This window comes from Pezoporus occidentalis, unplaced genomic scaffold, assembly GCF_034315485.1.
Source record: "Pezoporus occidentalis ecotype Australia unplaced genomic scaffold, CSIRO_AGI_Poc_V1 ctg106, whole genome shotgun sequence".
NCBI lineage: Eukaryota > Metazoa > Chordata > Aves > Psittaciformes > Psittacidae > Pezoporus > Pezoporus occidentalis.
In genome coordinates this window covers 1605838-1720567 of record NW_026912843.1, presented here as the reverse complement: position 1 = coordinate 1720567, position 114730 = coordinate 1605838, and the positions used below count along the sequence as shown (strand labels likewise).

The following is a 114730-nucleotide window of genomic DNA, read 5'->3' as shown; positions in this document are numbered from 1 at the left end:
TTTTACTTTAAGAAGCCTTACACAGAACAAGATTCCCCACCAGTGTAAACTGTTTTAAAAACCAATGTCAAGATTTAGCTTTCAGATAAAGCCAACAGCCACCTTCAAGGAGCAAAATCCAGCCCTGGCTGTCCTTAAATGGACAGCCTTTAAGCAGTTTGAACACCACTGCATTTCTCAGTTACTTGCAGGAAAAACACAATTAGGACAGTAAAACCCACCCAAGTTCAAGTTCTTCTCTATTAGTCCATACTCCTCCATTCTGCCATCACAGGCAAGTTTCCAGCAGTTCCTTTTATCATTCAAGGATACCTGAAGTATTTGTTTAAGTCTTCTTGGAAAGTTCTCAATCACATCTATCAATGTTTTCTGCAGCTCAAATGTGTTACTCAAAGCAGCTCCCTCTCCCTCCTTACATACCAGAACTGGAATTTCACCTCTCCAGAACAGCAAAAATAACAATGGAAAACAAATTCCAACTACAGCCCCATCTGGCATTTCTGAGCCAGGTAAAATCCTGCAATGCACATCTAGCCCCTGTCCTGTAGAAGAGGTTCTAAAACTTGTGAAGTAATGCAAGTTCAGTTGCCTCTAGTCACCTTTCTACTATAGAAAGTAGTAATTTACCTGAACTCCTTCTACAGGGCTCCGTAATGTGAAGCTGAAATAAACAGTATTTGCTGAATGGCTGCAAGGTTAAGACTGAATTTTAGACTTTGTTCTGTACAACTCCTACTGGTAAAGATCAGGGGCCGAGACCAGCTCAAAGATCCATGTGAGAGGTGCCACCACAGTGGTTCCTAGGTCTGATCTGAAGCTCTGGAGTGCAACTTTAGCACCAAACTTCAAAGTGACAAAGTTTCTTTGTGATTCTTACAGCAATATCAGAAACTTCAAGTTTCTTGTATCAAACTTCAAGTGGAAGATGACGCTTTTCTGTGGCTTTACAGTTTATACACATTCAACACCTTTAAAAATAGGAGTGCTATTAATCTCCAGTCTTCACATACAAAATTTAATATCCATATACCTTAGTAGCCCATCTAGATGGCATGGACTGTCACTGAGCTCCATTGAAATGCTTATTTTATGTCTTTTAGCCTAGATACCCTCTGAGAAAGAGGCTGTTTCAACAAACAAGGGTAAAACTAACTTGAAGCTGAACTTGGCCTCCAAGATGACTCCCAATTCTTCTGGATACTAGCAATTCCTTAGAATTCAATAACCCACTGTAGCAGAAGCAGTTCTCTTCACTGTACTCACCAGCTGCTTCTTTTGATCTACAAGTATCACTCCCATTCAACATTAACATGACTTCACACCTTCAGTCAAAGGACAGACTAGATAAAATCCCACTGGTACAGCCAGTGTACTTAAGAGCTCTTTAGCAAGTCAGCTGACTCAAAGAGGCAAATGTTGAGAAATCAGGAGTTTCTTTCCCGGCTGTTGGTGGCCAACTTACACCACACCTTAAAATGAGAATCCAGCCTGAACATGGCAAAACCCTCAGGAATAGGAAGTACAGCTTTGCTTTCCTACCAGATAAAGAAATGGAGAGGCAGAAAAGGACTTGCAGCCGAAGTTTTGACTTCTCTTTTGAAATACCAAAGTATTCATTTAAAGAGAAATGCTACTCCTGTGTGCATATTTCCCCAAGAAGCATGTTTTGAGGATTCTTCAGTACAGGACACACGAGCATCACCAAAGCTACTCAGCATTCAGCTGGTTGGACTGCCTCATCTGTAACCTGAAAATATGTTACAGCAAGTTAGTGATGCTCCTGCCTCTGGCTTTTGTCCTTACTGGAAAAGATACAAGATTGGGTATTCTGACCACCAAGTAACAATACCCCAATTCTGAGGGGAAGTAGTCTGAAACATCAAGGAAAACCTGCAGAAGTGGAAAGCCAAGCTCTGTGCTCCGTTTGGGTCCCCTCAATACATTCCACAGCCAAGCTCTGAGTATCATCATGTGAATATTAACTGTAACTCCAAGAACTTGGATCCCTGTTTAGGTGCCAGAAACCATGTCAAAAAGACATCATGACTTTGATTAGCCTAGTAAAGCTTGGACAGCTTTGCAGACATAAATCAGGACAGTAGAAGTTCAAAGCCACTCTGTAGCACTTTCTGCCTATAGATACCAGTTAATATAGAGTGGAGCTTAAAAATTATCTACCAAATACCTACACTCTGCCACTTTCCCGTTTTATTTGCTATCTGCATACAGAGTTTTAAACTTTTAAAGACAAGTAAACAACAGCAACGTGAGAACTTCCTAACACAAAATTCAGTCCTGATAGTAACAAAGCCAGTTTTAAAGCATGGCAGGTTAAGCCTGCAACTCACAAGGTTGTTCTGCAGCCCTGGTGAACTTATTCAACCTCTTCCCTCTGAAGACACACACAGGACTGCTTGTCTAGGCAACTCTGTGGAAAAAAAAAACCCATGGACTAGGCAACCCTACCTCTGCCTGGCAAGGGGGACTTATAAAGTGCTGAAATGAAAAATAAACCCCACTATTACGTTTAATAATTCCTTTCTGACAATTCTGGATACTAAATGAGTAACAGCAGTTACTTGAGAACTACGCCTGACGGGAACTTAAATAAAAGGCTGCTGCACTAGCCCGCACTCTGTAGATGTCACAGGCTATTTTTCCTATCCATTTATAGGTCACACTTGGATTTGGAGCAGGCCACCGTCCGCGCCTGTGGCCGGAGACAAACACTTGCAACACCTCGACCCCCTTGTCTCCGGCGGAGCCTCACACGTGGGGAGCGAGCCACGTGGTGCGGCGCCGCCGGCCCCGCTCGGCCGAGTCCAGCGGCGCGTCAAAAGTAACAGAAATCATCACAAAACACAGAAAAGGGGAGAGAGAAGCACAAACAATTTAATTACAGGGCCCTGCCCCGCACCCCGGGCTCGCACCGCCGCCTCCTCCCGGGGTCGCTGCAGCGCTCACCCACAGCGAAGTTGCTCACACGCCCCAGGCCGCGGCCGGGCCGGGCGGTTTCCCCTCCCCACGCCGCCGGCCTGGCCCGGCCGCGCTGCGCTCCCCCCTCCCGCCCACCCCCGCGCTGCCGGCCTACCCAGCGCCGCCGCCGGACCCCGGCCAGCGGCCGAGCGCCGCCACAGGCCCGCGGGAGGCTGCTCCCGGGGAGCGTCCGGCCTGGCCGTGCGGACCAGGGGACCCCCCCCCGCCTCGGCCTCCCCTCTCTAAGCAGCGCAGGCTCCTCACCACCGCCTCCCAGAAGGCGCCGGAGCCCGACTCGCCCGCCGCGCTCCCTCTCCAGTGCTCCCCGTCCAACGCCGCTGCCTCCCCACACGCTCCGGACCAGGGTATCGCGCCCGGGCCCAGTCGGCGCCACTTTCCCGCGCACTAGGCCGGAGTGCGCCAGCGCCATCATCCCCCGGCGCTGAGCCCCCGCTGCCCGCCCGCGGCCCCAGCAGCCCCCAGGCAGTTACCTGCGGCCCCTCGCCCCGCTGCGGCAGTCTCCCGCCCGCCCGGACGACGCTCGGCTCGGCTCCGCTCACCCGGCGCTGCCCGCCCGCCCCGCGTCCCTTCTGGCTGCGCCACACGCGGTTTGCACACGGCCCCACGCACTCTCCCTCCAGGATCACCCCGCCCCGCCCTACTACTCTGCGCACGGCTCACTGAGCCCACCCCTCAGCCAATGGGAGCAAGCCGCTTTTGCGGGTGGCCAATCGGAGCTCGGGACGGGGGAGCCCAACCATCGCAGTCCGAAGGTGGGAGGGGCCCGCCTACCGCCGGCCTCTGCGCGTCCGGCCGCGCTCGCTGCGGCGGGCAGGGCCCGTGGCTGCGCCGGTCCGCACCGTGACTCACTGCGCAGGCAGCTCCGGCTTCCTCCCCGCGCCCGCCCGCCCGCCCGCCGGCTCACCCGGGAGGGGAGCTCGGGCTGCCCCGCGGCGCGGCGGGGGAAGGGCAGGACGGAACCCGCGCTCCTCCTGCCTGGGCCCCCACGCCGGCGTCTCGCCGGGGATGGGACGCGCGGGGCCCCACGCAGAACCGAGGCTGCCCGGCGTCCCGTCCTGCGCTGCACTGCACTGCCCGCTGCCGCCACCGCGGGCTCCCGCTTTGCTGCTCAGTAACCCGCTCGTCTCCGCACGCCCGGGCGGCAGTGGCGAGCCCCCGAGCAGGCGCCGGCCCTCACCCGCCGCCGACACGGCGTGCGGCTCCTCTGCCGCCGGGACGGCCCCGGCCCGGGTGCCGCCGGCTGCGCCCCGCCCGCGGCGGCCATCTTGACGGGCGGGCCGGGCTCCCGCCGCCGCAGCGCAGGAAATGGTGGACAGCGGGGGCTGTCGCGACACAGCCCCCGGTTGTGACCAGAGCCCTGTGAGTGCGGACGCCTCTGAACACGGCTCCTGACACGTTGCGTGCTGCAGCCAAAAGGCACCTGAAAGAAAACGTTTTTCGTGGTGGCTTGGGTTTGTTTTCAGTGGAATTGTTGCACAAAATTCACTCTTCGAATGGCTTAGATAAAAGTTACAAACAATGCTGCCGCTTTGTGGAGTGAGGTAAATGCCTCACGCAGCCGTGAGGATTCCTACACAAACCCTGTCCGTTTTGCCTAGGAACTCGGTAAATGAATGAGGGACCAAGTGTTGCACAAGCCACCTCCTGTGTGACAGGCCCTGGCAGTACAGTGCACGGGCAATGCCCACCATGGTCACTCTGTTCGTCATGGGTTGGTTTAACACCCCCTGTTTAAACACTTGTGTCAGAATGTCCTTCCCAAGAGAAAAAGAGCCCCCAGCAGGCCCTGGGACTGGGAGTAAAATGTCAGCGTGGAGACGCTGGGTTGACCTTTCCTCAAGCTGTAAATCCAACGTTATAGCACTGTCATTAGCTTGCTTTTATTAGCGTATGAGTAACAGCGGATGTCTTTTCCTGCATGGTCAGTGCAGTTTGTTTAAGATGGACTGGAGTCGGCCGTATTTGTGTTTGTGGGCTGTTGTGTTTCACAACGTGCTCTGTTTCCTACAGAACTAAACCAGGTGGGTTGTATCAGCACCAGGGGCTGAAACAGGGACGAGCCCTTCAGGCCTGTCCGGGAGTGTCAGACGACAGCGTCTCAGGACATCTGTTGCTAGCTCTCGTTCTGGTCTTTGTTTAACAGTGGTGTGAAAGCGTCAACATTGCCAACAAGCTTTGAACTCATCATAACATTTCTTTGCGTTAATTACTCTTTTCATCTCTGCTGTCATAGTCCAGAACAGTTTTCATGGCTTTTGGTTGCCTTGGATACGTTACAGTGCTGTTCACAAGTAGTCATGGGTTTAGTTTTAATTACTGCTCTCTTATTCAGGTGATAAAGGAAGAGAAATAATGTGTGTGGCTAAGGGAGTGCACAGAGCTTCTAAATCATGAGTATGCCTACTCTGCATTAAAAAACCCCAACCAAACAACAGATCCGTGTCAGTAAGGCAGACTGCAGAGAGCAAATCAGCTCTCCATTTTTTCATCAAATCTTTACTTTTTTTGCAAGTACTCGAACCTGCTTCTGCATGAGTCCTTGTAACAGGACTCGGGGATTTCAGACTGACAGAACAACTGCAATACAACTTTTCTGACCCCTCCTTGTGTTCTGCTTGCACTGTCCTTGCAGCTGGGAAACTGCAGGCCTAATCTTGGTGGCAATCTGTAGACTTACGGGGCTTTGTGACGGATACAGCCAATGAATCACCCTGAGCAAATCAAACCTGTTGCATCTGCTTGAAGGAATCCGTTCAGTTCTCCTCCCCACCCCTCTGGGAGAAGGGGGGAGCGAGCGAGCGGCTGTGTGATGCTGAGTTACGAGGTGGGCTTAAACCACGACAGTCGGAACTTCAGACCTTATCCTGGCCTCTGCCTTGGCTGCAGTGGAAGCGAAGTGCAACCGTGAGTGAAAACGCATTGCTCAAGGAGTGTTACTGCTGGTGACAAATCAGTTCCTCATCCTCTCTGAGTGTACTGCCTCAAATGCAGCCCCACTGTTCCTACAGGATATTTTTAGCCTGGTTTCATTACAATGGGTGAATTTTTTCCCCCAGCAGATAATAACAGCATCTTCTAACAGCATTTGGTTTGTGTACTTACCTCAAGAACTATTTTGGCTCATTGTGTCTTAATGAAGCTTGCAATTCTTGTTTTGCAGGTTTCTCTTTAATATTTAGGCAGAGGATAGTCTTGCCCTTAAAGAACAAAAGCAAGAGGCATGACATCTTCCTGGCTCAGTCAGTACTTCCTATAGAAAACAAAGTAAACAGAGAACAAGGTAGAAGTTCAAAGTCTTTACATTCCTTATGTGCAAGGAAAAGACAAATTTATGTCAGCCCCAGACTACTCTGTTGTGTTAGCTCTGCCCCCAAAATCCCAAGCCTCAAGTGCTCATAGGAGCTTATAGCTCAAGGGAGCTCACGTACAGCACTAGTTGAAGGTAATCCATCTCAGCAATTTATCTTTCCTAATGCAGACAGTTCTTGGAAGTGCTGGATGAAGAGCCAAACCATTTTAAGACCAAATAAAACTACAAATCACATTTTGCAACCAGTGTTCTTGCCTTGTTTTCCTCTGAGTGGTTGGACACGTGGGTAGAGAACTGTTTCAGCTGCTGGGCAATTGTTGTTGCTTCTCAGCCACATGCGTGTATTGTTGAAGTAACTCTTACTTCATTTTGCCTGTGGGATTTTTCTAACCAAGGAGACCTACAGTAGTCACTGTGGGGGTTAAGCAGTCAAAAGAGAATCTGCTTTTGGAGTATGGTTTAGCTGGTAACAACTTGCCAGCAGCAGTTTCAGAGCCAGTGCCCATTCCTTCCTCCAGCCCCACCATTCGACAGGAGGCCGGGGCAAAGCAGGAGCACACAACCAGCTTTGCACTGTTCTGCCCCTGCATGCTTTGCCCCAGCCTCTGCAGTAAGTTTAATTCCAGTGGTAAAACAAAGGAGGGAAGTTATTTGTTGGTAAAGATTGGCAAGTGACTTTATGCATCTAAGATCAATGGATTGCTTAGAATCATAGAATCACAGAATAGTTCGGGTTGGAAAGGACCTTAAGATCATCCGGTTCCACCCCCCTTGCCATGGGCAGGGACACCTCACACTAAACCATGGCACCCAAGGCTCTGTCCAACCTGGTCTTGAACACCGCCAGGGATGGAGCATTCGCAACCTCCCCGGGCAACCCGTTCCAGTGCCTCACCACTCTTACAATAAAGAACTTCTTCCTTATATCCAATGTAAACTTCCCCTGTTTCAGTTTTAACCCATTACCCCTTGTCCTATCACTACAGTCCCTAATGAAGAGTCCCTCCCCAGCATCCCTATAGGCCCCCTTCAGATACTGGAAGGCTGCTATGAGGTCTCCACGCAGCCTTCTCTTCTCCAGGCTGAACAGCCCCAACTTTCTCAGCTTGTGACATTCTGTATTACAGTGCCACCTAAGAGACTCTATTTCACCTGGTGCAAGCCCAGTGGGTCACCAGTGTCCAGCAAGATTACTTCTGCAGAAAGGTAATCATCTGTTGCTGAAAGGAAAAGAGGGAGTCTCTAGTCAGCTCTGTATTTTTATCTCTAAGAAAGTCCTAGTCAGCTGGCTGTGGAAGAGACCTGGTAGAACACCCGGTGAATCAGTTGGTGTATTGCGGGAGGAAAGACTGCCTGCTGGTTACTACTTGTCCATAGACATGACGAGTTCAGGAAGCTTCAGTAGTGATCTGAAGAGACTTCTGAAATGTAGAAGGCATAATCCCCTGGATGGTGCAACAGGTAACAGGAAAGATCTGCCTCTTCTTTGTTAAAGTATTCCTATTTATAATCAAGCTTATGACTGAATGATTTCATAAGCTTATATATCCATTGTATTTGAAAGGATGTCTGTGCTAAGTTAGCTACATACAGTCTTACAGAGTTCTGGTTGAAGAGAAGTAAAAGTACCAATTCCAGATGCTTAGTTCATTTTGATTTAGTATAATTAGCTGATTAGATTGGAAATCATTACTTATTTAATGTGTATAAGAAGAATGATTAGTTTGCTCCTGGCTGTTGCACAGATAGCCACATTTAGGGTCTGGCAAAAAGCACTTCCTGCGTGCTGTAGAGCTGGGCCCTGCCTCCTTGGTGTCTTTGCTGGTCCCTGCCATGCTGTACAGCACGCAGGCAGGGCAAGCCCAGGGTGGCAGCTGGGGTCAGCCTGGAGCCTGGGTCATCAGGCAGGTCTGAGGTGAGGCCAGGCAGCCAACCTGCACGTCAGGGTGAAGCCAACCTGTGCCAGGGTCCACCGGGGTCAGCTCTGATGGCAGTAAACAGATGCAGGCTGTGATTGATGGTGGCAGGGCTGGGCTCAGATCGAAGAGCATAGCCAGAGCATAGCCACACAGACATGGCTGTAGCACAGCTGGAGACCAGCACCCCCATGGCATAGCTCAGGCAGGGGCTGGGGTTCTAGCTGTGATGGGCCCGTTGGCAGGTGTGTGCATGGAAAAGCTGGTCAAAGTAATTAAAGTCTGTTAGTACTCGCAGAGCTGACAGCATTAAATGTGCTCAGAGACTGCTGTCTTTAAGATGTAATGCGTTTTTAAGCAAGTTACTCCATTGATTGTCAGTGATCAGACAGGTGGCTTCATTAGCCAGACAGGTTTTCTAAGTGTGCAATGAAGGTTCTGAATTACAGGAAATTAGTCACTCAGAATGTCCTGTGGAATAAAAAGCTGGAGCTTTTATGGTATGAAGGAGGGTGGAAGTCTTAGGGACTCAATTAGGGCAAATGCCTGAAGCAGCAGATTGGTGTCACATGAAATGGGAGGGTACAACCTGTGTACAGAAGCACCATGAGGCCCAACCAGTGGCCAGTGTACTAGACTGAGATGCAGTGAGAACATGTCTCAATAAAGTATTCCCTTAAGCATGTTCTTTGACATGAAAAAAAAAACCCACCACCACAAAACCTCTTTTTGTTGTTCTTATTTTTAGACCAACCTATGGAACACCCTGTTGGCCCCAGCTGCTCAGGATACTTCAATATTTTGTGCTACGTCCATCTTCAAGCTGTCGTTTCCTTTTATCACACCAGCAGCGGCACCGTTGGGCTAATTGTTATGTCTGTTAAGCTGACAGTGTTGAAATGACACTAATATTTGATGGTCTGTATGCCACTTCAAAGAAGGATGTAGTGCGTGATGCAGCAGTCCTTGCTGAAGGATATCTGCAAGACCACACACAGAAAAAATAGTGAAGAGTAACCTATATAACCTGAAGTGTAAAGTAGCTTAGGCACTATGCCATGATAGCAGTAATAGATGTTTACGTGTACACAGTAACTCTTGATGGAGTTCTGGTATCCCTCTAAAATGGGATATTCAACTAAAGGGTGAGATTTTGTAGTGCTGCTGCTTCTATTTTTGTGGCTGTAGCAGTGAAGGCACTGAAGCACACCAGGGTGTATTATCAGCTGTCTGATCCTCCCTCATCTGCTGCAGTCAATCTGCAGCCCTGGGTGGTGCTTACTTTCTTTTACGTGCTTTGCTCACTTCGCCCAGGGGTTTACACGAGTGATTCCAGAATTCAGGTTTTGCTGACCAGGAACCTGTGCCAGAAGATCTCTCTGGAGCGTTTGATTCCAAACACAACAATATTCATTGTTAATTCCACATGATTGGACTACGGGAGCCCGAGTCTGAGTGATGTCTGTGTCGGTTGAATGCTTGTGCAATTCTGTTTACTTCAACAAGGTGCCTCCTGCTCTGTGACTTGAGAGGGGGATCGGATCCAACAGCTACAACTGTTCTTTGCTGGGCAGTTGTACTGGACTGTGTCGAATGGATTAGGATGTCTACATCTGAGATCCATAATCAACCCATCTTGTATCAGCATATGTTTGCTGTCAAGCATCTGTACCACCAGAGATTTTACCTTGTTTAGAGGGTATCCCCACATGGCTATTCCAGGCAGCTCTGGGAAAGAAAGAGATTCCTAGGGGAAAACCAGCATGTCAAGAGTACAGCAGCAGCCCAGGGGTACCCAGATGCTCGAACAGCTTCTCTGAGTTTTCAAAAGGCAAGTGTAAATAGAGATAACAGACTGTTGTAGCTTGACTTGACTGCAAGACAGATAGAGCCTGGAGGAGAAGTACAAAAGCAAGGCTTAGTGGTGCTTTCACACTCCCACCTTACCCCAACATCGGGTTCCTAACCTGGTTTAGATGCAGCAATACTCAGGTTGGATCCAAAAATGAAACAAGCTCTTTATCTGCACTTGACTGGACTCCAAGTGATTTCAGTAAGAGGAGGCTGAGTAAGGACTTGGCTGTAGGTAGATTGGAGACTACAGTGTTTATTTATTAAACATATCCATCTGGTGTCCTGTTTGCAACCTGCCAAAGCAAAAGGGATTAAAACTTCTCCCCCCCCCCATATCCCAGTACTAAAATCATGAGTAAGATTTTTTCCCCCTTTCTGTTATTACTGTAATAATCTGTCAAACAAGCAACTGAGTTGTTTCACCTTATCACAGTCTCTGCCAAGAAAGATGCAGCATGATAATTTAATGGAAAATATTATAGTCACATTCCTCTCAGACATAAATTCTATGTGGATAGATAGACATGGGGGAAAGAATTGCATTAATATTACCGAGATTTATCTGCTTTATTGTTTTTTTTTTCCAGTGTGGTGTTTTACCTGAAATAGTGCAGAGCATGTATGAGAGAGCACTAAGTGAAGTTATCCCACCTCTTATTGAAATGGCAGCATCCTTTCAGCTTCATTAAATATTTAGTAGAAGCACAAACACATTTATCACAAGCACTCTTTTGAGAAGCAAAAGATTATTAAAAAGGATGTTCCCTTCAAGCTTGCAAAGCAAAGCTAAGGAGTGTGCTTGTCAGGAAGGAGCAGTGGGAATAACTCACAGTCAAGGCAGAGATTAGCTAAGAAATATAAACATTATCAGCAGCCGTAGGATAATGGAATTCCATGGTAATTTCAACCAAGGAACAGATGCAAACAATCAGACCAACAGAGGCAACAAACACTTCTGTAGTTCCTAGAATGTTTTTATGTGCTAAAAAAAGGCATGTGTCACTTTAACCGCATGAGGAACTACAAGCTGAGGATGAGTAAAAGGTCATAAAAAGGTGCTTGGCTTGAAGGTAGTAAAAAGCATCAGAGCAGAAGTATCAGAATGAAGAGTTGTGATGAAGATGTGTATTTCAGATGTTCTGCAGGGCTGAGTGAATAGACTTGCTTTAATTATGTCATAAGTTAGAGCAATAGCACAGGTGAGGCAATGTTAAAGGTCAGAAAAAGCCCAGATCCTGTGGGGATCAAACATGGTGTGTTTGCAGTTGTAAAGGAGAAGATTTATAGATAAAAATTCCTGTAAGCTGTCCTGACTTCCACTCTTTTTCATGGGAATTCCATATGAAGTAGATAGAAATGAAACCATATTCCCCTGAGGATGGTATAATAATAGCATCTTCCAGCTGTTTGTAACAACGAAGCTAAATTTACAGATCTAATTGTGTGCTTCAACCAAACACAAACAATCACCAGCTTCAATGCAAGCTTTTAGTAAGTGACAGCATCCTAAAGCCATGACGCGTCTTCCACTTCTCAACGCATATGGTCAGGTTCTGCTCTTCTCCTGTTGGGATATTCCCAAGTTGTTGTAAGGATTTCAGTCCTGGAAATACAAACAGACATTGCAAAACCATACAGAGGTCCTGGGGTTTGCTGGCTGTTAAAGCACAGGCAAATGCCCCTGCACCGTCCATTCTGATGTAATGCTGACTTAAACCCACCCTTGTAATCCAGCCCCTCACAAAGGCTCAGCTCAGCCTGTGCTCTGTGCTACTTCTGCACTGTGGTCAGTGCTGTTTTCATTTCCTGTGAGGGCAGTTCACTGGTTTAAGCCAGGTGTTTACTTAGGAAGGAACTATCCTCGCCTTCTTCTCACTAATGTGTCAAATCTGTCTTGTAGATAGCTCCCTAAGTTTCAGAAAGGGATTTACTTGTGAGCACATATGGTTATATAGAAATTCATAGTTCAGTATTCACAATAGGTGTGATCTGCTCTGTATAATTAAGTAAGTTTCTTCTGTTTTCCAGCCTTTATAATGGATTATTCATAAAATCTTGTAGGGAATCTGGGAATAGCTCTTTCTAGAACATATGGTTTACCTTAATACATATGTATTTAGACAGGGGCTGTGTTAGCATACCCCATTGAGAAGGACAGTCCTGGATTCTCACAGGCGTATCTCACCAGCTTCCATTGTATGCACACCCAACACTGGAATTGTAATATTGTATGCAGTGAGATTTTGTTTCCCTGATGCTTTTTGTTCCCATATGGTCTCTCTGGTGTGGCTGGAAAACCACTTACACGTTTTGTATGACTCCAGAGTGACACAAAGTGTGAAAAGTCTTGTTCCAGGTAGCACAGAGAAGTTGTGATCCGTAACAAAACTCCTGTCTTGCTTTTGTCAGTGCCATCACAGCGCAGTGGCACTTGTCCTTTCCTTCAGAAAAGTGGCTTACATGGCTTGTAGGGGAAAAATACTGTTATTAAAATAACAGGATTAAGCGCTGTTATATTCCAAACTGGCAGAAACGAACAAGTAAAAGGAAAGATGTTCCTTCTTGCATGTCCTGTAGCTTGATGAAGCTGCATTATAAGGAACAGAAATAAGGAGTCACCATCTGGTCTACTGCTCAAGGAGAGCTCACTGATGGCAAGGGAAAGAAAATAGTGCCCAGTAACAAGGGACACCCATTTGGAAGACAGCCAGGAACAAGTCTGCCTGAAGGAGGGCTTAAGTACTAGATGTCTTCTTAATACAAAATAGCAGTTCTTTGAAGATCTTAGTCTTAAATGAAGACTGATGGAGGAGACAGAATACATCCAAGTCTTTCAGAACAGCTGGTTGAATTTCATACCCTACTACATGAGCAATAGCGTTTTTTTTTCCCCGTGGTTCGCAATTATTAGCCCAACTTTACATCACCTTGGGAATGGAGTTATGTTGGAATTCCAATCAAAATATTCCATTTTGATTGGAAAAGACCTAAGGGTGGAAAAGATCGACTCCAACCACTAACCCAGAGCTGCCAAGTCTAGCACTAAACCGTCTCCCAAACACATCTACAGAAGATCACAGCAGGATCACTGCTGAAGTATAGTCTCTTGGGTAGAAAACAGGATCTGTGTGAAAGCCCTGGGAATTTGATTTGTCTGGTATTTTGCTCCTAGCTCTTTTAAGAGGACTTCACTAGACCAGCAAAAAGCAGGAACACATCACCTATAATGTCATTTTTAAGAGAGCTGTCAGCAAAGCTTCAGTGTCAGATACAGAGGGGTGGGATAAAGTGTTTATTTATACTCCAAAAGGAGATTCACAGTCAGCTATGTGAGTGATTTAAGCATCACTGAGGTATTTGGTAAATTAGATCAAACTGTGCATATGGGCTCCAGAACTGCAGACATCTTCAGTTGCTGGTTGGTGGCATATGCAATGGATGACTCTTTCATAATTTATAGAAACCCTATAAAAGTAGATAGAGTCATCGAAGAGAATGATGCGGAAATGGTACTTGTTTACAGCATTCATGATTCAAGAAAATGGAGTAAAAAGCCTGAGTTTGCTCAAAGGTATGGTTTGGTTTTCCTCACTGGCGTCCTATTTGATAATATCATTTTATGGTAATTAAATGTGCAAAAACTCAGCCTCAGATTATTAGTAGCATCACCAGTTTTAATAGGCACACTTCATATTAAAGTCTTCTTTAAAGAATTCTTCCTTTAAGATTCAAGCAACTGAACGCCTAGTCATAAGTGTGTCATAAACATCCATCTCCAAGGTTGCTCATACTAATGAAACAAGTCATCTAAAAGGATGTTTCATCCATGTGAGCTTGAAAATGGCACAATACTGGTGCTTAGCAGAAGATAGGAAAAAGGAAGTTGTACGTGAAATTAAGAGGGAAGTGAGATACCCCTGAAAACCAAGGAATAAATAGAATTAACTGATTTCTGCCTTTGAAGAAGGAAGACAGTTTCCAGAAATGACCGTGTTTTTGTCTTTGGTGTTCACCAGGATGAAGCACATCATCTGCTGGGGTCATGAGCATCTCCAGGAAGCAGCTCTCAGTCAGTTTCAAAGTGGGGAAAGTGATAAAAGTGATAGCAAATGGAAAGTGCATCAAGAATGTGTTTCATATTTTGAGTTGGGAATGCCCTTGGGTGTTTCCTGATCCTTCCATTATTACAAACTCTTCACACAGTGACTAACGTTGACACTGGAACGTTCAGAAACAAATTGTTCATCAGTCAACTTGACAAACAGGTTTGTGGCCCTGAAACTCCTGCCAGCCTACAGGAGTAATTAAAAACTCCATGCACTTGGGTTGAAAGAGAGACCTGAAATGCAGGACCTCCAGTGTGTTGCTGACTGTAACTTACACCTGCAAGTTGTGCTGGAGATGGTCGTGATGGCTGCAGTCTCTTAGCAATACCACACTGATAGCCAGACTGTTCCTGTGTGGTGTTGAGAATCTCTGCTCCCTAAAGGTGATGATTCCAGCAAGCCTGGACAGGTTTTCAGTTTGAAGGAAGAGCCAGGAGGCATGTTCATCACACAGCTCATCATTCCTCAGCTGGTGGACACACTCTTCCCCCTGTACATGTATAAAGAGAAGGTCTGAATGAGCTCTTTCATGAAATTTTCACTTAATGAAATGAAACCTTCTTCTGCTAAGACAGGGAAGTGCCAGTCCCTTAGTTATTAATGAATATAATTGTTGATTACTTAGGCCCATATACCTGAGCTAGAAACAGTAACTGCAGAATGTGGATGGTGCATGTGAATTTCTAGACAAAAGTAATCCAGAAGACAAATGCAGTTACTAGGATACATGCAGAAGGTTGCAGACCAGGCACTGGGACATGCTGGGGTTAGACTTACTTATATAGCCTTAATGTAGGAATCTTGTGGGCAGCCTTTAGTGAGATAATTCAATGCTGTGAGTGAATTTACTCCACTTCCCTGGAGTGAATCTGGATTGTGTGCTAATGGAACGTTTACCTTGTTGGAAAAGCTGGGAGATGCACAAGGAGACAGGAGACTGCAGGAGAGGGAGAGGACAACTTCATGGCTCAGAGAACTGAGCATTGTCCTGGGTAACTGAATCCTGTCTGTGCTTGTGTGATACCAGGCAGGGCACGTAAACTAAACTTTTCACAGAGGGTGACTAAGTGTATGTGCTTCATTTTTAAGGATTCTATCTTTGAGACACTTGGAAGTGAGGAATGACAATAGCTGTAGGCAAGTCCTAACCCTGAAGCCCACTGGGGTTTTCAGAAAAGAGGTCATAGGAACTTCGTCTAAGCCACTTGTTCTCATCCTTGAGAATTGATTTGGTTTTATTCAGTGGTCCCAATGTAAACTGAGTATGAGTCTAACCAGGTGGGGAAGACATTCATCTTGAAATGTGTGAAATGGTGAGAATTTGGGAGAGTCACAAGCAAGCCACCACAGAGTCTTCCAGAGGAAAACACTGGTAAGTACTACATGGTGCTCTGTCCCTCTTTGGATGGCCTTGAGATAGATAGGGGAGCCAGTGGGAGAGAAGACAGAGGAAGACAGGGAATTTTCTGTCTTTACAGAAAGTGTATCATCGATACAGCACAGGCCGAAGAACAAGGTTTTAAAGAGTATAACACTCCGACACGTGTGACCTACTAATACAGCGCCTAAAAAACCCATTTAGATGCATTGCCAGTATCTAAAGGCACCGATAAGCTTTCTATTTGCTTCACGTGCTTCTCCATCTTACCGTTATATCTAAAGTCTGCTGACTCACTAAGTCTGAGAAGCCCTCTCTGCAGTTTACCCCACCACATAGCTTGGAGAGGAGTTGTGTAAGCCAGGTGGCACACACTCAGCTCCAAGGGTATGACTCAATCCATCACAGTCAGCCTTTCTGAGCACTGGGTGTGATGCTGAGCTCAGCAGGATCACAGCACCTCCTTGGTGCCTGACACACTTGTTGATAGTATTCCTACTCCTCCCCACCTCACCTGAGTCCAGGCTGAGCTGACATCAGCATCTACTCTCGGTTGCATTGCTAAGCAATACAGCTGAGGGAGCTCACCTGAGACCACGTAAGAGAGATCCGTGCTCACAGAGCCATGATGCCTCTAGATTGATGTAACTGACCACTGGTGTGCGTAGACCTCCCATGGAGCTCACAGGTCTCGATGGCAGCTTGCAAAACTCCTGTGTTTGGCTTTGTTTCACTTCCTTTTTAAAGGGTACCTTGATAGAAAAATGAGTCCCAAGTCATTGTTCCGGAGAACCTGGGGACTGATCAAATGTAATGCAAGTCAGTGGTTGTCCAGCTGCAAAGACATCGACTCCTTGGCAATACTGCGCTTGTCAAAATGAAACCTGAATTTCCTGGTTTGGGTTTGGTTTTTTTTCCTGTTTAATGCCTCTCTTTACATTGCAGGAAAACAATACTTGTGGAAAATGTGGGAGTGAAACTGCAGGGAGTGTTGAGCAGAGCCAGGGGAATCCCTCCGCCCAAACCAGCCTCTCCCTTTCTGTCTCTGAGAGCAAGATCACTGTTCATGTGTCATGGCCTTACCTGTGCTGCTCCTGGAAATAAGCAAAGAGGATACTGAAAGCAAGGCTGTCCCCCAGCGAGTCACTGGCATCCCCACCTACAGCAGGTTCAAAGAAACTAAAACCACACCAGTTAAACAAGTAACTTTAAAGGCTTCTCCTAAAACACAATCCAGCTTATTTTAGTCCTAGATCCTAGAAAGCTGCTGGTTTAACCAGGCCAGCGTTTTGCACTTGGGAGTGTGACTGGCTCAGGGAAGTTGTTCTATATTTGCCTAATGGGAGGGCAGGAGCCCCGTGGTACGTGCTGTGACAGTGGTCCAGGGGGGTGACACTCAGTGCAAGGGCTGCTTTGCCGTGCCCATGCCACGCAGAACAGGATGTGTGAATTCCAGCAGATCTTATTTCAGCTCCGTATTTATACTGGTGCTCATCTGTTGCACCAAGATCATCTGAAATATGTCGTCCCTGTTAACAGGAGCTAAAAGGCTCATTCAGCTCACCAAGTAAAGCAAGCAAAATGCCTCCTGGCAGGAGCAACAGCTGTATGCTTGACCTTTACCCATTCCCTCCTTTCTCACTTCGCATTCAGGCCCAGGCTCAACGCATTCTTAGGGGGCATGTACTTGGAAAGAGAGGGCTATTTTTATTCACCGTGTGGTTTCTCAGCATTGTGGGTCTTTAGGAATATTTCCTTTCATGTCAACCCCTTTAAGCACTTCACAGAGCGTAGTCTCTCCTGGGAAGTCAGGAATGAAGTTTTATCATGACTTGGAATATAATGTGCAGAAGGCAGACAGCACTGTTGATGGATAAAGCAAATGCAGATTGTGCAGTCCTGCTAAAGCTATTAGCAGAATATTTTACATTTTCCGTGCACCCAAATTAAACCCCTTCACACAAGCAAAGTAACCCAAAACCATCTGGCACTAGAATTTGGGATTTCATAATGCTTTAATGCAAACCATGTGAGCAGGATGTCCAAAATGTGTGTGTCAGTGGCTTGAATTAATGCATGCAAACCGATGAACTTTGCAATAGTTCTGACCAGTTTTCATTATGTCCAGTCAGTGAATACCTTATCCCACTGCTGTTCAGCAGGGTAATGTCCATGCAGTTACCATTCCTTGCCTGGCACTTGTCACTTCACTGTTCCTGAACACAGAGGGATAACCAAGATGAGAGAGGAGGAGCCCCAGCTACGAAGCCAGACGAACGACTCCAGCATAAAGCTAAATAGCAACATGACTTTTTTCCATCTTGTTCTTGAACAACTGCAAGAATTAGTTACTACCGGTCATCAAAGACCTACGTGGCCTCCTGTATGACTAGATGCTTCATCCTTTGCCTAGCTGTTCTCTTGATGTGCTTTCCCACCCTACATTTCAGTTTAACAACCAATGGGAATAACTGTGTCAAAGGGAGCTCAGGGTTAGTTTGAATTCAGTGTCCCTCTCTCCCCTCAGGGCTGAATCACCACTGGGTGACCAGGCAAATACTGACTCTGTGTAATGCAGCCCAACTGACTCCTTATGTATGTAACAAGCGCAAACTCAATCTCTCCTGACCATGCCTCTATCAAAACGTGCTATGGGAAGTTTGCTACTTCATCTTCCCATACTCATGGGGTCCCAGGCAGTTACCTGCCCCATGTTCTTCCTTCTTCTCCATGCATTTTCTTTGAGGGCATTGCCAGAAGTCTCCTGCACTCCTCACACTGGGTCTTGGGGCCCTGGGGACACTAAACAGGCCTTGCTGGCCTTGACCAGCCTCACATGGTCCCTGCACGTGTGCCCAGGAGCTCCACTTGAGCCCAGCCCTGGCCCAAGCTAAGCTACAGGGGTACTGATGAGTACAGCTGGACCTGGCCGTGCACCCCATTGATCCTGGCCTCCAGACCGGCCTCCCAGCTTCACTTTGGATCTGCCTCTTACCTATGGACCTGACAGCAGTCAGTCCACAACACCCTCAGGAGACCTGGGCCTGTCTTGTGCAGTGAGCTGTTGGCCCTGTCCCATCCCTGGGAGCTTGTGGGGTGGTGTTGATGCTGGCGCTGGCACTCCGTGACAATGGGCACAGCCCTGTCAGACTGAAGTAGTTTGCAGATCCCCCCAGAGTTCAGAACATCCCAGATCTGGGGACAACATAACTGAAAATAGACTTGGGAGGAATCTTGAGTAATAATCATTTCAGCACTGGCTATCCCAGCAACCCTGCTGCAAACCAGAAGCACTTTATGCTGTGCATTAACCCATGCAATGCCCAGTTGCTTGGTACAGGGAATTCTCTGACTGCTTGGGCTGCTGGGGGATGACTGTTGTGCTCCTGACCTGTGCAGCACACTGTTCAACTCCATCTGGTGATGCTTTGAAAGACCATCCATCACCTTGAAAGTCCTTAATACTGGCCAGCTCTCGTTGGTCAGCACTTCGAGAGCCAAGCAACTGGAGAAGCTACTGTCACTGAGTGTTCGCTTCCAATTTACATTAGATTTTAGCAGCACAAGAAACAAACGAAGGCTAACTGCTGACCTGTTGGCATAGCTCATACTGTAGCCCCTCTCATTCATGCCCTTGTTGTCCCATGTTTTCCCAAGGGATATCTCCTGTGTGGCACAGGAGCTCCCAGCTTCCCCAGGTGTCACACAGGTTCTGCCTGTGCTACCAGCAGCCTCACTACTGAATGTAAGGCAGGGTACATGGGTTGCTGGTGTGTGCCACTGGCATACCAAAGGGAGGGGGTTATAGGTTAGTCCCATCCTCTCCTTGAGAACTGCTTCCTGTGCCCTCACCTTTGTCTTTTCCCCAGATATTTTTCTGTGGATGACCTGAGATGCTAAGCCCAGACTTAGGGGCACAGAGGACTTCCTCCCTGCTGCCCAAGTGTTACATGGTGCTTTCCTCTTCCCTTCCTGTGTGCTGAGCCTCTGTGCCTCTAGATGAACTTTATTACATCTCTCAGTCCTGGTGCTCTCACAGAAAAGATGGATCCTAACAAGATAGGATTGCTGCATCTGTAGTGAGAAGAAATGGAGAGATGCCAGCCTTCAGCTTGTGCTTCAAAATGAATACAATGTGCAGTAGGAAAGTGCTGTGCCTGAGCGTGAGAGACAGCTTTACCTGGGCAGGGTGGAGCAAGAGACCAGAGGACTCATCTGGCACCATAAAGCTCATCCAGGCCCAATTCCTTTCCACAGGCAGGGACCCCTTCCACTAGAGCAGCTTGCTCCAAGCCCCTGTGTCCAACCTGGCCTTGAACACTGCCAGGGATGGGGCAGCCACAGCTTCTCTGGGCACCCTGTGCCAGCGCCTCAGCACCCTCACAGGGAAGAGCTTCTGCCTAAGAGCTCATCTCAGTCTCCCCTCTGGCAGGTTAAAGCCATTCCCCTTGGCCTGTCCCTACAGGCCCTTGTCCAAAGCCCCTCTCCAGGTTTCCTGTAGCCCCTTTAGGCACTGGAGCTCCTCTATGGTCTCCCCTTAAGGAGCCTTCTCTTCTCCATCCTTGCCAACTTTCGCTTTTAATTCTCTCCCAGAGCACAAGCTATACTAGCAGTAGTAGTATACTGATATTTATGTACTATGTTAGGATACTATGCCGGTAGTACCTTACTACTAATACATTAACAGGAATGTTTACTGATAACGTAGCAGTTACTTTACTCTAAAATAGTTATCCACTCTGTTTTTCAAATGAAAACCCTCAAGTTTTTTTGTTATTTTCTTTTATAAAGCCGTGTTTCTGTACCCCAAAACAGCAGCCGGTTTCTGACCCCGTTGCCAGGGCAGCCTAATCCCTTTCGGAGCTTCCGTGCGCGTTCCCACCGCTGCGGATCTCCGCGTCGGCCGCAAGAGGGAGGACGTGACATGCCGTGCGCTGCAGGAGCCCCTTCGCTGGGGAACGGCCCGCTTTACGGGAAGGTTACCCGGGTTTACGTTCAGATCCTATTTTAAATCAGTTTCGTCAAAAATCGGTGCAAGAAGCTGGCTGACATTTGTAGTCAAGCATAAGAATAGCTCGTTTTGGGTTGCCATAAACACAGTCCGAATTGACGTAAACTAAACCAAGAGTCTTCACAGAAGTGTTTATACCGGTTTAACTGAGTTGGTTGAAGCCTCCATGGAAGATTAACCCGTGGGACTTCACTGTTTGGATGAACACTAAGCCTGAACTACACTAATTTAGCTTGGAATAGGACTGAGAAGGTCTGGTTTACCTTCAAAAGTAAACTCTGCATTGTATTTATCCTGAGCTTCACAGAAAGCCCCTCTTGAAGAAGATACCGCTCATCTGTGGTTGTTTCTGTTAGAATATTGTTGTTCATTCTGCTTCATCTGAACAACCTCAGCACTGGGGCATTCTGTGAAAGCAGCACCAGCACTGAAGACAAGGCAGAAGAGATGTTCCAGCACTTGGCTCCTTGAGAGCTTTGTATTTAATGCACAGTTTCGAGCAGATTTTCTGGTAGCTCTCCAGAAAACCAAATCACTCAGCATTTGTTTTCCTGATGGTGCTGAGGTGTTGCTGGTTGGTTTGCGTGCCAGGACAGAGGGGGAATCAGTGTTTGGAGTGATTCAGTTTTGAAAGGTCTGGGTCTGTACAATATCTTCCAAGTATTTTTTCCATCACTTGCTGCTCTCAGTGAAGATCGCCTTGTTCCTCCCTTCCACACACTTCCTTCTAGGCTTTGTAATCTACATTGCCCCAAGGAACTGCAGCTGTCGTGATGGTTCACAGATCAAAATTCAGCCTTTAATGTAGCTAAGGCTTGATCCATTAACTACTTTGAAGATTATGACCAAAGCCTAAAACTGGCATCTGAAATATGAAACTTCAGCATGAGTTAATGAGGCCCAGGGAAGCTGCACAGGAGGCAGCTATTGCATCCAATACGATGCGATTATAAAGAGACAAAAGCAACTAGCACTGCAGCAGAAGTAAGCAGCAGGACAAAGTAAAGCCTGAGACAGTCTGAAGCAAGATTAAGGATGAGTAATTTTACAAGTAAAAAGGGAAGTTTTGTCTGCAATATTAAGCAGACACAGAAGCTAGCGAAGTCTGAAGAGTGATGTGACCTTGCTCAGATTCACAAGAAGTCAGCAGTATTCATCGTGTTTAGGAGTTGCTCTTTGCAACGCAAAATACAGACAGAGGTTGCCCTGGAAGTGGAAGGATGGATAATGGCATTCCCAGAATGCAGAGGAGCCTCTCAATGGTAGGAGGGGATATTCTAGTGATGTAAGTGGTGATAATCCAATTTATGCACCATGGGTCATGTCAGCTGACAGTAAATGGAGAAAACTGAGAAGGGATGTAGCAGCAGCAACCATGTGTTCATATCTGTGAGCTTCTTTGGAGTAAAAGCAGAACTTTGGTACTTGGAACTACTGTTAAAAAAGAAAGTTGTACCTGCATGTTTCCAGCACAGCACTGGAGTGCCAGAGAAGGACCTACAGTTTACTGGGTATGAGCTGAAGGAGAAAATGAGCAGGAAGAAGTCACCCACAGTATCAATTAAGTGGGGTACGTTTCAACAGCAGCGTGAAGAGAGATGCTGAGATTAAGGATCGACCAGAAATAGCCCAGTAAGTTTCCACTGAATCAACGTTTTCTGATGGAAAACTGTCCTGGATGGAAAAGTTCCAGCAAGCTGAAATTGTTACGTTGAAAGTACTAGTAATCGCTTCTCCGTTCTATAAATACCGAGTGCTCATGATTGCTGGCTTTTCAAATTCATTATAATTCTGATTGTGCTGTGTGACTCATGGGAACAGACCAAATGACAGAATGATGAAACTGAGAGATTTAGGCATTAGAATTATTCCATCAGTGTATACTTCATGGGCTTCCATTACAAAAATAGGTTCAAATTTTGATTTCAGCTACTTACCACTACTTGTGCAATTCGAAGTCAAGTCACTACAACTTGGTTGTACTCTGCATATTTGCTATCTTCTGTTTTACACATCACCAGCTGAATGAGCATCTGAATATTAAAGGGGACAGCCTAAAAAGCAAAAGAATAAGTCAAATTTTGTATTATTATATATGGGTGATATTCATGAACAATCACAGTGAAAATGGTGATAGCCTTGTTCATGCAGCTAGTCCTAGGTTATCCTTCAGGCTGCCCTACAGAGGCAGGCAGGGTTCAAACCAGACTGGATCTGAGGCGGTAGGTCATCACCTAAGTGATAACGAGCAATCTTTTTCATGATAGGAGGACTGGACCTGAGGCCCAAAGAATTTCATTCTAGTTCTGTGTCCTCATTTGGATAACGCTATAGATGGGCTCAGTCATTGTAAATGAAATAATCCCAGCAGAGCTGGCTCACAGCAGGTTGTTAGTGCCAGAACCATTCCATCATACACAGACGCACTGTAACCTTCTGTTGAGGGGACAGCTCGCAGATGACTTCCAAGAAGTGAAACTGTGATTTAGAGTTCGATGGTAACTGCTTACTGGCAGTACTTTTGTTCTGACCAGGTATTTGTTTTGTCTGTTTGCTTTGTCTGGAGCTGTCTGCTTTGTCAGGCTCGAGTCCCTGCAGCTGAGAAGCAAGATGTGAAATGCAGCTCCATTTCCCATGTTTTTTCATAGTGACTTTTTTCCTGTCAGCTCTTTACACGGGCTGAGGTGTAGGTATAGAGGTCTGAATCTTTGTGCTTGCTTCCCTGGCCTCATCTCACAGTTTGTTACAGGTATACAGTACTTTGGGTCGTGGACTCTGCAGTTCAATACCACAACTATGACAATGTCCCTCAGAACAGCTCAGCCAGTTGTACCATGGCAATGGCTCATGTGTGATGCAGTTACACAGGCTCCAAACCCATCACTGAATAGAGAGTGCTCTATGTACATGTGCTGCTGCACTCACTGATGAATCACAGTGCTTCTCAGCTGCACAAGCCCAGATACAGTTTGTGGTTTATGGATTGCAAACACTTGGCTGCAGAAGCTTTCACATGTTCTTTATATCCTTGTAGCTGGAATTTTTTAGTCTAGAGCTGTGACATGTCAGCTCCAGCACTCCCATATTACCAGTGAATGCAGCACTGGAACTCTAGTATTAGTCTGCTTTTTCTGTTGTTTTTAAATGTTCTAAGAAAGACTTACCCTTTTTGATCCAGGATTTGAATACAGTAATCTCAAAGGGTGGCTTCAGATATTCAACCCTTCAGCTAACCCCTTTCCTTCACCTGACACTGCCATAACTGTTGCTAACTTTACATACAGCCACCAGCAGAGGTACTTGTTTGTGCTTTTCTGCTAGCTGCAGAAGAGGTTTTTCCTCATGCTCCTATGCCTTGGGAGATATTTGTTTCTAGCTACCTGCAGATATTTTGTAGGAGAATTTGCTGCAGGGCAGCAGGGAACTTGTTAATTCTTTCCAGGCCAGTTTGTAATCAAAAAGTGAACTAGAAACCTTGGATCAACGCAAGAATGTCAGTGTTTTGTTTAGGGGCTCCTGACAACCAAAATCACATTGCTAGCCTATGGCATCAAACAAGGCTCTTGGCATTCCAACTGTTCGGTGTAAGAATATGTGGGAAGTCACCGCTTGCTTTGAGTCGTGAGGACAGAGAGGAGGATTTAACCTCTCTGGTCCTCTTGTTGAGCTCAAGTCTGTAACTACGCCACTGGAAAAAAGGCAAGTTCATGCAGAATGCGTGTTTTAAGTCAGACAACGAATAGAGTCTCCAAAATGATCCAGCATGTGCTCAGGACAGCATGCAGTCCCCAGTCATTCAGTCATCAGCCTCTGCTGCATCCCAGATCTGAGGCGCTGGGACTGGGTTCATCAGATCACGCTCTTACTGTAGCAGACTGCCTTAAGGGATCAGTGTCCAGTCCAACTCCTCCAAGTCTGCATGTGCAATGCAGCTTTCCCCATGTGAGCTGGGACACTTGAACTAGTATTTGAAATCGCTACTGATGTGCATAGGAAAGAAAATATGGCAACAATGAGGAGATGATGCAAGACCGCAGGCTGGCTTGTTCCGTCTTCAACACAAAGCCTTGTTCAGACTTCCCAAGGGTGAAACACTTGAAGAGACTGTTCACCAGAGGAACATCTATAAAAATAATCGTGGAAGTAATTGGAGTGTTACTGGGTGGTGCTGGTGCATCAGCACAGCATCTTCAGTTGGACAAGAAAGTAGGAACATTTGTACTTCAACTGTATTAGAGCTTTGCAACTAGTAGAATCTATTATTAGCCGTACAGCCTCATTAAAGTCATCTGCACTTACACAGATATATGTTTCTCTGTCTCAGCAATGACTCTCTTAAAAGATTCCAAGTTTATCCCTGTTGGATCCTTGTGACTGGAAGGTCTTTTTTCAGTTACTGTTTCTGATATCTAATGCTTATTCTGCACATTGAAAACACCCAGTCACTGGTAAGCACTTTACCATAGGTGGGCTTCAAACCTTTACGAAACAACAAAGAATAACTCAAAGATGTTACCCCCAGTTCTATGCAAACGCAAGTAGGCCAGTGTCCCCAAATGCATAATTCATCTGTTAAAGACATTTGATTGCTTTATTACAGCTAACAGGCAGGGTGGGAATGAAGCTGAAGAGAGCATTGCTGTCACTGCATGTACGCCCCGCAACCCGTTTCAGAGCGGCTCCTCTTTCCTTGGGGTAGCCCATGAGTCACAGCTGGCTGCGCAGTGTTCTCACGCCCCATGTGCTGTGTTTGTGGGCTCACGTCACTCATCCTGCTTCCTTAGGGAAAGTACATTCAGCAGAGCTGCCATCATGCGCCCAGAGTCACTCGGTGGTGGTTTGGAAGGGCACAGCTGAGCTAAGCAGGATGGGCTTCTTTCCTTGGTGTTCTGGCCTCACCACAGGCAATTGTCTCCTCCTTTCAGTGTTCTTCATTGTACTGCTTTGTCACAGTGATGCACACAGAGAATGAGTCTTCAACGTAAAAGCTTCAGAAGCTGGATATCTGGGGCTCTGAGTCTGGCCACTGTTCAGGCTTCACAGCCAGGGAACTGGAAGCTCTCTCAAGACCAGATAGAAAACCAAAGACTCAGCCAAAAATGATTCCCACTGAAATTCTAAGGCTAAACCAGTGCAACTTTACAAGTCAGACAGCTTGATTTTATCTCCTTCTGTGCAGCACTGCCCTACACTTGGTCACTGTTCAGGATGTCCTACATGACTATTAGGAATAAGGGGGGCAGCAGATGTGATTTGGAGAATGGAGACTGCAGCTTCAGGGAGCCTGCTGTTCCAGGGAATCTGTTTCTGATATTCCTGGCTCTCTGTGCTTTCAGCATGGGTGAAGGACATAAACCCCATTAGACCAACACCCCCCCCCCCCCCAGACTAACACCAAGACACCAGTTTCACATGAGACTGTAAAACTGAGCAGCACAAAACCTCTCTGAACCTTATTCCTCTGAGGACTGTACTGTGTACTGTGCCGTTCCACATTCCCAGCAGGAAGAAGGGAATGGCTGTGACACACTGTGCCAGACTGCTTCCAGCTGGTGGAGATCCTGCCTTTATGTACCATACAGGGAAAAGAATCCAAGTTCCTTGGCCAGCTTGTGCAGACTGGCTCAAGTCTGCACTGCATAGCCCTGGGCCCTGTGTGGCTGTCTCGAGATCACTGTGATTGCTCTTTCATTTCTTTTCTCAGCTGGAAATGCATGAAATAATAGTGGGCTGTGTTTGCAGCCTGCCACAGTTGTATCTCTATGGGCTGACACCAAAAGTACAGATCGCCTGCCTTTGGGCATCTGAAGATACAAGAACTACTAGAGCAGCATTAGAAGAAGCTGGGTACAGTTCATGTCCATCTCTCAAGGCTGAACATGTCCCCTGGTTTCCTTTCAATGCTAGAAGGAAACCCAGTAGTAAATTAACTTGACTGGGGCTCTAGGATGAAACAGCAGTTGAGCACAGTGAATTTGTACATCCACATCACTGAATCCTCAGTGGAGTTCAATGAGGTAGGAATGATCTGAGCATTTGTACTCAAACTGTTCCCTCGAAGCTTTTCAGCATCTCCCTCCATATAGGAACCCCTGCCTTCTGGAAAGAGTTCAAAGGTGACTGAGGCAATGCAGGGCTGGAAGCAGTTTCATTCTTTAGCTGCCTGTGTCCTAAGGCACTTCTTAGCCAGCTACAGAATTCCCATTGGCAAGGGGAGCAAAGGGGCTCAAAAGCTATCAATAAATTAAAACTATTCGAATACCTACCTCTTGATTTTGGGAAGAGCTGCACAAAAGGAACAGCTCCGATAAAGAAAAGATTTGATATTTATCCATAAGTTAAAGCTTTATACACAACCTTAGCAAACTCAGGCAGTAGTTTAAAAACACGGTGTTGGTAGTCAGTTTAACACCCTTGCTTCTATTGTTTCTAGCTTTAATAAGTACATTCCTCTTGGGTCAGAGCTCTCCATGCTTAGTTCTAGATCAAAAGCCAACTTTCATGTCGGAAAGACCAAGTGAAATGAGTTTTCAGCTGCAAATTATTCAAAAGTGGGAGCAGGAAGGAAACAGACTTTAACGCTGTGATAAAAGTGTTGCCCTCTGGTTACTGAAAGTTCCTAATGGACTTCAGCCATCTCTCCAGGAGTGTGTTCAGACTCAGGAGGACCAGCTCCCTGGGACTGGATGTGGCTGGACTGGTTCAGGGTGCTTTGGAGGCATTTTCTCAGCGATTCTCCTAGCGTTACTGGGGCTGGTGCCACAAAGCACAGGCAATCAGGTTTCACACAGTCAGCCCTCCTGCACAGAGAAGAATGTGGAGACACAAACCAAGTAGCTCCTTCCTCAAGATGGTGCAAAAGCTCTCCCATCTGAGTGTCTCTACAGCTGTGAAGAAGAAGGTCTGGGAGGAAGATGAATGATCCCTAAACCAAACTGATTGAGCATGTAAAAACTGCATTTCTAAAGGTCACGTTGCTCTCACGCTAGCTTGGCTCTGGCTGTGCATTTCCCTTTGCAAGGTAAACCTCAGCTGTTGCTGTTATTTGCTCTTTGCATATGCCATAAAATAGACAGGACATGAAACACGGAAGCTCCAGAGATGCAGGAACACATCTAAGTTAAAGAGTTTTCTGATTTAATACTGAACTGAAGTTAAAATTTCACTTCTGGCTTGGTAGTTGCCTTCAGTACCTTGCAGAGCCTCTTTCGCCACTGAGTTACCTTGAGTCCCTTCTGGATACTTGGCTAAAGACAGAACTCCTGCAAAGTGTAAGAGATGCTGGGCCTGAGTCAGGAGCATGCCTTTGGCCTTATGAGGCAGACTGGCTGAAGAGCAGACAAATATGCAAAGCAGACCGGCATGTCTTATCATACATGCAAGAGCCCAATTACCTTTATATAAAAAGCCTGAGGGGTAGGTGTTATGTGGAATTTAGACCCGGTGTGAAATAGCCAAAACCGTTTAGGCAATATAATGAGTCATGGGTAATGACTTTGAAAAAGACCTCATGTAACCACATATGAAGGGCAGATTCAATCTTCAATGCTCCAGGTAGCTGTGCCTTTAAAGGAGCTGACATTCACTTCACCTCCCTGGTATGCAGTGTCGGATAACCACAGCTCTGCTGAACAATAGATAGAAAGCTGACAGGCTTTCAGAGGAGGGAGCTTGGTTTACATTAGGCATTTTCCATCAGGTCTTTTGAAAAGGTACACCCAGGTCTGAGAAAGAGAGCAATAATAACTGCACTTTGTAATGTGTACAGTAAACAGATGGGAGGGCAGGTGACAGGCTCTGCTAAAGTGCATTTCTAATCTTAAAAGTGACTTTAGAAGTGACAGTGTGGGAGGACTGCTTCAATCTGCCTGTCTTTTGTTCGTTCCTTAAACAAGCTTTTTCTTGAGCTGCCAAGTCTGCCTGTTCCCCAGGGAGACTGAAGTCAAGCAGGGTTCCTCCTGACTCATGCTTCATAGACAGCAGTTGAAGATGTGTAAGTGAAACTCACTTAACCCTACCCGGGATGGAAACTCTCAGCTGGGTGGTGCTTTCCATATGGCTGAACACTCAGCAGCTGTGTCCTGTGTACCCTTCATCTACATGAAGAACCTCAGGAATGGTCTGAGGTGACTGCACTGAAATCCTGTGGAGAGGTTCAAAGTGTCGCATTAGACCAGGAGCATGTCTTACAATTACTGTCACTGGTAGAAATACCAAGCTATCACTAGCATGAAATAATCTGAACATGAGAAATGAGCAGAGGAAAGCTCACTCTGACTAGTATTGCTTTCATTGTTTTCCAGGATTTTCAACTTCCTGTATGGTAAATAGCAAGGAATGACCAAAACCAGTTCAGGCTGTTGCTCATCTGACCTCAAAAGCTGCAGAGGGTTCCTTTTCTCACCTGTACCCTGCTCTTGCAGCAGTCGTACAACTTAACCTGTCCCACAGTTTTTAATCACCAAAAGGCTTCACTTCCCCCCTTCTGGTGTCTGTAAGGAAAGTCCTGGCCAACACACAGAGCCTCAGGAAAGTCACACGAGAAAAATAAAGGCTCTGTGGCTTTGGATCAGATTCTCTGTGATGAATCAAATGGATCTGTGCAAGGAGCCCCATGCTAGGGTATTGGTGGTGGCCCTGACTGTCCTGTTGTGCAAATGAGGGTCTGTCTATGGTTGTATAGTTAGTGATATATGTAATATATGATTCCAATACATATATATAAAAAACAAGTAACATATGAATCCAAAAAATAAAGTTCTTATTGTTACTAAGTAGCTGAATGATTAGATCTGAACTCTAACTGCTGTTTGAATTTGGGCTGGAGTCTCCATAATCTCAAGTTCTTTCCAGGGACAGAAGCTAGACTGATTAATAGGACTCATAGTCTGCTGAGTTTCACTTTATAATACCTTTGCAAACTGTTTGGTTTGCAAATAACATAGGACGTATATATATATATACACACATACACACATATATCTATAGAAATATGTATCTAATGAAAAATAAAAAGCTAATTTTATTGACTTGATTTGTGTTAGTTTTCATTCTTCCTAAAATTAGGACACTTCCTCCAAACTCCCTCACAAAGCAAACTTTCTCAAGAAGCCTTTTTAGCCTCCTGTACAAACCAGAGGGAGTCCCATCAGCAGTCAGTCTCCACTAGCAGACTCAAGCAGTTGCTCCCAGCTGATAAGAGGAGAATGGAGGCCAGGGACTCCTCCCACCCCACCACATAAAACGAGGCACTGCACATCAAGGACCCAGTTTCAACCACCAAGCAGTCCTTATCAGCACCAAGGAGTGTCTTTGTTCTCATCCTGGCTCCTGACCTGGACCATGAAAGTAAATATGCTTTATGGTTGCTTTTCCTGTGTATATCTATTGCATAGGACAAGCAAGAATGGACAGCAATGAAAGTGTAAAGACTCTTTTCCAGCAAATCAGTTGAACCCCTGGCCTGACCTAAGTATGTATGCCACTCCTTCATTGTCTTTAATGAAACTTCTGCTTACTTAAAAGGACCTATTCTGGTAATACTTTACATCTGCCATACATACACAGCAAGTACACAGTTCTCAAATCATCTATGTATCTTTACTGCTGCTCCATGCAGTTGGGCTAGTATGTTGTCCATGTTGATAGTATAACATCTGATAGTATATTATTTGATTATGTTATTAATGGCATCACAGAGAATTCATCCATGGTTACATGATGGTGGAGGTCTGAGACTGTAACCCAGAATTCTCTTCCACAATCCTTATTGTAACTAACTTGGTTGTAACTGTTGACTTGGAGGACTCTGGCATCCTCTCCCTGGCTGTGCCTCTACGGAGATGCTGAATTGCGGTAGTTTCATAGAATCATAGAATCACAGAATAGTTAGGGTTGGAAAGGACCTCAAGATCACCCAGTTCCAACCCCCCTGCCATGGGCAGGGACACCTCACACTAAACCATGGCACCCAAGGCCTCATGCAACCTGGTCTTGAACACTGCCAGGGATGGAGCATTCACAACCTCCCTGGGCAACCCATTCCAGTGCCTCACCATCCCAACAGGAAAGAACTTCTTCCTTATATCCAATCTAAACTTCCCCTGTTTAAGTAACTGTTCCCCGTTACCCCTTGTCCTATCACTACAGTCCCTAATGAAGAGTCCCTCCCCAGCATCCCTATAGGCCCCCTTCAGATACTGGAAGGCTGCTATGAGGTCTCCACGCAGCCTTCTCTTCTCCAGGCTGATCTTTCAATGATCAACTTCCTCAGCCTGTCTTCATACAGGAGGTGCTCCAGTCCCTGATCATCCTCGTGGGCTCCTCTGGACTTGTTCCAACAGTTCCGTGTCCTTTTTATGTTGAGGACACCAGATCCTGAAGCCCAACAATACTGCTGCACTCACAAATGAACTTGTGACACCCTGGCTCACACAGAAGTATCAGAATCATCAGAATTATTCTGTCATCAGTTTCATGAGGTAAACAAAATGGAAGAGTTCTTTTTCTCCAAAATTATACTACTTCATCATTGTCTTGGGCTGTAATTTTACAGCCAGCCCTGTCCCAGCTGTACAAAACCTCTAGTTTGCTATTTAGTAATGAGGTGTGACTGCTCTTTGCTAAGAGAGAGAGAAGCTGGTGATACTTCTACATGAGGTAATAGTCATATGGGAGTTCACTCCCCTGCTCAGACTTGGTTCCTGCTTTTCAGTGTCTCCATCTATAAAGCAGTATATATTACAGGGAGATTTCCAGGCCGTTGAGAGCCCGTGTAAGAAAAGCAAACAAATGTTAACTTATTCCATCATCCCAGAATATCAAAGTGGCCGGAAGAGTCATTTCTCTAAGAAATCCAGGATTCTGCTAATGTTATTTTGCTTTTGATTTTGTTGAGTATTAACCCACAAGAATGAGGGCATAAGGCATATTTCAGTCAATAGGTAGAATTCAGTTAAGTCTATCAGAAGATAAGAGTGATGTAAAAAGAGAGCACATAGGCAGACTAATTTGATTCTGGAACAAAATAATCTTTAAGGACTGTAATAAATTGTATCATCTAAAAATTAATTCATTTGGAATCAGAGATTTGATTATTTTAGTAGTGATATATTTAGAATGTATTAGATGTATTAATAATAAGGATTCTTATTTGCTACAGACATCCAGGCGTCTGCTTGCCTGTCCTGCCCAAGTCTGTATACCTGCACTTGCCTCCTTCAGGCTTGGGTTTCTGATCTGAATAAGCCACCATAAAATCATCCCTGAAAACAGTGTGAAAGAAACCAAGTGAAAACACTGTAAGGACATTCAAGCAGCAAGGCCAAGTCAATAACAGAATGGTATTTGTAGGGAACTGAGCTCCTTGAAAATATTCTTTACATATATAATGTCTTTTCATCAACACCAAACCTGTTACAGCTAATTTGGGTAATTTCCTTGCACGTGAACAATGAGGACAAAGGAAGTGTAAAGTGTATGTTATAAATGAATGTTGCGTCTATTGATAGGTCCAGATCACGATACATAAGAAATAGGGGTATACCTATTTCCCTATATGAAGGAAACACTCATGGAAGAAGATATGTAGACTTTTTGGCTCATGGCATGAACGATGGACACATTGCTACTTATGATTTGGAACTGCATCTGAAAGATGTGTCAATGAAAACCATGAGCACCCCAGCTCCGAGATGTGAATCTGGTTAACAGTTGACAGACATGTAATTTCTCACTCCCAGTGAAAGAAGAGCGAGAGCAGATCACATCCTTCTCAGGCTAAGGCAAACCCCTCACATTGAAGGAATTAATGTAAAATGGTTTGGCTCTGCTCATCCTGGCACACTGTGCTCAAAGAGAGAGACAAGGCTTGAGAAAGTAACTCTAAGAAATGAGAGTTCACTTCTTTCCATAGAGACCCCAAGTTTACGTACTGCAAGTTAGGCTGCATGGATATGCTCGTCCCCTCTCAAAATCATAATTAAGGTTGATGGACCGAATAAAACCTTTGGATTTGAACTTAAATTATCTATGCCTTCCACAATTCTCTTCACATCATTGGTTTGAAAACCTGCCTTCTCCACAATACAGATTCCCAGATTAACAGTTTTTACCATGTCCAAAGAAAGAAAGAACAAGCCAGTGAAGTAAAGAGCAATGTGCTTGAAAGCAACATGCCAGGGTAGGTAGGTAGCAATCTTTCTTTAGAGATTACTTGTAAAGAAGCTGTTCATTAGCGGCAGCTACACAGCACACAGCTTAGGGTTTGGGTAAAATACACTTGCATGTGAGAATAAGCCAGAAGAATTCATGTTTACCCTAATGCACAGGACTTACTGTCTGCTTTACAAATATTTACATGCTAAGAGCTTAAGGCTTCTTGTGTGTCCTGCTCTCATGGACTCGCTTCTCTACATTTCTTGGTGACAGAAATGCACAAGTCAATGAATCATGACCATTCGTGGTAACTCAGTCCTTACTGGTAAGTCATCTGAGCAGCACTCTATTTTCCTTTTATATCTTATAACTAAGGCTGCCATGTAGGCTTCCTAGAATATCTGGCTGCATTTCCTGCCCAGCATTGAAAATGCACTGCCATGTACATTCAAAGCTGTATATAAACACATGCCACACTTAAAATCACTTTTGGCAAGGTAACTGATTAAACAGGATGTAATGTATATCCCCAAATCGTACTCTGGGCCTCAATACTATAAGGGCTTGTATTGTGGCCATCCCTGCTTTCCCACAGAGGCTTCTTCCCAGGCAGGAAGAGCCCTGCTGATAGAGCCCGCGGTGGTGTCAACACGTGTTCTGTCCTGGTGGTCACGCCTGCTTTACGATGCTCATTACACCTTGGGTTGTGCTCACCTGAGGTTCCTTGGTGGTAGATAGTCCATACCTGCTTCCAGCTCTGCAGAGACCAGCCCACTCTCAGCATTCCCTGGACTTTCTGCCTTGAGTGCCTTCTCCAAGCCCTGTGGACCAAGTAGAGAGCTTTCTGAGACAGGCTTAATACTTCTGAGCTCTCTGGTAGCTGCTGTGTCAGCTCACGTTCTCTGGTATGATCTGTGTGTCCTGAATGCTAGGAAACAGAAAAACCCAAAGAGCAGGTCAGAACCTCACAAATCAACATTAGTGTTTTTAAGAGGAGGAAGTCAGTGGGTAAATTGCCAATGGGACATTGTGAGAATCCTTGGCTCCCCATCAAGCCATGGTCTGAAGCACTTTCAAGTAGGTGTATAAGGCTGCTCGCCAGCAGCAGGAAGGGAAAGCTAAAGAGCTGGGTCATTTCAGGGAAAATCTTGAGGAGAGCAACTGGAAAAGTTGCATCACTGTGGGAGACCAGTGAGCTTTCCACTATAGCCCTGCTTGAAATGACAAGACATTGAGGCCTCAGAGTGGTAACAACCACATGGTTCCTAAACCATGATATTCAGTGTTGGAGGTCAATAATATCAGTTCTCTTCTGTTTCCTTTTAAGAGTTTTCTAAATGGGGCAACGAGGATGAAGAGTGAACCACCATGAACGAGGAGGCTCAAGGAGAACCAAGAACTGTGGTACAGATGCGCTAAAAAGAGCAACTGAAAAAGCAGGGGACAAGAATACAGCAGGAGACGACACAGATACACTTCTACAATGTCCTCCCAGCCCATGCCACAGCAACGCAGTGAAGGCAGAGCATTTGTGCCTGTGTGTGAGGTGGCATCACTTATAGTTGAGCAAATATGACTACTGAATAGCACCTATGCCAAGGAGACATGCTTACATTGCAGGATTTCCCCAAACCAGCTTTCAATATGCCAGGAATAAAAAAGGAGAGGTGGAGCTTTCTTTATGCAGTGGAGAAGAGTGACCGATAACATCACTCTGTTCAAGATCACAGCTTTACAGTTCTTTTACTCTGTGTTTGGTACTTGCACAAAGACAGAGAAGATGCCTTGTAAAAGATTAATTTTCAAGCAATTTCAGTGTTACACACAATCTAGCTATGCAGTGTATTGGCAGATCAGTGTTCTTGTTCTTTCCACGAGGAGTTTTGCTGTTGCAGTATCCTTTGGTCCATGGTAAGACCAGTGTTTTCCCTGATTTTCTTGTTTTTTTTTACCTTGAAATGTTTCTCTTGATTTTTTTCTTGATTTCAGCCTTCCAATAGCTAAAGGGGCTACAAGAAACCTGGAGAGGGACTTTTTACAAGACAAGGGCCTGTAGGGACAGGCCAAGGGGAATGGCTTGAACCTGCCAGAGGGGAGACTGAGATGAGCTCTTAGGCAGAAGCTCTTCCCTGGGAGGGTGCTGAGGCGCTGGCACAGGGTGCCCAGAGAAGCTGTGGCTGCCCCATCCCTGGCAGTGTTCAAGGCCAGGTTGGACACAGGGGCTTGGAGCAAGCTGCTCCAGTGGAAGGGGTCCCTGCCCGTGGCAGGGGTTGGAGCTGGAGGAGCTTTAAGGGCCCTTCCAACACAAACCAGGCTGGGATTCTGGGATTCTATGAATTGCACTCTTTCTTGGGAAGGGCTAAGCCTGCCAAAACTTCAATCAATAACCAGGTGATGTGCGAGGGCAGGAGTCGTGCATTTACCACTGGGGTAAATGAACTTTATTCCCTGGAGGCTGCAGGAGGAGCTGTGGTTTAGTGAGCTGCACGTGGGATGGGCAGTCTGAACACTCCATTCTAATCTGGGCTCTGCTGCTGACTCATCATGTCACCTTTGGGAAATAACTGCCTCCATGCTCTTGTTTTTTTCTCCTGTGAAGCGGTCCCACTGCACTGTAGACACTGGATACCATAGTTACAGATCCTAGAATAGTTAGGATGAATAATTTCTCAATCAGAAGCACTGGCAATCCTTCATTTTGTTCTCTGCTACAGGAAGAAAGGGACAGAAGTGATAGAAAATGAAACAGATGTTCACACTTCTTTTGGTAATTCAGCTCCTTACTATCAGAGACCAAATGTATTCCAGCTGCATGCTGTGAAAGAGCAAGGTAACAACCTGACACCTTCCTACCAAAGGCTGGGTGGAAGATGGGATAGCCCACATGAATCCTGGACAGAACTGGTTTCTGCAGTTCTGTGTGTATCAAGCGAGCCATCATAACTTGGAAAGTCTGACCTGTGAGATCACTGTCAGCAGTGACCTGCTGCCAAGCAGCCTATTCTGATTTACTGCACTAAAGTCAACCTTGCTGACAGAAGCCTTTTCTAAAGGCAATCTGGTTTGTGCATGCCTGTCCTGTTACTAGCTTACTGGAGAATGAAACATCCCTGTTCATTCTCTGTAAATCTCTGCTCTTGCTTTTGGCAGTCTGGTCACACAAATCTGTTGTAGGACAGACTTATTTGCATTGCTGATTTCTATTTGCTTACCCCTAACCTTTCCCAGCTATTCCTTACATTCTGATGAACTCTTCTTGCCTCCTTTCCCAAGCCCTGCCATGAGATAAATGGAGGATTCAGACGATGTGTCTGTGGCCAGTGCCAAGGTTTGTGCTCTTGCTCTCGGCAGCATGCTGATCATGGCTGCAATTCCTGGCTCGCAGGGACTCAGGATCCAGTTACATTTGCTGGCGTCAAGCAGGCTCTGCAGACCACTGTGAAATACTGCATCTAAAAATAAAAGAGTGAAAAAGGACGCAACCAAAGGGAGCTGGATATTAAAATTCCAGGGAAACTGTATAAAAGTTTGGAAGAGGCACATAAACAGCCTGAGGGAAAACACTGACACACTGGGGGAGTTTGAACTGAGCCGATGGGTTTGCCTTTTTTAGCTCTGTCCCCCATGTGACACTCGAGTCCAGCCTGTGGGTCCAGGTATTTCTGCTAACACAAAGAATGCATTTGGAGCCTGTGGAAAGGGGAATCGCTGGGACTGGCTCAGCTCCTGCCTGTGCTCTCCCCAGGAACTGTTAACCCCAGTGCACTTGGTTTCTGCTCCCAGACGGGTCTGCCTCAAGCCTTTGGATTTCTCCTTCGGATCAAGACCACTCCTGATGGTGCCAGTGGGCGAGCTGGGTGTGGGAAGGGGTGTCAGGCTCTGGTGAGTCTCAGGGGATGGATGGATGGATGGATGGATGGATGGATGGATGGATGGATGGATGGACGGAGGGAGGGAGGGAATATGATTTTCACAGCTTTTGCAGTGCTTTTAATTGTACAGTGACATGGGGAGAATTAGTGAACCTGTGAACCCAGGCTAAAGGGTCAGGATTAAACACGTGATGGACCTGCTACACAAGGTTAAATTAAGGAATCTGAGAGCAGATAGAAGAGCCCAAGTGCTATTTCTAAGGGGCATTTTGTGAATCTCATATAAAGAATTTGGTGGGAATCTCATCATTTTTGGATGAAAAAATCTAATAATCTTTGTCTTTTTCTATTTAAATATTAAACCAGCACAAGAATGAAATTGTACCAAGTACAAGCTGCATTTTTAAGTGCACCATTTGTTGTGACTGTCCTTTCCTGACCAGCACGGTTGCACTTCAGGGTTTCAGGCTGCCTGTGTTTGAACTGTTTGTAAAAAGTCTTTCTAGATGTAACTGAGGCCTATTTGCAGAAGGCTTTATTCCTGCCTTCTTTTTGATGCTTTGAAATTAAATCCACGATGACCATGAAACTGAGGTTTAAAAGTAGACGTGTGTTTGCATAACAATGTATTATACATACACAAAACTGGAGCTCCATGGCTACCCATAATTGCAGTGATAGTGTATCTGCAGTGGTAGCTCCTTGGAAGTTTGCATATAGGTCAGAAGTTTCCAAGTGATGACTGAGATTATATGTATTCTGGATTGCATTTTCCACGTGTGCCACAGTTCAGTCATGGGACTCATGGGCATTCGTGAGAGCAGCGAAGTTCTGCTCCTCCAAACTAACCTGACAGTTCAGCTCTGAGTACCTGAACCAGCCCTGCTCTGTGTTGCTCACATATTGCAGTGTCTCAGCCTACCTCTTACTTCAGCTTCTTAACTCATTGCTGCAATGGAGTCTCTTGCACTGGATGAAGCAATAGGACTCAGCACCTTACTTCCTTGGCCTTGTGTATGATGCAATTTTGAGATTTGCTTTGGTCCTTGATCCTAAGTGCAGTAGCTCACACTGTGCTTTCTAAAGAAGCCTAGAAACCATCTCTTGTGAGTATTAGGTGGGTGTTTAAAACTGCATGGGTATCTTTGTTTGGATTCCTTCTAATACGTGAAGACTAAACCTCCTTTGCCTCAGCTGTGTGACCTTGAAAGTACTTCACATGCCACATTTTATGCAAGTGAACAGTTTTGTACCAGTATAGCTGAAATGTTATAATCACATGGAACAATTTGAAAAACACAATCCAAGTATTTTAAAAATGATGCTGCTAATTTACAGTTCTTCCTTTCCCTCATTAACTTTGTAGAAGAAATTTGGACCTATATGTTTTAAATCACAGCAGAGAAAAAGCTAATGGAGCCATCAAGTGAGTGTTTGAAGCTGTTTCACTGTGTCTCAGGCTGCATGTCTTCTAAAGAAAAAACACCTAAAAATAAATATGCAAAATGCCTGTTACTTATGTATATGAATATATGAACATGGCAGATGGTAGTTTTGCAGCACTTCAGGTTTGCCACTTACCAGCTGGTGAAGTGCACTGTACAGTGAGAGCCTCTGAGGTACAAAGGACCTGAAGGCATTGCTCTGTGATCCTACACCACCCACAGTGGGTGAGCTGATGGAGCAGAACTCGAGGCACAGTTGTGTGAGGACTCAGAGCCGTTATGAAATAGCCAGAAGGCTGGGGCAGGATCTGAACCCACTGAGCCAGGCGCTGTATCCATGACAGAGGTTCACCTCCTTGCTGTCAGGCCTGCTGGGCTCCTCTGTGGCCTCATCTAACTGTTGTTCAGCTATAGAACAAATCCTCTGAAGCCTCTGAGTAATGAAGGTGAGCGAATAGGTTGAATTTGTCTTTACAATAGAAAACTGTCAAACTCACCCCCCCCAAAGAGCTAGGTTTTACATTTTTTTTTCCCAGATAGTCTGAGATTTAGTACATTTCACCTATTTATTTGGAATTCTTTTGAAGGAAATATCAGTCATTCATATCCTCTGATAGAAAAAACACAACCAAGCTTTTTGAGGACTGTCTACAATTGGACAATATCTGGCATCAGGTCAGAAGTTGCAAAAAAAGCAATAATATCCTCCTTTATCAAAGCCTGTGTCAGCCAGGACATTCAGCACACAGGAAGGTCTGGAGTTGTTGCCCAACTCTTAAACTCTTTGGCTGCCTCGGGATCATAACTTCCCTTAACTGCCCCAGTTCTGTGTGTGTCCAGGCTCTGTCCTTCTGTGAGTCCATGCTCTTGTGAAATCCTTCCTCTCATGGCTCAGTAAAAAAGAGTTACTACATGTGTTGTATGAAAGCCTACCTTTTCTTATAACTGAAACACAGGTCAAGACCAAAGGTGGGGGACATGAAATACCAATTCCCCTTTTCCAGAATGGGGAACCGAGGCAGAGGCTCAGTAAGTTGCTCAAGGACACACAGTTTCCACTAGTGGTGAGGGAACCCAAGCAGACTCACTGAAGCTCACAGAAAGCTGTGAGTACCACAGGGGTGGAGACAAGCAGGCTTTGTAGCAGAAAGATCCAGTGTAACTGTAGGACAGAATGATGTCAAAATAAAGTGATATTTAGGAGTAGCAGAAAGAGAAACTTCTGAAGGAAGGCTGAGATTAAAGGAATTGTAGAAACCTGGAAGATGCTCAGCACAGTCCCAGCTCTGCTTCAGTGCAGTGAGGAAACGGAGTGACAGGAATATCAGTTGTCTTCTTTCTTCATCTTATCTTCTTTCTGGTGCACCTTCTGAGTAAAGAGTAAACATGTTAAAAGCCTCATGCAAAGTCTGGGTGCTGTGTTCTGCCTTCATCAAAGGTCTCTGACAGCACAGAGTGATCATGGAATATGTTCCGGGGAACATGCACAAGTTTCTTGGGAGGTTTGATGCTGATGTCTTAAGTTTCAGGGCTTAAGCATTTAAACTCTCTCTCCACCAAGAGAAAGGATGACGGGCACAGTCTTGGCCCCTGGCAACCCGTGTATAAGTCCATGCTGTTCATGCTTTCATCTTGCCTGGGACTGTGACCCAACAGCCAGTTCAGCCTGTAAGTAAAACCAGTGGATGGCCAGCAAGGGGAACTATACCAGTTCACAAGATGTCAATAAACACATCCTTAATCAAAGTAACCATCTCACCATATTTGAAACACTTTCTTGAAAGGCTGGGCACACTCCAGCTTCAAAGAAATAGTTGGAAATGCTTACTCATTTTACTATTTTTCTTTCTTCAGCAATTGATTGTTGCTGTCTTGTCCATCTGGGGGCACACACAAGCATACTGTCACCTTAGGGCAGAGACCGAGCATGCAGATTTAGAGTTCAAATAATGTGCTGGCAAACTAATAAGCAACAGAAATCAGGACTTTATGTTTGGAACTGTCAAGTAGGCATGGTTATACCACCTGGATGTATAGTGTATATTATGTGTCATGCTCTCAGACACCTTCAAATCCAGCTTACTGTCTTTATAGGCTTCACGTAACTCCATCTGTTATTCTGCAGGTTTTCTGCTGGTTGTATGTAGCTATAAATGTTTCACAGAAGTCAGCTAAGTTTTTGTTAACAGTTGTCTAGCAGAACCCAGCTCTCTCCACGTATATCTTCACTGTTGTCAGCAGCAGGTACTAGCCAGACCAGCACTGAGAACAACTTACATGTGTGCACAGCCCACAGCGTCTTTGGTTATTGGATGGTCATAGAAGCATCAGTAATTCAGGATCTGCAGCACTGAGCAGTGCTCACTGACCTCTAACGCTGCCACCTTTACTTGTTGCTGTGTTTTAGGCTCACATAACAAGTAGAGCAGAGTTAGAACTCACCCTCTGAAGGTCTGGGTCACAGCTCCCTTTGCCTGGTTTCTGAAGGCATTACTTGGAAGCAGCAGGGTAATTTTGTATGGTGTGCTTTAGTTTTGGCCTTATTTTAAAGACCGATTGCTGGAGCAAGTTGAATGTGCTGCGTGTTGAGTGTTCCTGAGGCTGGAGAGCAGCCAGAAAAACCAAAGAGCAAAACTTCTAGGCAGTTTTCCATATCTACAATAAAACTCAAGTCTCTAGCAAAGTTATCTAAGGAATTCAGGCCGAGAACAACAAATGGAAAAGGAATGACACAGATAGGGCTGTGCTCTAAGGAAAAAAAAAGTGAAGTATTTTATGATTTTGGACAAAGTTTCCTGCACAGCTTTATCACTGTGTTACTTTCAGTCCTCAGAAAAACCTGATCCAACATATTGCCACTTCAGCAGCTACATTCAGGTTCTCATTCTCTGGCACCCTGGCTATATCAAAATGACCTTAGAGAGATTAAAAGTTATTACCCAACCTTGCCCATTCATACATGAGGCAAACTATGGTCCTCTAGCCAAGGACCAAAATGCTGTATATAGTTCCACCCCAGATTTTATTTGGTGCCTCAGCTATGGTACAATCTGTTGAGTGTATGCTTCTTTGAGGACAGGAAGGCTCTGCTCACTCTGTACTCAGTGTTAGTTGAGTACATTTCAAGAAAGACAAACCATTGCTTTATGAGCAGCAAAACTGAAGCAGCTTCACTATAGTTTGATATGGTCTCATCCACAAAGCACCTTTGCTCCCCTAATAAATAGGGATATCTTAGCTCTGTGTCTCATTTCAGGGTCACCCCCACAGGGCAAAATCCTCACAGAGGGTGGCGAATCCAGTTTTAGGTAAATGGTGACCGGCCAGCCTGCTGTAGTCAACAGCACAGTGGGAAATGGTTTCCTTGAAGGAAAAACCTCAAAATCCACTCTTTTTTTCCTGCCTTTGGTTCCTGTCTTCCAAGAAATGTTGGGAATTTAATTATTTCTGAGATCTTGGCTCATGTGTCAAATCTGCTTGAAATTTGGAGCAAGAGATAGGCCGAGCCATTCCCTAAGGCTCCTTAGGAAAGCACGTGAATCAAGACGGCTCCATGAAAAGCCCCACACCCAAATGACTGGAAGTGCATTTTTTTTCCCAAACATAGACCCATGCCAGGCAATGGCCATCAGAACCCCTTTGCCCAGCATCCTTTTTCTTGGCAGCAATACATGCTTGTGTTTGACAATGAAGCACAAATCTTTTGTCATCTGCTTTGAAGGAGATGACAAGTTGAGAGTAATGTCAAGTTATATTCCCAACTTCAGCTGAATCCAGATCATTAGTAGATTACCATTGATCGGGCTGTAGGAGAATCACAGAGTCCTAGAATGCTTTGTGTTGGAAGGGACGTTAAAGCTCATCCAGCTCCAACTCCCTGCCACGGGCAGGGACACCTTCCACTAGAGCAGGTTGCTCCAAGCCCCATCCAACCTGGCCTGGAAGACAGAGTAACAAAATGGGAATGTAGTGAGCTTTTCCCCCAGAATGCCAGCTTACCATAGGTTTTCCCTCTAAGCTCCAAAGCTATACTGTGTTTCAGTTCATCGGCAGATATCCCACACTTCTTCAAAATCTGAAGCAAAAAGACTGGGATGAGTATTGTAGGCATTCATAGTATGCTAGACTAATATTGTTGGCTACCTACTCAGCATACCTCAGTAAGTCAGCACTCCCTCATCTGCTAGCTAGTCTGGATTCTGTTGTAGTTGATGTGGTTGCTTCTTACTTCATTTCTGAAGCCTGAATGATATCTTTTGTCTGGTTTTTGCATGCTCCTATAGCGTGGATATGTGCTGTGTGCGGGAATGCTCTATGCTCCTTCCAGTACCTCTCTCCAGGTACTTGAGAATATGGACTGTACTTTTCCTCCTAAGCAAGCAGCACTGTATCACTCCTACTGGGAAAGCCAAAGAGGATAGTGATGCCATACCTACAAACAAGAGCAGTAGCTGAATGCAGAGCTAAAGGATGCACCAGCATTTGCAAGAAAATGGACTGAGTTCCCTTTCCACTGAACCAATCCTTGCACAAACCCCTGTTATACCTATGCAGTTCTCCTCCAAAAGAGCTGTTGGCTTTATTTCACTTCTGATCATACTGCACTGGAAGTTTTAATTGAAAACCTGTTCATTTTGATACTCAGAGTTATATTAAGTTTTACAATCAATTGATTCAGTTTGATACTCCAATTTAACACTTACTGATTTTGATTCCAGAAGGTGTACAGAAGTCCCTGCTTAAAGACCTCATGGCTGAGGTTCCTTAGCTTGTTCCCTTTTTGCAGTATTTCCAATCAGGGATCACTCTTTTTCCCTGCCTCAAATTTGGGGAGAATCAGCTTTTGTTATCCTGGAATGTATCAGTTATCAGTAAGTATCAGGGGGTTAAGACAGAAACCTTAGTTTGGAGGCATCAGAGAAAGAGTCCAGAATTCTGTCACAAAGTTTTATTCTACTATATCTTGTACTCTTATTCATGTGCAATACACAAAGAAATCATAAGTTCTTCCATCAAGAATGTGGACTTCGGTTGAAATGGAAGAACACGTCCCTCTGGTGCCCAAACCAAGTTTTGGCAAGCCGTGGTTTTGCATGCCCCAACCACCAGGCAGACACCTGCACAAATACTGTTTGCATACAAATAAAAGGTGTGCACAGAAGTCTGGAGCACAAGTCTAAAAGCTGAACCACACTATAGAAGCCAAGCCCCAACCCTCCATCTCATACAGTATGTCATTGTTGAAATAATGATTAAAGTAACTGTGCTAAAGGAAGAAAGCAGAATCAGTGTGTTTGATAAACGGTGACATTCACGCCTTCTGACACTGAGACTTCACCAGCATTTTTAATAGCTGACTGAATTTTATGCAGAGGTATTTTTACTGCACTTTTAGGTTGGTTTTGCTTTTAGAAAATGTCTACACACATACCTACAGTCTTTTACACCACTGTACCCACATGCTGATCCAAGAGATCCTTGTCAATAAGCTATCTGAAACAGATGATTCTGCTTTAGCCACAAGGTTGGTCAAAGGAGGTGATCCTGCCCCTCTACTCTGCTCTCATGAGACCTCACTTGCAGCACTGTGTGCAATTCTGGTGTCCTCAAAATAAGAAGGACATGGATCTGTTGGAGCGAGGCCAGAGGCCACGAGGTTGATCAGGGATATGAAGACAGGCTGAGAAAGTTGGGGCTGTTCAGCCTGGAGAAGAGAAGCTGCATGGAGACCTCAGAGCAGCTTCCAGTGTCTGAAGGGGACTACAAGGATGCTGGAGAGCGACTCTTCATCAGGGACTGTAGCAATAGGAAAAGGGGTGATGGGTTCAAACTGAAACAGGGGAAGTTCAGGCTGGAGGTAAAGAAGGAGTTCTTTACTGTGAGAGTGGTGAGGCACTGGCACAGGGTGCCCAGAGAAGTGGTAAATGCTCCACCCCTGGCAGTGTTCAAGGCTAGGTTGAGCCTTGGGTGACATGGTCTTGTGTGAGGTGTCCCTGCCCATGGCAGGGGGTTGGAACTGGATGATCTTAAGGTCCTTTCCAACCCAAACCATTCTATGATTCTAAGATTTACAGTGTCCTTTTCTCCTTTTGAAAACAGGGGACCTGCAGGTAGACAATGCAGGACTTAACGTTGTTCCTAAGCAGAAGTCCCAAACATGTCAACTAGTGTTGAAAGCTCTTCCAAGCCTGGTGTGTTATGTCAGAGACTGTTACTGAACCACAGGCTCCTTCCCACTGTTCACATGTGGTGTATCCTTTAGCACCCAAGTGTGAACTGAAATGGAGAGAAACTGCTTGAACTAAATCCATGAATTTATAGATACTGGGGTAATATTTTCTTAAGCTGAACTGAAATTAAGTCTTCTCAACAACTAGCTTATTTTTTTCTCACTTTTACTTTTGTTACTTTACTTCCTACTGTGTATTATTATTACTTATTATAGGAATAATATTACTATTTTTATTAGGAAACTAGAATTTAATCTGTTTGTCTACCAATTCACTGGTACCTAAAAAAGCTGTCTAAAACTGAGTTGCTTTTCCCAAATTTCGTATGGAAGATTATGGAACCTTTCCTGTTAGGAAACCTATAATGGATTTGAAACTAACTTTGTAATTAGGAGACATAAATGACACGAAACAGGTTTGGATGCAGAAGCTTGAAATGTCAGGCAGAGAAAGCTGTGCTGCTATCTAGAGTAAAGGCTACCCCAGAATTAACAGTATAAATCCTGTATTTTCTATGCCTTCCAAAAGCCCAACTTCAAGTGCTTGGGACTGATTATTTGGTAACGTCTAGCTGAGACCTTCAATAAAAATCTGTACTTAAAGACAAAAGTCGTTGATCTCTTGATGAGAACCATAGTCAGGAAGGTGAATGTTTTACCAGACATATCAAAGCAAGCTTTCATTAAGTCCCACACCTGTGTGTTGCAATGGCTTTGTGCATCCCAAGAGGCAGTGGCGCTTGCAGCCATGGCCTTAGCATGTGTTGCAGTATTCACTCTGCACTCTCTAGACTGTGTGTGTGATTTCTGAATCCAGTTTCTCCACTGCAGGGTTTACTATTTTGGCTGACATGCACTTTGTTAGTTTTAATTTGAATCTGCATGGGAATACACCTGAGTGGACACTTGCTAGTAGTACAAAAAGAAGGGCTGTCCAGAAGCAGAACAGTGCTATACCATGGCACACACAGGACCTATCTAATGACTGACTGCACGTGAAAAGAAGTGCTTTACTGGTGAAAGGCTGTGTGTTTCTAGTGCAATACTATCTTGCCCAGGTGGGTAACATTTCAGGGAAACATTTCATCTCCCCACAAGAGAATTGATTTTCTTTCTACCCAAAGCCCATATATATTGAGTGAAAAGGCTGGTTTGTCTTTGTTTTACACTATTCTCAGGATCCTTGCCTACTTTCCCACATGTGGAACAAGGCAGAGGCCACAATGATAATGCACAGGCATGATAAGAAAGAAAGACAGCAACCTCTTTGCCTCCACTCTGTGCTCTTGCAGAAAGGAGAAGTCCATGAAGCTGCTGCACTGGAGAGCATAGGTCTTTATCGGAGGAAAGGGATGAAGAAAAAGTACTATACTGCTCACAGTGGTTCCACTCTTAGAGAAGCTGCAATTTACCCTCGATGTGAGAGGGCAGACTTTTGTGCCTGACACACAAGTAGGCCAGCCAGCAACCACGGTGTTAATGTGAAGAGAAGAGACAGCTGGTGAGGACAGTGAATCCCCTGCTCTGCTGCTCGAGATGCCAGCAGGAAGAAGAGGCTATAGGAACAGCTGGAGGAACATAAAGCAGCACAAATTCAGCATTGCTCAAAAGGAGGAAAACGGAAGAAGCGTTAGTCTTTTAGTTCAAGCTCAACCCCTTTTTCTTTTTAGGCCCATTATCACAGCATGCTGCTTTGCATTTAATACTGCAGCCTCCTCCTCACTTCTACATATTCATAGACTTTCAACAGCTAGACATGCTAATGGCAGAATCCTTTCAAATTGTGACAGTGGAAGATGCTTTATCATCATGCATTTACCTAAATGCAAAGTGCCAAATGCAAAATAACAAGAATAACCCTGAGTTTGCAAAATGGGGAACAAAAAGTGGGTCAGGCATAAGCGTGCTCACTGCTGATCTGCTGAATTGCCAAGCACCTGAAGTTAGTGGGTAGCAGCAGTTGCAATTGCTCGTTGAGGTTCTTCTTATCTTACTAAATCAAGTCAATACTTGCTCAATGATCAGAATCTCTCTCAGCTTCAATCTTGTGCTGGAGCTCAGGGGAGGAGACTTGCATGCAGGCTTCACCATTCTTCTTATAAGAACTAATAAACAGTGTAAAAATGGAAGCAGGAGCAATCCGTCTTGCCTGAGGATATTACTGAAACCTGGTTACATGTAGATTCATTTGATGATGGCAACTCCCAATCTGAAGTCACCTGTAGCAGATGAGGAATTCCTTGGGTGTATCAGATACTCCATTTACCTTTGGGCAGATACCAAGAAAAATTACAGGTTAGTTAGCTAGTTCAAAAGGGAAAAAAATGCATTGCAATTAGAGAGCCCATTATAAGCAGGAGACTAATACCTGCCAAGCTGCATTCTGGGATGTTGGGATTGGTTCCAATGCCATCAGATGACATGCAGAAGAAGATGCAGTAAGTGCAAGGCTTTGATTTTGAAATTATATACATAAATATATATACACATATATTGTTTTTTTATCTGAGGGAAGATTGTAATCACTATTTAATCAAAGATAATGTTTTCAAGGTGCAGAAGCAGCTCTGGTCTTCTTCAGATTATATATTAAAAGTTGGCTATACATTTATACATCTTGTTTTGTCATGAGCAAGGGTTTCAAATTGTGGATATGGTTTTACTTTGAACAGTGCATTATATATTGCTCACTAAATACAAAAGTATATGGTTACTCTCCTGAGAGAGCTAAGCATTTAATGTCTGATAAATTGATACTACGGTAGTTGTGAAAAGCATTTAAATACCGTAACTAATTTTACTCATGCACTGGAGACTGCCTTTATTCTCTGTTTCCACAAGGTACATAAGAGACCCTTAAGAAAGTTTTATGCCCTGTTTGAATGTATTAAACTCCTACGTTAAATAAGTACTGTTTAGAAATCCTTTTTAAGTGTGCACACCTTGAAGCCTATGTGGCAACACTCGGTCCAGCACCCAGAACTCAGGAATTGACACGTTCCCTTGAGTTAGTTTACAAACTAGTGGATGTGCAGTCTAACTGGCTGTTTTACCTTCCTCTGCTCAGCTTCACATTTTCCCATCAACATTTCCACCCCTGTACTGTGAATGGTAGGTGACGCTTCGGGAGCGCATGGCCATGTAGAAACGGGGATTCTTGTAGCAATTTTATTCCTGAGAAAACACTACTGGATTTCATTTCAGAAGTCAATGAGCTGATCTACTGAGACTGAAAAACAAAGGAAATTTGACAATCATTCCTTTTTCCTAAAGTAATTGAAGGAACTTGTATCTGAAAGACTAGTAAGAATGCTAAAATTAATGATACACTACTATTACTATTTTTAGATTTACACAAGATTCAATCCTTTAAAAGGAGTTCAAATCTGTTCAGAACCCAGATCAGTGTAGTTTGTGTATATGAGTGAATGCATGGCGAATGGCTTCCCTCTCACTTCCCTATCCCTTCTCTATTCTATCTGAGCACACTCTCCAAGATCACATTAAGGTAATTGTTTTTCACGTTGGTGCTACTTACAGAAGGAAGCAGTAGCCATGGGATGTAAGAGTGCAGCTGAACCAGATACAACTTGAGCATCTATCGTAGAAAGTGGCTCTAATATCTAGGAACTGTTTCCTCTGGCTACAAAAGTGAGGGATGATAATCGCTCCCTTTCTGCAGATAGGCAGCCCTCGATTTCAAAATCCAGTTCACAGTATCCTGTCTTGCTGATTAATGACATTGCCAGAATTAAGCTGTAAGAACTAGTATAGTGCTGTGAGAAACAGCCCCAAACCTGATCCAATCCCCCCTAACCCACCCACCTCAACCTGCCCGCCAGCTTCCTGCATGTAATCTCTCTGCCTCTGACCTTGTGAGAGTGCCTCCCACCGTGTGCTCTCTAGCACCTTTCTGGATCTGGTTTCTTTCACAGGCTTTGCATCCAATTCCTTCACACACAGTTAGATGCTCACAGTGCTTTCCTCAAAGTCTTGAAGCCCAGAATAAATGCTTTGCCTGACTTTTTCTGGTTCTTCCTTTGACCCAACTCTCCTTACAGGCAGACACAAAGCTGAAGGGATGCCATGATTTCCTTCAGCAGCATGCAAGCAATTAATATTGCTTAAAGAGCTGATGAATCTGTGAGTTTCTAACTCACATAAGCATATGCGACTTCAGTCCAAGTTTATGTGCTAACAAGGGCTTGTGGGAAATGTAATTATTTCACTGAGGAATTACCCAAATTCTTGAGTGCAGGCTAATGAAGAGGAACTGTTACATAAACCAGAGCCAAGTTTTACACATTTAGTTCTTAATCAGAAACTTGTGCAATATTGTTTATGTAACTGTCCAGATTCAAATTTGGCTGTTGTACCACTTCAGATTAAATAGATGCCACAATAAGCACTCGTATTCTGGCCAGAATCACTGCAAATAAACATGCAGTCAGAAATCTCTTTCATTTAAGGACAAAGATACAGGAGGTGAACCATGGAGTCAGCAGGATCATTCTTCTTTGATACTTGAATTGGTGAATTGAGTACCTTTTGCCTGAAGTACCCATGTAGCCTTCACACTAATACTTCTTATCCAGTGTTTGCTTTTCTTCCTGTTTTCCACACCCACCACACCTTTACATTATTGACTATCAATTCGTATGAAAAATATCACTTTGATGCTATTGTACCTTGCCCCTCTGATTGTGGCAAACTGCACCAACCCCCACCTTTCTGTATCCTGCCTCTCCAAATGTGGGTCAATGCATACGCAATAGAGACGTTTTGCCTTCCAAAAGGCAGTGGTTTATTCTCCTGGTTTCAATTACACACTGAACTCTTAGATCATAAAATGATATGATCTCATCGTTTAAGTGTCTCCAAGTACCAGCAGCATTAAATGACTGTTCTTCTCCAACAAGCAAAATGCAGTATTTCACAGCTCTTTTCACCACAGCGGTGGAAATCTGAATGCAATATGGGTAGCTTTTACATCCATGTTGTGCTGCTTTTTAAAGAGGCCAGATGAGAAACAAAACCATACTGGCCATGTTAACAGAGCTTTGGTGGTTCCTCTTCTCTACTCCAGTAATAAGACACACAATATTCAAGTCCTCTGTGAGGGGAGGAAAAACTTATTGAGAAAGCGGATATTTACAGTGATGCTTTTTTCCAGTAACTCTTGTGCAAATGGTGACCAGAGACTATGCAAGAAAGAGGTATTTCAGAAATCTCAGTGCCAGGAACCGTGCCCAGAGGTTGAAATGTCCAATAAATTCTGTTAGTAGGAACGTCTTGACCAGTTCCTGTACCATAAATATGAAACCTCCTCAAACGTTGCAGAGGGTGTATCAACACCCCCAGTGAAGGTTGTGTTAGAGGACTGGTAGGCACATCTTTAATACTGCATAAATACTTACAGTAGCCCCCAGGGAATGTGTATATTAAAACTGCTTTCCAGGTTGAAACCTATGATAACTGCTATTTTTACTTGTTCTACCTATACTAAAACTGGCATGGATATTCTGTGATCACATCTTCTCTTGCAATATATTGTAAGTACTCAAATAAAGAAAGATTTGTGTGTCTGGCTTGAAGTAAGCACAAAGATAATTCAAAACATTCAGATTCTCTTGTGTTCATATAATTTAACTGCTTAGAGTCCCATCAATTACCACTTTATGGGCCTTAAGCTTCTGCTTCAGTGGTATTTGTTGGATAATAGCAAAAAGCAACTGAACAAGTTAAGAATGAAGTACAACTTCCAACCTCACTGCAGTGTTCAATACTAAACTGTCCACATAAATTGTAATTGCTTTCTAACAGGAAGCAGGAGATGTTTAATCTCTTTCAGAAGAAGCAGAAATCAGTTATTCACAAATCAAAATTATTCATATGCAAAGATGATTATCTATAAATTGCAGCTGCTTTCAGATGCAGTGTTAGATTACTCACTGTACTCTGAAAATTACTGCAGAGCAGTAGAGAATGCTTATGCATATTTCTTTCAAGTTAATTCCTTATGCAAAACGCATCTGTTGGGTGACACTGCTGAAGCTCATGATTTTCAAAGAGTTCCTTGTCCTACACAGTGATTATTTTAAACTCATCTGTTCAGCAAGAGAACTCTTCCGGAATCTTCCAAATACAAGTTTTCTCATTGGAAAATAAGATACAAAGTCAAAGGTTTTGCATGGAAATTAATTGATTTTGGTGCAGCTTTTGTCAGGGAAGGTTTCAGAGCTTCAAGACAAAGCTTCTGGTTTAAATGAGACATCCCTTCATTCCAAATTATCAAATAATGTAGACCGGTTCCTTGGGACAAAATAAGCTCCAGGATTTTGCTCTTATTCATGTGTATTTACCCCAAACAAACCAGTTCCATCAGGAAAGAGTGGAAAGCCTACTGAAAACCAGCCACCAGAGCAGGGTTTCTGTAGCCGACTTGGCTGTGGCAGAACATGAGGACCTAGCATGTAGGTAAGGAGACTTTACCCCTAATGGTTTTGTTTTGTTTCATTGACAAGCTTCAAAAATGCTCTTCGCTTTATCCTCTAAAGCTTCTTAAGGGGCTCTTCCACTCCATGATGAAGGAACTTCTAATCCAGAAAGAACTGATTTGCAGATTCCAAAAACACTTGCACTGTTACGGCATCCAAGTTAGGAAACAGATGTGCAATCATCGCAGCTTTAACAGGCCTGGATTCCTCCCTTCAGATAAAAGTAGCAAAAGAAGTAAAACTTTCTTTAAAGCAGAAGCATCCTACTTGACCCCAAATCTTTGCATGTGGCCATCCAGCCAGTTCTTTATCCACCGAGTGGTCCATCCATCAAATTGATGTCTCTCCAACTTAGAGACAAGGATGTCGTGTGGGACAGTGTCGAACGCTTTACACAAGTCCAGGTAGATGCCATCAACTGCTCTACCCCTGTCCATCAGTTCTGTAGCCCCATCATAGAAGGCCACCAAATTGGTCAGGCAGGATTTCCCCTTAGTGAAGCCATGCTGGCTGTCACCAAGCACCTTGTTGTTTTTCATGTGCCTTAGCATGCCTTCCAGGAGAATCTGCTCCAAGATTTTGCCAGGCACAGAGGTGAGACTGACTGGTCTGTAGTTCCCTGGGTCATCCATTTTCCCCTTCTTGAAAATGGGGGTTATATTTCCCTTTTTCCAGTCTTTGGGAACTTCACGTGACTGCCATGATTTCTCAAATATGATGGCCAGTGGCTTAGCAACTTCATTGGCCAGCTCCTTCAGGACCATCCCAAGATGCATATTGTTTCCTCAGTTCTTTTCCTGTATCTCAGTGACTTGAGTTCCATGTCTGTGACTTCATGCCACTTTCTGTACTCCAGTTGCTTTATCTTCAGCTACCACTCTTGATACTAGCTGTGCATAAGCCCTCAGTGTTGAACAGCTGCAGAATATCTTCCATTCTGAATTTGGTGCTGGTACTGCAGAATTAACCTCAAAGAGTCCAGTCTGGATCCCAAAATATCCCAAGAAAGAAAACTTGCACAACAGGAACACGAAAGCATGTGGGAGTGTATATATATGTATTTCTTTGATTATCCCAAACACTCTGCACTGGAGTTGGTGAGGTTGCCAGTTCTCCCAAGTGTATAGAATACAATTTGCCCTTGGGGTACAGAGCTTCTGAAAATGCCTGATAACAGCTTCCAGTAACGCCTCACATTCTGTTCCACCATCCTATCTGCTTCCATCAGTTAGAGATCCACCTGATGACAACATCCCTCATCAATACCCAGGGCAGCCAGCTTTCATTGCGTCATGGTCCTTATTTACATTTCTGTTCCTTGTGCACCTGCTTTTACCACAGGCTTGAGATGGCTTCTAGTCTGGAGCCCTCCAGTCAAATAGAGAAAACCTCCATGCTGAGAGGGAGAGCAAAGCCCAGCTGACCCCTCGTCTGCAGAACAGCAAGGAGAAGGGATGAGGGCAGGCCTGGACTCATGGGCACTTTCTGTTTCTTTTCTTCCTATGAGGGCTGCATTAATGATTCTGTTTCCTATTAAACCTCTGCTGACAAAAGTCATATCGGGTAATGAAGGAGAGAAAGAAAGGTCCATGTGCCTTGTGAAGTAACGACCTAGGTCTTCTACCCCAGAAGATGGGAATAGCAGATAGTCAGAGGAGGTTTCCACATGTAGCGCTAAAATGAGATGAGAGCTGGAACTGCTGGAGTTCCAAAAGACTGGCTGGATCACAGGACAGGATCATCCCACTCTTGGCAGAATCATAAGCATTAACAACATTGTACTGTCAAAGTTCAAAGGAATTGGTCAGGGACTATAGTCTGTTCCTCAAGCCAGACCAAGATCGTATCATGGATGAGCCACACCACTAACGATACATAGAAGAATTTCCCTTTGCAGGATTAAACACTGAGTTGTTGCTACACAACTGGCTTTGGGAGATCAGAGCTTTACGCAAACAAGAATTTATAAGTTCAAGATAAGTTGTTGCCATACAACTTTTTATTTTAAACTTCTCACTGGAAGTCTTTATACATTTTCCAGAAAGACTTGTAAGCAGTACAAATGCTGTTCTCCAGAACTCCTGGAATGTTATATCTCAACAGGGTTTAACTGTCCTTCCCAGCTTGGAAACAAAGCAGTCATCACTTCTATTCTTTAGGGAACTTGCTGATTTATGATGGCATTTGACACTCCTCAGACACAGTTTTGGATCAAATAGCCCCTATAAAATCGAGGATCCCTGTAACTACTGCAACAGGAGCTGAGTGCTAATGATGTTCTTTTACAGGCTACGGGGCAAATAGGGCTTCTACCCAGAATGGTGCAATGTTCATTACATTGCAGTGTCATTCAGCATGCTGAGAACTCTGAATTTTGATTCTGTTTATACTTTGAACAGCAAAACCAGCTTGTTTATGCTGCAAGTAAAACCCTTCCTAGGTAGGCATAGAAGCTATTACAGATGTTGGGAACAAATGTGTAAATGCTTTGAGTGATAAGAATGCAAAGAAAAAACACCACTAAATCAGAACCAGTTTTTCCTAGTGGAAAAGGATATACAAACATGTGCTTTTGGAGAACATGCCTTTCTATGATGGATTTCTCTACTGGGAGTCTTTTTGCCTCTTGGTTCCCCATGCCCCATAGCCAAGAAAGGAGGCAGATGCCTCGGATGGAGGAGGACCACTCTATTTGGAGGTGGGACTTTCTCCTACAGTGTGAAGTTTGCTGTGCATGGACACAAGCACCTGCTTGGCCCAGGAATGTCAGTGAGGTTCCCTCCTGACTTCCACAGCACACTCTGCCTCTCATCCACCAGAAGTGGACTAACGCCTACAGCTGATTCATGGCTAAAGTGGGAATTCATGTAGGAAATAGTTCTGTTTTCTATTCTAGTATGCTCTTTAATCCTTCTTGTTCTAAGTAGTAAAGGGGCTTTTTGTCGGTTTCCAATAGTTTGTTGATTCAGTGTGATGTGGTGTTTGGGGTCTTTTTGGTAGCTTTCCAGTGTTAGTAAGCATTAGAGAAATTTTTCTTGTCAATATTACAGTCATAGCCAATGCTAGCAGGAATCGTGGATTAGAAATGAGTATGTCCCTCATATAACCAATGCTGATGCCTTTAAACAGGTAAAAGTATTGTAAGAACAAAGGAAACGTGCCTGTTCCCACTTCAAGGATAGGAAATAGAGGCATCAGGAGGCTATGGACCCTTACTGAACAGAACATTTTCCAAAATATGAGAATTGAGTCCTCATAACAGTCACACTCAGAGTCCTGTGATGTTCAGCTTTCTTTGCTTCATCCTTCCTCACAGAGAAGAGATTCAGAGCAGCCCTGAGGAGAAGGACTTGGGGGTGTTGGTTGATGAGAAAATGAACATGAGGTGGCTTCAGTGTGCGCTTGCAGCCCAGAAAGCAACCGTATCCTGGGCTGCATCAAAAGGAGCATGACCAGCAGGTCGAAGGAGGTGATCCTGCCCCTCTGCTCTGCTCTCGTGAGACCTGACCTGGAGTATTGTGTGCAGTTCTGGTGTCCTCAACATAAAAAGGACATGGAACTGTTGGAACAAGTCCAGAGAAGGGCAACGAGGATGATCAGGGACTGGAGCACCTCCTGGGCTGAGAACACTGGGGCTGTTCAGCCTGGAGAAGAGAAGGCTGCGTGGAGACCTCATAGCAGCCTTCCAGTATCTGAAGGGGGCCTATAGGGATGCTGGGGAGGGACTCTTCATTAGAGACTGTAGTGATAGGACAAGGGGTAACAGGTTAAAACTGAGACAGGGGAAGTTTAGATTGGATATAAGGAAGAAGTTCTTTCCTGTTAGGGTGGTGAGGCACTGGGATGGGTTGCCCAGGGAGGTTGTGAATGCTCCATCCCTGGCATTGTTCAAGACCAGGTTGGATGAGGCCTTGGGTGAGATGGTTTAGTGTGAGGTGTCCCTGCCTATGGCAGGGGGTTGGAACTGGATGATCTTAAGGTCCTTTACAACCCTAATTATTCTATGATTCTATTCTATGACTTGACTAAGTAGTTTCTGGTAGAGCCACAGCTGGAGCCCTGTACAGTTTTAAATCCAATGTCTTTATAGTTGTTGCTCCTTATAATCTGAAATTTGCTATAAATTGTTGTATATATTTTTCTTGTGCATTTTTTATTAAAACCACATTATTTCCTTATTAACACCTGGCTTTATGAAAAGAATTAAGTGGCATAAAGCATCACACCTGCATATTCAAGTACACTGGGATAAAAGAAAACTGCAATTCATGAATCTGGGAAAAGTAACTTCAACAACCAGGAGCTATGATAGGCTCCAAAGTCAAATGAGCCTGTTTCTGACCTTGTCAATGGTGTTACAATGTGATAGAAAGATGACATAATGCAGAACCTATTTATGGGCTACTTTAAATTCAGTACCAGTTCTGTAAGATGGACCTGGCAAGTCATGTGCAGCTCATAGCAAGCAGGGCCCTTGTTTTGTTTTGTTGTTTCTTAAAGGAGATTCTAACCCTTCTTTCTCTTTTCTAGCCATATTCCATGCTGGAAGGGGTGATGCTTTCTCATGCGGTTTGAAATATTCAGTTACTTGGCCAATGATCTCAGGCACCAGGGCATACAGAATGATGCTCTCTGCTTGCATTAGCACAATGCATGCAGCTATTAATTTTCTTTAACCATTCACAGCTCAGCACTATGCTGTGTGTTTTCAATATATTCTAATGGTTTATTTTCTACCTGGCTTCCTTAGAAAAGCTTTAGGAGTATGTTTTTAGTAAGACCTCTTCAAAATACTGTAGACTCTGGAAAACCTTATCCTGGAGCACATAACTACGGGAGTGGGGTGCAAAACTGAAACACATTAAATGCAGATTAGCTTTTCCAGAAATGAAGGTCTTATCCATTACTTCAGTGCACTTGGCACTGTTATGCTAATGTTAGTATAAGATTTTTCTACCGTGGGATACTGATGTAAGCATCACAGAATCCCAGACCGGTTTGTGTTAGAAGGGACCTTAAAGCTCATCCAGCTCTAACCCCCTGCCACAGGCAGGGACCCCTTCCACTAGAGCAGCTTGCTCCAAGCCCCTGTGTCCAACCTGCCCTTGAACACTGCCAGGGATGGGGCAGCCACAGCTTCTCTGGGCACCCTGTGCCAGCGCCTCAGCACCCTCACAGGGAAGAGCTTCTGCCTAAGAGCTCATCTCAGTCTCCCCTCTGGCAGGTTAAAGCCATTCCCCCTTGGCCTGTCCCTACAGGTCCTTGTCAAAAGCCCCTCTCCAGGTTTCCTGTAGCCCCTTTAGGCACTGGAGCTGCTCTCGGGTCTCCCGTTAAGGAGCCTTCTCTTCCCCAGGCTGAACAACCCAGCTCTCTCAGGATCCATATGGATGAATATTGCCCATGACCTGATTGGGTGCACTGGGGCTAACCTTTTTGTTGGTTTGTGGTTTTCCTAGAGTTTTGCTGAATATAATTTTTTCCATTTGAAAAAAGCAAGGATTTATTCCATGCTCACATTACATCACTCCATGTGACTCCATCTGTGGCTATTTCTGTAGCCTGTGGTCATATCACTCCTAGAATCATCGCATTGCTCCTAGAATCAGGATGATAAATGTTAACACTGAACACTTAGTTAGGAAACTTCTGTGTTTTCTGACTGCAGAGTTCCTCATTGCACTTCTCCTTGGAGCCTGGCTTCTCTGTAAGCTGTTCACTATGCTGGGTGGAGTCTGCAATACTTTCCAGAATACCTGCATGGGAAAACGTTTCTCCTTCTGCCCACCCCGTTTTTTTGACTTCCCCTTTTTTTTGGGAGCAGTCTGGGCTGACAATCCTGTGTGCTTTAAACTTGCTCTTTTAAAACCCGTGTCACACATGTTAATGCTACTTTGGGTTGCCAAGGAAAGTGCTATGTATAAACAAAACCTCTGAAAACACCATCTTTTTGTGTATTCTATGTATCTTCATTCCTGCAGTTAACACCCAGATATTTCTTTAGAATAGACCTGTGGAGGATTTTCAGGGTTTTTTGAAACCTTTTTGCAAATACAGAACTGCTTTTTAACCCTTAAGTTAAAGCAGATGGGATTTCTGCTTCACTGTAGAATGTTTCAAAGTAGTTTTATGTCAAATTGCTATTTTTTAACTCCAGTTTCTGGGTATGGAAGAAAACTGTGTTTGTCCTACTTACTTAAACAAAAGTCAAGCAAGGCAAAACATGCACTCCTCAGAATTCTGTGAGGGTTTTGTGAAGGAACAAGAGCATTGCTAAATCTCAGCCATGATTTTCCTAAAAAGCCCAGGCAGTCCTGGATTACCAGCTCAAGATAGGGAGCACTTGGAGAGTAGAGCTGGATCTAAAACTTGTGTCCTAAATCCTTTTCAAGTTAGGAGGTGCACATGACTTAAGTGCTAAGTAATGTGTATCAATAGATAATTAGTGATTATTCTTGGCCAAACTGGGCTTCGTCAGAACCTTGGATTTAAGGCACATTTTGAAGGCAGAAAATCTGCCCATTTGGAATTGCATAATTGGACTAAGAGGAAAGTAACTGATGAACCATTCAGGATGGAAAACAAGCAAAATCAGATCAGCACGGAGCAGAAGTAGGAAAGGGATGAAAATGTCTTGCAATGACTGAACTGAGATGCTGTCACTTGAAAGTGACAAACTGATAATATTGGCCGCATTTAGTAAAAGTAGAAATTAATTCCAAAACACTGTATATACACACCTTTTTGGTGGGAATATGCTGTGTAGTTCTATTATACTTCATGTACTTGCTACATACAGTAAAACATTAAGATCTGTATTGTAATACTTCAGAGATGCATGTAAATTAAAATCTGGTAATTCATTTACTGCATCCCAGCCTGGTTTGTGCAGGAAGGGACCTTAAAGCTCATCCAGTTCCAACCCCCTGCGCAGACAGGGACCCCTTCCACTAGTGCAGCTTGCCCCAAGCCCCTGTGTCCAACCTGCCCTTGAACACTGCCAGGGATGGGGCAGCCGCAGCTTCTCTGGGCACCCTGTGCCAGCGCCTCAGCACCCTCACAGGGAAGAGCTTCTGCCTAAGAGCTCATCTCAGTCTCCCCTCTGGCAGGTTAAAGCCATTCCCCTTGGCCTGTCCCTACAGGCCCTTGTCCAAAGCCCCTCTCTGGGTTTCTTGTAGTCCCTGCAGGCACTGGAGCTGCTCTCAGGTCTCCCCTTAAGGAGCCTTCCCCAGGCTGAACCAGCCCAGCTCTCTCAGCCTGTCAATTCAGTTCACAGATGTCTCTAAATGTGGTAGTCAAATTGTGTGAGAAGTCCTATTACACAAATGGAAGGCATCTGCTTTGTACATTAGTCCTAAAACTCTCCAGTTGCACCTTGTCAATAGGTACATGCTCTGCTTTAACTGTGGTTGGTACTGAGACCATACAAAATCAAAATCTTCATGTGTAAGTATATATCAATCATGTTCAGCTCTAGCATATATCATGTAGCTGTGTCTGGCAGTATGGTGAACCTGCAGGATAACTGCTGTTATACAGTAAGAATTATGGCAAGGAAGTTGTATGGCTGGATATTGAAGCATCAAACTGCCAGCCTTTGCTCCTCAACTTTGTCTCCCATCCCTCTCATTCATTCATCATATGCCCTTAGGCAAATCAATCTGTCTTCATTTCCAATAACAGCTGAGTGGATATAATGATTGCAGGTGCCTCAGAATTTAAAGATGCTCTACTAGAGACTCAGCATCATCTACTGACTTAAAAACAAACAACTCTCACTCAAAACAATCAAACAATGCCCCCCCCCCAAAAAAAAATACCAAACCAAAGAAACTGAAAGGGCCTTTACCTCCAAGCCTAAGAAGGCTGAACTGCAGAACAAAGAGCAATATGAACTGAAAGAAGTCATTTGTCAGAAAGAGTAATTTGTTGCTAAATGAGAACTTGAAAGCTCCTGGCTCTGGCATTTTCAATATAAAATCATAGCAGGGTGAGCACAAAGCACAAAAGGCAACTTACAGAAGCATAAAACTATACAAGACTTTCAAATGTACAGAAATAGAAACTGGGCCTCTAATTCAGGAAGACCTGTCACTGACTGCTATAGGATGGGAGGTCACAGCAGGGCAAAACACTTGTTTGTTCACAGCACTCTTCCTAATCATCTGTCACTGGATTTGCTGTGGTTTGTGAAGTGCTGTGAGAACCTGGCATAGAAATGCCTGTAAATACACACCCAAGTACTCACTCTCTGAGTTTGCTTAATTCTCATTCAGATCTATCTGTTTAGTCTCTACAACAGAACTCCATAGGCTTGTGAGAGGTACTTGTCTTAAAAATAACTTTTCTCTGTCATCCTTTTATTTTCCCAGCTGAAGAGTCCTAATCTAGTTAGTCACTTACGGAAAATCTGGTTTCTAGCTCTTAAAATCCCTGCTGCCCTTTTCTGTTCCTCTTAATTTTATTAACCATATGTTCTGGCACAGGAACAGATCTGCATGCTGTATTCAAAATGTGGGGACATCCTGAACTTATACAATGCACTAACTACTTTCCTCTGTTCTCAGCTCTCATCCTAAATTCCTCACATTGTTTCTTGTCTTAACCACTGCTGAGCACTGGGCTGGCATTTTTAGGGAGTTATTCACAATAAATCTCACATCTCTCTGTCTGGTTGGCAAGAGCTAAACCTGAACCCCTGTTTACCTATGATGGAGGCTGTCTTTTCCTAGACTGTTGCTTTGCATTCGTTTGCATAATATTTAATCTCCTATTTCACAATCTAATATTGCACTTTTTCACTGTGTATGTTTTAAGTCTCAAGCATCTTGTAAACCTGTGTTTATCAGCAAACTTTGGACCCTTCCTGTTTACTCTTAGTTTTTTAATACCCCTTTTGAAGAAGTCAAATGGGCTTTTTTTCAAATCAGACAATACCTATAGTGTAAGAGGTGAGTTAATTGTAACATAGGTGGAATTTATGAATAATAGACAAAAATCCTAATTTAGCAACTTAAGCTGTGATTGTATATAATGATATTGCTGCTTCTGTCAGTGTGATAAACAGATGAGTAAGAAGGTATAGCTTTTGAGATACTCTTTGCATATGGCAAAAAATACTCTTTCTGGGATCACAGAGTTTCTAAATACTCAGGCTGCAGGTTCACAAACCAAGTAACTGATCTGTAGGCTGTTACTCCATTCTCTACACATCTCATCCACCAGTTGGGCCTCCTGGCTCCTTCTCTTGTGTTAAACAAAAAGTGCTGGGATGGGGAAATTAGTCATGAGAACACAAGATCTGACTCACTACGCAGGGTCATGACTGCTAGATCATGACCCTGCATAGAAGGGAAGAAGTGTGCAGCTGGGGCTGAGAGGGGAAAAAGGGACTGTCCCTTTGGCAGCAGTATGTAATTAGACTGCTACATTTATTCTGCAATGGCACCTAAGCCCTGAAGCATAGCACTGCTCCTACTTTTTCTTCACAAAGGAAAAACCTGAGGTATAAGAACCTAACCAAATCCACAGTTTTTCTCCATGTGACAAATGCTCTGATGCACTGTGAGGCTTTAACTGCAGACAAAACCCATGAACTGCTTGTCCATGTTACCAGCCCTGTAACTTGCTTTGAGCACATCATCTGTGATAGTTACACAGGTTGGTACTCATACCACTTCTGCTGGAAGTGAGAGCTTATGGCAGGAAATTAATCCAAAAAATGAAAAGCTCTCTAATGAAATATAAAGGCTGACTCAGTTCAATCTGTCTGATAGTATCTAATTCTGGTAAGAATAACCTGTAAAAACTTCTTAGCCTAATTCTAAAGCTTCTCTGAATTGAAAAGCTCTCTTCAACCTCTTCATTATCAACAGCTAAATACAGCTGGCATTCTCAGTGGGAAAGCATCCTGGGTGGCATATACCTAATGCAGTGCAGGTGATGCAACAACTTTGGCAGCAGTGAAGGCGGGGGAAGACAGCAATGTCTGAAAGCAGAGAGTGATTGAGGCTGCCTGATAACAGGAGCCTTTTTGCTGGTTGTTTACTCTTGTAGTATCAATGGGAAATCAGACTAAAAGTACAGGTTAACCTTAAAAATAAAGCAGTTTATACTGAAGATAGATGCTCATGTAACTGAAAACAGCTGTATAGCATTTCAACAGCTGCTTTAGTATGACACACTGATACTCATAATGACATTCATCTATTCTAAAACGCTAATGAAGTTTTATGCCTTGTAGTAAATAACCCTGTTAATAACCATATAAATACCATTCTTCCTTTGAAAGCTTTCTACTGCATTGTTATTGTGAAAGAATAATTCTATATTCTCTCCTATGATAAAAGTTTTCTTGAAACTGCTGTTCTTTCCTTACCTTGACCAAGGAATGACGTATTCAATATGAAAATGATCTCTTTTCATAAGGAAAATACTGTTTGATAATCTACATAAAAGATTATTTATAATACTGCTCAACTTTGGCTACTGGCAGTTTAGATCCTTGGCAAGTCTTTTGTAGAACATTATTTATGTTCTCGTTTCTGCTTAGTTTCTGGCCCAGCAGAACAATTGAGTTTACTCAGGATTACTGAATTCTACACTATTAGCTACTTCCAAGCAGCACTTTCTTACCAAGAACACAAATTGCAAAGTAAAGGTAATTAGAACATATGGCTTTTTGCCAAATTCCAAGGTAGGCTTCCTTGGCAAGCATCACCTCAAACAGAAGTCGTTCTACAGCAGTTCCATTTTCCTCCAGGAAAAGCTATTCTGTAAAAGGGAGTCTCAGTGATCCTTACTTGACTAGTTCTTGTTCTATACCACTGTAGAGCAGTAGCATATTTTGTTGTAAATTCTTTCCATTGCTCACAAAGCCACACAAATATCTTGGAGCTTTCCTCAGAGAATTCTTAACTTCCTACAAAAACAAGGAACAAAAAGCTATCAGGAAAAGTAACCAGCAGATTTTTAATCACTTGAGTCTATTTCCTATCCCAAAGAGAAACTAGGATTTTCCACAAGTTTAAGTTAAATACTCAAGTGAATGACATAACCTGTATTAAATAAATATATGAACTATTATTTTATATGAACTGTATTGTGTCAAATATGAGAAGAGATCCTTGTTCTTACTCATACTCAAAGACTTCCTAGGATTGCTACAGAAGTGGAAATTCTTCCTGAATAGGCCTGTTGTATCTTTTGCTCACTTAAATGGGAGATTTCATTGTGGTTTTCAAATACATGAGCTAGCTGCCATCACTCCTTTTGGTAGATGGAAGCTTCTTAAGTCTCATGGTTTAAATATAAAATATTGGCTGACACATGCATACAATAACTGTAAGTCTTTAACTTAGATTTTCCTTTGGTAACACTCACTCCCCTCCAAGTACCAGGGAGCTGAGTTATACTGTAATATCAGATTTCACCACTTTGAATACTGCAGGACAAACTGTTACAGTGATGGTAGTGCATGATGCTAAAGCTTTGCATTGATAACACTTAAATATTGTAGACTGCTCCAGGGTGTGTTCAAATGAAAATTTAATTGCACTGAGGCTTGGCATATGGTTTTACATATTTGTGCATTTAAAAGTAATGGCCCACCTTGGAGAAAACCTGGAAGCAAAGAGGAATGCCAGGTGCATCTGGAAGAGGTGATTTTTGTTTCTCATAGTCAACTTACTAATAAGGAGCTTACTAAATGTAGTAAATCCTGTCCTCTGATACTGAAAGCTAATGATTTTCTTATTACCATTTTAACCCTCATGTGTTCCTGGTTGTGTTTGGCTTGTTTCTGGTCTTTTGTTGCATGGTTTTGGGTTTTTCCCTCCACCATCTCAAAATTCAACGCTAAATCTTGCCTTCTGACATCTCTCTGAGGCATATGAAGATGGGCAGAAAAGCACAATTGTAGAAATTAAAGGGCAAAGTGTAGTCATTATATATGAAGTTGCAGTAACCACCCTCAGTCATATGCTTTGCTATGATAGCACTAAAACCTGAGGTTAGACCTTTGGTTTCAATGGAAATATCCTGAACTCTCCTAGATATAAACAAAGCGGGTGTGAAATATTAATCTAGAATAGATTTAATTTATAATAATATATAGGATATCCTGTATTTCAAGTATTCTGGGAAGTTGCTTATAAAAATCTGCAAAAAAAAAAAAACCCTGTCTATAAGCACCAATACATTTTTAAGAATAAGCATAGTTGACTGTATGTTACCAAATGCTAGCTGAAGGCTGGGGTGGGGGAAAGGCAAAGCATCTTGCCTGCATTCTTGTCAGCTAAGAGCATGACCCTGCTTGAAAACTCAATTAATCAAAATCCATTTCTTGGGGAAATAACTTGGTTGCTCTGTGCTGAATGTTTCACCCAAATATTTAGTTGAAATAGCTAATTCTGAAGCCTGTGATCCTGAAAACTACAAAAAGTCAGATAATTTACCCAGAGTGCTTGATCGAAGTATCTGAAGACTGCATGCACCAACATAAGGTCATACTCTTTCTTACTCACCACATGGCCTTTACAAGAGGAGGAAAGGAATCCACCTAAACTTATTTTCAAGAGACAGCCTTAAAAGAGGTGTATCTGTTAAGTATGTCCTGGGGAGATGTCTCAGCAATTGATCCTCCTCAGATAGCAAGAATGCTTTGGACTCTCACCTAACCTGCCTCAGGAAGGATTTAACTTTACTTCAGTTATGATGGCTTGGCTTCAGTTACAGAACCATCAAAAAGCACCACTGATGCTATAATACTGCAAGTAATACTTCACTTAGAATTAAGGTAATAGCATGGCATATATGAAAGAATTAAAAGAGTCGTATGCTGAAGTCATCAACCCCCAAATTGGAATTCTAAGTCAATGCATATTATATACCAGTAACAAGCATTTGCTATTCCTTGCCCTCCATTCAACTTTATGTGTGTTAGGGGATAAAAAAAAAACAACACCCTTTTTTTCCTTTTTCTTTTCCTGTCTGAATGTTAGTGTGTGAACATAGAATCAGCTTTCTGTAACTCACAAAGATGTTAGCAACACTTACTTCATGAAAAACAGGCCTTTAGTGCCCCCCCAAAGATACTTCTTTTAAAGTTGGCCTGCCTATCAACTAAAAGTGATGTCTCAGCAATAATGTTTTAGCAGTTACCTAATTCCTTATGTCACTGTTCCATGTAGGTGAAATGCAAAAGGAAGGCTTACATAATCTGTTGCTAATAGAAAGCTTCTGTCTCCACCAGAAATAAGGTTGAACTTAAGGAATGTCTGAATAAATTAATCTGAATACATCTGAGTATTAGATATACATCTTGAAAATATTAAAAATACTTGGGTACAAGCAGACATGTTGATACTTATTTCCCTGCAATTGCTGAAAGATTTAACAAATCTTCTAACGCAGCACACCACAGTTTTGCAGTGAGGCATAGCAAGAGACTTGTATGTTTGCATTCCTTTGACCTGATGTCTTTGCTAATTACTGTTGAAATAATTGAGTTGTTTTGCTCATAGCATTGTTTTGGGGTTTTATTATCTTGCAGAAAGAAATTAAAAAAAAAAAAAGAAAAGAAAAAAAGCACTTACAAAAACAAGACCAAAATGAACATCATTTTGTATTCGAAGTTTTAAACAGAATAAAGCTGACATTTCCACTGGAGAAAAATGATATCCTGATGGATAGAATCAATCTCACCACTGCCTAATCTAAGAGAAATGAATTTGTAACAACAACAACAAAAGCCTCAACAAATGACATGAAACATCTGACAAAAGCAACCCCCTTTTATAATTGCAGACTAAATTAGCCATATACATATGCAATATATTTAATTTCAAACCTCCACTGGTGCATCATCCTACAGAGCTCCACATGGAGAAACCTACTGCTTTGTTCTGCTGCTGACAATGATAATGCTGGTACCTGGAACAGAGATGGGGCATATTAGCATACACTGACATTTTCACCTTAGTCTAGCTCTGAAACCCTGCACGCTTTAGGCAGTTCTGATATGAAATTATACTTGTACAGCTACTGAGCTTCATCAGCTTAATAACAAAACTCTGTCACTGTTGTCCTATTTTCATGACCGTTTCTGAGCTTACTTGCTTACAACATAATGTTGTAATACCCTTGTCATTCCCTTCCAAGCACAGCTTGCTGTATGTGACACCGAGGTACAAAGTATCAAAGGCTAGCTAAACCAGGGGTCTATTGCCAAAGGTAATGTATGCCTTTGATCACCTATCTTTGTTTATCTCACTGTTTGAGATGAACTTGAAAGACAATGGATAAATAGGCTTGTGCTGAAAGCCAAATCCTCTTTTTTTTTTTTTTTTTGCCTTTGCAGAGCTTCTTGTAACAGAATCCAGTAAATAAGAGCTCTGTTTCTCTTAGTACACGAATATATGCACGTGGTTAAAATGGACTTTTGTCTTCTTGCTAGATTCACTGAACCTTTGAACGATGCCAGGTATTTAGAATGATGCCAGGTATTTATAACCTTGTACCTATATTCTGATTAGTCTGGCTTTACCTGGGAATGGCAGTGCTGGAGAGCAGCTTGGATAGATATGCTGGCTAGACTGCTTTTGATTCCCTTGTCTCTTAGAATCTGCCTTTGATAAAAGCTAAGCGTGGAGTCAAAAAGAGCACAAGGGAGTGTCTCTGTACACGATACATATGACAAGAATAGGTTCTCATCAGAAAGTTTGGCTTTTTTATGAGGAAACACAACAAATGGGATTTATAAAAAGATAAAGTTCATCATTTTACCTTTTGTTGCCTATCATCCCTCCATGTGTTTTGAATGTACACATGCAGTCTGATATAACAGATACATACGTGCACATCCACCCCTCTTTCTATTTCACCCTATCAATACTTGTAATTTTTTCATAGAAAAATGGAATTTTGCTGTCATCCTAATGTGCATTATTACAATTAGTAACTTCTAGAGAAACCCAGCATTGAATGCAGTTCAGTTTTACACACTAGAAATTGTCCATGCTCAGGAAAACCAATGCACAGCTTGAAGTCATGCCAGATCAGATGATCAGTCTCTTTATGTAGCTCTGTATCAGGTGTAATAAAAACCCTTTTGCAGCTGAGCAGTTATACATTCAGGCTGGTTCTAAGAATGTTTGTCAGGAAAGAGCTATTTATGCATTGTTATTTTTAAACTCTAGTACCTAGCTCTGAATAGATTTTATTGTGGTTAGACTTTCTCAGAAAGTCAAAATAAACCCAATAAACCAGTTTGGTTGGGTTTCAAAAATAGAATACATATGTAAACCAAAGTGCTGTATTTATTGTCTATGAAGGAGGAATGACTGTTCAAATACCCACACATGAAAGCCTAGATTTTGTTAATTTTTCGCCTTGTTTGAGCTCAAATAATGTTTATTCAGACTGTGAATTTACTCACTGTGCAGGCAGCACCTCTCAGTTCACTTTAAATCTATAAATTGTTATTCTAAAATGATTTTAATGCTTTCATATTCACGGTGTATGGTGGTACACTAACTACATTTATCTTATGCTCCTCTTTGAGGCTTCCCAAGTTGTGTCTGTGATGAAAGGAATGTTACTCTGATTCTTGACCCTTGCATGGGGAATCTAACTGCTATCCCTGCAATATATTTCCATCTACAGAGGAAAAGCACAGCTATGGTCACCTAATAAAATACAACTATATGTGTCACCATTAACTAGTGATCCCTTTTAACCATTTAACTGAGACCCCTTTGAAACTAGGTGGCTTTGGTGATACTTTAATTGTTTAATTGCATTTTTTCCAGCCAGCTGGTACTGCATTTGCAAACAAAGAGGCAGCCAAGGTGTATAGAAGCAAATGAGTCAGTGGACATGGGCTGAGTCATGGAGCAGGGACAACTGCCTGTTAGCAGGACCTCTGCTTTCATTTTGGGTTTCAAAGTTAGGACCAGCATTCTTATGTGTCACAACTTCTCTTTACATGAGAAGAAAATGAAATCTTGGTAATACGTACTATACCTGAACCAGGAAAGCACCTGAAGCTCCCCTGGCTGGAGACAAGTCTGAGAGAACTGGATGGGGGAGTGCAGTGCCTCTGAATTTTCCTAGAAGCAAACTGCATTGCAGCAAAATTGGAGAACCAGAAATTCTCTGCTGCACTTCATATAACAAGCCCAGAGACACCGGATATCTATAATACCATAAATTACAGTAGGAGCATATGGAGGACTGAAAACTGGTACAGAGTTTGTTGACAATTTTAAGGATGTTTCACATATGAGTATCACTGAATTAAGGCAAATATAACTTCAAATTTTTCAGTAACAGATTATTGTGTACTGCTCTCAGAATAATTTTTTATTACTGCAAGGCTTAATGAAAATCTGTTTCAATTTTACTCTGAAGTGTTCCCACAAAAACTTGTCTTCAAAATTTATTGCCATTGATGTTTTTATTGAATATTTTTATTGTTAGGTTTATATAAGGACAACCCAAGAACCATGTAAGTATGACTGCCTAATAGATGGATTATAGTATTAGAGGTGGGATTGATTCTGGAAGGATATACAAACCAGCAGAGGATAATGTCCTTGACATTACAAGGAATTGTATATGTTTCTTTTACATAAACGTGTTTCTTAAATGCAAGTGTTAAAGCGGTAAAAAAAGAGGAAAGAAAGGAAAAATGAAAGATACTAACTTAGATTTATATACAGAATTGAATGGTCAACAAATAAGGTAAAACTTGTTTGCAGTACTGTGGAGGCACCTATGGCAAAATGTATTTACCTCAGGCAGTGTGTCTCACGAGGTGTGTGCATGTGTAAAACATGACAAAAGACACTTTGCATAACAGCTCTTGTAACTGTATTAAAGCACTTAAGTTAGCTTGACCCTGGCAGTAAATAAACCAAAGTGTACTTAAAAATATATGCTGTTATTCCATCATGCTTCAGCATCTCTGAGGTTTGTACCAGGCAGTCTATTCTGTATTGTACTGAGACAAAGAAGGAAATTCTTGGGGGTTAGAACCTGCTGATACGCAAGCCCACACAGCCTTGTCTCAGCCTGACTGCCTTCCCCTGAGTTTTCTGAGTGCAGGAATTGCTTAAATGGATCTGCTTCCAGAAGCCAGCCTTTCCAGGGAAATAATGAAGTCACTACATGCTTAATCTAACACTGATGATAACGACTGAAGCTGTTGGAAGGAGGTGTCTTTTGCGTTGTACTTATGGGAAATTAGGTGTTATTTTCATAAGGAAGAGAGAGACTCCCAAGGTTTAGCTTCACTATTTGGCTGAAGAGAGTGGAGAAAGCTACACACTGTAGCCAGCCCAACACCACCCACATTTAGTTGGATATGGAGAAAATAAAGAGTTAAGAGCTTGTTCAGGATAAAACAACAACAGTAATTAATGTGAACAGACTGTGCTAGGGTTTCCATTCCACCAAAACAAGTTTGCTGCTTTAAGAGCTTCATATATAAGATGTCCTATTGTTGTAAAGTAATGTATGCAATTTGAATTTGAGAATGCATGAAAAAATGCAAACAAACTATAAATTACATTCCCACCCCTCTTCTTTGATCACTTCAGTGACATGGGGAAATAATAAAGTCTTTTAGCTGAACTACACAATATAAATAGTTTATGCATCATCACACAAGTAAGTTGCTCCTTATTTGGAGTGCTTCTTTTTCAGGTTGCTACTGCTTGATTTGCTCAAGGCCACTTTCTTCCTGGTCTCTGCATGCTGCAATTCTTTTGTGTCTAATGTGACTTCAGCTTTTCCTAAGCAAAGCTTTATTGAAAACCAGCAAACAAAAAACTCTAATAAGAGAATAATTTATAGTATATATATAAAAAAATACTTGCAGCAGTACAATGTGGCTCGGACTGAATAACCTTGGATGAAATGGCAAAGTTTGTCTTATAGAAATCCTTGGCTTGAAGAGTAAGGGAGTAAGATTTGATACCCCACATTCTGTAGGAAAGTGTGTGTATATACATTTCTTCCTTTTCCCAGTCAGCATTACACTAATGCTTGCTACTCCTGATCGGTATTTCATGTGTTAAAGCTACAATGAAGGTTACAGAATGTCACTTAAAACATCTTATATTTTTTGAGACTCCCCAAGTAATCACAGTGAAGTAGGCGTTGAGTACATGAATATTGCACATAGCAAACTGAACCACAAGTTAGTAACAGGTTATAGTCTACATGCTGCTTTCCAGCAGTCAGTATTAAAACTGTTCTCAAAGATAGCCACTTAGAATCATCCATCCCACTCTTAACTGTGAGGAAACTCAAGTCTGTGAAGCTGAGATAGCTTTGCCTCTGACATACCCACTGCATGAAAGGGACTTCCTGAGTCTACAACCCCTCTACAGATTTGCCTAGTGTCTCAAGTTAATAGCTACTGTCACTAACTCAGCCCACCTTGAACCCTAGCTCTCACTCTCCTTCAAATCACTCCTCTGGCTGCTTTTTATAGAGGTAGAAACCACTTCAGATTATGAAAATGTAAGCTTGTATTATATGCCTACACCAATGAAAGTCTTAATACCTGGACACTCGCATGTTAAACATGTTGCAAACCTAATGACTAAACACAAACAGATAAACCTTGGGAAGAATGCTAACAATTTTCAGCTTATTTTGGAAAGTTTGTTCAGTTTTGTTTCCATTCTGCTTTAGTGCTGTAATGTTCCAGTTTCTTTGCTTGGTTTTCTTGTTTGCTTTTTCTTTCTTGTAACGATTATGTTTCTTTTGCATGTGTTACACTGTTTATCTGAAACCTGGCTTGCTTTCCTCTGAATCCCTCTTCATTTGCTCCATGACTACAATCCTTCACCTTCCTACTCTTTTAAAGAAGAAGTTTAAAACTTTCTGAAAGGTCTTCTGTCAAAATCACCTCTTCTTGAGGTGGTTATCCCTCTCTTCTTTCCCTTTTAAGCATCTCATGGCATATTCTTATTTGTATTTTCTATTAAAATATTTTAAACTCTTTTTGCATATTTTGCAAATATCTATTTGTCTACCATACTACATGGATATGCTTAGTCTTAAGCTGTGTGAATATTTATTGTACACAGTGCTTTTAGTTTATTTGTTTCTCCAAGGCCAGCTCTTGCAGTTGGGTACATAGATATGACTCCTGTTAAAGTCATGTAAACTGTGCCTGTGCATCAGAGGACTCCTTCAGTTTAAATGTGACCATTTAAGAGAAAAGTTGCTCTGTAAGAATGTGAAAACAATGATTCACACTTTAAAACGTTGTCCTTGGTTTGGATTTGCTTTTCTGGTAGATATGAGCCCATGGCAATGGGGATGAGAATAAGAAAGGAGTAAGTGATTTTCCTACTAGAAGGGTTAAAATCTCCATGTGCTTTGTCTTGTAAAAAAAAGTGCTCCAAAAACTATAGCTAAATTTGTCTTTAGCAATTATCCTCTAAATTGGGGGCATTATTACATCGGAATAACTTCCAGAATGTATGGGAATGGGGTACTCAGCTGTAGTACCCTATAGAGACATGGAAATGTCTGTTTCAGCCTTCTGGAGCTTCTGGTTGCCATCCCCAATTCAATCTCCTATTACTTGGCAACCACACCTCTTCCCGGAGGGCACCAGGAGCTACAGACTTTGCATGGGTTGTGTTTTTTCTTATTTGGTGCTTAGGAGAGACAGCACTGCTCTTTTTCCTTGCCTCTGTGAGGTTCATGTGACTTTAGCTGAACTCAAGCCTTGGTTTATAGCAGAAGAAACCTTCTTCTGTAGACAAATCCCAAATAAGGCTGAGAGAATTTTGATGGAGGCTCTTTTTAAAGAAGTGCTTACTTAATTAACAACTAATATATGACTTTAACGCAAGCATGTATGCGCTTTAAAGAAACAGTTCTAGGAGAGATGTTTTACTCTGTCAACGGCTACCTTTGGAAGCTCTGTTTTGGGGTGATAAATTAGCAGTGAATACGCAGGGCTGTGCGTTTTCAAGCCTGAGCTCCCGGAGCTCGGTTTGCCGTGCAGCCGCAGTACCTGCAGACAGCAGGGCTCTTCCGTACCTCGCTCCCAGGTGGAGGCGGGCCGGGCTGCACACGGGGGACTGCTGTCCCACAGCCGCTCGCCGTCTCCTGCAGGAACAGAGGTTGCCCGCTGTGTGTTTTCTGCCTCCCCAGCAGCTCACACCCCTCCCCTCTCGGCACGTACCGCCCCTGGGGAATTCCTGCCCATTCCCTGCACAAGCAGGCTTTGCTTTGGCACAGGTAGGACTTACGAGCGCTGCTCTGGAAGCGGCCGAGGCCCCCGCTTAATTAACCCTCACACAACCTCGGCGCTCACCCTGGGCAGGGCTGAGTGGGGGGCGCGGGGCTCAGGGGAGGCGGCCTGCAGCCCCTGTGGGGCTCGCTCCGTCTTCCCCGACGCAGCGCAGAGCTCATCGCTCACCCCCGGAGGCGATGGAGGAGGAGAGGCGGCGGGGGCGCCTCCCTCCGCGGCCGGGCGGGGGCAGCCGCAGCGCCTCAGCCGCTCCAAATGGCGGCCCGCGGCGGGGCGGGGAGGAGCGGGCTCAATCGGCAGCTCGGTGCTCTGCGGTCAGGCCTGGAGGCGGGGAGGAGGAGGAGGACGGGAAGAGAAGGAGAGACAAGCGAAAGGGAAGGAGCTGAGCGCCGAGAGGTCGATGGGCGGAGGATAAATGTCTCGCTGAGTGTGTGGCCGCCATTTTAGATGAGGAACGAAACGGACGGCACCGAGCGGGGCAAGAGCTTGGGGTGAGCCGGCGGGAGGGACTGACACAGGTACGAGTGGCGCTGGGTTGGCGAGCCACGGGGACGTGGCTGGGAACGCGGGACAGAGCGGCTCTTCCTTACCCCCTTTCGGCTCTCGGCGAAGGGCGCCTGGATCGGCGCCGGCTGCTCGCGGCGGCGACTCCGCTCCGGGCGCGCTGACCGGGCCGTGAGGTAAAGCAGCGTGGGGGAGGGCGGCCGCTCGCCCCCTGACACGGCCTAGCAGGAAGGGGGAAGGAATCGGCCACCTCCGTACCTGCGGGCTGCAGCTCATTGCGGAGCCCTGCGCGGTTGGATCGCCTGTGCCGGGCTCGGGCGGGGGCTGCCGCCGCGACGGGAGAGGAGAGGCAGGGAGCGGGACGGAGGTGGGTTGGGGGTGCCTGCGGCTCGCCACGGCGGGCCAGGTGCGAGGGGAGGTGTGTCGTGGCCGCCGCCTGTCAGCCCCGGCGCCGAGCCCCGCGGAGGGGGCCGTGCCCGGGGGCTGGCGGGGGGGATGCGCGGCCCGGGCGGGTGTGCCCCGCGGCTGGGGTCCGGCGTCGTGGCAGCCGGCGGGCGGGATGAGCAACGGGCATCCAGCGGCACTGGCGTGGAGCCCTGGCCGCGGCGGGGGGGTCCCGGCGGCGGCTCCGCTGGCCCGGCCTCCGTGGGGCTCCGCGTCGCTGCTGGCAGCGCTGTCCCTGCCGTGCTTCCAGCGGGGCCTCCCGAACCTCTGTTACTTTGATCTTCTGCGCCGAGAGCGGAAAATGCGTGTACGGTATATTAGCATAACTGAACGCGTTCTGCTGGGGCGTTCTCGGGTTTGAACGGCTCGCTCGGGTCTTTCTTGTCGACTTCGGTTGAGTTTAAAAACAGACGTTTGAAAACTGGAGTAAGAATCTTTAGTTACCGCATTTCTTCCAAGCTGTTACAACTTTGCCATGTAGAAATAGTGTTACTGCAGAGCCAGGATTGTGCTGTTTCTGGACGCATTATATCTACAGCCTAAGTGTACACACAACCTGGCTGTGGTAACAGCAGCACGGCTCTTGTCCATTGTTCGTCTCAGGCTAAATAAGCTGTGTAGAGTTTCTTTTCCTTCTTAGCCTTCGAGTGACATCCATAAATAGAGGGACCTTACCTGGGACAATGAGAGCTCAAAACCAGTTGTAGTGGAATTGCTAAACAGCACAGTGTGCATTCCAGATGCAATTGTAGGTATGCAGAACAAGAAGGGCCTTTAATGGAGTAAAACTATGATTCTTCCAAAACCGAAGCCAACTTAAAATATCTGAAAATAGATTTGTACAACAGACTTTTGAAATGTCTTTTATTTTAACACTTCTGAAAAACTCAGCCCCAGATATTGCCTAAAGGATCAGTGCATTGTGTAAAAAAAAAAAAAAAAAAAAAAGGATATAATTTGAATGGGCATGCCTACAGTGGTGGTGCAGAAGAAAAGATTGGGTCGGTGAGTGTGAGAGTTAATTTCAGGCAGTTTGGTTGAATCCATTCTGTGGACACCCATTTAGAATGGAAGTGGCATTAATTTTGTTTGTCTTAATGAAAATTTTCCATCAGTAAACCCTAAGACTACAAGTAATCATTAAAAAGCTATAGATCTGTCTCTGTGTTCATGAAATGGCTGACTGGTTAATATGGTAAGCAGTTTAATCTGGGGTTATTAAATGAGAAGTGGACTAGCTGACTTGGGTTGGAGCAGTGGTGCTTTCAGAAATCTGGAATGTGTTTTTCATATGGTTTGTTGCCATACTTAATATCATCAGCACTGGACAACTTATTGTGCAACACTGCTGACTAACCTGCTTTGAAAGAGAATCTGGAAGTAGCAGAGAAAACATCTCCAAAGAAGAGATAAAACTTTGTTTTTTTTTTCAGTTGAATGCCTTTTGTGTTTACCTATAATTTTCCATATTTTATTCTGTTACAACAACAAAATCTGTTTAAATTACATCTGAAGTTACTGCTGTCTCAGGGCCTGAACTTACTACAACTTATTAAAATAACTCACATTTTATAAACCACAAACATGACCCATGGAAATCATTGGTCAGCATTTCTTGGTATGCTAAATCAGCACTAGTTTCTTCGGGGACATACTCCACTCCTCCCCCCAGTTTATTTATTTGGCTAATTCACTTTTGGGAAACCAGGAGTTGGGGGAAAAAACAAGTTTTCCTTGTTTTGTGTCTTTGAAAACAAATTAAATTGGGATGATGAGACCTCTTTGTTCTAAAATTTCTAAATAAGAGATGGGGACCAGAAGCTGCTTGAAAAATTACTGTATGTAAGTCTTCAATCTGTTGGTTTCAAATGCAGGAGTTGTGTTAATAAATTCACTTTTGTGTTACGAATACAGAATGTTTAAATTACTCTTATGTTCCTAATAAAGTTATGAGAGCAGATGAACTAACAAAGTCTAGTTCAATGTGTATTTGGGGCTCTGATCATGTCTGCTGCAAACATGTCTTTGTCTTTTATGACCCCTTTGGTCACTCCCCATGCCACACCTTTGTGGCACCCCTTGCTTCCCCATCTTTGCTGTTGCCTTCCTAACACCCTCCAGGTTTTGTCTCCTCCTCTTCCTCCTCCTTTCCCTCTATTCCTTTGTTGCCTGCTTACCTTCCTGGGCTGCCAGCTAGGCAAGAGGGAGGGTTTTATGTCGGCTTGGTTTCCTTGGTGGTGATGTGCTGCTGCAGCTGGCACACGAAAGGTTTATGCTGTGGCACCCAGCTGATGATGGGAGGGCAAAGGATTCTTCCATAGCCCGTGGGAGTTTTGATGCCTGTACCTGACTGTTGAGTTGAAATAACCTCATACATCCAAGAGCTGCAGGAGGAGAGGCAGCAGCATGGCATGATCACATAAGGCCAGTTGCCTCACAAACAAAGGAAGCATGGCTTGGTGCAGTTGAATTTCCAAAGCTTGTATGCAAATAGAGCTTGAAACAAACGAATAATTCAAAAGGAAGATTGTTTTGTATGGAGTAGGTTCCTGGACCATCTTCTAACTTCAGAACTCAGAAATCTAAAGAGTGTGTAACTGTGTGAAGAGAAACAGAAGTCACCATTCTATTTCTCAGAAAAACATCAACTTACGAGAGTCAAAGTTATTCCTTATTTGGAGAAGTAGCCAAGACAGTTAAAGCAGATTAAAACTTGTGATTTAACTAAAATGTCAAGCATTTCAGCAGGATTTCAGTAAGCTCGGTGTAAGTGGCATTTGTAATGGAGCAGGTGTGTTTACGTCTGCCTTGTACCAGTTTTGATTGCTTTTGCGTAACTGCTTATGCAAAACTCTTCAGTATTTTCTGGTACAAACTATATCCATTGTGTATTGAATAAGGTTGTGGAAACATTTTGCCAGCTCTAGAAATTAATGGGAAGACGAGTTGCTGCAACACTAGGAAATCAAGTAAAAATGCCGGCTTTATGACAAAACAAGGTATTTTAGCAACAAGCATGCATGAGCTCATGAGTTTTGAGACAGCATGATAGAACTTACTCTCTATGGGTAATCCAGATACGTATTTAGTGACATTCCTAGTTCCTCTGAAAACAAAGTCTGTTTTGGATGAGGTTCTGTGACTAATTCTCAGTGCTGTGTTGGCTCTTGCTGCGTCCTCTGTTTTTTTGTAAACAAGGGGTTTGCTTTGAAAAGCAGCTGGCACACGTTTATCCCTGTAGTGACTTGAATATTGTGTTTGTACTAGAAATGTCATCTGTTTCACACAAAGTTGATTTTGTGGCAGCAGTGTGTAGTGACCTTTTAGAGTTTAATAGAATATGGTCATCTTGTGTACTGAAATGCTGCAGTACATATAGAAGGTGAGGATAGACAAAGCACTGTTCTTGAGTCATTTGTAAATGAGGAAAGCATTTTCATGGGAGACTTCAGAGCTAAGAATTATAAGTGACAATAAATAGAATGTTTACTTACGTGAGTATTCTTTTATTGGGGTTTTAAGTGGCATAACCAATGTGATGGATACGTGTGTTTTCCAGAGGGTTTTGCTTGCGTGTAGGGTGTGACAAGCTTTTTAGAGCTAGATTTTTAACATATTAAAACTCTGGATTTGTGTAGAACAACATGGTGGCAAACACAGGGCACTGGATTTGTTTGCAGTTGCAGGTGTGTCTGGGTTCTGCTGTTTCTCCCATGCATGTTCCAGATGTATCCTGCACACTCACGTAAATGAAGCAGAGCAATAGCACAGTTAAAGCTGATTGGTTTTAACTTCAGGCAAAAGAGTTTTAGAATTGCCTTGCAAATTATCTGCGTGTGTGGTGAGTGTGGAAGCGACTCTGCCTTGTTTTCTTTGCACTATCTGAGAATCTGCACATGGGACCTGTATCTCCAGCTTCTCTGATATAAGCCCCTTTTTATGTTTGTTGTTCTTGGTTTCGTTGCTCTGTGGAATCTTTTCGCTTGCTGTGTTGTGGCTTTGCAGATGTTGAGTCGATTACGGTAGTGCTGTGGGTTTTCTCTTACTACTACGTTATGTTGCTTTGTTTCGAATTTGAGCTTACCTTGCACACTTGCTATTGGTTTGACCCTAAAATATCTCATTTCTGACAAACAGCTGACAAAAGGGCTGTTAATATTGCATTCCAATTGAAACACGTAGTATCGGTTAAGAGCAGTTGAGACATCTTGTATATTTTTAGTTCGCAGGCTGAAGGGAGGTTGCTTCACTAACTTGCAGCTGGGTGTGGTGTGGGGTTAACCATATTCATTAAAGCTGGCTCAGAGGTTTAGACTTGAAAAAATGGCTCACAGCCCCCATTATAGTATTGTTACAGACATCTTTTCACTACAGAACAAGCTAGAGTTTTGACAATGAGGGTTTTAGAAACACCAGGCTGGAGACACTAGCAAGAGGGAGGGGCAAGGTAGTATGCATCTAGGAGAAGGATGTCTTTAATGTACTTTTATAGGGCTAACATTTGGCTATACATTGAGAAACTTCAATACATGATTAATTGAAGTTTAGTTTCTTTTTCTGTAATGTCATTTCTTTTGCTGGTCGTTAGCTTCCAACATATGTCCCTGTCAACTCTATCAGTAATGTGTGCTAGTTTTCGCATGTTCCACTTTCTGATTCTGTTCTCATTTAACTGTGTTTGCTCAGCCATCTGGTCATGGTTTCAATGTTTTCTAGTAGAATAGACTGGTCTTTTCAGTCTGTTCGTGTGCCACAAAAGGCACTGCTCTCTCTTTACCCTTCTACTATCTGTGAAAGAGGTGAAATGTGTGTCTGCCACTGTGACTGCTTGTTGAACAAACAAGTAAGTTATCAGTCTTTGTTCTTTGTCCTGTGATTTCCCCTGTGTAGAAGAAACTACTTGTGAGATTTTACGTGAGAGTTTCTTGGTGAGACTGAAGGCAGCATAGGGAAACAGGTGAAGATATGCATTCTCCCTTGTGTTTGCATGGAATTTACCTGGGAACACAGGCCAAGAGTCCTGCACAGTAATACAGCAAATGTAGGGAGGACCATTAGACTGGAAACTTCAGCGGTGGCAGTGTTGCTGGGAAGGAAATAAACTTGTTAATCATATTTCAGTGATTTTTGAGAAAATTCAGGCTTTATTGCTCCCCCAAACCTGTTTGTTACATTGTTCCCAAATTAGTATCATAGAAAGTACAATATTTTTAGAAATCAATTGTTAATTCCAAGGTTACCATCAGGGTAATGTTTCCCTTACTTTGACAATTTCTGATACGTATTTTTTCAATTCCTTCAGGTCTCACATATTTCCTAAGCCCATTAAAATAACTTTTATCAGTTCTTTATTTCTGCACTTGTCATTTTGTGTGGTTTTTTAGAACCTGTATTGTAAAAGTCATGTACTAAGTATGGCAGATGTGTCTGAACTCTCACTACTGTTGAATTTGCATGAGACCTTCATGTAGGCACTGTGCTGGGGCCACCTTGTGCAAATAAGAAACATATTTTGATTATGCCAGCACTTTCAAACTTCAAGAGAGTTAAATACACTGATGGTAATTCAGGTTTTCTCAGAGGGGATAAAAGTACCTGTGCAAGGTGAGTGATGTCCTTCTTTTTTACAGCTTGCTTTTCCCTCCCTATTGCTCCCTCCAATACCTTTTGAAAGCTGTGTCAAATCAATACCAATCTGTAAGCATGAGCAGGCAGAAACCTGTTTGCGGTGTTGAAGATGGGAGGATACTGGTTTCCCTTGTACCTAATTAGAAAGCTGAGCAGTTCCAGTCATCTGTAAGTCAAGCTCCTGGCTAAGGAGCATGAATTTCTTCTAGCAGAACCTTTCTGTCTCAGTTTGATCAGTGCTGTGGCAGTTTGAAAGGTTCATATTGTGACAGTTGTTGTCTTTTATGTGGAAACAAGGATAAAAACCTATCTAGAGTTCTGGTGCTAGGGAGTTGTTGGAGTTGAGGGGGGAGCATTTGCAGAAATGGGCTAAACCAGGTTCATTGGAGGATGGCACATGTGCAGCTGCAAGAGGCTGTAGTAAGTTAAGTAGCTGCCAGAGTATGTGGTAGCCAAAAGAAACAACAAAGTGTGCAAGCCTCTAATTTTATGCTGACATTTAACAAAAAATAAACCATATTCTGAATTACATCATTCATCTGTGTTAAATGCTTTAGAAGCAAGTATAAAGCTTACCCAGGCAATAATGGCATGCTGAAACAAAGTGTTCATGTTGGAGTGATACAGTGGATTGATTTCAGCTGAAAGTGAGTTCCAGAGCTTACTCTTAGATTTCTCAAACCTTTTAAGTTGACTGTGTAACTTGTTCACTGGCAATCAGGAGGTTATAAAAAGAGAGCCAGCTGATGTTGCAATCTAAGCACAGGCCATATAGTGGAAAGACTCTCCTTTGGCATGTCCACTAGTGCTATTTTTACCTATTCCAGTAAGATCTGCCCTTGTGATGTTGAATTACAGGACAGTACCTGGAATCATTTTGTTTTATAGAAATGCCCTATGCTCTGAAGAAATCTTTCAATAACATTGTCAGGCAGATTGACACAAAAAATTGTCTTAGATTTAAAAATACTTTTTCTTCTGTCACCCTGCCATCACAAATAATACTGCTGCTGTAACTGCAAGAGGTTCTTTCACTTCTGTTTGTGTAGTATCTGGCTGGCGGGGGGGGTCTTTTAATTTTGGTTTCCTTTGTATATTGAGTCTTTCTCAGTTTCTCCCATGGAGACTTTAAATAGACAATGTGATTGATTTTAGAGACAGGCAATTAACAGTGTAGCCCAGGATTAAGTCTAGTAGGAGGGTTTTGTCGTAACTTCTAAAAAGTCTAGCTGATTTTGATTACATTTTAGGTTGATGGCTCTTTTCACACAATAGAAAATCAATATTTCTTGCTGGGAATAGATTTCCAGCACTGCCAGTAGCAAAGTGCTGTATCTACCAGACTGATTGCAGTGAAAACTGGAGGAAACAGCAAAAATGCCGTAATAGTGTAGCACTGGGCTTCAGTTGTAGAAATAGCACATCTGGAATATAACCCATGCAGATGTTTGACTGTCTGAAATGTTTCACGCTTGGGATGACCTAATCTTAAACACAGTATTGTCCAGGTGGATCTTCTGAAACCATCAGTGCTTAGTATGGGAGTGACTTGTCACCACTGAAACACAAATGTAGCAGTTTGGAGCCCTGTGTGTTTTAAACTCTTGCTCTGTTGGTTTCTGCAATCAGGTGTGTATTTGTAGCAGAATATTTCAGTTTTCAAAAGCAGTGGTTTGACACTGAAGTGTGGTCAGTGGTGCACTTCTGTGAGTTCACCTTGCAGAACACCTGCTTCCCTTGCTCCTTCTCCTGCACTCTGGAGTATCTCAGGTGGAAATCCTGCAAGTAGGCAAACTTCCTCCAGGCCAGAGTCATTTTCTGCTCCCTTGGCTTTGCCATTGTCTTAGGTGAACAATTCTCAGGTTTAATTGAATCTCACATCTGCAATAGCAGCTAGTTATTTTTGTCAACTCTTTCGCTTCTTAAACCCTCCTTGTTGCCAGTTCTGTTAGCAAATGATCTTGCTGATCGTTGCGTTTCATGCATCTCTTATCTGTCAAGAAAAAAATGTGATTTTTACACCCTTACAGCTTTTACTTTTGGTGGAGGTAGAAATAATCATACCTGCTGCATTAACCCATCACGTTAGTTTTATGCTATGCCTTCTCTTTTTGGTTTTATGTGAGATTTTTTTTTTTCTTCTGACCGAGCTTACAATTAAAATGCTTTAGGTTTTCAGTCTGTAAAACCTCTACCCTTCCCCATCAGTTTTCTCTCCTTTTTCTCATCTAACATTATACATCATACTGACTTTTCCCAAAGTTTGTCCCGGAGTCTTTTCAGCTCAGTTTTTAGCTCTTTTTTTTCTTCAGGAGCTGGTCTTTATGAATCTCTTGACCTTGTAGCTGAATGCGAGGACCAGAACTGCATCCCTGTTTTTATCAGGAATTGTCAATCTGGCTACTTTTAAAAGACAAAATCCCAACTCTCTCCCCCCCTACCCTCCCATGCCTTCCTTAGTTCCTAGGAGGATGTGGTTCTCTGGTTTTCTGCTTATTCTCATGGTTCTTATGGTGGTTTCATTCTTCCCTGTTTTACTCTGCTTCTGGCCCCCACATACTTTCTGATCATGTCACTTTTCACACCTTATTCCTCAGTAATGGAGTCTGTCAAAAATAAATAAACACCTCCTCTGCCTTGATTCAGTGGGGATTATTTCCTAAATATGCCAGTGTTGCTGACTGCTTGTCTGCTGTTAGAACCAGCTTTTCCCTGGGGTACAAAACACAGAATCCTCTCTTCTTCCCAGTCTCCCTGCTTATCTTTTTCCAAGATGGAAATAATATTCACCTTATTTATATGTCATGTTCCTAAATGTTTGTCTTTGAGAAGTACACAAGTTAGTAAGTGGGGTAAATGTACAGTTCAGACTGTAAGTAGGTTTGATTTTACAGTTACTAAGTGGCTCAAGGTGGGGGTCCCAAAGCATTCTTCTGGTTTGTTAGTCTTTGGGAGTTTACCGTCTTGGGTAAAAACGTTGCAGTTCCCCACACACTATTGAGGAGAAGAGGATGCTTCTAACCAAAAGTGAGCTAACAATGTAAGATCTCTTATTTTTTTTTACATTAAATACAAGGAAGTACACGTAAAGAAAGACAATAGGAAGCTGGGACTGTTCAGCCTGAAGAAGATAAAGCTTTTCTATGAGGGTGCTGAGGCACTGGCCCAGGGTGCCCAGAGAAGCTGTGACTGCCCCATCTGTGGTAGTGTTCAAGGCCAGGTTGGACACAGGGGCTTGGAGCAAGCTGCTCTAGTGGAAGGTGTCCCTGCCTGTGGCAGGGGGTTGGAACTGTGTGAACTTTAAGGGCCCTTCCAACCTAAACCGTTCCATGATTCTATGATCCTGTCAATGTGTAAAAATACACTGATGGGAATGAAGAGGACACCAGACTCTTCTCACTAGTGCCCACTGACAGTGCAAGGGGCAATGAGGACAAATTAAAACACATGAATCTCCATCTGAACACGGGAAAATAATTGGTTTAGCTGTGAGGGTGATCAAACACTCAAACAAGTTGCACAGAGAGGCTGTAGAATGTGTACTGGGGGTGTGTGTGCTCAAAACCCAGCCAATGTGGTCCTGGGCAGCCCAGCGTAGCCAAGCCTGCTTGAGCAGGGAGGTGGAACTAAAGGATCTTAAGAGGTCCCTTCTAGCCACAGTGACTCTGGCTGTGTTGCATCTTTTCCTTCTCTAATCATCTCTGTATGGGATTGTTTTAGGAATTGCTAAGTAAGATGGGAATTTTGGGTAAGAAGGCATTTTACCATTTACTGTCCAGTGAATGTTCTTGTGTATTTGATCTACACCTCTTTCTTGAACTAATCTGAGCTTCCAATCTTTTAATCAAGTTCTCTTCAGCTTCCCTAGGAATTCTTCCTCTTACAGTTAGTGCTTCATGGAAGATACAGATAGCCTTCAAGGGCTTAGCTTCTGATTCCTTGCTTGGTTTGGATCCAGGTTTTGTCATAACATTTGTGAGTCAGCACAGTGTTTCTGTGTTCTCCAGTGTCTTGAGAAGAAAATATTCAACTTATACTTGATTTTACTTCAGTGAGTTTTTAGCTGTGAAAGATTTTGATGATGTTCTTGAATGAGAATGAAGTGATGTTGGGCTGGGCTGGCATTTGGTTGTCGTGCAGTCTGTCCTTACATAGTGTGTTGCATTGCACTGAAAAGTTGCATAAAATAGTGAAAGACTGGAAAGGCCTGAGAACTTGAGCAGAACTCTACTATTGATGTTAATTCACAAAGTAATTTCTTGGTTATGTATTTTGTATGTTTCACACCTGTACAAATTTGTCTTAAAATAGTAAATATCTTCTGTTTTTCTGTGTTACCTTCCACAGATGATGTACTTCATCCTTTTGTCATAGGAGTTCAGTTGCTGAAAGCAGAACTAAAGGTATAAATAACTTTCAATGGTTATCTTTCCCTTCCTGCTTACCCTGCCACATTCTTTCTTCTGAGGTCCCTGGATCTTTCCTGGGGGACAGGAAACTCTGCAGCTGAGCTTGGTGCCTGTTTTCCTTCACTGCTGCTGGAATGTCCTTTCTGTTTTTGAAAGAATTGCACAAGATTGGTACGATCCCTCCAGTTGGTTCAGTGCTTGCTTTATCCAAAGTGTATGTTTAACTGAAGCTCTTACTTTAGTCAGTCTCCCCTAAAATGGGTATTTACTTTGCAGGTGGAAAGCCCTTCTTCAGTTTAGAACTTTAGGACTCGATGTTTGCCTGTCTTCTACAAATAGCACTTGCCTTGCCACACAACTACAGGCCTGTTGAAAATAATCCAGACTTAATGTAAACCATATCTGTGACATTATCTTACAACTGGTGGTCGTGTCCCCCTCCCCATCCCCTCCTTTTTCTGAGATTGTATCTCTGAAATAAAAAGTCTACTATGGCACTTTATTAAATAAAAAAAACCCCACCCACACCAGAAGTGTAATTTCATGGATTATTTAGTAAAATAATGTAAGATAGCATTAAAATGAAGCATCATTTCTTTTTAGAGGCACTCAGGATAGGAAATATTTGACATAACGTAATTTTGCTTGTATACAGTCTGTAACTTCTAATTACATTCTGGTTTTATTTGCCATTTTATGCAGGTTTTTTTGCAAATACTAGTGCATAGGACACCATCAAATAAAGTTGTTAGAGCTGTTCAGGCAGCCTGTAACTGAACTACTCAAGTAGTATTGCATTAGACTTAGTTCATATGCTCAGTTATTCCCAGGTTTTTATTTATTCCCAGGTGCTATATCAGCAAATACAAGGGAGAATCTTTTGGTCTGTCTTCTCACAGAAGAGTATCTCAATGTCCCTTCCAAGCCTTTCTTGGTGCTCTTCTCCCTGCTCCCCTCATCTGTACATTGTTTCCATGCCCAGGCTCTTTGAAATGCAGTATTGACCTCCCCATGGCACTGCTGCTTCTGGCACAGAGCCCATGGTTAATAAAGTGAATTTATTAGTTTAAAGCTGCCCTGGGCGAATGCAGAGAACACCCAACTTTGGAATTAGCTGGATTACTGCATCCTGTTGTGTCTAACTGTACACATCATCTGGCACTGCCTGCTGTTTCGCAGTTCTAACAGCCAGTGTGGTATGGTTGAACCTTACAGTTAGCTTAACTAGCAGCTCCCATTAGTTACTTGAATAACCTAATCTTAGGCTGAGCTCCTTTTCAGCAAACCTGAGGTTGGTTTAAAGACTGGTATGTTCTCAGTGGTAGTGTCCTCACTGTTACTTAATTTACTACATGCAACTGAGGGAGGACAGAACCAGTAATTCTTTGTGCTGAAATTCCCAGTCACTTTTGTTTAATCCTTGAGAAGTTGTGTGGGAAGGGCATTTGGTGAATTGCTGACATTTGAGTAACTTTTCCATCCTTGCTGTAAAGTGGATCAGTTCCAGGCAACTGTACACACAGTTTGGGGCTTTCATCCCGACTTGAAACAATTCAAGCATGAGCAAGTTCAGAATGCAAATAGGCACGTGTCTGAGAATGTCTGTGCACTTGATTGAAAGACTGGGGATAAAAAAATGCTTCTCTAGAGTGTCCTATCTGTGTAATGGCAATGCACATGTAAACTCACAGCCTCACTGCCGCAGTGCAAGGTCTGCTTTAAAGATCACTCTAAACTGGAGGATTCTGCTCTGAAGAGTTTAGTATTCTAATGAAGAAACAAGAAGTCTGAGTGTGACAAGAATGTCATATAATGGGATTCTGATCCAGTCAGATATAAGAAAGCAGTGTTCAGTTTTTATTTCTAGTAGTGCATTTGAATTTGCCCAATTAAAAAATGAGAATGTCTCAAATAGAACTTCAGCCTTAATAGTCTTCATAATGCTGAGAGAACACACTTTGAGAGAAAGCATTGAGTGGCCACCTCTCAATAGTTATCAATTTTGATTATAAGATAAAAAATATAAGTAGCTATACTAAAAAGGTTTTACTCCATGACATAGAGTTCTGGTGCTTTGTTAGCAAAACTTGGACAAAATGGATGTGCAGAATGTGTGTGCTTTTCGTGCTTGCCTTGGCCTGTCGTAGGTATTTCAGTGGCAATTTTCTGAACTTTGGTGTGAGTCTGTATTAACTCAGCAGCTGTGCCTGACTAAAATCTACAAAAGCTTGGAAAAACCTGCTGCATTTTCCTTTTTCCCTGAGATTGGGAAAGGGGAGGATTCGGTTTCTATATCCCTTTGAGCTCTTTTAGATACAAGCAGGGTGTTCAGTGCTCGCATTCCACTAATGAAGGAGTTTGGGTTTTGTAGGGACGCTTACAGAGTTTGACCATTTGAACTTCACGTGAAAGGAAGTGGGTGACATGGCAGCAGGCTGTGTGGAAAGGACAAACCAAACAGATCTTCCCAAAAACTAGTTGGGAAATGTAGCTTGGCACCATCCTAATCAAGAGAGGAGGGCAGGCATGGAGCGGCCAAAGGTGCAGATAGCTTGGTGACGAATAAATACCTAACCAGAGCCCAAAGTACAGTCTGCTCCAGCCAAGTAGTATGACTTGGTTTATGCTTACTAACCAAAGTTTTACTCTGTTTACACAGATCTGCATCTTTTTGTGCCAGAGATGAAACTTTCTTTTAAGCCACTTTTAAAGCTTGTTTTTTTTTCTACCAGAAGTGTTCATTTTGAAATGCACCTTGGGTTTTGTTCTGTGGTGGTTTGCCTTTGTATGCGTATCTCATTAAACATGAGTGTGACTATTAACTGTTTGCATGGATAAAAATGGTTGTGTGTGTGTTGGGAGGCGAACTGAATTTACAGTTTCCTTAAAAGCTTTTGGTGTTTGCTTCAGAAATAAAGGGCAAGGCATATAAACTCTATATGGGGAGTTTAGGTTTAGGTTTGTATCCTGTGAACTTCCAGGCTGCTTCATTTCCACTTTCAGCATTTGGGAGACAGATTAAAATCCTTACCAGTTCAGCCTAAACACTTTTTGCTAGTCATGGAACAAGTTAAAGTATCTTTGGGCTGTGAATGAATGCTGTGAGTGGATGATCTGAGTGAATGACGTCCAGGGATGTGTTACTGTGAGATGGACACATTGTATAGCCATTTTTGCTTCTGGTTTTAGCGCTTGTTCAAATGACTAGTGATCAAAATCTGTAATCTGTGCAAAAGCTCTAATGAAAAGTGCAGTCTTGGTCACGATGGGCCGAGTACTTGTGCGAGGTGGAGGAATAGTATCAGATTATCTTTTCTGCTCACATTGACTGTTTAACATGAATGAATCAAGATCAATTTCCTACTGGATCCACAAGAGGACTGATACACTCATACTTTTAATATCTTAAATCTTTGAATGCTGCTGTGCTGTTTTTCAGTTGTAACAGGCTGTTTGAAGGCATTTTCATGAAAGTGGAGAGTTGCTGGAAGATGTATCTTAAAGAAAAAACTTAGGAAGATGCCTGAAAACGTTCAGCTGGTGATGCATTATTTGAGCATGGCTTAAACTTAAGTCTAATATCTGGTAATGTTTCTAAAATGTGCTTGTAACTTATTTAAGGGAAGAAAACTTAGTTTTTCTGAAAGAGACAAATGAAGAATTATGTCTTTATGAAGGCATAATTGTAAAATCTTTATTTTAAAGGAAATTTCTCCTTAGAGCATATCAGATGTTTTTACTGGAGTGGATTGGTGTGGATCTTGGGAGAACTGTAGAAAATGAAATTAGTTTCAGTAAAAATGGCTTTCATCAATTTCTGACTAAAGCAAAAGACCCCAAATGAATGAGGGAATTAATCCTAGGGCACAGGTTACAGCGCACTGAGAGGTAAGCTGTGCTGTGCACGTGTCTTACCTATTCAGAGGGCCAGAAGGTGGCCATGCTAACCTGTACGTTGGGAACTAGGATGTCTGTTGTCTTGTGCTGTTGTGCTTGGCTCCCTGTTCAATGTGCCAACTAGAAATTGTGTGCATGTGTGCCTGTGTGCAATATTACATTGTGTGAGGTTTTGGTAGGGATTTTTTTGTCAGTTTGAAGCTGGTCAGGTAATTGCCATGCTGATTCTCTTACCTCAGATCTTTGTCTGCAGTGAGCTGTGAGTCCAAAGGGGGTGGTTTTGTATATATTATTACAATTTTTAAGCTTGGTTTCTTTACACTTGAGGGCAGGGGAAAGATGTCATTCAGTCACAAATTACTTCTTAAGAAGAAGTTTTTACTACTGTCTCTGTTCTTCCATGGTAATAACTTGGAGTAAGAACAGTGACTAGTGTTGGGGGGTGAGCATGGCCGGTAGCTGCCCATGAGGTATCAGACTTGAAGTGCTCTTGAGTAGACTCTTGGCCTGAGTGAAGAGGTATTGCTGAGGGCCTGGAGCCTCCTAATATCCCAGATGAGGGTTGCCTCTGAATAACTGCAAAAGTCAGCAGCAGGACAGTTGATTGCTGATGTTTCTTCAACAAGCTCCACCTTCCCAACTGCATGTCCTTGTACCATGGATGCCCAGAGCAGGTTTAGCAGCTTTTCATCATGGATTCCCTGTCTCTCCCCAGGAGACTGCAAGTATCTTTTAGCCTTCCCTTTATTTTCCCCTACCCCTCCAGCCTCAGGCTGCTTGCAGGTTTTGTCCACTCCAGGCCACATCTGGTTCGTCTTCTACCTTCAGTGTAGCTCCTTCTTGAGGTGTGTGAACAGAGCCCATTAGCCTTCAGTTTAGGCAGGAAGGAAAGCTAAGGGTGGCATATGCTACATTTGCTTGCTGAGTTGAGGAAGTGCTTTCATTTTCTAGAAAGGGAGCTCTCAACATCCGAGAATGAACTCAAGCTGCCAGGAGCACCGTCAATAGCTCCAGCCAAAAAGAGGGCAAAAATGCACTGATGAAGTGTGGTGGCAAGAGAGAGCAGGGCGTTGCTGGGAGAGAGGATAATGCCACATGTACACAGTCCTGAGAATATCCAGCACCTCCTTGAGGCAAAGATCCTAGGAAAGAGAAGGATGCAAATGCATAATCCCAGATACGACTGACATTTGTATTGTACAGAAGGCTGACAGAAGTCTGCCTGTGTGTACAACAACCTCAGACTGTGTTTCTGTGATCTTCTGGAGCATGCTGTTCTACATTATGCAGCAGGCTTTTCATACTTGGAGCAGGGAAGTACCTTTTTTGGTATGAAACTTTGCTTTTGCCAGGGTGCAATTTTGCATTTTTTGGTCGTTTCCTGTTTTCTCTTGGATTTTTATGGAGATGTTGGCAGCATGGCTGTAACGTTAGCATGTTGTTAACTTAGGTCGGCAGTGACTGCAAGGAGGGTTTTGGTTGTTGCCCTGCTACTCCTTATCTCAAATAGCTCGGTAGAGCAATCCAGTTGAGCTCTTCTTGTTTTCTCTCATGTATTATCTAGAAGGGTGAAATGAAGTAGGGTTCCCCATAGAGAGTACATTAAGAGGGGGAAAGAGAACAAGCTGTCTGGGGTTTATCTTACCCTCTTATCGAACAGTTTATCTCCACTCTGCTTTTATTATTGCCATCTAAGTAGTTACACACTTACCTGTCCATATGCAGAATATGGTTGTTGCAGCTCTCTGACTGCTGATAGGAAGGCAATTCATATGAATTGTGAGATGGTTGTAGTTGCTTGTGCATGCTGAGCTCAGTTGTATCCCAAAATCTGTTCTTCCCTCCTCCATCCTTTTTTCAGAATGTCTCTGGGTCTTCCCATTCTCTGCATCCTTTTTATATCAAATGTAAGACCATTGTCATTCATGTGCCGTGGATTTAAACCCATCATTTCCAATTATCTAAATCCTATTAGATTTTGAGATTGGGTTTTGACCCTTTGGACAACTGGACCTACACAAATGATGGCATTGATGTGGAAATGACAGCAACTGGCAGGAGGGAGGGAGAGGATGGGCATGTTCATATTGTATCTGTTGTCAGTGAAAGAAATGTTGATGAAGGGACCCAAAGATCCCATTGTAGCAGTGTCAGAGGCCCAGAGTCCTGCTGCTGCAGTTTGCATGCTATGGTAGGTGTTTGATGTAACCCAAACCTCTCTTGAAGCTTGTTGGTACATGTTTCCTTTATAGCAACTACTCAGATCAGGGTTTAGGTCTGTAGCAGTGTTAAGGACTTAAAATCTAACTAAGGCTTTTGGAGTTCTGCTGTGAGTGAAAAACACTGACATTGAAAGTTTATCCTTCTGGGCATCCCAGACTCTGCACTTCACACTAGTGGAGTTTTTTTCCCCCCATGAATTCCATTACTTTAGCTCTTCAGCTGTAACAAACACCATCTTTTTGCTGACATAAGCAGAGGAGCTCCTTTTTTTTTCCTTGGCATGGGTATCACACAGAAGGGCATGTGGAAGTGAATTGGAGGATTCAAATCATTTACAACAAAGGAGGTACAGGACCACACATGAAATGGGTTTAATAGATACTGATAGGTGCTCAGTGAAGGAGTGTTTGGTGTTATGTACTGGATGAAGTTGTTAGTGATTTCAGGGGAACAGTGTAGGGCTTTCAGTGTAAGCCCTTTGGAAGACCTTTGTTTTGGCATTTCCTGACTGGTTTGCTTTTTGACTTTGCAGCTTTAATATGACTTTCTTTCCCTTTCATAGTGGTGATCAAGAATACAGGTGATGTGCGCAACCACTGAGGGTTAATTTGGAAACCATCTACTAACCTGGCAAACATGTGCACTTGCACTGTTTAGTTTTGAACATCAGTTTCTCAGAGGTTCATAGAAGGATGCAGTTTTATGGAGGAAATAAACCATCATCTTATTTTCACTGTTCCTTAGTCTTTCTTTTCCTTTTTGAAAGCTTGGCAATGAATCTGGCTACTTGGAAATCTAGCAAGAAGTACATTTCACTGTTCAAAACTGTTTCAGACTTTGTTTTTGGTTAGTTTAGGACAAGATGCATCTGGGATAAAAAATGCACTGATACCTTTTTTTTTCATCCCTGAGTGTGCAAAACTGGTCCTGTGTGCTGATCTGGAAGCATGCTTTTTATTCCAGTTCCTGTTTGGCCTCTCTTTCTTAACAGTACAGTCTCTGCTAATGCTTGTGTGCCGTATCTGGCTTACAGGACTCTTCTTTTGGCCTGCAGCTAGCATCTAGCCACCTGGCTGAAAGCCCCTCAGGCGCTGGTTACCTAAATTAACATGATGGTAAACTGCTCTGTGACACCAGGGATGCAGTGAGAGGAATTGCACATGAATCTGTGATCTGTTCGTGTTCAGAAAGTCAAGTGCTTTCAAGACTCAGGCTGTGCAGCTGTGGGTGAGCTGTACCGTGTATGTGTAGGTTGATCATGTCACAAGGCAGAAGGCAGTGCAGTTTTCAGATGCTTTCAAAAGAGGCTGTGAGGTCCGTTGTCTCAAGAGGAGACAGTGCCACTTTATAGTGAAGGATATTGCCCTTTTCCCTGACTCTCTCCATTTTTGTTTCTTAGACTGCACCGATGGAGCACATTCAGGGAGCTTGGAAAACTATCAGTAATGGTTTTGGACTCAAGGATTCTGTCTTTGATGGCCCAAACTGTATTTCACCTACTATCGTCCAGCAGTTCGGTTATCAACGCCGGGCATCTGATGATGGCAAAATATCAGATACTTCCAAAACTAGTAATACTATTCGTGTTTTCTTGCCCAACAAGCAGCGCACAGTGGTAAGTCTGCATTACCTTAACATAAGAAATGTTGTACTGTTCCCATTGCTAACACTGTGGTGTGTATCTGGCAAGAGAAATGCCAAGCTTCACTAAAGGTCTTTATTGAGATTAAGTGTGTTGTAATCAGTTTGTTAATTCTAGAGGACAGTAGTTGGCTGACCTGAGCCTGTATGAAGTAAAACATGTAGTCATTTCTGTCAGTTTTCTTCCTTTGGATGACTACAGTGAAGTATGGTAGTTAAAGCTGAAGTGAAACTTCTTGAAGGCACACTTCTATTTGATTTCTTGGAGCTGAGTGTACTAATAATAGTGTCACCAGAGTTCCCTGAAACATAAATGAAGCCTTTTTTCTACACTTAGGTAACTATATGCCTTGATTTCCATTGCTTTTATAGGCTACCTGCTTGTATGAGAGAATGTATATGTATAAAATCCCAGAAACTTAATATTGTAAGAAATTGGAGAGTTATAGAATGGTTTCAAAACTTCCCTTGCAGTAGCTGGGTACATGGCAGGAAACATGCCTGCCTGGCTGGTTGGCTCAATGTGCAGCGAGTTCAACTGGAAGGCACAGCAGTCTGTTACGTCATGGTTCCAAGTAGTTTTTATTACTCTGTTAACTTCAGAAGTGAACAGCTCTGCAGTTTTACTGCAGCTTCTACACAAAGGAGAAGAAAAAGATTCTTTTGTGCCCCCCCCCCCCCCCCCCCCAAAAAAAAAAATTTTAACCAAGTTCTGCAATCACTGACTGCATTTTCTCTTTCCCTTGGTCACAGGTGAATGTGCGGAATGGGATGACCTTACATGACTGCCTTATGAAGGCACTTAAAGTCAGAGGTCTGCAGCCAGAATGCTGCGCAGTTTTTCGACTCCTTACCGAACCAAAAGGGTAAGAGTCTGGAATGTTATATGGGAAACTTCCAGTTAGAGAATGTAAAAACCTTGAGTTTAGAATAGCAGCAATAATGGTTTCTTCCTTCTCTCATGCTAGTTTCTTTTAAAAGCACAGTTTGGTTGTGAACACTGTCATGTTGCTTTCTTTGCCCTCCTCGAAGGTAGCTCCTTCAGCTTCCTGGGTATTAAAAATCTCACCTTTGCTTTAAAGCTAAATATTAGAAATGTTTAAAATTGAGGGGTGCACTCAGGTGCTTGCAGTGTCTTACAGAGGCTTTTGGCATACTCCGTATTAAATGATTGTGATATCCCTTCGTATTTTGAAGTATTTGGATATTTCTCCCCTACATTTGTAGTTGGCAAATTTCAGTGCTAGTGATTCTTAGCCAATTTAAATGAACATCTCCTCTGTGTGCTCAGTTTTAAGGCTCTACATTCCTCTACAACTTTTCAATGTTTGGATTTAAATCTCACTTCCGGTATTCCTTATTTTTTGTAGGACCGGGGATGCTGCTATTAAATACCAAATGATTCTTTTACAAGCTGAGGGAGTGAAGGTATCTCATGGAGTTAATACATTTAACTTCACACCTCGTAAGGCTTGGGCTTAATGCTCTTTTAAGTCTCAGTCATGAGGCAGTCATTTGTGGGTTTACATCTCTATGTAACAGAGTCCATTCTGGGGTCACCAGTAACTTTAGTGCTGAAGCACATAATATGGCTTTCATGTCACTAAGTCTGTCATTCATAATTTCTTATGTTTTGTTTGTAAGGGTATTTCTGTGACTATTACAGCTCCTAGGTGTCTTACTTCAAATAATCTATATAGCTAAATGACTTACATGTTAAAAAAGACACAGAGAAAGAGGTGAATTGCTATGTTTTTGAAGTTGCTTCTAATCTGTAAGTGAAAGAGACTGAAACAGAGCTCACTATAAGAAGTTAGCCACGCTTTTCTGTATTTGTTTTCAGTTTACTCAAGAAAACTCACAAACACAGCTCATGGCTTAGGCCACACTTCTTAACTCCTCAGTAATTTTGTTGCCCCTATTTTCTCTCTTTCAGAAAAAAGGTGCGTTTGGATTGGAATACAGATGCTGCCTCCTTGATTGGAGAGGAGCTGCAAGTGGACTTTCTTGATCATGTTCCACTCACTACACATAATTTTGTAAGCCTCTCCTTTTCTGCATGTTGATGTAATTTGTAACAACTGAACCACATATGCAGTCAAGGTCGTGCTAGGCCTTAGGTATCTTTTGGCTCTCTAAACACAGGAGGGATTTTGAAAGCGATGGCTTGATTCATTCACCCCTACTCCCACAGATTAGATTGGTTAAATATCAGTTTGTAATGAAACGCCAGAATTCTGTTCATATTTAGTGATTCCCAGGTGTCAGAGACCTTAAAAGCTCACATTATGCATGTTCTTCAAAAGTCTAACCATTGCCATTTTAATTTTAGATATGTATATTTTTGTAACTGTCATATTAAGATCTCATGTCTTTATAGTCAGGGAGAAAACTTGCATTTTCAGTCTCTTGCTCAGCAGTCAGAGAAGGCTGGATGAGTTTGGCTGTTGTAATGGCACTGAATATATGAGGGTGCTGATAGTTCTGCAAGGTCATGACATTGTTTTGTGAGCTAATGCTACCTTGTAATTTGGCAGTGTTTTTTTGTGAAAGAGAGACTTCAGATTTGTAATTCCTTCTCAAAAAGTGATTATTTGCTCAGCATAGATCGAATGAATAGAGGTGGTGGTGGGTTTGGTTATTTTTCACAAAGAGATAATGCCTAACTCTTAACAATTTTATCTTGCATTATGTTGTTCTCCCTGGGAAACAACTGTATTCCTCTTTCTAGCCTTTTTGTTGTTTAATCCCAGAAATGTATTGTCCCAAGTGGAAAACCATAAAGATTGTAATTTACATCCATCAGAAAGGTCAAGATTGATTTACAAAACCTGAAAGTAGCTTTGCTTCTATTTTACTTCTTCAGAGAACTACAAATAAAACTGTCTGCAGTTGCTTATCAGAAAACTGGTATTTTTCTCCAGAGCTGGAATCAGCTCAAACTTCAAGCTTTCCTCCACTGTATGCTCTGGAGGATGAAACCCTTTGGTTCTTTTTAATCTTTCTGTCACATTTCAGAAGCTTTAGCAAAATGTTAAATGCCATTTAAAGGAGGAGAATTTCCTTAAACTGTTTAATTTATGAAGGAATTTGTTTCTTATGCAAGGGGTGTTGGTTAGTCATAGACATGCAACAAGCATTTTGACTAATAAAGAAACCAATGAGGTGCTTCTTGCAATCTGATCCTCCTTCATCTCCTTGGCGATACTAAAAAAATAATAAAAGACCCAGTTCCTGGCCTACCCAGCTTTGTTGCCTTACCCACCACAAACTGGTGCTTTTTGAACTAGACAGAACCTTTTTCCCCTTTAAATAGTCATGTAAAGAAAGCCCAAAGTGTTTGTAACCTTTCCAGGTTTCCAGTCAAACTGGAAATATAGGCAAGAATTCTCAAGCATGGGTTTGACTTCAGTAGCACTGTGGGGGCACTGATAACATTTTACTCGTGGTGTTTATTTATGTCAAGCTCTGAAGATTTATTTATATCAAGCTCTGAAGATATTCACCTTGGCTAAAGAAGAGAAGTTGGATTAATCATTTAATGTGTTTTCTAGGCTCGGAAGACCTTTCTAAAGCTTGCTTTCTGTGACATCTGCCAGAAGTTCCTGCTAAATGGGTTTCGGTGTCAGACATGTGGCTATAAATTCCATGAACACTGCAGCACTAAAGTCCCAACCATGTGTGTCGACTGGAGCAATATCAGGCAACTCTTGTAAGGACTGTTCCTTTTTCATAGCCACAGCAATTCTCTGTGACAGACAAGCATTGGGTTTTTTACTCTTCCGTTATAGAGTTAAATTGGAATTGTTGGGAAGTGGAGTCACTTTCATCAATCTACAGAACTTGTGTATTGATTTCATAAAACAGCCAGCAATGATTGTCTGTTCCCAGGTGAAGAAGGCCATTTAGATTAAATGCATTTTGCTCTTGCTGTAATCTTTAATATTCTGGGAGAAGCAAACAAGATCATGAATGAGCAGGCAGTTGCTATGATTCCCTCTGTTTCAAGAAAATAATAGTGATTCCTCCTGCGTAACACCTTTTTAGAAGAAAAAAGGCACAATTCAGTTGGACTTTAGCTGTTGGAAGCATGAGTGTTCAGAACTACCACAACTTTTGACACCCTGTTGAAAATGCATGAATGGTGAGAAAACTCATGAAGGATAATACTTTCCTAATGTTGATTAGAAAAAGTTGAAGATCATTATGTTAGAAGAAGTCCTATTATGCAAAAGTGTTTAAAATCTATAGTTGGCCTTATGATGGGGCTTAGTGATTGTACTACAACTAAACTTGGTCATACAGTTACACATTTTCTGATGCTAACGAGTTAGACTGTAGGATGACTTGTGCCACTTGGTGCTACCTAGGTTTAATAGCACATAAAAAATTTTGTATCTTCAGTTTAGAAAGAACACATGGAAATTTTCTTGGGGAGTCTGAAGACCTAGTTTTTAATCATACCATACACAGCGGAAAAACACTATGTAAAGATAAGAATGTGTTCATCAAGTTCATTGTGCTGGAAAGAAACAGCCCTTTACATTGTCAGCTTTAAAGAGCATTGTACAGGAGGTAGTGTAGCAGTTGAAATTGTAATTGTTTCTGTTGATATTTCAGATTGTTCCCAAATTCAAATATCAGTGACAGTGGTGTCCCTGCACTACCTCCCTTGACAATGAGACGGATGCGGGAGTCTGTCTCCCGGATACCTGTTAGGTAAGCTAGTATTTCCTGTCATTTCTGGTTTGGGAAATACAATTTTTTGAAAAGCAAAAAACCAAAATGCCCCCAACTCCTCAAAACTAGAACCATCTCATAGAAAGTTGGGATAAATGTGCAAGAAGGCAACACCACTTCATCACAGATAACATGTAGTGTCCTTTCTTGTTCTTATATTCAAGCAAAACACTGATTTGGAATTTGATCTTTTTAATTTTGAATCTTAAGACTTTAAGGGAGGGTATTAAAGGTTTTCTGGAGACCTTTGTTTTCCTTCCTAAGCAATTCAAGGCTCCCTCTGGTATTTTCATTGATTTTATTTTATCTGATTAGGTAGTACACATGTAAAGGCATGTGACTCATTTTGCATGGCTGGCATACGTCAACTAAAATAAGGTTCCAATGTTATGGTGGCAGATGAAAGTTTAAAGAGAGAACAGTGGAAACTGAAAATATGCTCCTCTAAAAGAAAAATCTGAGACCTAAAAAGAGTGTGCCTGTAGTTTTAAATGCTAGACTAAAACCTGCTTTCCTTTCAGAGATGCCTGACTTCTGAGCCTAATTTGTGCCTGTATTTTTCCCTTGAAATTCTAGAGGCTGCAGAGGGCAGGCCATCTCTTGTTTTCCCTACATCCCTTTGAAAGTCTTGGCCTATTCAGGAATGAGGCACAGAGCACGTAGCTGACTTGCAAATGGTTCTATATATTCATTTATTTATTTTTTTTAGTAGCAAATACATCAGGAATTGGTCTTATGTTATCTTTGCCATCCTACTCTCTTTCCAGTGTTGCTGAACAGTGACTGTTAACTTGATAGGGTTTTAAGCTTTTTGTGGTGGCTGGCTGATTCCAGTTAGGATACTTGTGTGATTTGGGATAAATAAAGTATGAATGACCTTAGCTGTGATTTATAGCTCTTTGTTGAACTGGATTTTAGTGTTGGCCTCCTTTTAACCGATATTGGGTTTCATGACTTCCTTGCTGGCTGTTCTCTGCAAACCATTGAACAGTCTTGCAAAGCTTTGCAAATTCAGGGCTTAGCAGTAAAAACAGCTCTTAAGCTATGCACTGAACAGGTTTGAAATGAGCAGCTTGTCTAGATTTCACAAACCTGAATTAATCTAACAGAGCCAGTATTTTATCAGTATGTTGAATGTGATTTGATGGGGATTGAGCTGAGCTGTGGCAAAATTCATAACAGCAGAAATAGACTTATGTTAAACACACTAGATAAGTGTGTGAGCTGACAGGATCTTCAAGTTTTCTCATTTATTTTCTAACTTAAACTGGGAATGGGTCAGCTGACCAAATAGTGTAGTTGGTGTGCAAGTCCCAGCTTTTTCTGTGCTTGGAATTCTGTGTATGTTGCTTTTGGACAGGTGACATTGAACAGTATGATTCAGTTGTTAGAGGGGGAAAAAAATAACCACAACTTTCCCATTTTCTCTCTTTCCTTCTCAGTTCCCAGCACAGGTATTCTACACCTCATGCCTTCACCTTCAACACAACAAATCCTTCCTCTGAGGGTTCTCTTTCCCAAAGACAGCGATCTACGTCCACACCAAATGTCCATATGGTTAGCACTACAATGCCTGTAGACAGCAGGATAATAGAGGTAATGCTGATGGGGAGGGAATAGCTGAAATTTGAACTAGAATTGTGACTGGCCATGTAATAGTCACTGGTTGGGTTTTCTTCTTTGCTTTTGGTCATTACTGCTCGCCTTGGCTGAGTGCTGAAGAAGATACGTGGCACATTTGCATAGAAAGCTGATAGTTCACTCTTAGTCTTTATATACTTTTGCTGAAGTTCTAGGTAGGTTTTGGGGGCCTGTGAAGATGTGGGGGAGCTTAACAATAAGGTTTCACAGAGCTGAAAAGAAAACAAGCTCAGTTTTGCTGAAGAAATGCTTATTAGGCGTATATAAAAACATTCTTCCAAACTTGCAAATCTGGATGTGTTGGGAGCTGGTGTTTATTTTCAGTCAGACTACAAGTACTGTAAGTCTGGATGTAGTTCTCGGAGTTGGAATACTCAAGTCAAAACTTTCTTGCAATATGTTTTGTGTTATATCTGAATGGAATGAACAGTGATTCTGGGCTTGTGTGCTAAAGCCATCTGTATCTCAGAACGTTTTTCTGCTGTTACTTGCTTTCAAGCACCTCTTTCCTTTTTCTTCTGTACCTTAACCTGGCAGTAGTGCGAGACAGCTCTTTGAAGTCAGGCCTAAGTGGTTGGGGTTTGTTTTGTGATGATAAAATAAGGGAGTGGTGTGCTGGAAAGGTTTGCAGAAAGAAGTGCTGAACTGCAAGACTTCAGAGAGGTTTGTTGGGGTTTTTTTTTGCTCTGGAATAGTTTAAAAACTGTTTAGGCCAAGCAAAAGCCTTTGACTGCCAAGTTTACTTGCATCTTCAGCTGGTAGTTTATAGGCTTCTCTGAAATGGCCTGGAGAACTCCTCTGGATGTTTCAGCTGAAGGAAAGTTTACTGCAGCCCAGTAAAGTTGTTTTGGTGAGAAGCTTTGTGTCAGCTGGGCTTTATGGGGAAAGGTATTCTCCTTTCTGTTTGGTTTTCTTAGGCTTACAGTCTTTTCTACAGCTTCAGAAGCATGGCTGACCAGCTTTAATGCATGAAAAATAATGAAGCAGTCAGGAAAGAGAATATGAATTATTGAACTTTCTAGTCTGATGAGCCTTTAAATAGACATTGCTTGCTTTATGCTTTATGCATAGCAGTAAAAACAGAACTGCTTTCAATTCTGGCTCCTCATCATGTCAGAGGGACTGAATAAAAATCACTGCCATGTCTTAAAGGCAGTAGCTGCTTTTCCAAAGGGCTTCAAAGACTGAAAAAGTTAAAAACCTCCCAAACACCACAGAAGATAGTGGAGACCTTCTAATATGACATGAGAAAGACCACTTTAATAAAGTGGTTTACCAAAGGATAGATACTAGTGAACTTTTGGGTTTCAATGGGAATACTTCAAAGTTTTACTGCGCTTAATGACCATCTGTCATCAGATTACTCTTTCTTTTATTTATCCTAACATTTAATTCTTCCATTTTTAAATTTTCTTTTATACTTCCTCTGTTCTTTTCTCTCATCTCTTACCATGTTGGCCTAGAATAACAGCCTGAATGCTTCTCCCAGTTCCTGGTGCAGACGGTTTTGTTTGAGGGGAAGAGTAGGTATTTTCTTGGTGCCTTTTGTTTTCTTGTGATTAACAGGATTGCTGTAACTTGTAAGCCATGGCAGTGTCCACATTCAGTGTTTTATCTGGCCTTGATTTGGTGCACATGTTTATAGCATGTTTATACTTAAATTGAGGATACTAATAGGAAGATGCAAATTGATGGAAGTGCTTCACTTTTAGTTTAGCTGTATGAATCCACACTGCGATGAGATTTGGTGTGAGTTTGAATAGGCTTGAATTAAAGATGCATTCGGTCACACAGTTTTTAAAGCAAGGCCCTTAAGCAGATCTATTGTGTAGGGTTTTTTCTCTCTCAAAACTTTTGTTGAATATAAATGTACAAAGGCCTTAGATGAAGAGCATGATTTATTTTATTCATATTCAAGTGAAGCTGCCAGACTACAGCACTGTGTATGGTATGATCTGTGTTGTAAGAACACCTCTAAAGAATGCTGGGGTTTGTTCATTAGCTGTCGGATTCATAAGCAAAAAAGAAAATATTCACATCAGGGTTGAAGTTCAAAATTACTTTTTCCTTAAATAAGGATTACTTATGCATCAGTTTGAGAACAATTTATTTAGTTGTCCTTTGCCAGCTCCCTTGAAAGCAGTTCCATTCCCAGGCTGGTGTACAAAACCCATCACCTGGTATTGATTCAGGGCCTTAAAGAGTTTTATTGTCTTCAAAACGGACAAAAGTAGAGTTAGAGGTACTGGGTGTAGAGTCAAGCTTGGGAGAATGCAACTAGCAAGCTAAACTGATGTATTTCATAAATGAGTCTTTACTAAGGGAAACCTGCGTTTATTTGAAAACTGTATGGTGGAATGTAGGCTTGTTCTGTCCTCCTATGACATCTTACATTTGTTATTCTACTAATGAGTGTGAAAGTTTGACTTGACGTCTCTTAACTTTGACAGTGTTTAACATTTCTGTAGTGCATGTTCTTGCTTTGTACTTAATACAGTACCTGGATATTTTACCTTTCCTGTATGTACTTTGGGATAATACATAGCAGGTGAGAAAAGTTGTAAAGTCTTGTTTGTCAGAGCTTAGTTATCTTGTGCATGGCTGTAGAATTGTGTTGTAAAGTGCCTGTGGCATGAGGTGAGAGTTGTCGCACTGTGCCAGCTAGTGAACTGTGTAAGAACGTGCTTTTCAAATACCATCGCACATTAATCTATGGGGAAATGTCTTGAAAATAAGATGCTTTTTATATTAGGGCACCAAATGTAGCCTTTTTTTGGGTGGACATAGTATGGCAGAGATACTGAAACATGTATATTGACTTGGAATATTGGAGGAGCTTTCCTCCTTGTAATGCCAGAGCTTTTTGAGAACCCCCAGCGGTGTAGGACCATCTCAGGAGCTATGCTCAGGCCTGAAGTACACGCATGTGCAAAAATCCCATGGTGGGAATGCAGACAGGGTTTGCAGTGGTTTTTCTTGTTCTGTGTCTTTTTCTTTTCCTTTTTCTTTTTCTTTCGTTTTTTTTTGGCAGTAACACCTCTGAATATGCTGTGAATATTTTAAGTGTTTTGGAAGAATTCACAAATTGCATGGGTTTTAGTATAGAAACCAAGCTGTCATCTTGTGAAGGATGTTGGTCAACTTGACCAAAACTGTCAGGAACAATTTCAGCACTATTCCTGTGTCTTCTTTTGTATGCTGTCATTATGTTTATTAACTTTATTACCTACTTTCTCTGTTCTAGGATGCAATTCGAAGCCATAGTGAATCAGGTATGTTTTCAAAACCTAAAATAATTTAGAATATTATTTTGTGTTTATTTTCTAGGTCATAAATTGTTTTTCTTCTGTTTTAATATTTCAGCCTCACCCTCTGCTCTGTCTGGAAGTCCTAACAATATGAGCCCAACTGGCTGGTCTCAGCCTAAAACCCCAGTCCCAGCCCAAAGAGAGCGAGCCCCTGGATCTAATACACAAGAAAAGAACAAAATTGTAAGTATGGCAATGTCTGATTTATTAATTTTTAGTTATGTAAAGTGGGCTGGGAGTAGTGGTGTGTTGGGATACATTCCTGTAATTAAAAGGCAATACAAGCTGATGGCTATCATAAAATGGTTTGGGTTGGAAAAGGACCTTAAGATCATCCATTTCCAGTCCCCTGCAAGTGGGCAGGGATGCCTCACAGTAGAGCATATCACCCAAGGCTCTGTCCAACCTGGCCTTGAACACTGCCACGGAGGGAGCATTTACCACTTCTTTAGGCAACCTGTGCCAGGGCCTCACCACCCTCACAGTAAAGAACTTCTTCATTATATCCAACCTGAACTGCCTCTCTTTAAGTTTGAGCCGTGCACTGTGTGTATGTAATAGCAGTGTAATAGTAACCAGCTTGGGAAGGCTAGCACTATTACATTATAAATACACAGAACCAATTGTCAATCACTTTATCTCAGACAGCATTGTGAAGTTATTTTTCAGCACACATTTGAGGATTACCTTTCCAAATCTTTAGGATCTGCATCTTTTCTGAAGTTCTTTTTTAATATGTTTAAAGTTAGCCTTATTTATCACTATTTGAACTGCGTTGCCATAGCTTCCATAGAAAGTGGCTATTGATAGCGCCGTCATTTTCATAGGGAATTCAGTCACAGTGCCTCAGGGATTTAACAACATACAAATTTTCCCTCAAAGGCTTGATTTAAACTTTGGGTGGGAAAAGTTACAACAATAATGAATTAATATCTCAAATTTCTTTAAGGCTTATAATATTAGAAATGAAAATAAAGTTGTTTAGTGGGACTCCCAGTTGTCAATCACTGTGGCATTGGAGAATTCCGCTCTCATCTTTTTGGTTTATTCCTTTTAAATATGTAAAGGAGTTCCTGAATTTTAGTACTGTTGTTTTGAAAAAGTCAGTATTTCAGATGTCTTTCAATAGTTGATTATGAAATATTTGTTCCTCTTAAGATCTAAGGTAGGAGTTTATGTTTCCAGTGCAGAACTTAGTGATAGCTTCCTAAGCAGGTCAAGCCATCCAAGAAAATGTTGGTGTGGAGCAGTGTGGTTTTGGCTTTGGTTTTTTGTTCGGTTGTTTGGTTTGGTTTTGGAGTTTGTTTATTTGTAAACAAACTCACTACCCCTCACAAATTGAGATGGGAAAAACAAAGTCCAAACTGCAGTACATCTTAAACGTGTGTGAAGGGAGTTCTTTCATTCTTGGTGTGTATATAGAATATATTTGATTGAATACTAAAAGTAAAACCCATGTCAATTTTTGTTCCAGAGGCCTCGTGGACAGAGAGATTCCAGTTATTACTGGGAAATAGAAGCAAGTGAAGTCATGCTTTCTACCAGAATAGGGTCAGGTTCTTTTGGAACAGTTTACAAAGGCAAATGGCATGGTAAGTTCTTGACAAGTGTTACAGTTTTCTCAAAATGTTGATAAGGTAAAAGGTAAATCCAGAAACAGGTAAAATTGTTTTAATGGTGCTGTGTGCTTACCTGCCACCAAAGGCACTAGGTGAGAAATACTCATTACCTAATACAAGCAGTGGGGAAATGAAGGCAAACAACAGACATCAAACTCTAAAATCTCACAACTGCCATCTACATGTGTACTGTGCTGGAGCCAACATTGTTTTCTTTATCACCACGTTCTCCAACAGCTTGTCCTCTGTGGAGATTTTCCTTTCCATTGTCAGGATTGAATTGGCAGAATTACCTGGGAAATTTCACAGCCTGATGTGAAATTATATTTACCTGCTTTTCAATACCTCTGTGGTTTAGTTAGCATAATATATTCAAGGTGGCAGGGAAAGGAAATGAGCATAAATTGCTTTTGCTGTGGAGTCTTTCTAAGGAGAAAATGGTTGATGTGAGAGTTTATGATATAAAGTTAGCTGGAATACTTTGAAAAGAGGCACACTGGGAACTACAGAACCAGTTTCTAAATTCAGGGCTTGTGATGTGAAAAGGGCCCTCCAGGCCCTAATTTAAATAGCATTATTGTCATAAAATAAGCTGGAAATTTACCTTCCACCCTCTATTTTTAAAGAATAAATACTTGCATGTCTTGATGCTGACAATATCTTGGCTTTAATAGAAGGACTATCCTTATGCTACAAGTAATATGCATGAAAAGTTAAACTGATTTTCATTATACAAGTGAAATGGAACACAAAACAAGAGGAAAAATAGGTTAAATAAGAGTTTACTCAGGACGCAAGGTAAGAAATGAGAATTTCTCATTAATATTTATTGTAATAAAACATTTGCAACTCTTCATATATCAAGAGCTTTGGTGTGTTAAACAGGAAATGTATGGGGCTACATAGGTAGGAAGAGCTCTCAGTTGTGTGCACAGGATGGCTGTCTCCTAAGTCAGTATCGATGTTTGATATTTGTTGTAGCTTTTTATATTCTCCTGGTTTCTCAGGGAAGTCAAAATGAAATTACTTTTTTTTTTTAACTAATTTTTGATGTGTTCTTAAGAAACTTACAGGGTTCTATTTCTTACAAGTCTTTTCCATTTAGAATTGAAGAAACAGGGTGCTCACTGTGCTTATTAGTGAAACCGCAGAGTTTTTTTGTAGTAACCTAATAGTACAAATGCAGCAATAAAAATGGTGAACCTAAATAACATTAACTGAGGTGGGCAGATTACTGTAAACTTCAGTAGAAGAGCCAGGTGAAGTTAGAGGTGTTGGGTTTCCTGAAACACCCAGCTACAAAGGGCTGTTTGCAGTGAACCTGTGGGAGGTTGTGTACAACTGGATGCAAACCGTGTTAGGTTTCCCATAAGCTTTCCTGGTTTAGTCTTCCACACTAAAACTGAAGTGTCAAGGGCAGTCTTGCTCTGAGGAGTGCCTGTCTCAGTATGGAATAACTTCCATATTTTTCCAGCTTGTTCTGATGGTTAAGTACTAATTCTCATATTTGCACCACTTCTGTTACAGACCCCATTTGGATCCTGTAGTGTCCTGTAGCATGCTTCTAAATTTAAAAGGCGGAAAGAGAACCAAGGCAGTTTAAATGGGTTGGAAGACTACCTATCATAAACACTCACATTTCCCCTTTGACCCTGGTAATCAGCTCTAGGGTTTTGGTGGTTGGGGGAGGGGGGGTGTGGTGAAAGCTGATTTATCTTCAGATCGCTGCTGAACAAAGCAAGTGCTATTGTGTATTTGTTTCTGTAGAGGAAACTGCTTGGGAAATTCCATCAAGCTTAAAGAAAGTGTGGCACCTCATTCAGTGAGCCCACTCTAAGGTTAAAAACATCTCTTCATCTGTGGAGCAAGGATCATAATGGAGAATAAACTGGAAAATCATCTGAAAACATTTGGCCTGTAGTCATTGGGTGCTGAATCCTTGCCTTGTCTGGGCATAGATCTTAGCAGGTGTCTACTTCAGGTGTTGGTAGACCATCTGTTGGTCTCGTATTGTACATCAGTAGGAGTCACAGTAGGAACTGGCTGCTTCAAAGCCTCTGATGTTGGTGCTCTACCAGTTATATTCTCTAATCAGAGAGACCTGTAAGGTATCAAACATTATGCATACCACAGATATGAGATGGTTCTCTTTATGAGACTGAAATAGGAAGTATATCACATTTACTGAAGTGAAAGGAAGAAGATAGAAATGTACAATAACATGTTCAGTAGTTGTGCATCCTTTGTGACTTCAAGTTATACAGCAAATTAAGCAGCTGGTAACTACAGTGGAAGATACTTCAGTATTTACTGGTTAAGTATTCCTAATGTTTTCAGTTGATCATTATGTTCTAGAGACATGCTAATGTTTTTCACGTGTATCTTTGAGAAGAGGCCATATTAAGAAGAAGAAAATTGGTGATTGTGGTGAAGTCTGTCACTCTAGTGTTTTTTTTAAATGTAGGCGATGATTCAGTGATGCTAAGAGGCAGCACCCTTTAAACTGTGGGATAAGTCTAGATTGGAGTATAGAACCTTTCAAATCTTTTTACTGCATGCGGACTAAGACTGAAGTTTCGGTTTGTCTGAGCTGCTTACATCTTCCTGTGACAGTGTTAAGTTTATCTTGAATTCTAAAATGTTGTCCATCCACAGTTAAATGTGATGCTTGCTTCTTTCCCAGAGGAATTAGTGGGTTTTGCTGGTGGTGCTTTTACTTTTGTTAGTTGCCTCCACTCTTGCACCCTTTTTGAATCTCTTCACTTCTACTGTTTTCTGGATGTACACTGTAAAGGTTTTTACAACTTCATTCTCTAGAAACAGCCTCCAAACAGATAGCACTGGATCATCATCTATTCCCTTGGTGTTACCATTCAACAGACACTGAAATTTAAAGCAAGCACTGACAACGAAAGCAATTCAAATGTAGTTTTAAAGTAAAACTTTCTAATCTATCAGCTTAAAGAATAGTAGAGAGGTTCTGCTTTCTGGGGTCCCCAGCTTTGCTGTTGAAATACTAAGATCAGTGATTTTTCTGCTATTCCTTGGTAGAAGATTTGCTCCTCCATTGATGGAATTTAGCAGTATTTAAATCTAGCAAGGTTAGGGTATGTACATTATATATATATAGTTTATATATCTATATAAACTTTAATATACAGAATTATAGGACAGTTAGGGTTAGAACGGACCTTAAGATCATATAGTTCCAACTCCTCTGTCATAAGAATACAAAGGTGTACATATATGTACACTAAAGCTGAATAGAAAATGGAAAGTGGTGAAACTGGATACTGTTTGGAAGCTAAAGCACTCTGATGTGACTGCGTTTGAAATGAGATGCTGAGAATGCAGCTACACTAGAATACCTGCCCTTTCAACAGCTATTTCAGATGTTGGTAGCTTTATGTCCTGCAGAAAGCATTTGTGTGATGCTAGCCACAGTTAGAAACTAGAAGGGAAGCATGTGAACAATTAGTGACTTTTTCCAGTAGACTGAAGTTCAAGTAAATGAATTGCTTGATATAGTGGAAGTTTATATGTCTGCAGGAAAACTCTTGACCTGTTACAAGTTACTGGAATTGTACTGTGCACAAATGGGCAGTGTTAAGACTACTGTATATTAATGTTACTTTGGGAGGGCAAAAAAAAGCTTCATTTTTAGTAACTTCTTCGGTAACTGTATTTTCAGGGGATGTAGCAGTGAAGATACTAAAGGTTGTGGATCCAACCCCAGAACAGTTCCAGGCTTTCAGAAATGAAGTGGCTGTGTTAAGGTGAGTTGCTCGTTTCACTGCTAAATTCTGTTATTCCAAGGCACTCACTTGGCTATTACCCCTCCTTTAAGCCATCTTGCTCAATATTCTATGTTTGAGAGACACAAAAAGCAGATCTGCAGGGAAGAGTAAACGAGACAGTTTAGTGATACTTGCTGTGAGACAGCAGTCTTAATTCGGAGTATTTCAGTAGTTCTTCACTATTCCTGAAGGTTGTATTTTTGGATGAATAATAACACCCATAATCGTTCAGGTCCTATTTGGAATGCAGGAAAAGATGAGGATGAATAAATCCTCCCAGAATTCTCATCACTGGACAGAATACTTGAACTTTGTACCTTTCACAAGTGCAGCATAACTACTTCCTTTTATGTATACTCTGATCTGCAGAACTTTTTTCTGCTTGCAAATACTGCTTTTGTGGTATCCAGTTAACTAGCTGTAATGTTAATCCTGAAACGGGACCCCTTAGAGTACGTAAGAACTATCTGGTAATTCCTTCACAGTTTATAGTGACCCTTCACTTTCCTGTTGGGATTCAGTCTTCTATCTAAATCTGTCGCTTTTTCACAGCTTTCAGGGTAATTTCTAGCATTCCAGTAACTTTCCTAATACCACTTGCAAGCATGAATGTCGGTTACTAATTTCTAAACCGTTGAATTTTCATGACAACTTCTTGAAGGTTGATTTTAAAAACTTCCTTGCAACTAAAAGGAATTTTAGTATCCTAACTAGAAAGCAGAAAATCAGCATATTTTTGTATCTCTTAAACTCAAACTTTACACACGCATTCACCCGGCAAAAATGTTGCTGGAAACTCATGTTTGGACTCAAAACTGAAACATGTTCCTTGAGCCAGGAATTTTTAAAAGCATTTGAAACCTCTTTTCGTAAAGGTCTTTGTCTTTGCTACTTTCTTTTAGGAAGACTCGGCATGTTAATATTTTGCTGTTCATGGGCTACATGACTAAAGATAATCTGGCGATTGTAACACAGTGGTGTGAAGGAAGCAGCCTGTATAAACACCTGCATGTTCAAGAGACCAAGTTCCAAATGTTCCAGCTCATTGACATTGCTCGGCAGACAGCACAGGGAATGGAGTGAGTAGGATCAACAGCACTGCTGGCTATTTTTGTTCTTGGAATGGTGTTTCCCTTCTTACTCCCAAAATCTAGTATGTAGAGTTACTCTGCTAAGATAGTAATGGGTCAGAGTGGTACACCCAGTAGAGAGCTTGTGCAGCCTTAGTTTCAGCACTGTTGTATGCATTCTTACTTTGATTTAGTATTTCCCCCCCCCTTGGATTTGCCTTAGCTGGTGTCAGACCACTGGTCACTTAACAGTTAGCTTTTCTGTATTTTATCTTCTTTCATAGCTTGAGGTCTTACTGCCAGGCAACTAGATGAGATCCTATTCTAAACATAGAATTAACCTTTTTTCCCCTCTTTGTATTACTTCCTATAACATCACAGTGTTTGGCAAATACTAATTTATACTCATGGTACTTCTCTGAGATGAGGGGGTGGCTGTTCCTGTTCTACAGCTACAGACACAAGCACACAGATGCATTTTGGAAGCCTTCCCCATACTCTTGGAATGTGTTGCAGTGTTCAGAGGCAGAGAAGATGCTGACAGTAGCTGACGCTGTCACTGCTCATCCATTTTGCAGCTCAGGACCCATGTTTTCAGTCAGACACCTGGCAAATGAGGGACATATATTGTGACTGCAGATTAAAGCAGTTTGTAAAAAGTAAACCTGAGATAGCATCCAAATTTCATACACGAGGACAGCGCCGAGTTCTAGGGCAATGCACAGCTACATAACAGTGATGCCACCCTTCTTGCTTTCTGAGGTTTATTTACATTGCTTCTGCTTTCTGTAATGCATAAAGCAGTAGTCATCAGCTAGTACTTGCTAACTTTATCTTTTCCCAAAGTAGACACTTCCTTTAACTAAATCAAGAGTGTGTGAAATGTTTGAGTGTGTAATAAATTGTCATAATGTCTGTCAATAAACTGAAAGACAAAGTTTATGGGAACAGCCTTCATAATGGTACTTCTGGTTTTTCTTTCACAGCTATTTACATGCAAAGAATATCATCCACAGAGACATGAAGTCCAATAGTATCCTTTTCTACCTTAGTTGTATTTCTTTTAACGTGGGTGATTGTTGTTAATATGGGGCTTTTGGGGGGGGGTGTGTGTGTGTGTGTGTGTGTGTGAAATAGCTGTTTCAGATGTATGTAACTACTAATGAGTAATTCAGTGGCTTTAACCTGCCAGAGGAGAGATTGAGATGAACTCTTAGGCAGAAGCTCTTCCCTGTGAGGGTGCTGAGGCGCTGGCACAGGGTGCCCAGAGAAGCTGTGGCTGCCCCATCCCTGGCAGTGCTCAAGGCCAGGTTGGACACAGGGGCTTGGAGCAAGCTGCTCTAGTGGAAGGGGTCCCTGCCCATGGCAGGAAATTGGAACTGTGCAAGCTTTAAGGTCCCTTCCAACAGAAATCAGTCTGGGATTTTATGAATTCCTATTGATGAGTATGAAGTTACGTGCGTAAAGCACCTTCACATATCTGACAGAAATGAAGCCTAAACTCTTTACTTTAAACTCAAGAAAAGGCAAACTGTTACCACTATATTTCTTGCAAATACATACTTTCAGTAATGCATATGGAGTAAAAATGTTGTAAACTGATGTCCTTTGCCTTTCAAAATGCCAGCTTTGGAAATTGCCAAGAACGTCCCTGGAGCTAACAGCATAAAATACAACTTCCTTTCATAAAATGCAAACAGAATGTTTTGCAAATGTTAGCATAAAAGAATATGCCAAGTGATTCCATAATGTAAGGAGATTCCCATTTTCACTTCATTTAGAAAAATAATCATTTTGGGATATGGGAGGTCAGGAGTTTGTGATTCCTGATAATGAAGACCATTTTTGTGTAGTATGTTAACTCTTTTCCTGACGTGGGAGTATGAAGGAGGAGTCAGTCATGTTTATATGCCGAATCCTCTTTTTGAATATAAAACATTCTTAAATGAAGTTGTAAAGTGGAATCTCCTTGGAATAACCCCAACAAAGAAAGCGCTGCCTGTCAGTCTTCCAATCTATTCAGTGCATAGATTGCAGATAGTACAGATGGGGGTATTTCCAGTTGAAACAGTTAAATCATGGCTAAATCTCAGGAGATCAGCCAGAGAGCTTTGTGTAAAGAGATTTTGGATTTGATTCCACTTGGTTTTATTTAGTTTCTTTTTTGAGCTGTGATGACTTCTTTGTTATTCCTCTATGTGTCTCTTGACACCAGTTATTTAAGTACCTGCAGTCATTGGTGTTAACTAACACAGTAGGTTTCTCTCCTAGCTCACCGTAATGATAGTAGTACAAACTGTGCTGAAACGTCTTGTTTAGTCTTAAATGTTAATTCTGTAATATGGATGCCAGAAAATGGCTTTTTTTTTCTGTTTAAAATGCAACTTGTAGCAGCTTTAAATAAATAAGCAGCAGTTGTTGTGGGGAGTTGGCTTGCATTTGTAAAACCTGAGCAGGTACTTCAGAATCATGTCAGAAAATTCCAAGGTGTTTGCTCAGGTCTCCCACAGGATTTCTTTAACAAGTGTTTAGATATATTTCTTCATGAAGGTCTCACAGTGAAAATAGGAGACTTTGGCCTGGCAACTGTAAAATCCAGGTGGAGTGGATCTCAACAGGTGGAGCAGCCCACTGGGTCAATCTTGTGGATGGTGAGCGAAACATTTCACTCATGTTAAATAGTTGCTTTCCTTCTGGTAATGTGTGTTTTGGCAACTGAACCCTTATTTTAAACCTATAAATCTAAATGAATCAACATATGCTGGTAGTGCTGTGTAGGCTTTTATTCTAGTTGTCGGGCAAGTTCAAATTGAAGAATGAAGTGTTGGGGTGCTTAATTGTCCGAAGTAGACATCATTCGCCTAAGGGTTCTCCTTCATTTTAAGTATTCAGGGGAGCCTTTTTCCTGCCATAATCTTGCCTTTCCCCAAATGGGCTTGTCTCACAGGAGAGCAGGCTTTCATCTGTGTAATGGTGGCTTTGTGGGATCCTTTCTCTGCCTTCTTCATTGTGGCCTCTTCTTGCCCTCCTCCCTGCGTGGGACTTGGCAACACACTTGCTGATCATGCATTTATCAGCTTTGGCAGGGGATTGGGGAAGTGCTACTTCAAGTATGGGAATGAGCACAGTCATCTTTGGTGATGACATTTCATATATATTAAGCTGCTGCTGTTAGGCCCAGGACTGTCCCTCAGCCTGCACCAGACAGTTGAGTAGGTTTTAGTGCAGCTCAGAACCGCAGCAGGTAAATGTCCATTTAGGTACAGAATTCTCAAGTTCTAGTGGAAAGCCTATGGAGTTTCTTCTGGAAGTGGTACTGCGAAGCCCTCGGCTGAGAGGACATTCCCAACTATTGCCCCTACCGTAGAATCATAGAGTGGTTAGGGTTGGAGGAAGCTTTAAAGTATGTTTAACCTCGTGGAACAGTGCCTGTGACCACGTTAAAAAGCATCATTAAAATTATGCAAGAATGTCTTAGGATTTAAAACTAACTTCCCTGTAGGTATGCCTATATACAGGAAACAGATCTTCTGGAAAAAAACTCTGCAGTGTTGCTCTTTACAGGTTTGGGGGTTTATTTTAATCATTTATAGACCATTCGTCTTTGCTGAGTCATCATTAAGTAGCAGGAGAGGTTGATTCTGTTTCCTCAGTATAATCTCTTACTGGGTTGAGTTGTGGAACTGTTGAATTTTAACTAGTACTTTGCTCAGCAGTGCTGAAGGACTTCACAGGGAAAAAAGTCTTAGTCCCCAGGAAAGGTGTTTGGCTGGTTTAGATCTTGTTTTATTCAGTCATTCAACGTTGTTTATTTGAAGTTCTTTAGCCTTACCGTTTTGCTTTGTTTTGCAAGGATGCATTTCTTTCCTGATCCTCAGTATGTGCTATTTTATATTTTGCTTTCATATTCATGTGAATGTTTCAGGATCAATTTTACAATGGAATGAATCTGTATTAGAATTTTGTATTTTTCCTCTTTAATATTGATACCTGTTTGAGAGCTGATGGTGAGAGACTCAGACTCCTTTGTATCTAAGATGTAGCAAAAGTCAATAAATACTGCACATTGGAATAATAATAGATTTTCTAATGGTAAAATGCTCACTGAATTAAAGCATTGCTTTGTTTACTCTCAAGTGCACTGATCTTTTTTTAAAGAAGATATAGAGTAGCACTGCTTGAACTTCTCCAGAGCCTTAGGTAAAACATCAGAGGTTCTGAGCTATCCCCGGTTCGTTCAGTCATTTTTGGTTGAGTTCACTCTCTGCTTTCCAAATATTTTTCCCCTTTGCTTATCCTTTCCATTCCTAAGTTCTCTTAATACTGATTTCTGATTTCCTCCTCCAACAGGCACCAGAAGTGATACGGATGCAGGACAGTAACCCGTTTAGTTTTCAGTCAGATGTCTACTCCTATGGAATAGTATTATATGAACTAATGACAGGAGAGTTGCCATACTCCCACATAAACAACCGAGACCAGGTGAGAAAGCCTCTTTGGATGCTGTGTTTTATTTCTGGAAGGGTACATTTTGTTGTCCTCAAGAAATGTAAGATAAAGGCAAATACAAAACAAGAACAGAAGTGGCGTTGACAACATGATTTGTTTCAGCAATAAATGTGTGTGGGAGAGTGTTTTAAATATTGACAGTGACAGCTACGAAAGGAAAAAAGATTTTTTTTTATAACATTTTAAGTGGCCTGTTGAATTTATTCACAGTTAAAGCTTTTGCTACGTCAATAAAGATGTGAAGTTTCCCTTTTGATGTTAAATATGCTGTTATTTTATCAAGACTGGGTTCTGTGCTTTTTACTAAGCGAAGAATCAATACTGGCTGTTGTCATCCCTGTTAGTACTGAATGATTTAGTCATTGCTAAGTTCTGTTCTTACGAATCAACTAACCAAAAATTACAAAGAAACCCATGAAGGACAGAGACCTCATCTGTTCTCTTTACACAAATGCTTTTTCTGGCTCAGCAAGTGTAGAGCTTACTCGTTCTGCAGGGCGTGAACTTCAGACAACTGGATCTTTTCGATCTGTTTTGCTTATCCTCAGTTGTGGTTTGTGAAGAGGTCGGTTCTGTTAAGGAAGTTTTTTCTTAGTTTTAAGATTGGGATATCGGAATGTGTTTTAATTCAGAATATTAAAACTATGTGCAAGCTTAAGTAATCACGACTGCTGCAAAAGATGAGACTCTTGACCCTCAGGGAAGTTTTCTGTGGAGGAGTACGATGTTTCCTGGAGAGCAATGCTGAGACCTTGTTTTAGCAACATTCTGTTGGCTTTTTTTTTTCCTGAGACAACAGCAGTTGAAAAAGACCCAGTAGCACAGTTAGTTCTGTTTACCTCTCCCCACTGAAACCCTCAGCAGTCAAAGTCCCCCCAACAACCAAACCTACCACCATTTTACCAGGTAATAGTCTTCTCAATACTATACAGCCAACTCTTAAGGTTACTGGAAGTCTGATCAAAATCCTAAACAATGACCATATTAACTTGAACTAGAACAGAAAATGTAATTTCCAACACTAATAAAATCTTTTATTGTCTTGAAACCAGACAACCCCCTTTTTTTGCTATATTAGTTACAGTGATCTCTTCTCACTTGATAGCTGTACACCTCCTTTTGCAACCTGTAGTATAGAGATACCTGAACATACAGCTCTACTGAGGGATTGTGCTGTTGTGCCCAATTGGCTGACTGCTCCTGACTACCGAGGCTGAGGGTTGCTTCTCACTGTAGCCTTCAGTTGAAGGACACTGCTATGTTATGTCCATGTCATGTAGCATCCCCTGTTCTGTTCTGAATGCAATAGCTCCTTCCCTTGTTGAGCATTACAGAGCAGTGCTGCTCTGATTTAATCATGTCCTCCATTACACAAACCCAGGACCATTGTTTCAGTTAACTAACTGGGACAAGTTGACAAGGCTCTGCTGGTGTGTGTGCCTTTGGGACTTGTGTTTAATGCTTTGGGACACTAATGCTATCCAGTGAAACAACTCCTACAGCTTTGGTTTTCTGCCACTTGCTGCTTCTCTTTCAGATTATTTTCATGGTTGGCCGAGGGTATGCTTCTCCAGACCTCAGTAAATTGTACAAGAACTGCCCCAAAGCAATGAAGAGGCTTGTAGCAGATTGTTTGAAGAAAGTTAGGGAAGAACGACCTCTGTTTCCACAAGTAAGTGATTTCCTGCATCTGAGTTTCAGAGTATTTTGTGAATAGCCATTAGCACACAAAGCATTCTAGAGGTTTTGGTTTATATGAAGTGTACCTGCTTCCTATTTTAGTCTTTATTCATATGTGTATTTCTCATAGCCCAGCTTCCTTAAGCAGTTTGTAATTCTAACTGGACATAAGGGTCACCAAAACAATACTACGCATGCAGACTGACACAGTCTTAGGCTTACACTGGAACAGTTTGCTTTCAACAGCTGACCTGTTTTAGAGATAAGCCGACAAAAACAAAAGCCCTAACATAATCTCTGCTGAACCCAGGACATTATCTTCTTTTAGTGTAGGTTTGAGGGAAACAAGACCGTTTCCTTCCCCACGGAAGAAGCAGACAAAATCCACTGAGGGATGTAAATTCATGTAGCAATTTTAGGTGGTTTTACCAAACATACTTTACCTTTCTGTGTTGCTATGAAGATGATGAAGGTACCTTTAAGTAGCTGGAATTAAGTATCAGCAGATTTTGAAGAAATAACTTGCTGTTACAGTCAAGTACAGCTTTTGTTTAAAGTGTTCTTTATAATGTTGTTTTCTAAACAGAGTTTTAGGTAGAGGATGCAGTTCTCTCCCTGTCACTTGTGGAGGACTGCACAGATGCAAGTTAATTGATCATAATGTCTGTGGACTAATGGAAAGTATCCTCCCATCCTCTGAAACTCAGTGAGACCCTACATGGCAATGAAACTGTGTGGCAGAGTTTGGTTATTCACACTGGAATATTCCCAGAGTGTTGTTTCCAGAGCCTCCACACAGTATGCTGTTGCTCTTAGAAGATACACTAAAAGCTGTAAGAAAGGGGAATGGCTTTAACCTGCCAGAGGGGAGACTGAGATGAGCTCTTAGGCAGAAGCTCTTCCCTGTGAGGGTGCTGAGGCGCTGGCACAGGGTACCCAGAGAAGCTGTGGCTGCCCCATCCCTGGCAGTGTTCAAGGCCAGGGTGGACACAGGGGCTTGGAGCAAGCTGCTCCAGTGGAAAGGGTCCCTGCCCATGGCAGGGAATTGAAACTGGATGAGCTTTAAGGTCCCTTAAACACAAACCACTCTGGGATTCTCTGATTAAGACTTAAGTATAAAGAGCTCCTTGTCTAACAGGCCTTGTTTTAATGTTATGTATTTCCTTCAGATACTGTCATCCATTGAATTGTTGCAACATTCTTTACCCAAAATCAACCGGAGTGCTTCTGAACCATCTCTGCACCGTGCTGCCCACACAGAGGACATAAATTCATGCACGTTAACATCAACGAGACTGCCCGTGTTTTAGGATCGTGCTCCCCTTCCCTCATCCTCTCCAGTGCTGGGAAAGGAACAGAAGTAACAGAAGTTGTGCTTTTAATGCCTCAGTGTACAGGATCAGTGCCAGCAGGATCATCTGCCTCCCAGTTTTAAGAACAAGCTGCTAAGGATGTCTGCAGTTCTTACCCTGCAGGGACACGGCTCCACCTTGCCTTTTTCTACAGTTTCTTTTACTGGGATAGTTAACAGACTACAAATCAAGAGATCTATTACTATTTTTTTAATAGATGCACTTGAGCCTTATTTTTCCCATACCCAGAAGTGATGGCTGTTTCTTTGGCAGTGTTTCTGGATTGATTTGAATCTGTTGGTAAATTGGTATTCTTTACAGCAAGGATGGCTCGCCTCAGAGAGATGATGTGTTCTGGTGCTCTTTGATGTGCCACTGCAGGCTGGGGGAGTCCTCCTGACATGGGTATCTGCAAACAAGACTGAGGGAAGAGGAAAAAAACTTTCTGGAAATCAGCTCCTGCCTAAGAGCTTTCATCAAGCCAATGAAATAAGTTAAAATGCTAATTCAACACTAAATAGTTTTGCAATAGTTTTGCACATAGAAGAGAAACTCTTGCAAAAGAATGGAATATATTCTGAATTGTTCTGCTCAGAGAAGGAAGCTAGCCAGTCTTGCTACGGTCATCCTCAGTAACTTAAGCAGCTTACTTTGGTACTATGGACTTGTTTCCTGCAGCCCAGCGAGGTGGGAAGTGCAGAAAGCCAGGCTTTTGTGGCTGAGAACAGGCTCATTAACACTCTCCTTATACTTCTGCAAAATGAGCATAGTCTTCATCCCATCTGAAGCTGTCGTCCAAGAGATGCACTATCAAGAGGAAACTGAGCATATACAGTTTTTCTTGCTGATTTGGGTTTTAATTTTGTTTTTATTGCTCCTGAGAAAAATGCATTTATTGTAAGCCAAGGTTCCTCTGATTATCTTATTTTAATAAAATAAATTAAATTTTAGGTTGAAGATTCAATGTCATCCTTTAATGCGGTAATCCATCGCTCTGACATGTACAGCTAGATTGGAACAACTCAGAAAATGATATTCAGAATGATTGTTTTAAAAGCAGTTTAAGTAAAAACATTTGAGACCACCACCTCCAGGTTTGCAGTCACTTCCATTGCAGGATGGTTTTTACAACAACAGCCTCAACAGCATCAACTGATTCAGGTACTACGCTGCTGGATGATGAAGCTGTTGCACGGCACCAGTTTCGCTGTGTTTTATC

General features: G+C 42.5%; 1 protein-coding gene and 2 long non-coding RNA genes across 10 annotated transcripts; 1 reads left to right on the top strand and 2 right to left on the bottom strand.

Moving 5' to 3' along the window:
- Positions 1 to 20591: 20591 nt before the first annotated feature.
- Positions 20592 to 65580, bottom strand: LOC134164730 (uncharacterized). Its single transcript, XR_009965228.1, has 3 exons — positions 65314 to 65580; positions 64618 to 64700; positions 20592 to 22626 (listed from the first exon to the last, which is right to left on the bottom strand). It is a non-coding gene; the product is annotated as an uncharacterized LOC134164730 (long non-coding RNA).
- RAF1 (Raf-1 proto-oncogene, serine/threonine kinase) lies at positions 36475 to 114461 on the top strand. 8 transcript variants are annotated; one of them, XM_062620551.1, is made up of 19 exons: positions 71304 to 71567; positions 81973 to 82028; positions 89554 to 89769; positions 90549 to 90661; positions 91732 to 91834; positions 93350 to 93507; positions 94416 to 94514; positions 95978 to 96131; positions 97640 to 97699; positions 99421 to 99448; positions 99540 to 99667; positions 100959 to 101076; positions 104795 to 104879; positions 105803 to 105979; positions 106957 to 107003; positions 108503 to 108621; positions 110321 to 110452; positions 112017 to 112151; positions 113329 to 114461. In XM_062620551.1, the coding sequence occupies exons 3-19, from the start codon at positions 89563 to 89565 to the stop codon at positions 113467 to 113469; spliced, it is 2004 nt and encodes a 667-aa protein (XP_062476535.1). In that variant the 5' UTR covers positions 71304 to 71567; positions 81973 to 82028; positions 89554 to 89562; the 3' UTR covers positions 113470 to 114461. The 8 variants fall into 8 exon arrangements, with proteins under 8 accessions (XP_062476569.1, XP_062476535.1, XP_062476559.1 ...); XM_062620585.1 differs by lacking the exons at positions 71304 to 71567; positions 81973 to 82028 and adding an exon at positions 36475 to 36610; XM_062620575.1 differs by lacking the exon at positions 81973 to 82028 and having other exon boundaries at positions 71304 to 71540.
- On the bottom strand, positions 38965 to 42712 carry LOC134164752 (uncharacterized). The gene is made up of 2 exons (XR_009965234.1): positions 41839 to 42712; positions 38965 to 39711 (listed from the first exon to the last, which is right to left on the bottom strand). It is a non-coding gene; the product is annotated as an uncharacterized LOC134164752 (long non-coding RNA).
- Positions 114462 to 114730: the final 269 nt, after the last annotated feature.

Bases quoted from the DNA above. Each gene is read 5' to 3' on its own strand.
- RAF1 (XM_062620585.1), top strand. From the start codon at position 89,563: ATGGAGCACATTCAGGGAGCTTGGAAAACTATCAGTAATGGTTTTGGA. The intron at 104,880-105,802 runs GTGAGTTGCTCG...ACTTTCTTTTAG, and splicing joins AATGAAGTGGCTGTGTTAAG to GAAGACTCGGCATGTTAATA. The intron at 112,152-113,328 runs GTAAGTGATTTC...TATTTCCTTCAG, and splicing joins AACGACCTCTGTTTCCACAA to ATACTGTCATCCATTGAATT.